The following is a 144,179-nucleotide window of genomic DNA, read 5'->3' on the forward strand; positions in this document are numbered from 1 at the left end:
AGTTTCATCAACAATTCTACTCGTATGCACCCGTATTCGTACTCGTACAATACACAGCTTTTAGATGTATGTACTATTGGTATATACACTCCAATGATCAGCTCTTAGCAGCCCATGTGAGTCACCTAACACATGTGGGAACCATCATTTGGCAACTAGCATGAAATATCTCATAAAATTACAAAAATATGAGTAATCATTCATGACTTATTTACATGAAAACAAAATTACATATCCTTTATATCTAATCCATACACCAACGACCAAAAACACCTACAAACACTTTAATTATTCAATTTTCTTCATCTAATTGATCTCTCTCAAGTTCTATCTTCAAGTTCTAAGTGTTCTTCATAAATTCTACAAGTTCTACTTTCATAAAATCAAGAATACTTCCAAGTTTGCTAGCTTACTTCCAATCTTGTAGAGTGATCATCCAACCTCAAGAAATCTTTCTTATTTACAGTAAGATATCTTTCTAATACAAGAACTTTCAAGCCATCCAAGATCCTTTAAAGCTAGATCATTTCTTGTCAATTCCAGTAGGTTTACCTACTAAACTTGAGGTTCGTGAATCGACCAGTGGCCAAGTTTTACTTCCCAATGAAGTAAAAATCTGTGAAAGTGAATATTAAGAGCTTTTGCTGTTGCATACTAAAATAAGGACAAGATTTGAAGTCCATGTTTGTATGATATTGTGTAAAAACTGCATTCAAGAAACATATGTCGATGTAATATATTTCTATTGTAAACCATTATGTAATGGTCGTGTGTAATCAGTATATTTTAGATTATCATTATTTGATAATCTACGTAATATTTTTTTTTAAACCTTTATTGATAAAATAAAGGTTATGGTTGTTTTAAAAATGAATGCAGTCTTTGAAAAACGTCTCATATAGAGGTCAAAACCTCGCACCGAAATCAATTAATATGGAACGTTTATAATCAATATGAACGGGACATTTCAGTTGGTATCCGAGCGTTGGTCTTAGAGAACCAGAATTTTGCATTAGTGTGTCTTATCGAGTTTGTTAGGATGCATTAGTGAGTCTGGACTTCGACCGTGTTTACTTGAAAAATGATTGCTTAACAAATTTTGTTGGAAACTATATATTTTTAACATGTGAATATTATGTGATATATTAATCTCTTAACGTGTTTGATATTATGTGATAGATGTCTACCTCTAGAACAAGTCCCATTGACTCACCTAATAATAATGAAGAGTCAAATGTAAAATGGAATGATTCGTGGACTGATTCACAAGTTCCCGAAGTGGAACCGGAAGAAGAATCGGAATCGGAAGAAGAGTTGGAACCGGAAGAAGAAATAGAACCAGTGGGGGAAATAATAAAACGGTTAAGTAGAAGAAATTCCTCAACCAACCGACCAAAGTTAATTATGGTCAATGGTGTTTCCGCCAAGGAAGTAAAGTATTGGGAGGATTACCAATTCTCCGATGAATTGGATCCCGACAAGGATTCTGATGATGTTAAAGAAATTACCCCAACACAATTTAATAAGGCAAAAGAGAACAATAAGGGAAAGGGCATAAAAATAGAGAAATTTGATTCCAAACCCGATGAACTTTATATGTATCGTCAACACCCGTATTTCTTAAGTTATGACAATAACCCGGGAACCTCTAAACCACCAGGTTTTTCTAAACCAATGTGGAAAACGACGGCTCGTATTAGGGGAACATCATATATCCCTAGAAACTTGGCAAAACGAACCAAAACCGAAGAAGAAGAAACGAGTGAGTCGGAATAAGATAGTTGTATTCGTGTGGTGTAATATATGTAATACAGTGTGCTTATGCTTTATGATATATGTAAAAATTGCTTGTATTAATAAGTATTTTTTTATGAATCTAACTCTTGTCTATTTTACAGTATAAAAACACAAAATGGATAGACAACCCAATATTTTAAGAGACCTACCCGGAGATATGATTGATGAAATCTTGTCTAGAGTCAGTCAGAATTCCTCGGCACAACTATTTAAGGCGAGATCAGTTTGTAAGACATTCGAAGAACGTTCCAAGAATGCCTTGGTTTATAAAAGGCTTTCGTTCGAAAGATGGGGGATATCACATTGGGAAATCCATAAGTTACGATGTGTTTACTTTGACGCATATATTGCGGGGAACCCAAATGCTATTTTACGCAACGGGTTAAGAAATTATTTTGACTCAATATATCCGAATATAGGACTTCGTGATTTAGAAAAAGCGGCTAACATGCAACATAAAGAAGCATGTTATACTTACGGGTTAGTAATGTTCGCTTCTCACCAAAGTGAGAACAAGAACATCGGGCTACAACTATTAAACAAAACGTTCCCACAAGTGACGGAGTCGGTAATTGGGGTAAGAAATGAGGTTTTTAGGTTATTACGAGACTGTTGGTCATTACGTAACCTTCATCCTTTTGACGACGTTACAACACATTGTCTTACTATCGGTCACAACGGTTATGTTCCACAAAACCAAGGATGGGAAGTGGTATTAGTAAAACCAGAATGCATGACTTGTTTCTGGACGTATGAATTACGTGTCTTTATTGCCTTTGCTGAATGCCTTATTTATTAACTAGAATTATCTTCGCAACTAATTTGTATCAAAGTTTTATGTGCTATATTTCATGCTATATGTAAAATAGCGGTATTGTAAGTTTGCAAGTTATTGTATAAAGGTTTGAATATGATATATTTTTTTTTGTTGTGATTAGTTTTTCATATAGAATTGTAGTAGTTGAAATGGTATCTTAGCTACTAAGTATGAACTTAACGGGTAGGTACTACCCGAATTAAAGAGTATAAAACGCTAATATGAAGAAAGAGCTTTTATAAATAAGTTCATATTACGCTACGAAATACTATTGACTACTCTTGATATTCTATATGATTAACTTGTTTCATTTGACTATTTTGAAGGAAATGGCACCGACTACTCGACACACCTTAAATATGAGCGAAGAGTAATTTCGTGCCTTTCTTGCTTCAAACATAGCCGCAGTACAGGCCGCGCTACATACCTACAATAACTCTGAATCTAGCAATACAGCTAACGGCACAAGAAATCGTGTAGGATGCTCCTACAAGGAATTCACTACCTGCAAACCTTCAGAATTTGATGGGACCGAAGGACCAATCGGATTGAAACGGTGGACCGAGAAAGTTGAATCGGTGTTTGCCATAAGTAAGTGTGCTGAAGGAGACAAAGTGAAGTACGCTACGCATACCTTCATAGGTAGTGCGTTAACATGGTGGAATACCTATCTAGAGCAAGTGGGACAAGATGCTGCTTACGCGCTACCATGGTCAGCATTCAAGCACTTGATGAACGAGAAGTACCGTCCCAGAACCGAGGTCAATAAGCTCAAGTCAGAACTTAGAGGGTTACGAACACAGGGATTCGATATTACTTCGTACGAAAGACGGTTCACAGAATTGTGCCTATTGTGTCCGAGAGCGTTCGAAGATGAAGAAGAGAAGATCGATGCGTTTGTGAAAGGGTTACCGGAGAGAATCCAAGAAGATATAAGTTCACACAAGCCTGCCTCCATACAAAAGGCATGTAGAATGGCTCATAAACTAGTGAACCAGATTGAGGGAAGAATTAAAGAACAGGAAGCCAAAGAGGCCAACATGAAGCTAGTCAAATGAAAGTGGGAGAAAAATGGTGATAAGAGTCACCAAAACAACAACAACTATCCCAACAATCGCAACATCAATTGCAACTACAACAAACGGAAAAACAACAACAACAATAACTACAACAATCATTCTAACAACAATAACAACCGCAACAACAACAACAACCGTAACAACAACAACAATCAGAAGCAGCTATGCCAAAGGTGTGAAAAGTATCACTCGGGATTCTGCACAAAATTTTGCAACAAGTGTAAAAGAAATGGTCATAGTGTGATGCCCCGTACAAAACCATCATGTACGAATCATCAACAACAGGGTCATTACAAGGTTAAGTACTATATGCTGTAATAAAAGAAGTTGCATTCACGATAAAAAGGTGACGTCATAACCGACATCAAATGTTTTACACCAACAGTATGCTTCTACGAATAGTAAGCATGAATAAACGTATGTGACCCTTAGGTCATTACAAAACATAGTTCAAAAGTATTAAAGTTTGAATGCAAGATAAACAGTTCATGCGGTGATAACACTAGAGCAGCGGGTGTCTACGGCAAGACTAGCACGACAGCGGAAGCAAATAACCTTAAGCACCTGAGAAAAACATGCTTAAAAACGTCAACACAAAGGTTGGTGAGCTATAGTTTAAGTATAACAGTATGTAAGGTAGGCCACGAGATTTCAGTGCTACAAAGAGCGTTTCAAAACAGTATGATAAAGTATATGTTAACCGTGGGCACTTGGTAACTAACTTAACGTTTATACCCCCTGAAAGTACACTTGGCAAGTGCGTATGTCTACAAAGTATTAAACACTCATTAAATGCTAGCGCTACTAGCCCGAGTGGGGATGTCAAACCCTATGGATCCATATCTAAGATTCGCGTTCATGGTTCAAAAACCAATGATTAAACGTTACCGAGCTAAAGGGAATGTTTATGCCGTTGTATAACCCACACATATATAAGTTTAAGTACTCGTGCCTAGTATGTAAAACGTAAAATCCGCATGTATTCTCAATTCCCAAAATAAGTTAAAGTAAAAAGGGAATGCTATAACTCACAATGATAAAGTAGCGGTAAAGTATGACTCAGAAAGTAAGCAAGTAATGAAGGTTGTCCAAACGGGTCCTCAACCTAAGTCAAATAGTACTAAGTTAGTAAATCATCTGAATAGGTTTAAAAGTATGTAAATAAGGTCTTAAGGGTCATCATCATTCATCATCAAACAAAAGGCGTAAAGTAAGTTTCGTTTATGAAAGTAGTTTAAAACAAAGGCTGACTTCAGTCAGTCACCACGGCCTCTACCCTTACTGAAATAAGGTGAGACTAGTGGCCATGGCTCAGTATATGAGTCCTTTAAGTGTGGTAAAATTTACAGAATCAAACTCGTCTTTGTTTGACCGTGGCGACGGTTTAAGTGCGAGTAGGTCAGAAATTTCTGCACAACGTTAAAAGGACATAGTGACGATCGGAGGGCCATAAATCCTAAACCGCAACTAGGATTAAGACGAGTCCTATATAAAAAGTTATATACTCGAACAAAGCTATCTGAAAATCAACATTAAAACAGCCCAGGTCTTACTGATCAAACCCAGAAACAGAAAAACAGTAGGGTCAGTAGGTTCCGGTGGTTCTTGGTGCTCGATGCTTATCATGGTTCTCATCCTTGATGCATATAGCTTCAAGTGTACAACTCGTTGATGTGTTTGCATCATTTTCACCAAGGTTTGACCATCATAACCCAAGTGTAAGTCTAAGACATGAAGCACAACTCACTTAAGTGTTGCAAGTGTTTTGATGAACCAAAGTTACATCAAAGTCTTAGATTTAACACATACATGAAATGTAAAAGTAATATTATCCAAGTTTTGACTATTATGACACAAGTGTAGGTCTAAGACATGTAGCAAAACTCACTTAAGAGTTGTATGAAGTTTGATGAACCAAGGTTACATCAAAGTCTTAGATCTAACACATACATGAACTTTAAAACTAAAAATAAGTTACAAACTTGAAAGTAAACTTATGAAATCAAGATCTTGAGTTGTAGAACATAGTTCTTAGTTTGATCTTGAAGATCCAAGACTCAAAAGTCTAGATCTAACATAAGTGTACCAAGTTATAATTTAAGGAAAGCTTGCTTACATGTTCTTGAACTTTTAAAGTTAACTTTTAGTTCAAGATTAATGAGATCAAGGTTAACTAGTAACACTTGACCAATAACAACCAACAAACATGAAATTAAAGTGCAAGTAAATGAAGTAAATAAGCTAAGTAAACAAGTAACTAGTAACTAGTTCATGGGTTATTCACACTTTAAAGATTCAAACCAAAGTTTGATCTTTAAGAAAGTAAACTTTAAAGTTTACTAACATGAATTACAAGTATGATTTACAACACATGAACCTTAAATCTTTTGAAACAATAAATGTAGAATCATAAACTAATAATTTTATGTTCTTGTGTTCTTGAAAATACAAGATATTATGAAGAATCAAACTAAAGAGTTGATTCTTGAAACTAGTAAGTAACAAACAACAACTAGTAACAAAGTAACAACAACTAACAAGTAAACAACAATCAAATGATGATGATATGTGATACATGCCACGGTTTTGTGACAAGAAAAAGAAAGAACACAAAGCTTGCTACTTACAAAATGTAGAGTGAAGATGAGAGCAAAAGTTGAAAGGAAAATGAGAAGTAATTTTTGTGTGTGAGAAATGAAGTGAATACTAGTAGATATGAGTCACAAAAAAAAAAAAAAATTGAACACCCTCTCACTACTTGGTAGCCCACGGCTAGCAGAAAAAAAGAGGGGAGGGAGAAGTTCAATGGTCACTTGCATGTAAAAGCTTAAAAGTGTGGTTAATAGATGGCCATGCATGGGGATTATGTGTAAACTAGATTCCAAGTGTAACAACTAACTAGTTAAACTCCAAGGTGATACTTACATGTAGTAGAAATGGACTAGTTAATCCAATAAGGTGTAGGGTGGGCTTATAAGTCTATATTCATGAGTCCATTAACATTAAACAAGCCCAAGTTTCATGTAAGTAACAAATAAATCCAATTAAAGCCCAAGTAACTAACTAATCACCATAGTTAATTAAAATGATTAATAAAATCAATCATGAATGTAGATAATAATCTAAAAATATTATTCGTGAAAGTTTCGTGTGTCACAAAGACGTTTCGGGCATTTAAAGTCAAGTACGGGCATTCATGGCAACATGTAAATGTAATAACATACATTCGTTTAATCACAAGTAATAATAATAATAATTATTAATAAATAGACGTTGGAAAAATCCAGGGTCATTACATTACCCACCTGTTAAAGAAAATTTCGTCCAGAAATTTAAGCTGAGGTAGATGGAGGAGTCGGGAAAAGGTGAGGATACTTTCGCATCATTTGATCCTCTCGCTCCCAGGTAAACTCAGGTCCTCGTTTGGCATTCCATCATACTCGGACGATCGGAATCTTGTTGCGTTTCAAAGTTTTGATCTCACGATCCATAATCTCAACAGGCTCTTCCACGAAGTGGAGTTTGTCGTTAATTGTAAGTTCCTCAAGTGGTATGATAAGTTCAGGTGCAGCAAGACACTTCTTCAAGTTTGACACGTGGAAGGTAGGATGAACTGAGCTCAATTGTGCTGGTAGATCCAAACGGTAAGCAACGGGTCCAACACATTCCAAGATTTCAAAAGGACCAATGTATCGTGGGTTTAACTTTCCACCTTTTCCAAAACGGATCACACCTTTCCAAGACGCAACATTTAACATTACATGGTCGCCCACGTTGAATTCAAAGTCTTTACGTTTAAGATCAGCATAACTCTTTTGACGATCACGGGCAGTCTTAAGTCTAGCTTGAATCTGAGCAATCTTTTCCGTTGTTTCATGGACTGCCTCGGGTCCAGTGATTTGCTTTTCGCCCACGTCGGCCCAAAAAATAGGAGATCGGTACTTGCGGCCATACAATGCTTCGAAAGGTGCGGCATTAATGCTTGAGTGATAACTGTTGTTGTACGAGAATTCGGTGAGTGGAAAATGTCTTTCCCAGGCCTTTCCGAAATTGATGACACATGCACGCAACATGTCTTCCAAGGTCTGAATCGTGCGTTCACTTTGCCTGTCGGTCTGTGGATGATAAGAAGTACTCATGTCAAGACGGGTTCCCATGGCTTCTTGCAAAGAACGCCAGAATCTAGAAGCAAAATGGGGATCGCGATCTGAGATGATCGATAAAGGTACACCATGACGAGATACAACCTCCTTGATGTATAGATGAGCAAATATTTCCATTGTATCAGTCTCCTTCATCGCTAGAAAGTGTGTAGATTTGTAAGGCGGTCAACAATAACCTAAATAGTATCGTATCCGCCCACCGTCTTTGGTAGCTTAGTAATGAAATCCATTGTGATCCTTTCCCACTTCCATTGTGGGATTTCCGGTTGCTGAAGTAACCCAGAAGGTCTCTGATGCTCGGCTTTAACCTTCGAGCAAGTCAAACACTTACCAACATAAGTCGCAACGTCCTTCTTAAGATTCGGCCACCAATAATGTTCTTTAAGGTCGTGGTACATCTTGCCTGCTCCAGGATGAATCGAATACCTCGATTTGTGTGCTTCATCAAGTATAAGGTTCCGTAGATCTCCATAAAGAGGTACCCAAATTCTTCCGGCATATCATCGGAGTCCAGACTCCCTAACCTCGAATCGAGAGACAAGTATGTTCAAATGTTCATGAGATATATTCCCCTCCTTGAGAGCCTCATCTTGGGCTACTCTGATCTGGCTATTGAGGTTCGAATGAATGGTGATGTTCAGAGCCCTAACACGAAGAGGTGCCGTCCTCTCCTTTCGGCTTAAAGCGTCAGCTACAACATTGGCCTTACCAGGATGATAACGAAGTTCACAATCGTAGTCGTTGAGCGTCTCGATCCATCGATGTTGTCTCATATTCAGTTGCTTCTGATCGAATATATGTTGGAGACTCTTATGATCGGTGAAGATAGTACTCTTAGTTCCATAAAGATAGTGTCTCCACAATTTGAGTGCAAAGACAACGACTCCAAGTTCGAGATCATGGGTAGTGTAGTTCCGCTCGTGAATCTTCAATTGGCGGGAGGCATAGGCAATAACTTTTGATTGTTGCATCAGTACACAACCAAAACCACTCTTCGATGCATCACAATAAACAACAAAGTCGTTACTGCCCTCAGGAAGTGATAGGACAGGTGCGGTGGTTAACTTCTTCTTCAAAGTTTGAAATGCTGATTCGTGTGCGGGTTCCCAAATGAACTTCTTGCCCTTGTGAGTCAGTGCAGTCAAAGGACGCGCAATCAGAGAAAATCCTTCAATGAACCTTCGGTAGTAACCGGCGAGACCTAAAAATTGGCGAATATGAGTTGGAGTAGTGGGGGTCTCCCACTTGCTGATGGCTTCAATCTTGGCGGGATCAACTTTGATACCCTGGTCGCTTACAACATGACCCAGAAATTGGACTTCCTTCAGCCAAAATTCATACTTGGAGAATTTGGCGTAAAGTTGCTCTTGCCTCAAGAGTTCAAGTACTAGTCGGAGGTGTTGCTCATGCTCTTCTTCGCTCTTAGAGTAGATGAGGATATCATATATGAAGATGATAACAAACTTATCCAAGTATGGCTTGCAGACACGATTCATGAGGTCCATGAACAAGGCAGGTGCATTTGTTAAACCGAATGGCATCACGAGAAACTCATAATGACCATAACGAGTCCTGAATGCGGTTTTCATTACGTCACTTTCCTTTACTCTCAATTGGTGATAACCGGATCGCAAATCGATCTTTGAGTAAACGCTCGATCCTTGTAGTTGATCAAAAATATCATCAATTCTGGGAAGAGGATACCGATTCTTGATAGTCAATTTGTTGAGTTCACGATAGTCGATACACATACGGAAGGATCCATCCTTCTTCTTCACAAACAACATAGGTGCACCCCAAGGCGAGAAACTTGGTTGGATAAACCCTCGGTCTAGTAGTTCTTGTAGTTGGCTATGTAATTCTTGCATCTCGGAAGGTGCAAGTCTATAAGGTGCGCGAGCTACAGGTGCAGCTCCTGGCACTAAATCAATTTGTAACTCTACTGCTCTCGGCGGCGGTAATCCAGGCAATTCCTCTGGGAAGACATCGGAAAATTCGTTCACAATTCGAACGTCATTCACATTCTTCACCTCGGTTTCTACCGTTTTCACATGCGCTAGGACAGCAAGACGTCCCTTCTTCATAATCTTTTGCGCTTTCATGCAACTAATGAGGTTCAACTTCGAGGTACATCTCTCTCCATAAATAACCAGTGGATCACCATCTCTTTATGGTATACGAAGAGCTTTATCTCCACAGATAATATCGGCTCTTATCTTGCTCAACCAATCCATACCGACGATCACGTCAAAACTTCCCAATTTGATAGGTATCAAATCAATTTCGAAATCTGCACCAGCTATGTTGATAATAGCTCCACGACTAATATGGTCAACCTTTTCAAGTTTTCCATTGGTGACCTCGACAAGCATACTCTCTTTTAACGGGACTAAAGACCAATTAATCTTATCGCAAAAATGTCCACATACATAACTTCTATCCGCACCAGTATCAAACAAGACAGAAGCTAAAAGATTGTTGATTTTGAATATACCTGTCACCAAGTCGGGGTTTTCGCGTGCGTCCCTTGCATTAACATTGAAAGCTCTAGCGCGCGGTGGTCCGCCATCTTTTCGCTTATTTGGACACGCATTTCTGAAATGGCCTGTCTGCCTGCATTCGTAACACTTCCTTGGCCCTGTGGGGTTCGGCTTCCCATTCAAAGTGGTGACCTTGCAGTCTTTTCCAACATGCCCAGACCGTTGGCACTTCTCGCAGACAACATTGCAATACCTAGTGTGGTGTTTGTAACACCTCTTGCATTGAGGTAGGGTTCCCTTATAGTTCGGGTTGGAGTTGGTGTTGTTGTTGGGGTTGGGGTTTCCACCGTTGTTGTTTCCTCTGAAACCCTCATGTCGTTTTGCCGGGTTCTGTTCATAGTTTCTTCCCCTATTGTTGTTGTTGTTGTGGTTATCCCATTTGCGCTTCTCACTAGTACCTGCTTCAGACTGAGTTTTCTCCGGTTCATCGATGGTTATTTGATTCATTAAAGTATGCACCATGCGCATCGCTTCGGGAACATTTGGTGGTTTGGACGAGGTGACGTTTCCCTTAATGCTCTTAGGGAGTCCCCAGAAGTACCTTTCCATTCGCTTGAATTCTGGGGTGACCATTGTCGGACACATCAGGGGTAGTTCCAAAAATCTCCTGTTGTAACCATCAAGGTCGTTCCCAATGGCCTTTAACTGCATGAATTCCATTTCCATCTTTTGGATTTCGGTTCTCGGACAATACTCCTCAATCATGGCACATTTAAATTCTTGCCATGGCGTAGCATACGCCTCATCAATGCCTTGTGCCTGTGCCATTGTGTTAAACCACGTGAGCGCGCCGTCAGATAGCGTGCAAGAAGCAAATTTGGTTTTGCTGTCCTCCGAACAGTTGCTAACTCGGACTACTGATTCAATTTTCTCGAACCATCTAGTGAGACCAACCAGTCCCTCAGTGCCGCTGAAGTTATGTGGTTTATAGCTCTGGAATTCCTTGTAAGTACACCCATTTCGAACGAGTTGAATAACCGGTGGTGGTGGTGGTGGCGGTGGAGCTTGGGATTGCATTTCCGCAATGGCTGCGACTACACGTTCTTGGATCATCTCTTCAATTTGAGCAGCAGTAGGTGTGGATCGACCGTTAGCCATGGTGTTCTAAACAAAATTTTTGACTCAAGTCAAAATCCAGCATTCAATATATAATAATACAGTATATAGTAACCAACATGGAATCAAAACATCACATCTTATTAAATAATGCATCTAGGTACAAATACCATAGAATCATCTTACGGTAATGTAAATAGAACATCGTGCAAGAATTAAATAACGCAAAGTTCCATTAATAATAATAAGTTTCATACATCTAAATAAGTCTGTACAATACATAAGTGAAACATAAAACTACAACTAGATTACATAATGAAATCTAAATACAAAAGCCCTACGGTGGTGGTGGGTGTACGATGTCCATAACATGGGCCATCTGGTCCTCTAGCTTAGCAACTCGAGCTCGGAGGGTCTCCACCTCCCTTGTTAATTCCTCGACAGTGGGAGATGGTGGGGCAGGTGGTGCTGGGGCTGCCGGTGGTGCGGGTGGTGCAGGTGGTGCAGACCTCACGAAACGAGGTGCAGACGTTCCAGCTTCAGAAATAGTCAGTACGTAACGGGAAACCATACGTATCTGTGGGTTGGCAGGGTATGGCACAAGCCATTTACGGGCGGTAACCCTACGACACCGACCAAATGCGTCAGTGAAGGCTCGTCCTCCGTTGATCCCTGGAATGATGGTACCGTCGAAGCGATACCGCTTCTTTGGCGGGGTGGAGGGTGGCTGAATAGGTGCATCAGCAGGGTCCTCATCATCACTGGAGTCGTCTGAGGAGGTGTCGTCGGATGAAGCATCAGTGGATGACGGGTCGTCCGAATCATGTGGTGGTTGTACGGGTGGCTGAACTGGCCGTCCTTGAGCGGCCATCATCTGACTGTACCTAGCGGGTCCGATCGGAATGAGTCGTCCGTCAGGGGCGCATCGGTACCAATGGCGATACCGGTTACGGAAAGGACCTTCCCCGAACTCCGCGGGAATCACAATCTCGCCGGAGCGGGGCTGTGATCCTGAGGGTCCGGGGGCAGATGGAGCTGGAATCTCCGAAGGGTCCTGGGCTCCGCTAGTAGTAACCACTGGGGCAGGCGCCTGGCTGCTAGTCCCGGAAGATGAAGCGCCGGGGTCGCTCGTGGGTAGCGGGATCGGTGTGTCGGCAGCAGCAGCAGGTGGGGTGGCTGACGAGTCTGGACTGCCCAAAACGATAGCAGGTGAAGTATCCGACATCTGAACAAGGAAAAATAAATTTTTCCATGTCAGTAAGTCATAAAGCAAGCACGTATTAGGCCAACAGTTTAAATCATGTATAACAATAAGTGGCATGGAAATAATAACAAATCGTACAGAAGTAGCATGCAATCGAAAGCAAGTAATATCATGCAGTAGTGAAATCATGAAATAGCATACGACATATAGCAGTTAAAGTAAGCAGCAGCATGCAGTAAGTTCAGCGGAAACAAGTAAACTAGCAAGTTGTAGATTAGTCCTATTAGTGAATCCTACTCGGGTCGGTCTTAGACTCACTAATGCAACCTAATTCCCTACAACCAATGCTCTGATACCAAATGTGATGCCCCGTACAAAACCATCATGTACGAATCATCAACAACAGGATCATTACAAGGGTAAGTACTATATGATGTAATAAAAGAAGTTGCATTCACGATAAAAAAGGTGACGTCATAACCGACATCAAATGTTTTACACCAACAGTATGCTTCTACGAATAGCAAGCATGAATAAACATATGTGACCCTTAGGTCGTTACAAAACATAGTTCAAAAGTATTAAAGTTTGAATGCAAGATAAACAGTTCATGCGGTGATAACACTAGAGCAACGGGTGTCTACGGCAAGACTAGCACGACAGCGGAAGCAAATAACCTTAAGCACCTGAGAAAAACATGCTTAAAAATGTCAACACAAAGGTTGGTGAGCTATAGTTTAAGTATAACAGTATGTAAGGTAGGCCACGAGATTTCAGTGCTACAAAGAGCGTTTCAAAACAGTATGATAAAGTATATGTTAACCGTGGGCACTTGGTAACTAACTTAACGTTTATACCCCCTGAAAGTACACTTGGTAATTGCGTATGTCTACAAAGTATTAAACACTCATTAAATGCTAGCGGTACTAGCCCGAGTGGGGATGTCAAACCCTATGGATCCATATCTAAGATTCGCGTTCATGGTTCAAAAACCAATGATTAAACGTTACCGAGCTAAAGGGAATGTTTATGCCGTTGCATAACCCACAGATATATAAGTTTAAGTACTCGTTCCTAGTATGTAAAACATAAAATCCGCATGTATTCTCAGTTCCCAAAATAAGTTAAAGTAAAAAGGGAATGCTATAACTCACAATGATAAAGTAGCGGTAAAGTATGACTCGAAAAGTAAGCAAGTAATGAAGGTTGTCCAAACGGGTCCTCAACCTAAGTCAAATAGTACTAAGTCAGTAAATCATCTGAATAGGTTTAAAAGTATGTAAATAAGGTCTTAAGGGTCATCATCATTCATCATCAAACAACAGGCGTAAAGTAAGTTTCATTTATGAAAGTAGTTTAAAACAAAGGCTGACTTCAGTCAGTCACCACGGCCTCTACCCATACTGAAATAAGGTGAGACCAGTGGCCATGGCTCTGTATATGAGTCCTTTAAGTGTGGTAAAATTTACAGAAGAAAAATTGTCTTTGTTTGACCGTGGCGACGGTTTAAGTGTGATTAGGTCAGAAATTTCTGCACAACGTTAAAAGGACATAGTGACGATCTGAGGGCCATAAATCCTAAACCGTAACTCGGATTAAGACGAGTCCTATATGAAAAGTTATCTACTCGAACAGAGATATCTGAAAATCAACATTAAAACAGCCCAGGTCTTACTGATCAGACCCAGAAACAGCAAAACAGTAGGGTCAGTAGGTTCCGGTGGTTCTTGGTACTCGATGCTTATCATGGTTCTCATCCTTGATGCATATAGCTTCAAGTGTACAACTCGTTGATGTGTTTGCATCATTTTCACCAAGTTTTGACCATCATAACCCAAGTGTAAGTCTAAGACATGAAGCACAACTCACTTAAGTGTTGCAAGTGTTTTGATGAACCAAAGTTACATCAAAGTCTTAGATTTAACACATACATGAAATGTAAAAGTAATATTAACCAAGTTTTAACTATTATGACACAAGTGTAGGTCTAAGATATGTAGCACAACTCATTTAAGAGTTGTATGAAGTTTGATGAACCAAGGTTACATCAAAGTCTTAGATCTAACACATACATGAACTTTAAAACTAAAAATAAGTTACAAACTTGAAAGTAAACTTATGAAATCAAGATCTTGAGTTGTAGAACATAGTTCTTAGTTTGATCTTGAAGATCCAAGACTCAAAAGTCTAGATCTAACATAAGTGTACCAAGTTATAATTTAAGGAAAGCTTACTTACATGTTCTTGAACTTTTAAAGTTAACTTTTAGTTCAAGATTAATGAGATCAAGGTTAACTAGTAACACTTGACCAATAACAACCAACAAACATGAAATTAAAGTGTAAGTAAATGAAGTAAATAAGCTAAGTAAACAAGTAACTAGTAACTAGTTCATGGGTTGTTCATACTTTAAAGATTCAAACCAAAGTTTGATCTTTAAGAAAGTAAACTTTAAAGTTTACTAACATGAATTACAAGTATGATTTACAACACATGAACCTTAAATCTTTTGAAACAATAAATGTAGAATCATAAACTAGTAAGTTTATGTTCTTGTGTTATTGAAAATACAAGATATTATGAAGAATCACACTAAAGAGTTGATTCTTGAAACTAGTAAGTAACAAACAACAACTAGTAACAAAGTAACAACAACTAACAAGTAAACAACAATCAAATGATGATGATATGTGATACATGCCACGGTTTTGTGACAAGAAAAAGAAAGAACACAAAGCTTGCTACTTACAAAATGTAGAGTGAAGATGAGAGCAAAAGTTGAAAGGAAAATGAGAAGTAATTTTTGTGTGTGAGAAATGAAGTGAATACTAGTAGAGATGAGATACAAAAAAAAATGAACACCCTCTCACTACTTGGTAGCCCACGGCCAGCAGAAAAAAAAGAGGGGAGGGAGAAGTTCAATGGTCACTTGCATGTAAAAGCTTAAAAGTGTGGTTAATAGATGGCCATGCATGGGGATTATGTGTAAACTAGATTCCAAGTGTAACAACTAACTAGTTAAACTCCAAGGTGATACTTACATGTAGTAGAAATGGACTAGTTAATCCAATAAGGTGTAGGGTGGGCTTATAAGTCTATATTCATGAGTCCATTAACATTAAACAAGCCCAGGTTTCATGTAAGTAACAAATAAATCCAATTAAAGCCCAAGTAACTAACTAATCACCATAGTTAATTAAAATGATTAATAAAATCAATCATGAATGTAGATAATACTCTAAAAATATTATTCGTGAAAGTTTCGTGTGTCACAAAGACGTTTCGGGCATTTAAAGTCAAGTACGGGCATTCATGGCAACATGTAAATGTAATAACATACATTCGTTTAATCACAAGTATTAATAATAATAATTATTAATAAATAGACGTTGGAAAAATCCAGGGTCGTTACACATAGCGCGGCGAAGTGTGAGGTCTACGGACCAGGGGTTAACAGAACGAAAGGAACAAATGGTGTCGGAGCGAGTAATGGCGGTGCAAGTAGTGTCGGAGTAAGTTATGCCAATGTAGTTTGTTATAAATGTGGAAAACTGGGCCACATTATTAGAAATTGCCCGAACCAGGAGAATACGAATGGACAAGGCCGCGGAAGAGTTTTCAATATTAATGCGGCAGAGGCACAGGAAGACCCGGAGCTTGTTACGGGTACGTTTCTTATTGACAATAAATCTGCTTACGTTTTATTTGATTTGGGTGCGGATAGAAGCTATATGAGTATATATTTTTGTGCTAAATTAAGTTGTCCATTGACGCCTTTGGATAGTAAATTTTTACTCGAATTAGCAAATGGTAAATTAATTTCAGCAGATAATATATGTCGGAATCGAGAAATTAAACTGGTTAGCGAAACATTTAAGATTGACTTGATACCAATAGAGTTAGGGAGTTTTGATGTGATAATCGGTATGGACTGGTTGAAAGAAGTGAAAGCAGAGATCGTTTGTTACAAAAATGCAATTCGCATTATACAAGAAAAAGGAAAACCCTTAATGGTGTACGGAGAAAAGGGCAACACGAAGCTACATCTTATTAGTAATTTGAAGGCACAAAAACTAATAAGAAAAGGTTGCTATGCTGTTCTAGCACACGTCGAGAAAGTACAAACTGAAGAAAAGAGCATCAATGATGTTCCCGTCGCAAAAGAATTTCCCGATGTATTTCCGAAAGAATTACCGGGATTGCCCCCACATCGATCCGTTGAATTTCAAATAGATCTTGTACCAGGAGTTGCACCAATAGCTCGTGCTCCTTACAGACTCACACCCAGCGAGATGAAAGAACTGCAAAGCCAATTACAAGAAATTTTAGAGCGTGGTTTCATTCGACCAAGCACATCACCGTGGGGAGCTCCTGTTTTGTTTGTCAAGAAGAAAGATGGTACATTCAGGTTGTGTATCGACTACCGAGAGTTGAACAAACTTACCATCAAGAACCGCTACCCACTACGTAGAATCGATGACTTATTTGATCAACTACAAGGCTCGTCTATTTATTCAAAGATTGACTTACGTTCCGGGTATCATCAAATGCGGGTGAAAGAAGATGATATTCCAAAGACTGCTTTCAGAACACGTTACGGTCATTACGAGTTTATGGTCATGCCGTTTGGTTTAACTAATGCACCAGCTGTGTTCATGGACCTTATGAACCGAGTGTGTAGACCATACCTTGACAAGTTTATCATTGTTTTCATTGATGACATACTTATTTACTCAAAGAATGACCAAGAACACGGTGAACATTTGAGAAAGGTGTTAGAAGTATTGAGGAAGGAAGAATTGTATGCTAAGTTTTCAAAGTGTGCATTTTGGTTGGAAGAAGTTCAATTCCTCGGTCACATAGTGAACAAAGTAGGTATTAAGGTGGATCCGGCAAAGATAGAAACTGTTGAAAAGTGGAAAACCCCGAAAACTCTAAAACACATACGCCAGTTTTTAGGACTAGCTGGTTACTACAGAAGGTTCATCCAAGACTTTTCCAGAATAGCAAAACCCTTGACTGTATTAACGCATAAAGGGAAGAAATTTGAATGGAAGGATGAACAAGAGAAAGCATTTCAGTTATTGAAGAAAAAGCTAACTACGGCACCTATATTGTCATTGCCTGAAGGGAATGATGATTTTGTGATTTATTGTGACGCATCAAAGCAAGGTCTCAGTTGTGTATTAATGCAACGAATGAAGGTGATTGCTTATGCGTCTAGACAATTGAAGATTCACGAACAAAATTATACGACGCATGATTTGGAATTAGGCGCGGTTGTTTTTGCATTAAAGACTTGGAGGCACTACTTATATGGGGTCAAAAGTATTATATATACCGACCACAAAAGTCTTCAACACATATTTAATCAGAAACAACTGAATATGAGGTAGCGTAGGTGGATTGAATTGTTGAATGATTACGACTTTGAGATTCGTTACCACCCGGGGAAGGCAAATGTGGTAGCCGACGCCTTGAGTTTTACAATAACCTTACTACTCAAATAAAGGAGGCGCAACAAGGAGTTTTAAAAGAGGGAAATTTAAAGGATGAAATACCCAAAGGATCGAAGAAGCATCTTAATATTAGGGAAGACGGAACCCGGTATAGGGCTGAAAGGATTTGGGTACCAAAATTTGGACATATGAGAGAAATGGTACTTAGAGAAGCTCATAAAACCAGATACTCAATACATCCTGGAATGGGGAAGATGTACAAGGATCTCAAGAAACATTTTTGGTGGCCGGGTATGAAAGCCGATGTTGCTAAATACGTAGGAGAATGTTTGACGTGTTCTAAGGTCAAAGCTGAGCATCAGAAACTATCAGGTCTACTTCAACAACCCAAAATCCCGGAATGGAAATGGGAAAACATTACCATGGATTTCATCACTAAATTGCCAAGGACTGCAAGTGGTTTTGATACTATTTGGGTAATAGTTGATCGTCTCACAAAATCAGCATACTTCCTGTAAATAAGAGAAGATGACAAGATGGAGAAGTTAGCACGACTGTATTTGAAGGAAGTCGTCTCCAGACATGGAATACCAATCTCTATTATCTCTGATAGGGATGTCAGATTTATTTCAAGATTCTGGCAGACATTACAGCAAGCATTAGGAACTCGTCTAGACATGAGTACTGCCTATCATCCACAAACTGATGGGCAGAGCGAAAGGACGATACAAACGCTTGAAGACATGCTACGATCATGTGTTATTGATTTCGAAAATAGTTGGGATAGACATCTACCGTTAGCAGAATTTTCCTACAACAACAGCTACCATTCAAGCATTGAGATGGCGCCATTTGAAGCACTTTATGGTAGAAAGTGCAGGTCTCCAATTTGTTGGAGTGAAGTGGGGGATAGACAGATTACGGGTCCGGAGATAATACAAGAAACTACCGAGAAGATCATCCAAATTCAACAACGGTTGAAAACCGCCCAAAGTAGATAAAAGAGCTACGCTGACATTAAAAGAAAAGATATAGAATTTGAAATTGGAGAGATGGTCATGCTTAAGGTTGCACCTTGGAAAGGCGTTGTTTGATTTGGTAAACGAGGTAAATTAAATCCAAGGTATATTGGACCATTCAAGATTATTGATCGTGTCGGACCAGTAGCTTACCGACTTGAGTTACCTCAACAACTCGCGGCTGTACATAACACTTTCCACGTCTCAAATTTGAAGAAATGTTTTGCTAAAGAAGATCTCACTATTCCGTTAGACGAAATCCAAATCAACGAAAAACTTCAATTCATCGAAGAACCCGTCGAAATAATGGATCGTGAGGTTAAAAGACTTAAACAAAACAAGATACCAATTGTTAAGGTTCGATGGAATGCTCATAGAGGACCCGAGTTCACCTGGGAATGAGAAGATCAGATGAAGAAGAAATACCCGCATTTATTTCCAGAAGATACGTCAACACCTCCAATTGCTTAAAATTTCGGGACGAAATTTATTTAACGGGTTGGTACTGTAGTGACCCGAACTTTTCCATGTTTATATATATAATAAATGAAATTTTTATTTACATGATTAAGTGTTTCCAACATGTTAAGTAATCAAACTTGTTAAGACTTGATTAATTGAAATAGGTTTCATATAGACAATTGACCACCCAAGTTGACCGGTGATTCACGAACGTTAAAACTTGTAAAAACTATATGATGACATATATATGGATATATATAGTTAACATGATATTATGATAAGTAAACATATCATTAAGTATATTAACAATGAACTACACATGTAAAAGTGTAACATCCCAGGTAACACGTTCCCCGTAGCATGATATTGTCCAATTTGCCCGTAGGCGCACGGATTTTTCTTGGCGACCAAACACGACGAGCACTTTCCCAGGAGGTCACCCATCCTGGTAGTGTTCTCGCCTGAGCACGCTTAACTGCAGAGTTCTCATGGGATCTGCTGCGCTTGTGGTCCCAAAACGCGTCATGCTAGGAAAGGTCTCCACACCCTTATAAGGCATGCTTCGTTCTCCTCTCCAACCGATGTGGGACGGATGTAACACGAATGTTACAATCCTCCCCCTAATGGGACACAACGTCCTCGCTGTGCACGTTTGGTCCGGGGCTGGCTCTGATACCATCTGTAACATCCCAGGTAACACGTTACCCATAGCATGATATTGTCCGCTTTGCCCGTAGGCGCACGGATTTTTCTTGGTGACCAAACACGACGAGCACTTTCCCAGGAGGTCACCCATCCTGGTAGTGTTCTCGCCTGAGCACGCTTAACTGCAGAGTTCTCATGGGATCTGCTGCGCTTGTGGTCCCAAAACGAGTCATGCTAGGAAAGGTCTCCACACCCTTATAAGGCATGCTTCGTTCTCCTCTCCAACCGATGTGGGATGGATGTAACACGAATGTTACAAAAAGCAAGACTACTAACTTAATGATTTTGAAACGAGACATATATGTAACGATTATCGTTGTAATGACATTTAATGTATATATATATATATATATCATATTAAGAGATATTCGTACATTATAATATCATGATAATATAATAATTTAAAATCTAATTTGATATTATAAACATTGGGTTAACAACATTTAACAAGATCGTTAACCTAAAGGTTTCAAAACAACACTTACATGTAACGACTAACGATGACTTAACGACTCAGTTAAAATGTATATACATGTAGTGTTTTAATATGTATTCATACACTTTTGAAAGACTTCAAGACACTTATCAAAATACTTCTACTTAACAAAAATGCTTACAATTACATCCTCGTTCAGTTTCATCAACAATTCTACTCGTATGCACTCGTATTCGTACTCGTACAATACACAACTTTTAGATGTATGTACTATTGGTATATACACTCCAATGATCAGCTCTTAGCAGCCCATGTGAGTCACCTAAGACATGTGGGAACCATCATTTGGCAACTAGCATGAAATATCTCATAAAATTACAAAAATATGAGTAATCATTCATGACTTATTTACATGAAAACAAAATTACATATCCTTTATATCTAATCCATACACCAATGACCAAAAACACCTACAAACACTTTCATTCTTCAATTTTATTCATCTAATTGATCTCTCTCAAGTTCTATCTTCAAGTTCTAAGTGTTCTTCATAAATTCTACAAGTTCTAGTTTCATAAAATCAAGAATACTTTCAAGTTTGCTAGCTTACTTCCAATCTTGTAGAGTGATCATCCAAGTTCAAGAAATCTTTCTTATTTACAGTAAGATATCTTTCTAATACAAGAACTTTCAAGCCATCCAAGATCCTTTAAAGCTAGATCATTTCTTGTCACTTCCAGTAGGTTTACCTACTAAACTTGAGGTTCGTGAATCGACCAGTGGCCAAGTCTTACTTCCCGACGAAGTAAAAATCTGTGAAAGTGAATATTAAGAGCTTCCACTGTTGCATACTAAAATAAGGACAAGATTTGAAGTCCATGTTTATATGATATTGTGCAAAAACTGCATTCAAGAAACATATGTCGATGTAATATATTTCTATTGTAAACTATTATGTAATGGTCGTGTGTAATCAGTATATTTTAGATTATCATTATTTGATAATCTACGTAATGTTTTTTTTAAAACCTTTATTGATAAAATAAAGGTTATGGTTGTTTTAAAAATGAATGCAGTCTTTGAAAAACGTCTCATATAGAGGTCAAAACCTCGCAACGAAATCAATTAATATGGAACGTTTATAATCAATATGAACGGGACATTTCACCCTAAGGGCGCGTGAATGTGGTTTTCTCTTGGTCCTCGGGTGCGATTGGAATTTGAAAGTATCCGGAGAAATTGTCAAGAAAACAATAGTAACTATTTCCGGCTAACCTTTCCAACATTTGATCAATGAAAGGTAAGGGAACGTGATCTTTTCTGGTGGCGTCATTTAATTTTCTATAATCAATACAAACATACCATCCTGTTACAGTCCTAGTAGGAATAAGCTCATCTTTTTCATTAGTGATGACAGTGATGCCACCCTTCTTAGGTACACATTGAACTGAGCTTACCCATGGACTATCAGAAATTGGATAAATTAAACCTGTATCTAGCAGTTTAATTATTTCTTTCTTAACAACATCTTGCATATTTGGATTTAGTCTTCGTTGGCGTTGTACATAGGTTTTATGACCTTCTTCCATATGGATTTTATGTGTGCAATACGAAGGACTTATGCCTTTAATGTCATGAATCTTCCATGCAATAGCTGGTTTATGAGCTTTTAGCACAGAAATGAGTCGAGATTTTTTATTTTCCGTAAGAGAAGACGAGATTATTACAGGTAATTTAGATTTACCCTGTAAATAAGCGTATTCCAAATGGGTTGGAAGTGGCTTTAACTCTAATATCGGTGGTTCTTCTATCGATGATTTGTATCGATATATGTCTTCTTCTTTTAGCATTTGAAGTTCTTCTGTTGTTGGTTCATATTCATTAGCCATGAGTGTGGCTAATAATTCAGATTCATCAATTTGTTCAGTTCATTCTCCTAAAGAACATTCTCCTGTTCCTTGTAATTCTGGAAATTCTTCTAACAATTCTGCATGTGAATCTATAGTTTGAATATAATAACATGTATCATCTGCAGATTGCAGTTGTTGCATGGTTCTATTAACTAAAAAGGTAACACTCTCGTCCTCTATACTTAGGGTCAGTTTCTTACCAAACACGTCTATTATTGCTTTAGCCGTGTTTAAGAATGGTCTTCCTAATATGAGAGGAACCCGAGAATCTTCTTCCATGTCCAGAATAACAAAGTCTACTGGAAATACTAAAGTACCAACTTTAACTAGCATGTTCTCTATTATCCCTCTAGGATATTTTACTGATCGATCGGTTAGTTATATGCTTATTCGTGTTGGTTTCAATTCTCCAAGATCTAGTTTAGTGTATAATGAATATGGCATTAAATTTATACTAGCGCCTAAATCTGCCAATGCTTCTATTGAACTAAGACTACCCAGAAAACATGGAATTGTGAAACTTCCTAGATCAGAGAGTTTTTCTTGTATCTTATTCAACAGCACTGCAGAACAATTAGCATTCATAGTAACAGCCGAGAGTTCTTCCATTTTCTTTCTATTTGTGATTAGATCTTTCAGGAATTTAGCATATCTAGGCATTCCTGAAATCACATCAATGAAAGGAAGATTTACATTTATTTGTTTAAACATATCCAAGAATTTGGATTGCTCGGCTTCAATCTTTCTTTTCTCATTTTACTTGGGTAAGGAAGTGGTGGTTGGTATGGTTTAACATAAGGTTTAGCCTTAACTGTGTTATCTTCATTAACCTTTTCAACTACCAGTTCTGTTTCCTTATCTTGCTCAGATTGTGGTTTCTGTGGAGTAAGAATAGAGTCATCAGAAATTACAGGCATTTCAGGTGGTTTAAGTGTAATACCACTTCTTGTGGTAATGGCTTTAGCTGTTTCATTTCGGGGGTTAGCATTTGTATCGCTAGGTAGACTCCCTTGTTTTCTTTCACCTATTAACCTTGCTAGGTTACTCACTTCTTGTTCCAGATTTTGAATCGAAGATTGTTGATTTCTAAATGCTTGAGCATTTTGTTCATTGGTTTGTTTCTGAGATGTGAAAAATTGCGTTTGAGATTCAACTAGCTTCGACATCATATCTTCTAAATTTGGCTTTTTATCATCGGTTTGTGGTGGTTTATTTGGAAAAATAGGTCTTTGCTGGTTGTAAGTATTATTAGATACTTGTTGATTGCTAGGACCTTGTTGGTTGTTGTATGGAACATTTCGGTTATTATTCTGATTTTGATTGTAGTTTGGTCTTGGCGGTTGATAATTACTTTGATAATTATTTCCAGGCCTTTGGTTCATATATGAAACATTCTCTCTTTGTTCCATTGTTTGTTCAACACTGAGACAATCTTTTGTCAAATGTGGTCCTCCACACTGCTCACAACTAATTCGTATTGCGTGAATATCTTTCGTCATCTTTTCCATTCGTCTCTCGAAAGCATCTAACTTTGCGGAAATGGAATCAAAGTCATGGCTAGAATCGGCTCTAGCCGCTTTAGATGAACGAACAATATCTTTTTCTTGATGCCACTCATGTGAGTGGGATGCTGTGTTATCAATGATCTTGTGAGCTTCAGTTGCGGTTTTCTTCATAATGGAACCACCAGCTGCTGTGTCGATGTCTTTTCATGTAGCAACATCGAAACCTTGGTAGAATATTTGTACTATTTGATAAGTGTCTAAACCATGCTGAGGACATCCTCTCAACAACTTTCCGAATCTTGTCCACACCTCATATAGAGTTTCATTTGGCTTTTGCGTGAACGTAACAATTTCTCCTTGAAGTCTCACGGCTTTAGATGCCGGAAAGAATCTTTTAAGAAATTTCTCAACTAAAACATCCCATGTATCAATCGCTCCTTCAGGTAACGATTCTAACTAATCTTTGGCTTCTCCTTTTAAAGTCCAGGGAAACAACATGAGATAGATTTGTTCATCCTCAACTTCTCTGATTTTGAATAGAGTACAAATCCTATTAAAGGTTCGAAGATGTTCGTTTGGATCTTTTTTTGGCGTACCACTAAATTGGCATTGATTAGTTACCATGTGTAGGATTTGTCCTTTGATTTCATAATCTGGTGCATTAATATCTGGTTGAGTAATGGCATGACCTTGGCTAGTGCGTGTAGCTCTCATTCGATCTTCCATACTTAGAGGTTCCTGATTTTCCATGACTGGATTTGTTGAATCTGAATCACTGAAGGATTATGATTTAATGGTTTCTTCCTCGATAACCTCTGGTTGAATGATTGGCAGTTTCGGAGGAAATATTAGTGGTTCAGGATCTCTGAATTGCCCTTGACTATTCTCCAGGTTCTTAATTGTGAGGTCGGGTTCAAAAAATGGATTATCGAAAAATTGAATTGGAGTACTTGGTCGACTAGATGAGGATTCTAAAGAAAAATCAACGGCGACAATATTGGCTAGACGTCTTGATCGAGTTACAGGTGGTGAACGTATGAAAGGTGGTGAACGTTTTGCTCGGTGCATTCACAGAATATCCTATTAGTTATAAAAATAAAAAAAATTATATAAGTTATCAAATTAATAGATTTTTCTGATTTTGCTCACGTTTCGAATAGCCAAAAGATGCAACAGGTAGCCAGGACCCTTTAAATCGAAAACCCACAACTCGCCACTAACAAATCCAACTATTACTACGAACCAGAAAATTTTGAATGTCTATTAATTTAACCACTTAAAATAATTTTTCGTCGAAATTTTGAAATAAAAATCTATGTCCTAAAAACTAGAGCGTAGAAATGAAAAAGAAAAAGCGCGTCGAAAAATAAGAGGTCGAAAAACAAAATAAACTTACAAATTAAAGTTTTACGTCTAAAGCTTAGCGTCTACAAACTTACAACTAAAAGTTGCGACTAAAGTCTAAAAATCTAAAGGTAATAAAACTTAAATTAAAAACACTTTTTAATTTTATAGACAAAATCTTAAAAATATATTTTTTTAAAATTTTTTTAAAATTTTTTTTATTTTATTTTATGTTTTTTTTAAAAACTTTTTTTAACGATTTTAATATTTTTTTTAAATTTTTTTTTCTTTTTTACAAAATTAATATATATATAAATATATATATATATATATATATATATATATATATATATATATATATATATATATATATATATATATATATATTTTTTTTTTTGGAACGGCATCAAATAATATTAAAAGGCAACTAGCGAGAAGCTAGAAGCAAAAAAGAATTACAAAGATATATATATATATATATATATATATATATATATATATATTACTTTTTTTTAAAAAAATAAAAAAATTTTATTTTTTATATTTTTTAAAATTTTTTTTAAGGATTTTAATATTTTTTTAATATTTTTTTAAAATTTTTTTTTTCTTTTTTTACGAAATTAATAATTTATTTTTTTACGTTTTAATTTTTTTTAAAATTTTTTAAAATTTTTTTATTTTATTTAAAAAAAAACGAGATTTTTTTTTCTTTTTATTATTATTTTTTTAAATTTTATTTTTTTAAAATTTTCGATTTTATTTTTTTAAATTTTTTTTAATTTTTTTTTAAATAACCACGAGTCCCCGACAGCGGCTCCAAAAACTTGATGTTAAAGCGAAGGTGTACGAAATATATTATTATTTTAATATGAAATACGATACAAACTACACAAGTTTTATTTAATTTACGGATGGGATATACCTAAACCTTGCTACAACACTTATATGCAGTGTACCTAATCGTAGAGTAGTTTAGCTTTTAGTAAGTCTAGTTCGTTCCACAGGAAGCTCGTGATTACGTACTATATATATATATATATATATATATATATATATATATATATATATATATATATATATATATATATATATATATATATATATAGTAATAATAATATAAAAAGGGGGGGTTTAACGTTTAATGACCAGTTTGTCGATTTTATATTTTTAAGCGTAAAGATAAATGACAATAATTAAAGTGCGTAAATAAATAAATAACGATAAATAAAATAACAGTAAATAAAATTGCGATAGAATATGAAATAAAAGAATTATGCTTATTTAAACTTCCGTAATCATGATGTTTGACGTTTTGATTTTAATTAATTGTTACCCGGGTTAATTGTCCTTTGTCCTGGTTTATTTGATACCTATCTGGTTTTTGTCCATAATAGTCCATCGGTCATAAATATAAAGTGCGAGTGTCTTCGTCAAATTACCCTTATACCCGAAGTCAAATATTCCCACTAATTAAAGATTTAAACTGTGACGCAGTTATCACTTCTGTCAACAATTACACCAGTTATCACTGTAAGTAATCCACCCCTGTTTTGATTAGATATGAATATTAATTTACCCACTTGATCAGTTTGAATAATCAATTACCCAACCCGAATAATTAATTAAATGATTATAATAGATTCCATATGAACGTCACTAAATAGGACAACCATAATCATTATTAATTATTAGGTTAATTAATTTTAAGATAGGTTCGACAGACTCCAATGAGTTGTCACTCAATTAGACAATGCCCCCCCATCTATTAATAGTCAATAGTCCAATTTCCACAAGTGTCGGTCTTTTGCCCAAACCTTAATTATGGTCCAAAGTTCAATAACCCCGTCTTAATATTTAGTCAAACATCACGATTACTTCGACTTAAATAAGCATAATAATAACTTAGTTACGAGACATTAATTTAAAAAGGAAGAACATAGCTTACAGTGATTGTTTTCGCGTAGCGTTACACGCACAGAGTTTTGACTTTAAAACCCGTAAAACATTTCTTACAATAATCCAATTATTATTAATCTTAATTTAAACTTAAAATTATAAATATAAATTACATATAGGGAGAAAGAAAGATTGAAAAAGGTGTGAATTGGTCGATGATGGATGCTTCCTTTTATAGGCTTAGAATTTGGAACTGTAGCATAGTTGAAGGGTTGTTGATGAAAGTTTGTTGATTGTTGATTGGGTGCTTGAATTCAATTCTCAATTCATCGATGTAAGTTTTTATTAATATTATTATTATTATTATTATTATTATTATTATGAATTATTTAAATATTATACTATATTCTTGAGCATAGTTGACTTGTAATTTTAGCTTCGTTGAGTCGTACGTTGATAGTTGGTTCATGTCTCGGTTCTGAATTTTTGAACGCCTTTTCGTATGCTTATATTTAGACGTTATTCATCAATAAATTGAACCACTTGGAGTGTAACTTGTACGTTTGAGCATTTTGGACGTTTTCGTCTTTCAAATTTTCGTTTTCGTCTTTAAATCTTCATTTTTGAGCGATTTTCGTCTTTCGTCTTCGCACTTATTTATTTAAACTATTACAACTAAAAATAAGGAAATTACAATTAAAAATATTACATTTTGGAATGATATTGCGTCTAAATATATGATCATTTTAGGCAATATCAAATATCCCCACACTTGAACGTTGCTTGTCCTCAAGCAATACAGAACTTGAAATTAAATCACACTTCACTCGAATCACTTTTTTATTCTCACACTTTTTACATCAGTGATTTTGATACAGCGGTATAAACAATGATAGTAACGATGTGGTTTATAGTCCCACATGACTATAAAAATTTAGATCCTTTAAGGAAATTGGATCTTTATGAAAACATTTGATCTTTTGAAAAATCAAGCTAGATTTTACCCTAGCCAAGTTTTCCGGAATAACCCTTCACCGGTGTTTGCAAAATGTTTTTGTGGGTTGTGTGGGTTTCAGATTTTAAAATTTTAGCTCAAAACTTGCGGTTTTGTGTCACCCACTTGCTAACCTTGTATTAGGAAAGCAACACGTCTAGTATACTTGCTCCGTATATTACCTTTCGATAAACTACCGTCCGGTTGTAATGGAAAGCGATGAACAAGCAACTATTAAGGCAATGTCTGATGACATGCTTTTGATTATGGTCCACATCGTGTCGGATGCAATTACTATCCTTTGTAGGAGAAATAGTAAAGATCTTCCTATAATTTTTCGGTCTGGCACAAAGTCCTGTCTTCGACCATGCTATGCAACCACCTTTCTTACAGTTGACACCCGATTTAGTTCAGGTGACCTAATGAATTCTAGGTGAATTCCTAGGATTTAACGTTCAATGGTAATGAACGCATTGAAAATAGGTTTTCAGAAAATAAATCGGTTTTAATTTGATCAAAATATTTTCTCGTTCAAGCTTGAGTTTAGATATCATCGAATTCCATGAGTTTGTAATTCTCAATCTTTAAGGTCAATCTCAAGGATTGAGTAATATCAGGCTTAGAAGCTGATTTTTAATCTTTTAAGGAGATTATCCTTTCTGGGGGTCTGATTCATTAGTCTTATCAAGCTAATTTGCACGACGCCCTCCCCATTTTACGAGACAGATCCTCTCATGGTTAGGATAAGTCTGACCACTTGGCGACCCTGTTTGATGCTGAGGTCCGTGGATTTCCAGCTGATTTTTGAGAAAACTTTTCAAGGTTTTTCGTAGACTCTACAACTGGTCTGGACGACAACTTCTTGACCTAAATCAAGAAGCGCATTTATTTTTCGGAAGACTTTACTTCCTTTTAATGATGGAATTGATTCATCGAGTAGATCCATCTTTTCTTTTATCTTTATTATAATATTACGGGTAAAACAGTTAATTTAGTCCAAAACAAAAGCACCTGCAATAAACTTTACAGAAACATGTGATAGATAGTTTTATTGAATAACTTGGTACATTTCACAACCCATCCTAATCCATCTGGACGAAGTCCATATCGATTACAAACGGTTCACAATAGTTGATTACATCGCGAGGTACTTGACCTCTATATGATACATTTTACAAACGTTGTATTCATTTTTAAAAGACAACTTGCTTTACATCGAAAATTGATGGCATGCATACCATTTCATAATATATCCAACTATAATTGACTTTGTAATAATCTTGACGAACTCGACGACTCGAATGCAACGTCTTTTGAAATATGTCATGAATGACTCTAAGTAATGTCTTTAAAATGAGCAAATGCACAACGAAAGATTTCTTTCATACCTGAGAATAAACATGCTTTCAAGTGTCAACCAAAAGGTTAGTGAGTTCATTAGTTTAACATAAATAATCATTTCCATCATTTTAATAGACCACAAGATTTTCATATTTCATAAACATCATTCTCATATCAGGCATTTCGCAAACTGCATAGAGATAAAAATCATTCATATGGATTGAACACCTGGTAACCGACGTTAACTTAATGCATAGAATATCCCCAAAACAGAACCTCTCGTCCGTATAATAATCTCGAAGTACTAAAGCATTTGTACCCCGAATGGGACTTGTCAAGGTCCATAGATCTATCTTTAGGATTCGCGTCAATCAGGGGCCATTTCCCTAAATTCTTAGGTTACCAGACTTGAAGGGCGATATTCGGTTTAATAATCCAATCATAGAATGTAATTTTAAGTACTTGTGTCTATTTCATCAAACATTTATAAAGCAGCGCATGTATTCTCAGCCCAAAAATATATATTGCAAAAACATTTAAAAAGGGAGCAAATGAAACTCACAATACTGTATTTTGTAGTAAAAATACATATGACGACATTGAACAATGCAGGGTTGGCCTCGGATTCACGAACATATATCAATTGTATATCTATTAAAATTTATAATAGAAAAACTCATAATCTCAATTATATAATATTTATGTGTTTGCAGTTATATGAATTTAATAAATTTTTTTTTTTACATATACTTTATGAGATGATCCGGGAATTTCCAACCAAATTTAAACTTTAATCTTTATATGTTTCCGACACGATAAGCAAAGTCTGTAATGTTGAGTCTCGAAAATTTTGAAATTTATATTCATGTAATCAATTACCCTTTGACCATACCCGACGATTCACAAACAATTATGTGTATATAGATATGTTTATATAATATATACTTATTAAGTGAAAACCTTAACAAAGTATTAAATGCATAATAACTTACATAAACGTGTTTGTTTCGATATTTGTTCAATATAGTTGTTGACGGAATTAAAAGATAATATCATATGATTGATTTATCAGATACATTGAATTATGATTACGAGTCTCTGTTGAGAGGTCCACTTTGATTTGAGAAATCGTTTCTTTTTAACGGTATTTGAAAATAAATGATAAAGTAATCTACAAGTGAGAACAAAGTGTCAATTAACGGGAACTAGACAAAAGTTAATGGAGATTCCTGCTTAATATTCAATGCACACTTTACAATAATTTCTTGTGACTTTCGATAAGATAAATGTAAAGCTTCCATATTAATTAATGTGAAGAAAATGAATATCGACGTTTTATATTAAAATAATTTCATGCACTTAACTACCCATTGGACCTTATCCGACGATTCACGAACCTTTAAAAATGCAAATAGGAATGTATATATAAATGATTATATATGAAAATAAGTATATCTTATAAATTAAACTATTATGTGATTTAATTGCCATGAAAGATAACTTAAGATAAATTAAAACTTGATATTTAAAACATAATGATATATATGGTAGTTGAATATATGTATGATTTCTATACATAAATATTATCATATGTATAGTGATAAAATGTATAAATATTAGATATTCAATAAATGTTATTAAATAATATATTATATAGTTAGTAATTATTACATAATTAAGAAATTGTAAATATATGAAATTACAAGTTGAAAAATAATTATTAATAATATTATTACTACTTTCATCAATATTAATATTAATATCAGTATTATGAATATTATTTGATACATTTAAATTGTTATTGTTATCATTATTATTATTATTATTATTATTATTATTATTATTATTATTATTATTATTATTATTATTATTATTATTATTAGTATTTTTTTATTTAATAATATTAACAAAATATTAGTGTACTTTTATTTATTGATTATTAATGCTAATTACATGGATATAGTCACATGAGTAAAACAGAATCTGTTACACATCTATATCTACTTTATTTTTTTTCTTCCTCTTAATGTCCTTCTTGTTTGTAAATTTGTACCGATGAAATAATTTTCTCAATGCAAACAAACTGATCAAGTCATCTGTACTAATTTCAATTATGCAATTACTTGCTATATATGATGCTATCCTATACTACAAGTTGAGAATAAAAACAAAAAAATCACAGAATAAGCTCGACACCTCTGTTCTTGATAATTTTTACCATATTTCAAATTCGAACAAATTTTCAAAATGTAATAATACAGTCTTGTTAGGAATCGTCTATCTAAACTATCTGTAAGTTTTCAATCCTCAATTCTTTCTATCAAATTCTAATTTTGGAGTCAAAATTTTGGTTTTAAAAGTCAACTGGGTGTTCTTGAATCAAATTCGAATTTGTTTTGATGTTTCCAGTTAATTTGATAATCCATAAAGATTATAGGGATGATTTGCAACACAATTCATATTGTAATCATAATCTATAACAGTCTTAATCTAAAAATCAACTTTTGAGTTCATGGGTTCTTGACAGTGATATACAAAAACTTGAACTCGAAACAAATTTCAAAAACTAAAAATGCAGAGTTGTTAGGAATCATTTACTTAAACTTTCTGTAAAATCTCAAGTTCCAATTCTTAACAACGAATTCGAATTTGCGAGTCAAAGTTATTTTGTCAAAAGTCAACTAATTTGTTCAACGAGAAATTAGAGCTTCTTTTGATGTTTTAAGTTCAATTGACGATTCCAATAGTTTTTAGGAATGATTTGAAACATATTTCATGTTGTAAAGATTGTCCAAAACGAACTCAAAACTGAAAACATTTTTTTTTTGAAGCTACGAGCTTCAGCAGTAGGCTCTTTTTCAGTTTTTTTTTGAATTTTCTTAATTACAAGAACACTTTTATTTCTTTGTTTCATATTGTTTACAAGTCATAAATGAAAACCCGAATTCGTTATTTTGATTTTTGAAGTTCCATGGTTGAATGGATTTAAGGTAGAAGATGAAGAAGATGAGTCAAGTTGAAATAGATAATAGATATATATATTTGGGTTGCATACTAAATAAGAAAGACATGAATGGCAGAATGGTTAGGGGTGTTTGTGGGTGAGCGAGAGGTCTCGGGTTCAAATCCAGTTCGAGACATTTTTTTTAGAAAGGCCTTTGAAGGTAGATTTCATTACCAAAATTATTATTATTATTATTATTATTATTATTGTTATTGTTACTAAAATTATAATTTTTATCATTATCATTATTACTAATATATGTATTATTACTATTATTATGATTAGGATTATTATTATCAAAATAACACAAACTATTATTATTATTATTAATATTAGTATTAGTATCATTATGTACTTATTAGTATTATTAAAATCATTTTTTAATATATATATATATACAAAAATAAATATATATAACACATAATTTAAGATATAATATAAGTATACGTTTTTAAATGGAATTTAGTATAAATTCTATATAACTACAAATACATAAATAATATATAGTAATACGTGAAATTATGTGATTTCCATTATATGTGTTAATAGATATATAAATGATATAGGTTCGTGAATCCAAGGTCAACCCTACACTTGTTCAATGTCGTCATATGTATTTTTACTACAAAATACAGTATGGTGAGTTTCATTTGCTCCCTTTTTAAATGCTTTTGCAATATATATTTTTGGGCTGAGAATACATGCAGGTTTTATAAATGATTTACAAAATAGACACAAGTACGTGAAACTACATTCTATGGTTGAATTATCGAAATCGAATTTGCCCCTTTTTATTAAGTCTGGTAATCTAAGAATTAGGGAACAGACACCCTAATTGACGTGAATCCTAAAGATAGATCTATTGGGCCTAACAAACCCCATCCAAAGTACCGGATGCTTTAGTACTTCGAAATTTATATCATGTCCGAATGAGGATCCTGGAATGATAGGGGATATTCTTATATGCATCTTGTTAATGTCGGTTACTAGGTGTTCAATCCATATGAATGATATTTTTGTCTCTATGCATGGGACGTATATTTATGAGAAATGAAAATCTTGTGGTCTATTAAAATGATGGAAATGATTATTTATGTTAAACTAATGAACTCACCAACCTTTTGATTGACACTTTAAAGCATGTTTATTCTCAGGTATGAAAGAAATCTTCCGCTGTGCATTTGCTCATTTTAGGGATATTACTTGGAGTCATTCATGACATATTTCAAAAGACGTTGCATTCGAGTCGTTGAGTTCATCAAGATTATTATTAAGTCAATTATAGTAAGATATATTACAAAATGGTATGCATGTTGTCAACTTTCGATGTAATGAAAGATTGTCTTTTAAAAAAAATGCAATATTTGTAAAATGTATCATATAGAGGTCAAGTACCTCGCGATGTAATCAACTGTTGTGAATCATTTATAATTGATATAGACTTCGTCCGGATGGATTAGGACGGGTCTCTACAGTTGGTATCAGAGCGGTGGTCGTAGCGAACCAGGTCTTGCATTAGTGTGTCTAACTAGTAGTCGTTAGGATGCATTAGTGAGTCTGGACTTCGACCTGGTCTGCATGTTAAAAAGTTTTACTTATAATTTTGTGTCGAAAATTATCTGCTTATCATTCTTAGTCTAGACACGTCTTGCTGCATTGATTGCATGAATAGTGTATAGACAAAATTCATATCTTAGCGTATCTGTTACTGTAAACCTTACCTGGCGTATCCCGTAAATTCCTCCGTAATCTACGAAACCTTTTGTTCTATATATATGGATATTCTATGTAATTAGAATACCATTAGCCAGAAAATTATTTCATATCTAAAAATTCTTTATTCAATCATACGAAATGGAATTCGTCATTAGTTCAAGTCACTCGGATTCCGAAATGGAATCCCACTCAAGCTCCGAAAGCAGTGTGACCGGAATGGATCAACCAATCAGTCATCATCTATTCTGGATGAATTGGGGATGGGTTCGTAGCCTCCTCAATCATTGGAGACAAGAAGAAGGTGATCCTTCCTATCCGCCACATTACCCTATTGGCGAAGAACCTGAAGCACTTACCGGTGAACCTGTTCGAAACACCATCTTTCCTCTCATTTCCAGGGTATCTCGCCACGATTATATACTATACCAAATTCTAGATTATATTTATCCGCTAGTCCGAACCGAAAATCACCCCGGTGTAATAGAAGAAGTCAACGAGCTTCGCGCTCGAGTAGTGGCTTTAGAGAATATGGTGCCAAGGTTACAAACACCAGCAGCAGCACCAGCAGCATAACCAGTACCACCACCAACGCCAATAGTACCATTACCACCACCAAAAACAACCGCATCGCAAACCTCAACTTCACAATCTGTCATGCAAACATCAACGTCATACGCACCATGGATACCAAGGAGTACCAACAACAATGAACGATGAAGTATTAATTCATAACTTCATTGAAGAAATATTCTGCGAAGAATATGTGGTTTCTAAAAGTTTTAAAGATTATTTATCTTAACTCAAACCGAAAATTTAATAAGTTTAATATCATATTGACTCATTAAATCCATAATTACATTTCAAGAAAATATATATGTATATATATTTTCATAAAGATTGTAATTAAAAATTCTTTCGTACAAACTGTTAATGGTGAAAATATTTTAACGGGTAGGTAATACCCGAGGAATATTTAGATTTCACATTAATAAGTTATACTGTACATTCTTCGAATCTGATTCAACAGTCATTTACTATCTTACTTACAACCACCGATATACATATCCCTTCACCGCAGAATAACCATTTTTATTCAATTTCATATTCAGATTTTGACCTATCAGAACCAACAAGTGGCATAATGAAGAAAACATATGACAAAATAAAATTTGTTAGAAACAGACTAATTAACTCTGAGAAATTGTGTTAAGAATCCACGCTAACTGTTCCTAGCTAATTGTTCCTAGCTAACTGATTACATTTTATTTATCGCAATTTAATTATCGCAATTTACATTCTCGCAATTTACATTCTCGCAATTTACATTCTCGCAATTTTATTTATTGTCATTTAATTTCTGTATTTATTTTACGCACTTTAAATATCGGGACACGTATACAAGGTTTTGACATATCATATCGACGCATATATATATATTATTTGGAATAACCATAGATACTCTATATGCAGTAATGATCGAGTTCTCTATACAGGGTTGAGGTTGATTCTATAATAATATATATACTTTGAGTTGTGATCGAGTCTGAGATGAATACGGGTCACGATATTTATTAATTAATTCGAATATTATATATTAAGTTATATATGAATTATTGGACTGTTATTTGTGGACTATCAACTGTAGACTGCCGGCATTGGACAATTAAAATGAATTAAAATATTGATTATAACATATGAAACTAAACAATTCTTCAAGTTTGCCACTTGATCTCATCTTAAACCTCAATTGTATCTTGCTGATTACAATCTGCGTTCAAACCTTTCATGATTCTTGAAAACACCTCAATCAAGAGGATGAATCAACCGCACTTCATCTACGGGAGAAAAGACTGATGCATATAGTTATGCACCTGAAAACACTCAGAACCTGAGTAAACGCTTAAACGTATCTGTGCTAGCTCTTTTGGCATTGTTATTACCAAAAATAACTTTGCTATTCATTTTCAAAGTAGCAAATTTTGTCACAGCTCCAGCAAGTCAACATCAACTTTTCGTTCGAAACAACCTTATTATAACCTTGATATATATGCGTGCTCTTTTATTGTTACCAGGGAATCTTTTATATTCTACCATATTACCAGCAGACATACCAGTAATCTCATTGCTCCTTGGTTTAAATCCCTCCGACAAATCACTATATTTATCTATTGAAGTCTCATCATGTACTCATCCACATCTTGTAACAAGAATTGCCATACCAATTACCGGGAATTAGCAACCAGTATTTTGAAATCTCGCAGCATGCCTATGCCAATAGTTATATGTGTACATATAACATCTATCATCTGAACTTACATGCTTGAATGTGAAGTTTCTGAAAAACATCTCAACTATGAACTAGTTCTTGAAATGCTAATGAAGCAACAAAAACTGTAAACGACGTTAACAGCCAAAAGTTTGATGATAAGGATTAATGTGTTGGTAAAGCCCAGAAAAAGAGAAGAGTTGGTACTGAACAACGGATTGAGCAGACTGTGAGGGAGACCAAGGACAAATACAAGGACCAAAGTCTGTATTTAAAGAATCTTGATGATTCTGTTTCTGACGAAGTCACTAATGAATACCTTGCTCCTGACTCTAAACCTTGCGGACATTATTCTTCATCATCATCTTATCTTAAATATTATAAGATATCTTCGTATCTCTCGTTATACATATTCTCCATATTTCTGGAGATATTTTCACAACTATTCTTATCTGAGATCATTTATCTCTCCGTAATATCTGCAACATAAAAGAAACTGTGTTAGTTTCTAAATTATGAAAAATTCGAATATGAATGTTTTGAAGTAGTGTTGGGAACTGAAGCATGAGTTAGTATAATATAATGACACTTGATCAACGTGATTATATTACAGTAATTCATGATGAGTTTCTAATGGAATTTGATGATTCACAGAACATACCGTCATCAGGTGCCATTTACACGACTCTTACATTCTACCCAATCTCCAAACATAATAAGAACATATCTTCTTGATAGTTCTATATTTTCGAAGATTCTGGTAATTTGCCAAATCAAGATCGTGCCATTACGATTTCTTTCTGAGTACATTAACTATGTTCATTTCAAAATCCATACGAATTCTGGACCAGTATTCGCTTGACTGGAAGTCAGGAAGAGGAGACAAAAGTATGGAACCCTTGAATATAAAAGAAAATATAAAGCTCGACAACAACACATAAATTACAAACCGTGCATATCAATACGTATTGCCACGTAAAGGCACGGGGAAATTAATAACACTATAATCCCAAGATAATAGTAGAAGTAAATAAAATCCTCCGGTGGTAGCTGAAAGAGAAGAATGACAGATATGAAGGTTAGAAATATATCAAGGATCAAAACGGGATGAAGCATATTAACAAATACTATAAAGTATGAAGTAAGGAGAAAGAATAGAAGGTGTGAGTTGTAAGGAAACGACAGGGGTGGATTTATAGTAAGATATCTGACAGAGCAATCAAAACACATGATCGCATTTAAAGTGGATCCTAATTCCCTTGATTACCGAAGAATCAAATCTTATTACGAAGATTTTCTCCAACTCTATTGAACTTGGGAAATCAATCCTGATAGGTCAGATCATGTTGAGATTGAGAGAAATGATAAGATAAAGAGAGATTCGATAGATAGGAATGAGACTCGGTATTAGAGAGAATCGGTACAATTACATTCCACAGCTTCTAGAACTCAGTTACAATGCAATGGCTATCTAATTAGGACTACTTAGGTTCCTTATATAGTCCTCTTCTAAGGAACCTTCATTTAAGCTTATTTTCACATTAGTACTATACAACTTCGGGGTCCTAACAATCTCCCCCTTAGTGTTAAATGTGAACTTTACAACATAATCCTATTTTGTAATCTTGAGAGGTCCAAACGTTAGTTTCCATCGTGTGCCATCTGGTTTCGAAACTTCTACTTGATTTTCTGAAACTTGCTTAGAAGGTTTCCAGACACCCCACGCTTTTCTTGGATCTCCCTCATATAATGGATATTCATCCATTTCTTTGAAATATATTCTCTTTCTCTATCCACGAAGTATCTCAAACTGTCTTGTATGAATTCGGAGTTTCAGACGATCTTTTATATGCTTTATGAATTCTCCAAGACCCATTACCATGTCAATGTCATGGAACTTGCTTTGATGAATCTTAAGATACTTCAGTGCAGCCTTAAGTGTTCCATCTGAATATTTGTTCAGCTCTTCAGTACGAATGAACACCTTTTCTTTTTGAGAATTTACAAAAACAAACCCTTCGGGTTCGAATTGCATTTGAAACATCCTCATATCCTTCAGTCCCTCTGTAAATTGATTTGGACACGTAATTCGAATCTTTTTTCTTTTTTGCTTCGAGACCTATTTGAAAATCTTCACGTCTCATCAGTTCAATTGTCTCCATCATGTATCTTTTTACAGCTTCCAAAGCTTGAGCCTTAGCAAAAGGTCGAATGGTGATGATACTGAGGTAGTTGTAGATGTGAATGATGTCAAGCATGTCAAGATTATGAAAGTCTGCTTCTGTGAACTTGTACTCTTTCTCATCTTTATTTGGATTAACATAAAGATTGTCTTCATCGTCATCAGAAGAATCCATTTCATCATCACTTTCTATTACAGGTTCAGGATTCTCTTCATCTACAATCTCTACATCTTCCTGAATTGAAGATACTGATGATAACTTTCTTAGAATGACAAATCCATCGTCATCCATTTCTTCAAGATAGAAATCACTCAAGTTCAAATCCTCATCTATCAGTCCACTGTCAGCCTCATTATGAACAACTGGAATTATAACTTGTTCAGGCTCCTTATCATCAATTTCATCATGTGTAGAAACCATTTCTGATTCCATCTGAACTTGTTGAGTTTGTGAAGCTGATGAAGACCTTACACAACCACCCTTAGTTGAAATGTTTACCGTTAGATATTCTCCATCTACTCCTATCTCCCCCTCATGACTATTATGAGGATCAGAATCGTCATGTTCATCATCACGGTGAGGACTCAACGGAGAAGAGCATGAATTAAGTGGATATCGAACACGAGCACGAAACAATGCTTGAAGCGAAGTGCGTCGAAGAACATCTAGATTGACTCTAGAAAACATACGGCTGAAATATTCTTGCTCCAAAGCATCATAGAAATGTGGTAAATGAGAAGGTGATGGTGGAAAAGTAACAATAGGAACACCAAAAGCAGCAACTGTTGAAGGTGATGTTGGTGGAAGTGTTTGAGTTGCCGTGAGGGCAGGTAAGGATGATTGTGTGGTGTTATTCTTATATGTAGGGCTGTACGTACTACTAGTTAGATTTGTGTTATCCCCTTCTGATGGAGGTTGGGTAACAACCGGAGTTGTCACCGGCGAAGTTTCTTTCGAAGCATCCGCCTCCATGACTTTGGTCTCATGGGACTCTGACAAAGTAGTAGAACTACCCGTCTATTTAGTTCTCGCAGAGATATTGCTATCCCCGACTCCTGAAATCATTGATATACCATGAGGTGGCACATCTCTTTCAGTTAAAGACTCTTCCTCCAGACCCTGAGATTCAGAATTCGGAAGAGAAGTGGTTTGAACCAATGGATCACTTTCATGAACCAAGGGAACAGTCTGCTGGAAGTCTGATAAATATCCCGAAGGATTGTCATGTTGACTCGTTTCCATGGGACGCGGTAGATCTTCCTCATCAAGATAAGCCGGACCTCGAGACCCTGTTGTACGTTGAGGTACAGGAGGATTTCCAGCCGATACGCAGGGTGCCTTTTCAAGATTTTTCGGCTCCCCTTCGGCCGTTCTGGACTTCAATGATTGAGTTTCCTAAATTGATTGAGTCAACATATACTTTACTGCAGAGGAAGACTTTACTTCCTTAGATGCCAAAGCACCTTGCTTTGTAGGATTTATTATTAAGTCCTGTTTAGATTGGATGGGCTTAGTGGTCGTTTTACCATCCGTGCGTTTAGATCTCTTGCCTACCGAAGCTTGCGCTTCATTTAGCGTAGGGCTTACTGTTATTCTTGAATGTGATACGGAGATGGGTGAGGGTGACCTAATTGGTTCTAGGTCTTGGTCCGTATCACCACTGGTTGGAGTAACTGTTTGGTGGACGATGGGTGTCGAAGTCCTAGATCTAGTTACTCGTTGGGTTGGTGGAGTCTGAATCATCTCATCAGGCATGTATCAAGTTCTCTTAGGAGAATGTTCAGGAGATGATTCAGATGCTGTTGCTAAAGTGTCACTGCTTACTTCGGGTGTTGTGGAAAGGGTTGGTTCAATCCTAGTTGGACTAGGTTCCCTGATCCTCACGGGTTGAGCTTGGTGTGCTACCCTAGATCGTTTGAGGTTTACTCTAAGTGGAGGATTAGCTGGCCCGGGTGGTTGAACTACAGGTTCCTCTACAACCTCTGGGGCTGGAACCACGGCAGGTTCAACTTGTTCTTGTTGTACCGGGTTCAGAAGAGGTAATCCTACAGCCTGAAAATAATAACGCATACGAGCATCTTGGGGTTCAGCTAGCCTCACTTGCCAATTTGGAATTGGCACAGTGAATTGATTATCAGACACCATAGGGGTGTTCATCTTCAGCTCTCCAAACCTTTTCATCTGTAATCCATGTGTACCTGGTACAAAGATATTTGCATTTCTGCAAGCATTGATAGCATCATGGATAAAGATACAGAAAAACCTTTCGCAAGCGATGTATGAACCCCTTGGCTTTTCAACCTGTGCCTGAGCCAAATCCCATATAAGTTCTGCATAATCAGGATTCTCTACTCTTGTGAATGAGTAGAAAAGTTTGAGCATCGGCACAGTTAAGCTATCAGATCCACTTCTTGTCATCAACAAGCATCGGTTGATGATTGAGAAGATCACATACCACCTTGAATGCAGATATTTCTTCTGAAACTTAGCTGGTGGAACATTGGTAGCTCCAACATAACCAAGATCAAAGACAGAAGTCATCATTTGCTGAGTAGCAAGAAAAGCAGGAGCATTCTGTACAAGAGGAAGTCTGAATATCCTCCTGAAGTTAGCTTTTGTGAAACTCCAGAATCCTTGTACTCCCCTCAGCCTAAATTCAAATCTGGTTGGTTCGCCCTGTGGATTAGTAGCATTTGGTTGTGTGGCCTCCACAAATCTAATTGATCTGTTAAGAATATCCAAGTCTGTTTCTGGCACACTAACTGTAGAGCTCAGAGCAGGCCATAAAGTATGCCTCTCTAGAATTGCAGTCCAATATTTGCAGGGAATATTGGTTTCAGAGTTGATAAAGTGATTGTTTGCCATTTAGCTGTAAAGATAAGAAATAGAAGACCACAAGATATTTAACAAAAAGCATATATCTCTATTCTTATTTGCCTTTGAAATCCTTTTTATATTTTTTAAATTTTAAAATTTTTATGATTTTTCAAAAATATAAAAGACTTTTATTCTCAAATATGAACAAATAATTGACAACCATGACATTCATATGATATTCATCTTAGTACAAAATCATCATGCAAAGTCAATTATATAACACTTAGTCAATTTCAGCACAATTCAAGCAGATTCGGTAGTTATGAAAACTTTAGATTCTGTAACCAAATAAGCTTGAGTTTTCATATCAGAAAAATATAGAATAAACATGTTAAGTGTTTGAAGATATAAATTAGAAACTTTCAAGGTACCAAGTTTTAGACTCGGTATCAAGAAGGAAAACCAGATTCAGTATCTTCAACAATTAACAGAAAGTCACTCAAACATGCATATTCTATCATATATCATGTAATTTCACAACCATGATCAATCAACCATTCAATTATAAGCATATTAACATGTTAATTGTATGAAAAAATTCGGTATCAGGATAAGAACACATTCGGTAGATACAGAATCCATCAAATAAGCAATTAAACATGTAATCAGGCTCGGTCAAATGATAGATCAGTCAATTTAACTCAGATTAGACAAGATTTCATGTTGATTTTCAAAATCAATTGAGTTTAATCAAAGATTAATTGAACTCGACTCAGACTCGGTATAATCAACAAGATTTCAAAAATTAAAGGTCATAATCCAGTTATTTTGAACTTTTCTGGTTGATAAAAACAATTACCAAGAATTTGAAGAAACAGAATGACGGACTCGGTAGAATTAGGCAGATTCGGTATAATCAACAGACTCGGTAGGTAATTAATAACAGAAAGAGTAATGTTTGACTTTGACTCTCCTTTTATAGATACCGAAGGTAAAATACTGAATTGGCTTTACAGAATGGGCCTAATATACCGAATTCAGTCCAATTTTTCAAAACATTAACAATTTAACTCCAAATCTTGACAAATTGATTTTTCCTCTTGAAATCCATTTTAATCTTTTCATAAAAAACAATTCTGAGACAATTTTTTGAAAACTTTGAACTTACCGAATCTGTGCAGTTGGTTGTCAGACTCGGTAAAATGCTAAAAATAGCATTTATTCAGTAAAATTTAAATATTTTTGGATTTTATCCTTTCCAATTTTTATGAATTTTTCAAAATAAGATTTGTACTCAAAATAGCTTTGAATTTTATACAAAGTACAAATCTTCAGTGATACCAATTGTTAACACGGGTTGCATACTGAGATGTATACAAGCCATAGTGAATTATTTCAGATAAAAATAAAGAAATTTTTAATTCACTTTTTGAAAAAACAATATTTTTGAATAATTTTCTCATTTTCTCCCTTTTTCTCCCCCTCAAAATGTGATATACAAGAAAGTAAATCAGCATTTTGATTATGTTCCCAAGAAAATGAATTAACTCCCCCTTGAAATAGGATATCAATGAGTTACCTCCCCCATGCGTAACCATTGAACAAATGTACCTAGGAAGTTATCATTAATCTAAAGGCAGTCCCTTAAAGACAAATTATCTAAAGCACTGAAACTTAGTTGCTCCCCCTAGAAAGTATCTACTCCCCCTAAACACAAGATCCCAAAAAATAAGTCCCAACAGATCTAAGGAATATTAAGCACTATACTCTACCATGCCAATCTCTTTGATCAAGAATTTTAGCCTAAGTTCATCTAAAGGTTTAGTGAACATGTCAGCTAATTGCACTTTAGTAGGCACAAAGTATAATTCTACATCCCCTTTCTCTACATGGTCCTTAATGAAATGATAACGAATATCTATGTGTTTAGTTTTAGAATGCAGAACTGGGTTGCTTGTTATTGAATAGCACTTTGTGAATTACAATAGATCGGGGTCTGAGAAATCTTAAAGCCATAGTCCAAGAGTTGAGTTTGCATCCACAAAACTTGTGAACAACAGTGAGCTGCAGCAATGTACTCAGACTCAGCTGTTGATAAAGACACACAGTTCTGATTTTTGGATGACCAACCAACTAGCCTATTCCACAACATCTAAATTGATCCAGATGTGCTTTTTCTATCAACATGGCAACCACCATGATCCGCATCAGTATAAGCAGTGAGATTGAAATCGGATCCATGAGGATACCAGATCCCAAGGTTAGGTGTACCTTTAAGGTATTGAAAAATCCTAACAACCGCTTTAGAGTGAGATTTCTTTGGGTTGGACTGAAAGCGAGCACAGACAGTTACGGCAAGTGTAATGTCTGGTCGACTTGCAGTCAGATACATTAAAGAACCAACCATGCTTCGATAAAGTGTAATATCAAAGGGTTCCCCATTAGTATCAGCATCCAGTAAAGTTCTCATTGGGGTTGACATTGGTTTTAAAGCAGTCATTTTAAAACTTTTTAGCATATCATTGATATACTTAGTTTGACTGATAAAAATCCCATTTGGTAATTGTTTTACTTGTAACCCCAAGAAGAAATTTAATTGGTCAAGCATGCTCATTTCGAATTTGTTGGCCATAAGGTCACCAAATTCTTTGCATAAGGCCGGGGACGTGGAACCAAAAATAATATCATCAACGTAAATTTGAACCAAGAGAACGTGACCGTGGTTTTTACGGATGAATAGTGTTGTATCAATCGTTCCATGAGAGAAGCCATTGTCCAGAAAATACTTTGTTAAGGTCTCGTACCATGCACGCGGTGCTTGCTTCAGACCGTATAAAGCTTTCTCCAAGTAGTAGACGTGGTTTGGATGAATGGGATCGACAAAGTCCTCTGGTTGATCAACATAGACTTCCTCTTGAAGATAACCATTCAGAAAAGTAGTTTTGACATCCATTTGAAACACCGTGAACTTCATATGAGAAGCAAATGCGAGGAAAAGACGAATTGCCTCAATCCTAGCAACCGGAGCAAATGTTTCATCATAATCAATGCCTTCTTGTTGTCGATATCCTTTGGCCACAAGACGTGCCTTATTTCGAACCACAATTCCATCAGAATCTTTCTTGTTCTTGAAAATCCACTTTACCCCTATTGGTCGTTGACCCGTTGGTCTTGGAACTAATCACCATACTTTCAATCGTTCAAATTGATTGATCTCGTCTTGCATTGCAACTACCCAGTATAGATCTAGTAAAGCTTGAGCAACCGTTGTTGGTTCAATCTTACTAAGAAAGGCTGTGAATAGACACATATTCTGAGTAGCCCTTCGAGTTGACACTGGAGCAGATGTGTCACCAATAATAAGATCTATTGGATGACTTTTAGTCCATCGGGTGTGTGGAAGAGGTTGTACATCAGTGGTATCCATTGAAACATCAACCGTTGTTGATGTTGAGCCTTGATCCGCTTGATCTGATGTAACATTATCTAATGGATTCAATAGAGTATCTGGAGAAACAGCTGGAGTTGTATCAACTGATGAATCTTGAATTGGGTCAAGATTATCAGTAACAGGAGGTTGGAGGGAGGATGACGAAGCAACAGGTGAATCAGTTGGTGTTGAATCTTCATCAAAAAGACTTTGAAGAGTCTCCACAGTAGTTGACTGTGATGGTGTAACCGGTACGACTTGAACATTTGAATCCCGTTGAGGAGTATAAAGACTATCAAACAAGATATCCAGTTCCTCTGAAGTAACCGTAGGAACACCCTTCTTCGAGAAAATTGAGTTTTGCGCAGAAGAAGTAGTAGCCAGGTTAGGATCGGGTTTTGAACTGAGTTGTTCAAAAGCCATTCCCGAAAATTCATCGAACTTGACGTTGATGCTCTCTTTAATCATCTTTGTCCGCTTATGATAAACATGATAAGCAATTTTGTTCGAGGAATAACCAAGAAATATGGCCTGATCGCCATGAGGATCAAACTTTCCGAGGCTGTCAAAGTCGTTAAGCACATAGTATATACAACCAAAAACACGGAAATATTTGACATTCGGGCGTCTACCATATAATAACTCATATGGAGTTTTATCAAAACGTTTGTTTACAATACAACGATTTTGGGTATAGCATGCAGTTGAAATGGCCTCCCCCCACATTTTTGGAGGTAATTTGGAGTAGGCAAGCATCGTTCGTGCTGCTTCGCACAACGTACGATTACGTCGTTCGACGACTCCATTTTGTTGGGGGGTCCGAGCAGCAGAGAACTGATGTTCAATGCCTTGGTCTTTCAAATAACTATCAAGCGGGTCATTCTTAAATTCCGTCCCATTATCAGTTCTGATGCTCTTAACATGTTTGTTAAAAGAGCGTTGAATCTTTTTAATGAATTCAATGATAATGGCGGGGGTTTCTGACTTAGTTCACAAAAGAAAAATCCATGTAAACTGGGTATAGTCATCAACAATGACAAGTACATGTTTTTTGCCACCGAGGCTAGAAATACGGATGGGCCCACATAAGTCCATATGCAATAATTGCAAAGACGATGAAGTACTGGGGTTTTGCTTAAGCGGATGATTAGTCCGTTTCAGCTTACCCATCGCACATGATGGACACACATGATGCTTATCATATTGAAAGGTTGGAATACCATCAACTAAATCTTTAGAGACTAGTCGATTGATACCCTTGTAATTCAGGTGTGACATCCGATGATGCCATAACCATGAATTTTCTTTGGTAGAACGAGTGGCCAAACACATAGTTGCATGTGATGGTGCATCATTGAGGTCAATAGTATATAGTGAAGCACAACGTTTACCAACAAGAAGATCATTCCCTTCGGTGGATTGCACCGAGCATTGTCGACGTTCAAACAGAACTTGGAGATCTCCATCACAGAATTGGCTCACACTAACTAAACTGCACCCCAAACCCTCAACATATGAAACCCGTTTGATTGTTATGCCATTTTGCATAAAATCTCCGTAACCCGTTATTGTTGCAATCTCATCGTTTTCGAATGTAACCGTTCCTAGGAATTTGTCAATGAAGTTGACAAACAAGGATTTATCGCCCGTCATGTGTCGAGAACAACCAGAATCGATATACCAAACACAGACGTCGAAACCCTGTAAATGTGAATTTCCTAGAGTTTAGGTACCCAAAGTTTTTTGGGTCTCTTGCGGTTAGTACCAACAATAAACTTTGGATTAACAACAAACTTTGGATCAATGATGAAATAATCACGTAAAGCATCATGCAGTTTAGACAATAAAACATCATTTAAAACCACATTACATGAAGCCTCATACGCAATATCAATCTTTACATCGTTATCAGAAGTCTTAACACACAATTTATTCCAAGTAGATGTTTTGTTCATAGACGAAAATTGAAAAACATGAGATGATTTCCTAGGCCGACTAGCAGATTGCTTTGGTTTGGTTGCTACTTTCTTAGTCGTGGACTTAGGAACCTATACAGATTTGTAATTCAAGTTTGGATTATGACCTGTGACACGAAAAACACCTTTGTTAGTTAGACGTCCAAACTTTTCAGTTGACACATGAGATGACTGATTTTGCAGAATTTCCAATTTGATTGTACGTTCTTTTGCATCATACTCACTTAGATCAGGTTTAAAACTTGTGTGTGTTGTGGACTTAATTGATTTCTTTAAAAGACTCTCTTTTGAAGTTTTTGACATAGGAATCATAGGAATCCTTTCAGTTAACACAGAACCATTTGGAGAATGAACCTTTTTAACAAAATATTGAGTTGTAGAAACAACTTTCGAACCATGATTGCCAAATTGAGAACGTAGAGGATTTTTAAGAATAGTAATGGGTTTTACATCCTTAGATGTTGTTGTTCCCTTCCCCTTCTTATTAATCCCACCAGTACATTCAAGCACATTGGTTGCAACATTAGACGTTTGCTTAAGTGTGTTAGCCTTTTTCATTTGAATTATCTTTTGTTTTAAGCTTTTAATCTCAAGACATAATTCTTCAGCAGAAACTATCACTTCACCCTCCTTAAAAGCATAAGTACATTCTTTCTTAGGCAGTGAAGGCAATTTATCACACAAAGCAAGCATTTGTTCTAATGATTGGCACTTAAGTTGCAAGTCAATATTCTCCTGTTCCAGTTGAGCTACTATACGATTCAAATTACGTACAGCAGGCAAATGCAAGTAATAATCATGCAAAGGATGAAGTTGACTTTCAAAATCTATCAAAGGTTCAATGTTCAGTTCATCCGGAGGTTCTACTTTTTCATCTAAAGAATTTTGACCTAGAGAATCTGTCTCAAAGAAGACAGTTAGTTCATGTGCTAGGTCTTCACGGAAAACATCATCTGGACATGCAGGTAAAGTTGGTAGAATTGGTTTCACATCAAAAATTGGTTCATCAAACACCTCATCTATTGCAGTAATGCTAGAACTAGGTTTGTTAAACACTTCATTCTCTAGCATTAAAATGTATTTCTCTTGCATGAGTGTTGGGATATAAACCAGTCTATGCTTAGGCACATAATCTTCACGTTGCATGTTCTTTTCAGTTTCAACAAGATTTTTCAAGAAATCAGGATTCGATTTACCTATCTTAGCATTGATTTTTTCATACATTAAACTAATTTGATGGTATTTCCTAGATTTACGATTTTCAATAATATCATCAAAATCAGCATCAAAAGCATGTACAAAATGCGATGGTAAACCAGCTTGAAAATAATCAGAATGATATAATCCTGGAAGCTTTTTGGAAGCATTTTCCAAAATTTTCGGATCTTCATAACCCAACCCCCACTTTTCACCATGAATTGTTTTTGGTCTATTCATGAAAATCATTTGTTTTGAAAGTTCCATATCCATGATAGCTTTTGATTGCTCTGTTCGATAGAGTTTTTCCTCATATCGAGCAAGTTGTGCTTTCATTTGAAAAGATTCTTTTGACAATAAAGAAATTTCAGTGTTCTTTTCAATTATGGTGTTTTTCAATTGAACGATTTTCTTGTTTAGTTTTGAAAGTGTGGGTTCATGTTGGTTTTTCAAATCAGAAAGATCTTTTTCTAAAAATTGAACTTTTTCTGCAAGTCGTTCCGATTTTAAACGATAATCAGTTCTTTCAACTTTAATTGGATGAATTGTCTTTTTCAGATCTTCTAACTCAGTTTCCGTAGAGTTGAGTTGGAGAGTCAATTCTTGCACATCCGTTTGCAATTTGGATGAGGAAGGTCTGGTCTCATTCATTTTGATTTTATCTTTTAAAACCTTGTTTTCAGATTTTAAGCCTTTGACTTCTTTTGACATTGAGACCAGATTCTTCATCAAGTCATTTTGCATTTTGATAAAATCAGGTGAGATTGCAGATGATTGTTCCTCATCATCATCGGATGTTGAGTCAGAATTCTCCATTGCTTCCTTAGCTTTGATGAGCTTTGTCACCTTGCAAACATTTGCATGTTCCACTTCTGAATCTGAATCGTTAGTCCAGTTAAACCAAGTATCATCAACCGATTTTAGCTCTCCCCCAGTTTCCACAATCTTAGCCATCAACATTTTCTTCTTGTAGTAAGCTGCGTCCTTCTTCTTAGGCATCTTGCACTCACGAGAGTAATGACCAGCTTTGCCACAATTGAAACAAACTGAATCTTCCTTCTTGGAATCATCAGCACGTTGTTGTTTAGATTGATCAGCTTTCTTGTAGTACGAGGAAGATGATGAGTTTTTGCGTTGATTGCTTGATTTGCCTTTAAACTTGTGTTTGTTCAAGGCTTTTGTGAACATGGCTGCCATCTTGACTAATTCAAGGTGAGAATCATCAACATCAGAAAGATTCAAATCTTCTGAATCAGTTGATTCTTCAACAAGCACTTTCTTGGACAAGCCTTTGGAAGACGTCAACAATTTGCTCTTCTTTTTAGCAATTAGGGCAAGTGGATCGACCGGAGAAGACTCTTTCCTTCCTTCTTGAAGTTTAGACACTTCAGGTTGGTAATACATAAGAACTCCAACAAGCTCATGAATAGTCAACTTGTCAATCTCTTTAGTAGATCGAACAATGGTTCCATAAGGAAGCCAATCAGCATTGAGCTTTTTGAGAAACTTCATGTTAACTTCAGCATTTACTTTTATAATCTTGCACCTTTTCAACTCATTGAGAACACCATTGAAACGACGATAGGTATCCTTGAGTGGTTCATCAGTTTCCTGCTTGAAATCTTCATAGAATCCCAGAGCCTTATTCAATTTAGTAACATCTGACATGTCATAACCTTCTTGCTATCATTTGATCTCATCCCATATATCTTTTGCTGTTGTGTTGTTATCAACATTTTCAAACAATTCATACGGGATAGCTTGCATAACAATATTCTTTGCCTCTATGTCACCCTAAGCTCTCTCACGCTTATCACCAGAAAGTTCATAGACTGGAATTGGCATACCAGTATCCAGATGATAATCAACAACTGGACCATCTCTCAGAGAAGCCCAAATGTACTTTGCTTTCTCACCCTTATAGTCTATGTACTGAGTGATACGGTGAAGCCACTGAGTGTACTTGCCATCAAACAACACTGGAGGACGGGAATCTGATCCAATGATCAAAGTATCTTGAGTAGACATCTTGAAAATGAGGTAGATTCGGTAAAGATTCTGTATTACACAAATCTCAGATGAAAAATCACAACAATCTGATCAGAATGTCAGATTCTGTAACAGATTCGGTACTGTAGCAGATTTGGTACAGTAGCAGATTCGGTAAAGATTCTGTATATCAGATTCTGTAAAAGAAACTGATCAGAAATACAAGAGACACACCCAGATTCAGTATGGATTCGATAATCACAAGAAGTGTAGCTTGTAACCACTTAAAACAATGGATTAAGTGATACAGAAACTCAGATTCTGTATATGATTCGGTAGTTAGATTTTGTATGAATTTGAAGTTCAAACTCAATTCAATCCTTTTGAATTAGATTCTGTAACCTTGCTGCACAAGGAAACACGTTAGTATCACACAAAATATCAAAGATACCAAAAGTATAGGATACCGAATGTCAACTGTAGCAGTTGACAATACCGAGTCTAAGTTTAAAACTTAGAAATATGACAGAATCCTTTCTCAAACCACACTAATTAGCTGCGTATGATCAAACCGAATGTGATAGAATCACAATCACACCACAATCTGCAACACTTAAGATGAATTTAAGTAATGAAGCAGACTCGGTATAACAGTTACGATACCGAGTGTTGATCAAATCTTCAAAACTTAATGAATTGAAGAAATTGAACCGTCATAAATGTGATTTAACACCTCACGAACACAACTGAATCCTTAATTCTTCACAAAAATCCAGAATCAAGCTTGAATTAAGCAATACCGAGAGTTTGAGCCACAAACTCTAAAAATTAACTTGATTCTCCATAATTGAAGTTAAAAAGCTGTAATGATGATCGAAACTCTTTCTAAAATACCTAATGCACCTTTGCTGAACTTATCACAAGAATATGAACGTCAGATTATCAAATTCGATGATACCGAATTTGATTCAAAATACCGAGAGTAATCAGATTCTGTAATCAACAATCTCTGGATCGATATAGTGATGTAGAATCACTTCCTGGAAGCTCTGATACCAAATGATAGGTCAGATCATGTTGAGATTGAGAGAAATGATAAGATAAAGAGAGATTCGGTAGATAGGAATGAGACTTGGTATTAGAGAGAATCGGTACAATTACATTCCACAGCTTCTAGAACTCAGTTACAATGCAATGACTATCTAATTAGGACTACTTAGGTTCCTTATATAGCCCTCTTCTAAGGAACCTTCATTTAAGCTTATTTTCACATTAGCACTATACAACTTCGGGGTCCTAACAAATCCTACCTACGCCAAAAGATATGACGAATCTATACTTACTCATTTCACTCTTTGGTGATAGCTTCACTTGTACTCTTCACAAAAACAAATGGTTTTATCCATATTACTCAATAATGATAAAACCCTATTTATCAACTCATATTTGTCATGAAAACATTCTTATTGTATTCCATGACGACCTCTATCAAATTTCGGGGACGAAATTTCTTTAACGGGTAGGTACTGTGATGACCCGGGAATTTCCAACCAAATTTAAACTTTAATCTTTGTATATTTCTGACACGATAAGCAAAGTCTGTAATGTTGAGTCTCAAAAATTTTGAAATTTATATTCATGTAATCAATTACCCTTTGACCATACCCGACGATTCACAAACAATTATGTGTATATAGATATGTTTATATAATATATACTTATTAAGTGAAAACCTTAACAAAGTATTAAATGCATTATACCTTACATAAACGTGTTTGTTTCGATATTTGTTCAATATAGTTGTTGACGGAATTAAAAGATAATATCATATGATTGATTTATCAGATACATTGAATTATTATTACGAGTCTCTGTTGAGAGGTCCACTTTGATTTGAGAAATCATTTCTTTTTAATGGTATTTGAAAATAAATGATAAAGTAATCTACAAGTGAGAACAAAGTGTCAATTAACGGGAACTAGACAAAAGTTAATGGAGATTCCTGCTTAATATTCAATGCACACTTTACAATAATTTCTTGTGACTTTCGATAAGATAAATGTAATTCGATAAGATAAATGTAAAGCTTCCATATTAATTAATGTGAAGAAAATGAATATCGACGTTTTATATTAAAATAATTTCATGCACTTAACTACCCATTGGACCTTATCCGACGATTCACGAACCTTTAAAAATGCAAATAGGAATGTATATATAAATGATTATATATGAAAATAAGTATATCTTATAAATTAAACTATTATGTGATTTAATTGCCATGAAAGATAACTTAAGATAAATTAAAACTTGATATTTAAAACATAATGATATATATGGTAGTTGAATATATGTATGATTTCTATACATAACTATTATCATATGTATAGTGATAAAATGTATAAATATTAGATATTCAATAAATGTTATTAAATAATATATTATATAGTTAGTAATTATTACATAATTAATAAATTGTAAATATATGAAATTACAAGTTGAAAAATAATTATTAATAATATTATTACTACTTTCATCAATATTAATATTAATATCAGTATTATGAATATTATTTGATACATTTAAATTGTTAGTGTTATCATTATTATTATTATTAGTAGTATTTTTTTATTTAATAATATTAACAAAATATTAGTATACTTTTATTTATTGATTATTAATGCTAATTACATGGATATAGTCACATGAGTAAAACAGAATCTGTTACACATCTATATCTACTTTATTTTTTTTCTTCCTCTTAATGTCCTTCTTGTCTGTAAATTTGTACCCGTTGAAATAATTTTCTCAATGTAAACAAACTGATCAAGTCATCTGTACTAATTTCAATTATGCAATTACTAGCTATATATGATGCTATCCTATACTACAAGTTGAGAATAAAAACAGAAAAATCACAGAATAAGCTCGACACCTCTGTTCTTGATAATTTTTACCATATTTCAAATTCGAACAAATTTTCAAAATGTAATAATACAGTCTTGTTAGGAATCGTCTATCTAAACTATCTGTAAGTTTTCAATCCTCAATTCTTTCTATCGAATTCTAATTTTGGAGTCAAAATTTTGGTTTTAAAAGTCAACTGGGTGTTCTTGAATCAAATTCGAATTTGTTTTGATGTTTCCAGTTAATTTGATAATTCATAAAGATTATAGGGATGATTTGCAACACAATTCAAGTTGTAATCATAATATATAACAGTCTTAATCTAAAAATCAACTTTTGAGTTCATGGGTTCTGGACAGTGATATACAAAAACTTGAACTCGAAACAAATTTCAAAAACTAAAAATGCAGAGTTGTTAGGAATCATTTACTTAAACTTTCTGTAAAATCTCAAGTTCCAATTCTTAATAACGAATTCGAATTTGTGAGTCAAAGTTATTTTGTCAAAAGTCAATTAATTTGTTCAACGAAAAATTAGAGCTTGTTTTGATGTTTTAAGTTCAATTAACGATTCCAATAGTTTTTAGGAATGATTTGAAACATATTTCATGTTGTAAAGATTGTCCAAAACGAACTCAAAACTGAAAACATTTTTTTTTGAAGCTACGAGCTTCAGCAGTAGGCTCTTTTTCAGTTTTTTTTTGAATTTTCTTAATTACAAGAACACTTTTATTTCTTTGTTTCATGTTGTTTACAAGTCATAAATGAAAACCCGAATTCGTTATTTTGATTTTTGAAGTTCCATGGTTGAATGGATTTAAGGTAGAAGATGAAGAAGATGAGTCAAGTTGAAATAGATAATAGATATATATATTTGGGTTGCATACTAAATAAGAAAGACATGAATGGCAGAATGGTTAAGGGTGTTTGTGGGTGAGCGAGAGGTCTCGGGTTCAAATCCGGTTCGAGACATTTTTTTTAGAAAGGCTTTTGAAGGTAGATTTCATTACCAAAATTATTATTATTATTATTATTGTTATTGTTACTAAAATTATAATTTTTATCATTATCATTATTACTAATATATGTATTATTACTATTATTATGATTAGGATTATTATTATCAAAATAACACAAACTATTATTATTATTATTATTATTAATATTAGTATTAGTATCATTATGTACTTATTAGTATTATTAAAATCATTTTTTAATATATATATATATATATATATATATATATATATATATATATATACAAAAATAAATATATATAACACATAATTTAAGATATAATATAAGTATACGTTTTTAAATGGAATTTAGTATAAATTCTATATAACTACAAATACATAAATAATATATAGTAATAAGTGAAATTATGTGATTTCCATTATATGTGTTAATAGATATATAAATGATATAGGTTCGTGAATCCAAGGTCAACCCTACACTTGTTCAATGTCGTCATATGTATTTTTACTACAAAATACACTATGGTGAGTTTCATTTGTTCCCTTTTTAAATGCTTTTGCAATATATATTTTTGGGCTGAGAATACATGCAGGTTTTATAAATGATTTACAAAATAGACACAAGTACGTGAAACTACATTCTATGGTTGAATTATCAAAATCGAATATGCCCCTTTTTATTAAGTCTGGTAATCTAATAATTAGGGAACAGATACTCTAATTGATGCGAATCCTAAAGATAGATCTATTGGGCCTAACAAACCCCATCCAAAGTACCGGATGCTTTAGTACTTCGAAATTTATATCATGTCCGAAGGAGGATCCCGGAATGATAGGGGATATTCTTATATGCATCTTGTTAATGTCGGTTACCAGGTGTTCAATCCATATGAATGATATTTTTGTCTCTATGCATGGGACGTATATTTATGAGAAATGAAAATCTTGTGGTCTATTAAAATGATGGAAATGATTATTTATGTTAAACTAATGAACTCACCAACCTTTTGGTTGACACTTTAAAGCATGTTTATTCTCAGGTATGAAAGAAATCTTCCGCTGTGCATTTGCTCATTTTAGGGATATTACTTGGAGTCATTCATGACATATTTCAAAAGACGTTGTATTCGAGTCATTGAGTTCATCAAGATTATTATTAAGTCAATTATAGTAAGATATATTACAAAATGGTATGCATGTTGTCAACTTTCGATGTAATGAAAGATTGTCTTTTCAAAAACAAATGCAATATTTGTAAAATGTATCATATAGAGGTCAAGTACCTCGCGATATAATCAACTGTTGTGATTCGTTTATAATCGATATGGACTTCGTCCGGATGGATTAGGACGGGTCTCTACACTTTATATGTATTATAACTTAAATTATATGTTATATATCTATTTTGTATATATATACATTGAAAATAATTAATATTTATTCATTTAGTTATATTAATATATCTATATAAATATATGTTTTAGTATTATATAAAAATATATATAGTTTGTTATATGTAATATTGTTCATAATAATAATACTAATCTGAATGAAATTTTAATAATTATAATAACTTTATTAAAAATGTTAATTTTTTTTTTATTTATAAAAAGATAGTTTCAATATAATGGTAGTAATAATCATATTAATAAAAATGATGATAATATTAATGATAATACTTTATGTTAATAATACTAATAATATTAATAGTAAAAATAACAATAATAATTATAACTTGATATTAATACAATATTAGAGATAATAATAATAGTGATAATAATAATGATACTAATTATAATAATTATCTTAATAATAATAGTGGTAATATAACAATACTTACAAAAATGATAATAATAATACTAACATTTGTAATTATAACGATATTACTAATATTTAATAGATTTTAGTATGTTAGCAATCATAATAGTTAACTTAACAATACTAATAATAATATTCAAATTTGTAACTATAATTACAATGATATAATAATGGTAATTAATACTTGTATTTGTAATAATAATAACAATATTAGTGATTATAATACTAATAATAATAATAATAATATTAACTAATGATAACAATACTAATACTAATAATAATAATAGTAATACTTACTAATAATAACATTAATAACTAATAACAATTACAAAAACAACAACAACAACAATAATAATAATAATAATAATAATAATAATAATAATAATAATAATAATAATAATAATAATAATAATAATAATAATAATAATAATAATAATAATAATAATAATAATAACAATAATAATAATAATAATAATTATCATAAAAAGAACTACCTTCAAGAAAAATCGCCCAAAAATATATTTTTCTGCCTCCCCAGAGTCTCGAACCCAAGACCTCCCGCTAACCTGAAACAACACCCTGCCACTCCTCCATTCTATTATTTCTGTTTTAGTTTCTAATTGTAAATATATAAACTGTCGCCACTGTTTCTTCTTCTTCTTCTTCAATTTTACATCGACCAGACACATTAGCAATTACATCAATTGATTTAGGAGTTAATATCCCTCATATAACCACTTATTAGTGATTAAATGGTTTGAAAAAAAATAAAAATAAATAAATATAAATAAGGATACCTGCTGCTCGTCGAAGAAATAAAAAATAAAAATTGATTTTGATTTTGGTAAGGTTTTAACCAAAGGTTACAACACCAAACTTGCTTTAAATCGTTCCTATAATCTATCTAAATTCTCATTTTCACTTGAACGTAACATAGAATTCGAATTTTTGAAATTACAAATCTGTTGACTTTTAAACTCTAAGTTTGACTCTTCAAATTCTTACTCGATAATAGGAATTGATGGATGAAACTTTGCAGAAAGATTGTTTATAACATTCCTAACTACACTGCATTAACACTTTTTGAAATGGGTATTGAATTGAGTTTTTGATAAATTAAAATCAAGAACAGGGAAACGAATGGTTTCTTTCTTATTTTTCTTTCTGTTTTTCCTTTCTGATTCGCAACAGATAACCCATATAATGTAATCCAATAATTTAAGCAGTACTAATATCGTTATCTAGTGAATGTGGTCGACAAGGAAAATTGTGCAACAGAAAAATACAAGTTGATATGGACGAGTAAACTACAATCCAAAAGAATCAAATAAAGAAATTTTTTTTGATAAAGATACGTAATTAAATTAAATTAGATATGCTGTTATATAACATTCAGTATTAATAATAAATAAATATAAACATATTAATACAGTTAATAATAATATTAGAAACAATAAAAATACTAATAATAATAATAATAGAGATAATGATAATATTAATGGTAAAATAATTTATAATATCAATAAAAATAATACTAATAATAATAATAAAACTACTGATAAAAGTAATAAAATAATAACACTGATAATTGCTAGTAATCTTGTTAATAATGATAATAATAAAAGTATTGATAAAAATAATAATATGATAAGATTATTAATAACATTATTGATAAATATAATAATAATCACATTAACACTAATAATAATAATAATACAAGTTTTTAATATTAGTAATAATAATATTATTATTAATAATGATTATAATGGTTACCATAAAATGTATAACAATATTATTATTACTAACAATAATACTAATGATAAAAATGCTATTATTATTGATAATAACAATAATATCAATAATAACAATACTAGTAATAATGTTATAAATTTTATTCATGATTCATAATAATATAAACAACTTATATGTATTATCTTTCGATAATATAACTAATACTGATTTTTAATGTTAATATTAACATTGATAATATTAATGAAAGTACTAATAATATTAGTATTATATTTTAAATTTGTAATTACACTTCACCTGTTAAAATTATTTATTAAAATTATACACTATATATTATTTGATAATATGTGTTGTATATTTATTATAAATACTTTATATAATATGTGTATGCATATTAAATATGAAATGTGATTGTCCTATATATATATTTATACATATACGTTTACATATTTATATACACCCATGTGTTCGTGAATCGTCGGAAATGGTCAAAGGTCAATGCATTCATGAATAATAGTTCAAACATTTTGGAACTCGGTTTAATAGACTTTGCTTATCGTGTCGAAATCATATAAGATTAAGTTTAAATTTGGTCGGAAATTCCCGGGTCATTACAGTACCTACCCGTTAAAGAAATTTCATCCCGAAATTTGAGTGAGGAGGTCATGGCCAACAATAAAAATGTTTTCATGACGAATATGAGTTGATAAATTGAGTTTTATCATCATTGAGTAATATGGATAAAAATAATTCGATTATTCGAAGATTACGAATGAAGCTATCACCAAAGAGTGAAATAGGAAAGTAAAGATTCATCTTAACTTTTGACAGAGTCAGGGTTGAATTCCGGAATTCAAGGGATTTAAAGAAAATCTTCGAAATCTAAAAGATTTGCTTCTTCGGCGAATAAGGAAATCAAGATTTCCTTAATTAAATGCGGAGATCTGTCTTGATTTCTCTATCAGATATTTTACTATAAATTAACTTCTTTCGTTCCGTTATTTTTACCATTTCTATACTCAATTCCCAAATTCAAAAGATTATGAAAATGCTTAATCTAGTTCTAATCCTTGTCCTTATCCTTACTCTTGCAACAATTATTCTCCTTTTCCAACTTCCACCAGAGGAATCTGCTTACTTCTACTTTGCCCTTGGGGTTATAGTACTTATAATTCTCCCGTGTCTTTATGTTGCGATAAATATTGATATTCACAGTTTGTAATTTATGCGTTGTTATTGGGCTTTATATCTCCCCTTAAATTTCAATGTCCATATTTCTGTTTTCTATAATCATTGTCATCCACAGTTAATACTCCCTCCTATTTGTTGCGATTTATACTCCAATTTCTATTTCGGAGTTTTGTCCCTTCGTTTCTTCTTCTTGTGATTAAGCATATCTTGTAATGATCCAGAATTCGTAGATTTAATTTTCAGAATGAACATTGTTAATGTTCTAGGAAGGAAACGATAATAGCACAATCTGACTTGTCAAATTATCAGAATTCAAGGAAAAGATAGGACTATCAAGAAAATATGTTCTTGGTATGTTTAAAAATTAGGCAGAATGCAAGAGTCGTGTAACATGGCACATGATAACGTTAGAGTCTGTGAATCATCACATTTCATTAGAAACTTAGCATGACTTACTGTAATATAATTACGTTGATCAAGTGTCATTATATTATACTAACTCATGCATCAGTTTCCAACATTACTTCAATAACATTCATATTTTAAGCTCGAAAGTTTACAGAATATAGAAACTAACAGTTTCTATATGATGTAACACTGATAGCACGAAGAGATTAATGATTTCAGATAGGAATAGTTATGAAAATATCTCCAGAAATATGGAGGATATTTATAATGAAAGATACGATGATATCTTGGAATTTCTAATATCGAAGGATGGTGAAGAAAATTTGTCCGCAAGAGTTTGGAATCAGAAGCAAGGTATTCGCTAAAGATCTCATCAGAAACAGAATCATCAGGATTCTTAATGTACAAGTTTAGTCCTTATGATTTTTTCAGAGACTTTTTCGTGGTTAGCTCAATCCGTTTTCCAGTTCTAACATTTCTGAGCTTGCCAACATACTATTCTTTATCGTCAAACTTTTGACTGTTAAGGTCGTTTACGTTTTTGTTGTTTTATTCAACTTTTTTTCAGCATTTCGAGTATTGATTCGTAGACTGGGTGCTTTTCAGAATGGAAAATCATAATTCTAAGAGGTAAATGTTATATATATATCGGTTGATTAAAAAAACGCTGCGAGATTCAAAATACGGATTGCTGATTTCTAGCAATTGGTATGGCAACACTCGTTACAAGGTGCGGATGGGTATATGATAGGGTTTTAATGAACAAATATAATGATTCTTCGAAGCGACTCAAGCCTATAAGTAATGAAGTTGCTGGTAAGTTTACTGCTAATGTGGCGGAATATAAAAGGTTCCCCGACAACGATGACGAAAGGCAGACTTATATATCAAGGCTATAATAAGGCTAATCTGAATGAAAGTCGAAGTTGACTTGTTGGAGCTGTGACAAAATTTGCTAATTTGGAAAGGAATTTGCAAGGTTATTTTCGGTAATAACAATACAAAAGGAGCTAGCACAGATACGTGTTAAACGTTTACTTAGTTTTCGAGAGTTTTTCAAGTGCATAACTATATGCATCAATCTTTTCTTCCGTAGATGAAGTGCGGTTGGTTCATCCTCTCGATTGAGGTGTTTTTAAGAATCATGAAAGGTTTGAACATAGATTGGAATCGTCAAGATACAAATGAGGTTTAAGATGAAATCAAGTGGCAAACTTGAAGAAATGTTTAGTTTCATATGTTATAATCAATATTTTAATTCATTTTAATTGTCCAATGCTATTAGTCCACAATCGATAGTCTACAGTAACAGTCCAATAATTCATATATTGTTTAATATATAATATTCGAATTAATTAATACGTATCGTGACCCATGTACATGTCTCAGACTCGATCACAACTCAAATTATATATATTATTGTAGAATCAACCTCAACCCTGTATAGAGAACTCGTTCATTACTGCATATAGAGTGTCTATGGTTATTCCAAATAATATATATAAATGCATCGATATGATATGTCAAAACCTTGTATACGTGTCCCGATATTTAATGTGCGTAAAATAAATAACAGAAATTAAATAACGATAAATAAAGTGCGTAAAGTAAATAACAGAAATTAAATGACGATAAATAACATTGCAAGAATATAAATTACGATAATTAAATTGAGATAAATAAAATGTAATCAGTTAGCTAGGAACAATTAGCTAGGAACAGTTAGCGTGGATTCTTAACAAAATTTCTCATAGTTAATTTGTTTGTTTCTAACAAATTTTATTTTGTCAAATGTTTTCTTCATTATGCCACTTGTTGGATTCTGATAAATCAAAATCCCAATATGAAATTGGATCAATATGGTTATTCTGTGGTGAACGGATTTATATATCGGTGGATGTAAGTAGAATAGTAAATGACTATTGAATCTGATTCGAAGAATGTACAGTGTAACTTATTAATGTGAAATCTAAATATTCCTCGGGTATTACCTATCCGTTAAAATATTTTCATCATTAACAGTTTGTACAAAAGAATTTTTAATTACAATCGTTATGAAAAAATATATATACATATATATTTTCTTCAGTTGTAATCATGGATTTAATGAGTTAACATGATATTAATCTCATTTTCTTTTCGGTTTGAGCTAGAATAAGTAACCTCTAAAACTTTTAGAAACCACATATTCTTCGCAGAATATTTCTTCAATGAAGTTATGAATTAATACTTCATCGTTCATTGTTGTTGGTACTCGTTGGTATCTATGATGCGTATGACGTTGATGTTCATGTGACAGATTCTGAAGTTGAGGTTTGCGATGCGGTTGTTGTTGGTGGTAGTGATACTGGTTATGCTGCTGGTGCTGCTGTTGGTGTTTGTAACCTTTGCACCATATTCTCTAAAGCCACTACCCGAGCGCGAAGCTCATTGACTTCTTCTATTACACCGGGGTGATTGTCAGTTCAGACGAGCGGATAAATATGATCTAGAATTTGGTATAGTATATAATCGTGACGAGATACCCTGGAAATGAGAGAGAAAATGGTGTTTCGGACAGGTTCACCGGTAAGTGCTTCAGGTTCTTCATCAAGAGGGCAATGTGGTGGATGGAAAGGACCGCCTTCGTCTTGTCTCCAATGATTGAGGAGGCTACGAACCCATTCCCAATTCATCCAGAATAGATGATGACTGATTGGTTGATCCATTCCGGTCACACTGCTTTCGAAGCTTGAATGGGATTCCATTTCGGAATCCGAGGGACTTGAACTGATGACAAATTCCATTTCGTACGATTGGTTAAAGGATTTTTCGATATAAAATGATTTTCCGGCTATCGGGTGGTATTCTATTTACATAGGATATATATATATATATATATATATATATATATATATATATATATATATATATATATATATATATATATATATATATATAGATCAAAAGATTTTGTAGATTACGGAGAAATTTGCGGGATATGTCAGGCAAAGTTTAAAGTAACAGATACGATGTGAAGACCCGTCCTAATCCATCCGGACGAAGTCCATATCGATTATAAATGATTCACAATAATTGACTACATTGCGAGGTACTTGACCTCTATATGATACATTTTATAAACATTGCATTCGTTTTTGAAAAGACAATCTTTCATTACATCGAAAGTTGACAACATGCATACCATTTCGTAATATATCTTACTAAAATTGACTTAATAATAATCTTGATGAACTCAACGACTAGAATGCAACGTCTTTTGAAATATGTTATGAATGACTCCAAGTAATATCTCTAAGATGAGCAAATGCACAGCGGAAGATTTCTTTCGTACCTGAGAATAAACATGCTTTAAAGTGTCAACCAAAAGGTTGGTGAGTTCATTAGTTTAACATAAATAATCATTTCATAATTTTAATAGACCACAAGATTTCATATTTCCATTTCTCATAAACATACGTCCCATGCATAGAGACAAAAATATCATTCATATGGATTGAACACCTGGTAACTGACATTCACAATATGCATATAAGAATATCCCCATCATTCCGAGATCCTCCTTCGGACATGATATAAATTTTGAAGTACTAAAGCATCCGGTACTTTGGATGGGGCTTGTTGGGCCCGATAGATCTATCTTTAGGATTCGCGTCAATTAGGGTGTCTGTTCCCTAATTCTTAGATTACCAGACTTAAAAGGGGCATATTCGGTTTAATAATTCAACCATAGAATGTAGTTTCACGTACTTGTGTCTATTTCGTAAAACATTTATAAAAGCAGCGCATGTATTCACAGTCCCAAAATATATATTGCAAAAGCATTTAAAAAGGGAGCAAATGAAACTCACGCATATAAATACTGTAAAACAGTTAATAAAGCATTTGCATATATTCTTAGCCTAAAAACGTAAAGTGTAAAAAGGGAGCAAATGAACTCACGCATATAAATATTGTAAAATAGTTAATAAAGCATTTGCATGTATTCTCAGCCCAAAAACGTAAAGAGTAAAAAAGGAGCAAATGAACTCACTTAATGTATTTTGTAGTAAAAATACATATGACGACATTGAAGAATGCAGGGTTGGCCTCGGATTCACGAACCTATATTATCCATGTATATATTAAAACATATTCTTGTAATCGAACAATATTTATATTACTATTAGTGATAATTTATACATATAGTAGGTTAACAGGTTTCATTATATATATTTTCATTTTATCTATAGATATATTAATATAGTTAAGTTATGTGTATTAGATATATTATATATATATATATATATATATATATATATATATATATATATATATAATATATATATATATATATTGTTTGTTTGTTAAAACTAGTAATTATATTGATATTAACATTATACTAATATTGATAAAAATGCTAATTATAGTACTTAATATTACTAAATAAGGTAATAATGCTAATAATTCTATTAGTGATAAATATCATGATACCCATAATAATATTTGTAAAAATATTAATCTTACTGTTACTGGTAGTTATGATTAATGATTTTTAATAGTTATATAATGATACTCATTAATAAACTACTTATAATGATGATTATAGTAATAATAATAATAATAATAATAATAATAACAATAACGATAATTCTAATTCTAATACTTATAAGTATGGTAGTAATAATAATATTACATGATGATAATTCTAATAGTTATAGAATAATGCTATTCAGATTAATGATAATAATAATAATGATATTCCTATTTCTTTCTAATAATAATGATACTAATAATAATAATAATAATAATAATAATAATAATAATAATAATAATAATAATAATAATAATAATAATAATAATAATAATAATAATAATAATAATAATAATAATAATAATAATAATAATAATAATAATTGAAATAAGAGTAATAAGAATATACCCTTTAAAAGCATTTTGTAAAAAAAAAATTGTCTCATAGGAGACTCGAACCCATGACCTCTCGAACCCCCGATAACAACCTTCACCATTCATCTGATCCTGATTTCCTGGTTAACCTCTTGACCCAATAATATTTAACCCATACTTAAACTGTTCTATCTCCTTCCTCAGAACCCAATCGAACAGAAATCCTTCAACCTTAGTTTTCTCGTTCGTTTTATGATTTACTTAATAACCAGAAACAATTACAGATTACTCAACTTAATTAAAACAGAAAGTAGATTAAACTGAACAAAAAAAAATGAAGAACCCGTTTTTGAAACCCAAATTTGAATTCGAATTTAGAGACTGTTTTAGACAACGATTACTTCATGAAAAAGTTTTCAAATCATAATTAGAAACTATCTGAAACACTAATTTAATTTAAAACGTACTAATGAACTCAAATTTCCTTTTGAACAAATTCGTTGACTTTTTAGAAAAAAATCTTTGACTCGTAAATTTGGATTCGTTAGTTTGAATTATGAGTTGTAAATTTACAGGAAGATTGGGTATAAGACTCCTAACAACACCACATTTAACGATTCTGGAATTGAACTCAAATTTAGACTTTTTCTATTTACAGTTATGAACACCAAAGACTTGAAATTCAATCAACAATTTTAGAATGTTTTAGATAATGGTTATAACATGAAATAAGTTGTAAATGATCCCAGTAAACTATATGGATCCTCAATTTAACCTGAAACATCAAAACACTTACGAATTTCTTGATGAACAAATCTTTTAACTTTTGAACCGTATACTTTGACTCTTCAAATTTGAGCTCGATATGAAAATTTGTGATTTGAAACTTTCCAGAAACATTAAGTAAGGGATTTCCAACTGATTGGCATTATTACTTTTTGAAGTTTGTTACGAAATCAAGGTTTTTAAAAAAAAACACCACGAACAGGGCAGAAGCCTATTCTTTGTTTCGTTTCTGTTTTAGATTAATTAAATAAAGCTGTAAAGGGTGATTGGTGGTTGGTAAATAATAATGTGGGATTATTTGTATCCATTAACACTGATTGTAGTCGTTTAATTTCTGTAATTGGTGGTCGACAGGAATAACTTGCCCAGTACAGAAATAAGATAAATAAATAGAAAGCAGATTCCTCTCTAACAGATTTTGTTAGTTAGTATGACTTAATTGAGGATAATTTGTACTAGTTTGCTGTAGATAAATTGGATTCAGTAGTCAATTTAAGAGAGCAGATGTTGATAGCTAATGAGTCTGTATTATCTATTATAATTTATATATAAACAATAATAATAATTAGTAAATATAAACATACAAATAATAATAATAATAAACATACATTTATTAATAATAGACTTAAGTAAAATAACTACTGATATTAATAATATTCGAAATAATAATACTATTAATACATATAATAAAAATAAAGATCATATTTATATTTATAATAATAATAGTTATAACAATATTAATAATAAATGATAATATATATTAGTAATAATAATAATAATAATAATAATAATAATAATAATAATAATAATAATGTCAATAATAATAGTACATAACATTGATAATAATAATAATAAACTGATAATAATAATATTATTACTGTAATTTGTATATGTATATGCATTTATATATATATATATATTTATTTATTTGTATAGCTATATATATATATATATATATATATATATATATATAAATATATATATATATATATATAAATATATATATATATATATATATATATATATATATATATATATATATATATATATATATATATATATATATATATTTATATATTAAATATATAAAGAAACTTAATAATAATAATTAATAATCATGATAATGATAATCGTTAATAATAATGTATATAATGATTTTTGAATGATATCATAATATCAAATAGTAGTACTAATAATAATAAAGATTATGAGTTACATGTTTCAATTTTTATATTTATATGATAACATTAATAATACTGATATAAATTTGCTATTTATTTTAATTATAATAATCAAAGTAATAATAATAAGGTTAATATAATAACTATACATTAACTTGTAGGTTTAGTATTACATACTGTTGCTTATTATATAATTCATACCATATAATAACTTGAATTGAATATTAAATTCCTACACATTTAAATTTATATTACAATATATCTATAATAATAATTATATACATTAATCAAATATATTTATATATATATATCATTTTTTTTAATAATTACCTCAATGATTCTATTTTATAATTTTATTAATTCAAAATGTTTTATATACACTTGTATTTATATATAGCTATTTACAAACAATTGTTCGTGAATCGTCGGGAATAGTCAAAGGTCAATTGAATAGATGAACCTAGTTTCAAAGTTTTCAAGACTCAACATTACAGACTTTGCTTATCGTGTCGGAAACATATAAAGATTAAGTTTGAATTTGGTCGGAAATTCCCGGGTCGTCACAATACCTACCCGTTAAAGAAATTTCGTCCTGAAATTTGAGTGAGGTGGTCATGGTTAATAATAAAATTGTTTTCATGATGAATATGAGTTGATAACTAGAGTTTTATCATCATTGAGTTTTTGTGGATAAAACAATTTGATTATTCGAAGAGTACGAATGAAGCTATTCACAAAAGAATGAAATGAGAAGCAAAGATTTGTTTTTAACTTTTGACGTAATCAAGTTTGAATTCCCGAATTCAAGGGATTTAAAAGAAAATCTTGAAGATCTATAAGATCTGATTCTTCAGGATTTACAGAAATTAAGATCTCTTTAATTAAATACGATGATCTACCCCGATTACTACGTCTGATATTTCCTTTATAAATTTACCTTTTCCGTTCCATTTATTTTCACCACTTCTATACTCAATTCCCAAATTCAAAAGATTTATGAAAATGCTTAACCCTGTTCTGATCCTTGTTCTTATTCTAACTATCACAATGATCGTTCTTCTTTTCCAACTCCCACCTGAAGAATCTGTTTATTTCTATTATGCTCTAGGGATTATTATATTTATAATCCTCCCGTGTCTTTATATTGCTATACGTACTAATATCCACGGTTTGTAATTTCTGGGTTGTTGTTGAGTTTTATGTCTTCCCTTTTATTTCAATGTCCCTGCTTCTGTCTCTTATAATCATTGTCATCCATAGTTAATGCCCTCTCTTATTTGCTGCTATTTATACCCCTTTTCTATTTCGGAGCTTCATGCTTTTGTTTACTTTTCACAAGTAGCGGTCCAGAATTCATAGGTATGGAGTTTCGAATTATCATAATATACAAGGTAGAAAGGAAAGGTAGTAGCACAATTTGTTTTGTCAAATTACCTGAATCACTGAGAATAGAACTATCAAGAATATATTTTCTTGATATGTTCAGGAGTTAAGCATAATGAAAGAGTTATGTAACATGGCACATGATGACGTTATAATCTGTGAATCATCGCGTCCCATTAGAAACTCAGCATGACTTACTGTAATATAATCACGTTGATCAAGTGTCATTATATTATACTAACTCATGCATCAGTTTCCAGCATTACTTCAATTACATTCATATTTTAAGCTCGAAAGTTTACAGAATATAGAAACTAACAGTTTCTATATGATGTAACACTGATAGTATGAAGAGATTAATGATTTCAGATAAGTATAGTTATGAAAATATCTTCAGAAATATGGAGGATATTTATAATGAAAGATAAGATAATATCTTTGAATATCTAATATCAGAGGATGATAGAAACTATTGTATGCAAGGGTTTAGAGTAAGGAGCAAGATATTCACTAAAGACTTTAGCAGACATTGAATCATTTGGATTCTTTGAAGTCAAACTTATTCTTTGTGATTTGTCCACGGCTTTCTTCATAGTTTCGCATAATCTGCTTTTCGGTACTAAATTTTCTATTGAATGTTTCTAATATAATGATACATAGGAAGCACGAAGAGGTATATAATCTCAGACGAGAATATTTATGAAAATATCCTCAGAAATATCGAAGATATTGATGATGATATTTTTTTTTTTTTTTGAAATTTCTAAGTTCGATGGTTGATGGAGAAAGATTTTCCGCAAGATTTTAACATGACTTCGGAGCAAGATATTCTCTAAAGATTTCAACGGATCCAGAATTACCTGAATTCTTTGAATATAGGGTTTGGTCCTTGTATTTGTCCTTGGTCTCCTTCATGATTAGCTCAATCCGTTTTTCAGTACCAAATTTTCTATCGAGCGTTCCCAACACTCTATTATTTTGTTATCAAACTCGTAGCCGTTTAGGCCATCTACGATTTTACTGTTTCCTCTGCATTGAATGCTATCATATCTAAATCGTCGATTATCTATCTAAGGTGTTTTCAGAGAATTGTGTTTTTAAATGATTAAACGCTGATGGTAATATGGTGGAATATAAAAAGTTCTCCGGTAACGATGACGAAAGGTAACTTATATATCAAGGTTATAATAAGGCTTATTCGAATGAAAAATTGAAGTTGATTTGCTGGAGCTGTGAAAAAATTGGCTAATTTGAAAAGGAATCGCAAAGTTATTTTTGCTAATAAATGCCAAAAGATTTAACGCAGATACGTGTTAAACTATGACTCTGGTTTCGAGAGTTTTTCAGGTACATAACTATATGCATCAATCTTTTCTTCTGTAGATGAAGTTGTGGTTGGTTCATCCTCCCGATTGAGGTGTTTTCAAGAATCACGAAAGGTTTGAACGCAGATTGTAATCGTCAAGATACAAATGAGGTTTAAGATGAAATCAAGTGGCAAACTTGAAGAATTATTTAGTTTCATATATTATAATCAATATTTTAATTCATTTTAATTGTCCAATGTTATTAGTCTACAGTCGATTGTCCACAGTTGACAGTACAATAATTCATTTTCATATATAATTTAATATATAATATTCGAATTAATTATTACGTATCGTGACCCGTGTACATGTCTCAGACTCGATCACAACTCAAAGTATATATATTATTATAGAATCAACCTCAACCCTGTATAGAGAACTCGATCATTACTGCATATAGAGTGTCTATGGTTATTCCAAATAATATATATAGATGCGTCGATATGATATGACAAAACCTTGTATACGTGTCCTGATATTTAAAGTGCGTGAAATAAATACAGAAACTAAATGACGATAAATAAAATGCATAAAGTAAATAACAGAAATTAAATGACGGTAACTAAAATTGCGATAATTAAATTGCGATAAAATAAATTGCTATAAATAAATTGCGATAATTAAAATGTAATAAGGAATTAACAGTTAGCTAGGATTTTGTCAGCGTGGATTCTTAACAAAATTTCTCATAGTTAATTTATTTGTTTCTAATAAATTTTATTTTTGTTCAATGTTTTCTTCATTATGCCACTTGTTGGATTCTGATAGATCAAAATCCAAATATGAAATTGAATAAAAATGGTTATTCTGTGGTGAACGAATACGTATGTCTGTGGATGTAAGTAGGATAGTAAATGACTATTGAATCAGATTCAAAGAATCTACAGTGTAATTTATTAATGTGAAATCTGAATATTCCTCGGGTATTACCTACCCGTTAAAATATTTTCACGATTAACGCTTTGTACGAAAGAACTTTTAATTACAATCTTTATGAAAACATATATACATATATATTTTCTTCAGATGTAATCATGGATTCATTGAGTTAATATGATATTAAACATTTGGTTTACCGTTAGAACTAGAATATATAATCTATAAAACATTAGAAATTTCATAATCGCCATGTCGAACAAAGATAATTGATGTAGAACGATACGTAGAACGATGTTTATACTCGAGGTACAGAATGAGATGTTGAGACATAGATTGTTGATGGTACTGGTGCTGTTACTGATGTACTGTTGGTGCCGGTGATGTTGCTGAAGCTGATACATTTTGCACCATATTCTCCGAGTTGATTTTTCAATCACGAAGTTCGTTGACTTATTACTCCAGGATGATTGTCGGTCGGAACGAATGGATGAATAAGGTTTAGAATTTTAGATAGAATATAATCGTGGTGAGATATTCGGGAAATGAGGGTGAAAATGGTGTTTCGGTGTGGTTCGTCGGTAAGTGCTTCAGGTTCTTCACCAAGAGGTGAATTTGGTTGATGGAAAGGATTGCCTTCTTCTCGTCTCCATTAATTAAATCGACTACGAACTCATCAGATGAATTGGGGATGGATGATTTGTTGGTTCATTCTGGTGAGACTGCTTTCGGAGCTTAGGTGAAACTCCATATCGGGATAGCTGTCGGAATCCGAGGAATTCGAACTGGTTAAGGGATTCATCTCGTACGGTTAAATGAAGTATTTTCGATAAGAAACAGATTATAGGATGTAGATTAGTACCCTGCAATACATAATTTACATATGCATATATAATACTAAAATCCTATAAGTTACGGAGGAATCTACGGAAGCTGTGAAGCAAAGGTAACAGTAACAGATACGCTAAGATATGAATTTATCTACACACTGTCTATGCAGTAGAGGCAGTAAGACGTGTCTAGACTAATAATTATAAGCAGGTAATTTCCTAAGGATGATAAACTGATGATTTCTGACAAAGGTGATAAGCAAAATTTTTGACATGCAGACTCGGTCGAAGTCCAGACTCACTAATGCATCTAAACAGCTATCAGTTAGACACACTAATGCAAGACCTGGTTCGGTAAGACTACCGCTCTGATACCAACTGTGAAGACCCATCCTAATCCATCCGGACGAAGTCCATATCGATTATAAACGATTCACAACAGTTGACTACATTGCGAGGTACTTGACCTCTATATGATACATTTTACAAACATTGCATTCGTTTTTGAAAAGACAATCTTTCATTACATCGAAAGTTGACAACATGCATACCATTTCGTAATATATCTTACTATAATTGACTTAATAATAATCTTGATGAACTCAACGACTCGAATGAAACGTCTTTTGAAATATGTTATGAATGACTCCAAGTAATATCTCTAAGATGAACAAATGCACAGCGAAAGATTTCTTTCGTACCTGAGAATAAACATGCTTTAAAGTGTCAACCAAAAGGTTGGTGAGTTCATTAGTTTAACATAAATAATCATTTCATAATTTTAATAGACCACAAGATTTCATATTTCCATTTCTCATAAACATACGTCCCATGCATAGAGACAAAAATATCATTCATATGGATTGAACACCTGGTAACTGACATTCACAATATGCATATAAGAATATCCCCATCATTCCGGGATCCTCCTTCAGACATGATATAAATTTCAAAGTACTAAAGCATCCGGTACTTTGGATGGGGCTTGTTGGACCCGATAGATCTATCTTTAGGATTCGCATCAATTAGGGTGTCTGTTCCCTAATTCTTAGATTACCAGACTTAAAAGGGGCATATTCGGTTTAATAATTCAACCATAGAATGTAGTTTCACGTACTTGTGTCTATTTCGTAAAACATTTATAAAAGCAGCGCATGTATTCACAGTCCCAAAATATATATTGCAAAAGCATTTAAAAAGGGCGCAAATGAAACTCACGCATATAAATACTGTAAAACAGTTAATAAAGCATTTGCATATATTCTCAGCCCAAAAACGTAAAGAGTAAAAAGGGAGCAAATGAACTCACGCATATAAATATTGTAAAACAGTTAATAAAGCATTTGCATGTATTCTCAGCCCAAAAACGTAAAGAGTAAAAAAGGAGCAAATGAACTCACTTAATGTATTTTGTAGTAAAAATACATATGACGACATTGAAGAATGCAGGGTTGGCCTCGGATTCACGAACCTATATTATCCATGTATATATTAAAACATATTCTTGTAATCAAACAATATTTATATTACTATTAGTGATAATTTATACATATAGTAGGTTAACAGGTTTCATTATATATATTTTCATTTTATCTATAGATATATTAATATAGTTAAGTTATGTGTATTATATATATATATATATATATATATATATATATATATATATATATATATATATATATATATATATTGTTTGTTTGTTAAAACTAGTAATTATATTGATATTAACATTATACTAATATTGATAAAAATGCTAATTATAGTACTTAATATTACTAAATAAGGTAATAATGCTAATAATTCTATTAGTGATAAATATCATGATACCAATTATAATATTTGTAAAAATATTAATCTTACTGTTACTGGTAGTTATGATTAATGATTTTTAATAGTTATATAATGATACTCATTAATAAACTACTTATAATGATGATTATAGTAATAATAATAATAATAACAATAACGATAATTCTAATTCTAATACTTATAAGTATGGTAGTAATAATAATATTACATGATGATAATTCTAATAGTTATAGAATAATGCTATTCAGATTAATGATAATAATAATAATGATATTCCTATTTCTTTCTAATAATAATGATACTAATAATAATAATACTTATACTTTATAATAATAATAATATTTATGATACTTGTACAAATAACAATAACTAATAATAATAATAATAATAATAATAATAATAATAATAATAATAATAATAATAATAATAATAATAATAATAATAATAATAATAATAATAATTGAAATAAGAGTAATAAGAATATACCCTTTAAAAGCATTTTGTAAAAAAAAATTGTCTCATAGGAGACTCGAACCCATGACCTCTCGAACCCCCGATAACAACCTTCACCATTCGTCTGATCCTGATTTCCTGGTTAACCTCTTGACCCAATAATATTAAACCCAGACTTAAACTGTTCTATCTCCTTCCTCAGAACCCAATCGAACAGAAATCCTTCAACCTTAGTTTTCTCGTTCGTTTTATGATTTACTTAATAACCAGAAACAATTACAGATTACTCAACTTAATTAAACCAGAAAGTAGATTAAACTGAACAGAAAAAAATGAAGAACCCGTTTTTGAAACCCAAATTTGAATTCGAATATAGAGACTGTTTTACACAACGATTACTTCATGAAAAAGTTTTCAAATCATAATTAGAAACTATCTGAAACACTAATTTAATTTAAAACGTACTAATGAACTCGAATTTCCCTTTGAACAAATTCGTTGACTTTTTAGAAAAAAATCTTTGACTCGTAAATTTGGATTCGTTAGTTTGAATTATGAGTTGTAAATTTACAGGAAGATTGGGTATAAGACTCCTAACAACACCACATTTAACGATTCTGGAATTGAACTCAAATTTAGACTTTTTCTATTTACAGTTATGAACACCAAAGACTTCAAATTCAATCAACAATTTTAGAATGTTTTAGATAATGGTTATAACATGAAATAAGTTGTAAATGATCCCAGTAAACTATATGGATCCTCAATTTAACCTGAAACATCAAAACACTTACGAATTTCTTGATGAACAAATCTTTTGACTTTTGAACCGTATACTTTGACTCTTCAAATTTGAGCTCGATATGAAAATTTGTGATTTGAAACTTTCCAGAAACATTAAGTAAGGGATTTCCAACAGATTGGCATTATTACTTTTTGAAGTTTGTTACGAAATCAAGGTTTTAAAAAAAACACCACGAACAGGGCAGAAGCCTGTTCTTTGTTTCGTTTCTGTTTTAGATTAATTAAATAAAGCTGTAAAGGGTGATTGGTGGTTGGTAAATAATAATGTGGGATTATTTGTATCCATTAACACTGATTGTAGTAATTTAATTTCTGTAATTGGTGGTCGACAGGAATAACTTGGCCAGTACAGAAATAAGATAAATAAATAGAAAGGAGATTCCTCTCTAACAGATTTTGTTAGTTAGTATGACTTAATTGAGGATAATTTGTACTAGTTTGTTGTAGATAAATTGGATTCAGTAGTCAATTTAAGAGAGCAGATGTTGATAGCTAATGAGTCTGTATTATCTATTATAATTTATATATAAACAATAATAATAATTAGTAAATATAAACATACAAATAATAATAATATTAATAATAATAATAATAATAATAATAATAATAATAATAATAATAATAATAATACATTTATTAATAATAGACTTAAGTAAAATAACTACTGATATTAATAATATTCGAAATAATAATACTATTAATACATATATTAAAAATAAAGATCATATTTATATTTATAATAATAATAGTTATAACAATATTAATAATAAATGATAATATATATTAGTAATAATAATAATAATAATAATAATAATGTCAATAATAATAGTACAAAACATTGATAATAATAATAATAAACTGATAATAATAATATTATTACTGTAATCTGTATATGTATATGCATTTATATATATATTTTTTTATTTGTATAGCTATATATATATATTTATATATTAAATATATAAAGAAACTTAATAATAATAATTAATAATCATGATAATGATAATCGTTAATAATAATGTATATAATGATTTTTGAATGATATCATAATATCTAATAGTAGTACTAATAATAATAAAGATTATGAGTTACATGTTTCAATTTTTATATTTATATGATAACATTAATAATACTGATATTAATTTTGCTATTTATTTTAATTATAATAATCAAAGTAATAATAATAAGATTAATATAGTAACTATACATTAACTTGTAGGTTTAGTATTACATACTGTTGCTTATTATATAATTCATACCATATAATAACTTGAATTGAATATTAAATTCCTACACATTTAAATTTATATTACAATATACCTATAATAATAATTATATACATCAATCAAATATATTTATATATATATAAATTCATTTTTTTAATAATTACCTCAATGATTCTATTTTATAATTTTATTAATTCAAAATGTTTTATATACACTTGTATTTATATGTAGCTATTTACAAACAATTGTTCGTGAATCGTCGAGAATAGTCAAAGGTCAATTGAATATATGAACCTAGTTTCAAAGTTTTCAAGACTCAACATTACAGACTTTGCTTATCGTGTCGGAAACATATAAAGATTAAGTTTGAATTTGGTCGGAAATTCCCGGGCGTCACATACGATAAGATATGATTTAGCAGATACGCTAAGATATGAATTTTGTCTATACACTACTCATGCAATTAATGTAGCAAGACGTGTCTAGACTAATAATGATAAGCAGGTAATCTTCTAAGGATGATAAGCAGATGATTTTCGACTAGAAATGATAAGCAAAACTTTTAACATGTAGACACGGTCGAAGTCCAGACTCACTAATGCATCATATCGACTTATCAGTTAGACACACTAATGCAGACCTGGTTCGCTATGACCACCGCTCTGATACCAACTTTCACAACCCGTCCTAATCCATCTGGACGAAGTCCATATCGATTATAAACGGTTCACAATAGTTGATTACATCGCGAGGTACTTGACCTCTATATGATACATTTTACAAACATTGAATTCGTTTTTAAAAGACAACTTGCTTTACATCGAAAGTTGATGGCATGCATACCATTTTATAATATATCCAACTATAATTGACTTAGTAATAATCTTGACGAACTCGACGACTCGAATGCAACGTCTTTTGAAATATGTCATGAATGACTCCAAGTAATGTCTTTAAAATGAGCAAATGCACTTCGGAAGATTTCTTTCATACCTGAGAATAAAAATGCTTTCAAGTGTCAACCAAAAGGTTGGTGAGTTCATTAGTTTAACATAAATAATCATTTCCATCATTTTAAAAGACCATAAGATTTTCATATTTCATAAACATCATTCTCATATCAGGCATTTTGCAAACTGCATAGAGATAAAAATCATTCATATGGATTGAACACCTGGTAACCGATGTTAACTTAATGCATAGAATATCCCCAAAACAGAACCTCTCGCCTGTATAATAATCTCGAAGTACTAAAGCATTCGTACCCCGAATGGGACTTGTCAAGGTCCATAGATCTATCTTTAGGATTCGCGTCAATCAGGGGCCATTTCCCTAAATTCTTAGGTTACTAGACTTGAAGGGCGATATTCGGTTTAATAATCCAATCATAGAATGTAATTTTAAGTACTTGTGTCTATTTCGTCAAACATTTATAAAGCAGCGCATGTATTCTCAGCCCAAAAATATATATTGCAAAAGCATTTAAAAAGAGAGCAAATGAAACTCACAATACTGTATTTTGTAGTAAAAAATACATATGACGACATTGAACAATGCAGGGTTGGCCTCGGATTCACGAACCTATATCAATTGTATATCTATTAAAATTTATAATAGAAAAACTCATAATCTCAATTATATAATATTTATGTGTTTGTAGTTTTATGAATTTAATATAATTTTTTTTTACATATACTTTATATGTATTATAACTTAAATTATATGTTATATATCTATTTTGTATATATATACATTGAAAATAATTAATATTTATTCATTTAGTTATATTAATATATCTATATAAATATATGTTTTAGTATTATATAAAAATATATATAGTTTGTTATATGTAATATTGTTCATAATAATAATACTAATCTGAATGAAATTTTAATAATTATAATAAATTTATTAAAAATGTTAAATTTTTTTTTTTATAAAAAGATAGTTTCAATATAATGGTAGTAATAATCATATTAATAAAAATGATGATAATATTAATGATAATACTTTATGTTAATAATACTAATAATATTAATAGTAAAAATAAAAATAATAATTATAACTTGATATTAATACAATATTAGAGATAATAATAATAGTGATAATAATAATGATACTAATTATAATAATTATCTTAATAATAATAGTGGTAATATAACAATACTTACAAAAATGATAATAATAATAATACTAACATTTGTAATTATAACGATATTACTAATATTTAATAGATTTTAGTATGTTAGCAATCATAATAGTTAACTTAACAATACTAATAATAATATTCAAATTTGTAACTACAATTACAATGATATAATAATGGTAATTAATACTTGTATTTGTAATAATAATAACAATATTAGTGATTATAATACTAATAATAATAATAATAATAACTAATGATAACAATACTAATACTAATAATAATAATAGTAATACTTACTAATAATAATAATAACATTAATAACTAATAACAATAACAAAAACAACAACAACAACAACAACAACAACAACAACAATAATAATAATAATAATAATAATAATAATAATAATAATAATAATATTAATAATCATAAAAAGAACTACCTTCAAGAAAAATTGCCCAAAAATATATTTTTCTGCCTCTCCAGAGTCTCGAACCCAAGACCTCCCGATAACCCGAAACAACACCCTGCCAATCCTCCATTCTATTATTTCTGTTTTAGTTTCTAATTGTAAATATATAAACTGTCGCCACTGTTTCTTCTTCTTCTTCAATTTTACATCGACCAGACACATTAGCAATTACATCAATTGATTTAGGAGTTAATATCCCTCATATAACCACTTATTAGTGATTAAATGGTTTGGAAAAAAAATAAATAAATAAATATAAATAAAGATACCTGCAGCTCGTCGAAGATAAAAAAAATTGATTTTGATTTTGGTAAGGTTTTAGCCAAAGGTTACAACACCAAACTTGTTTCAAATCGTTCCTATAATCTATCTAAATTCTCAATTTCACTTGAATCGTAACATAGAATTCGAATATTTGAAATTACAAATCTGTTGACTTTTAAACTCTAAGTTTGACTCTTCAAATTCTTATTCGATAATAGGAATTGATGGATGAAACTTAGCAGAAAGATTGTTTATAACATTCCTAACTACACTGCATTAACACTTTTTGAAATGGGTATCAAATTGAGTTTTTGATAAATTAAAACCAAGAACAGGGAAACGAATGGTTTCTTTCTTATTTTTCTTTCTGTTTTTCCTTTCTGATTCGCAACAGATAACCCATATAATGTAATCTAATAATTTAAGCAGTACTAATATCGTTATCTAGTGAATGTGGTCGACAAGGAAAATTGTGCAACAGAAAAATACAAGTTGATATGACGAGTAAACTACAATATAAAAGAATCAAATAAAGAAATTTTTTTTTGATAAAGATACGTAATTAAATTAAATTAGATATGCTGTTATATAACATTCAGTATTAGTAATAAATAAATATAAACATATTAATACAATTAATAATAATATTAGAAACAATAAAAATACTAATAATAATAATAGAGATAATGATAATATTAATGGTAAAATAATTTATAATATCAATAAAAATAATACTAATAATAATAATAACACTATTGATAAAAGTAATAAAATAATAACACTGATAATTGCTAGTAATCTTGTTAATAATGGTAATAATAAAAGTATTGATAAAAATAATAATATGATAATATTATTAATAACATTATTGATAAATATAATAATAATCACTAATAATCACATTAACACTAATAATAATAATACAAGTTTTTAATATTAGTAATAATAATATTATTACTAATAATGATTATAATGGTTACCATAAAATGTATAACAATATTATTATTACTAACAATAATACTAATGATAAAAATGCTATTATTATTGATAATAACAATAATATCAATAATAACAATACTAGTAATAATGTTATAAATTTTATTCATGATTCATAATAATATAAACAACTTATATGTATTATCTTCCGATAATATAACTAATACTGATTTTTAATGTTAATATTAACATTGATAATATTAATGAAAGTACTAATAATATTAGTATTATATTTTAAATTTGTAATTACACTTAACCTGTTAAAATTATTTATTAAAATTATACACTATATATTATTTGATAATATGTGTTGTATATTTATTATAAATACTTTATATAATATGTGTATGCATATTAAATATGAAATGTGATTGTCCTATATATATATATTTATACATATATGTTTACATATTTATATACACCCCTGTGTTCGTGAATCGTCGAAAATGGTCAAAGGTCAATGCATTCATGAATAATAGTTCAAACATTTTGGAACTCGGTTTAATAGACTTTGCTTATCGTGTCGAAATCATATAAGATTAAGTTTAAATTTGGTCAAAAATTTCCGGGTCATCACAGTACATTCTCCCCACACTTAGTTTTTTTTCTTTGCCTTTTTATTTTCCTTTATTTTATTTTAAATGAATTCAAACGTTTTAGGGTGTTTCTCAATTTATGTCCTTTACGAGGTAACGATAATTTCGGTATTAACACCTAGTTTTCATCGTTCATAAATATGTATAAACATGATTTTGAATTCATTTAGTTGAAAATTTTTCAAATTTTCACAAAATTTGGCAATTAAACCAAGTGTAAACCCATGAGAATTTATAACCCTTCCCCACACTTGAGATCTTGCAATGCCCTCATTTGCAAGAAATTAGTAAAAAATTAAATTCATGAGGGTGATTAGTGTAGAAAAATGATTAAAAATACCCAGTTTGTAATTACTAAGCTCGTGGAATGATAGATGGCTCGCCTCATCGTTCTTTCGTTTTGTTGTTTTATCACACATGTTTTTCTTCAAAAATGGTTGCTTTTCTGAACTGTTTGCTAATCTTTGAAAATACTTCTTTTACCCTAATTTATCATGCATTTTTATTAACGAGTTATGTACTAACCCGAATCCCTAATTTAACGTTAAGTGGGTTTAAACTTCCCCACACTTAGCTGACGACATGTGAAGTCGGTAGGATAAGTTCCACGAATTAGAATAGTGAGCCAGTCTTTTACATCTCGGGTGGTGTATAATATATCAATGGGTTTAAAGTTTAGACCCACCCGATTGTCACTAATTAATTCTTCTTTAAGTGTAGCTTTCAGTAAATGGATGCGTCTCTTTTCTGGTTCTTGGTCAAATGGATCGTTATATAGCGACAACATATTTCCTCAGGGTGGACAATTCCTAATATCTCCTTCTGTTCATTCTCGGGATTAAAGTTTTCACCTCTATTACCCAATTGGGTGAAATCCGAGGTGTCATTATCTATTACAACTTGTAGTTCATCTTCGGTAGATGACTCATCTATTGAGAATATTGAGTTGGAAGGTTGTGGTATGGTGAATTTCGGGATCGAAGAAAAATCTTTTTCTTTAACTGTCCTTATCGGTCCTACCACTTTGGTCTCGAGGGTAAAATTTTCAACGTTATTATTTTCCCAAGAGTACCAATTTGTCACCCTTACTTATTCTTCATCCATTGATGGATCGATGAATTCGTCGGTAGATGCTAATGTGTCGATATGTTGTGAAATTGGTAAAACTGAATAAAAAGTATCATCGGGATAATTGGTGATTTCGGAGCTCTCGAAATCATCAAAATTCGATGATATGAGATTTTCTTGTACACGACTCCTCAGATCTGTAGTGACCCGAACTTTTCCATGTTTATATATATTAATTGAGATTGATATTTACATGATTAAATGTTTCCAACATGTTAAGCAATCAAACTTGTTAAGACTTGATTAATTGAAATAGGTTTCATATAGACAATTGACCACCCAAGTTGACCGGTGATTCACGAACGTTAAAACTTGTAAAAAAACTATATGATGAAATATATATGGTTATATATATAGTTAACATGATATTATGATAAATAAACATATCAATAATTATATTAACAATGAACTACATATGTAAAAACAAGACTACTAACTTAATGATTTTGAAACGAGACATATATGTAACGTTTATCGTTGTAACGACATTTAATGTATATATATCATATTAGGAGATATTCATACATCATAATATCATGATAATATAATAATTTAAAATCTCTTTTGATATTATAAACATTGGGTTAACAACATTTAACAAGATCGTTAACCTAAAGGTTTCAAAACAACACTTACATGTAACGACTAACGATGACTTAACGACTCAGTTAAAATGTATATACATGTAGTGTTTTAATATGTATTTATACACTTTTGGAAGACTTCAATACACTTATCAAAATACTTCTACTTAACAAAAATGCTTACAATTACATCCTCGTTCAGTTTCATCAACAATTCTACTCGTATGCACCCGTATTCGTACTCGTACAATACACAGCTTTTAGATGTATGTACTATTGGTATATACACTCCAATGATCAGCTCTTAGCAGCCCATGTGAGTCACCTAACACATGTGGGAACCATCATTTGGCAACTAGCATGAAATATCTCATAAAATTACAAAAATATGAGTAATCATTCATGACTTATTTACATGAAAACAAAATAACATATCCTTTATATCTAATCCATACACCAACGACCAAAAACACCTACAAACACTTTCATTCTTCAATTTTCTTCATCTAATTGATCTCTCTCAAGTTCTATCTTCAAGTTCTAAGTGTTCTTCATAAATTCTATAAGTTCTAGTTTCATAAAATCAAGAATACTTTCAAGTTTGCTAGCTCACTTCCAATCTTGTAAGGTGATCATCCAACCTCAAGAAATCTTTGTTTCTTACAGTAGGTTATCATTCTAATACAAGGTAATAATCATATTCAAACTTTGGTTCAATTTCTATAACTATAACAATCTTATTTCAAGTGATGATCTTACTTGAACTTGTTTTCGTGTCATGATTCTGCTTCAAGAACTTCGAGCCATCCAAGGATACATTGAAGCTAGATCCATTTTTCTCTTTTCCAGTAGGTTTATCCAAGGAACTTAAGGTAGTAATGATGTTCATAACATCATTCGATTCATACATATAAAGCTATCTTATTCGAAGGTTTAAACTTGTAATCACTAGAACATAGTTTAGTTAATTCTAAACTTGTTCACAAACAAAAGTTAATCCTTCTAACTTGACTTTTAAAATCAACTAAACACATGTTCTATATCTATATGATATGCTAACTTAATGATTTAAAACCTGGAAACACGAAAAACACCGTAAAACCGGATTTACGCCGTCGTAGTAACACCGCGGGCTGTTTTGGGTTAGTTAATTAAAAACTATGATAAACTTTGATTTAAAAGTTGTTATTCTGAGAAAATGATTTTTATTATGAACATGAAACTATATCAAAAAATTATGGTTAAACTCAAAGTGGAAGTATGTTTTCTAAAATGGTCATCTAGACGTCGTTCTTTCGACTGAAATGACTACCTTTACAAAAACGACTTGTAACTTATTTTTTCGACTATAAACCTATACTTTTTCTGTTTAGATTCATAAAATAGAGTTCAATATGAAACCATAGCAATTTGATTCACTCAAAACGGATTTAAAATGAAGAAGTTATGGGTAAAACAAGATTGGATAATTTTTCTCATTTTAGCTACGTGAAAATTGGTAACAAATCTATTCCAACCATAACTTAATCAACTTGTATTGTATATTATGTAATCTTGAGATACCATAGACACGTATACAATGTTTCGACCTATCATGTCGACACATCTATATATATTTCGGAACAACCATAGACACTCTATATGTGAATGTTGGAGTTAGCTATACAGGGTTGAGGTTGATTCCAAAATATATATAGTTTGAGTTGTGATCAATACTGAGATACGTATACACTGGGTCGTGGATTGATTCAAGATAATATTTATCGATTTATTTCTGTACATCTAACTGTGGACAACTAGTTATAGGTTACTAACGAGGACAGCTGACTTAATAAACTTAAAACATCAAAATATATTAAAAGTGTTGTAAATATATTTTGAACATACTTTGATATATATGTATATATTGTTATAGGTTCGTGAATCAACCAGTGGCCAAGTCTTACTTCCCGACGAAGTAAAAATCTGTGAAAGTGAGTTATAGTCCCACTTTTAAAATCTAATATTTTTGGGATGAGAATACATGCAGGTTTTATAAATGATTTACAAAATAGACACAAGTACGTGAAACTACATTCTATGGTTGAATTATCGAAATCGAATATGCCCCTTTTTATTAAGTCTGGTAATCTAAGAATTAGGGAACAGACACCCTAATTGACGCGAATCCTAAAGATAGATCTATTGGGCCTAACAAACCCCATCCAAAGTACCGGATGCTTTAGTACTTCGAAATTTATATCATATCCGAAGGGTGTCCCGGAATGATGGGGATATTCTTATATATGCATCTTGTTATTGTCGGTTACCAGGTGTTCACCATATGAATGATTTTTATCTCTATGTATGGGATGTGTATTGAAATATGAAATCTTGTGGTCTATTGTTACGATTTGATATATATAGGTTAAACCTATAACTCACCAACATTTTTGTTGACGTTTAAAGTATGTTTATTCTCAGGTGAATATTAAGAGCTTCCGCTGTTGCATACTAAAATAAGGACAAGATTTGGAGTCCATGTTTGTATGATATTGTGTAAAAACTGCATTCAAGAAACTGATTTCGATGTAACATATTTGTATTGTAAACCATTATGTAATGGTCGTGTGTAAACAGGATATTTTAGATTATCATTATTTGATAATCTACGTAAAGCTTTTTAAACCTTTATTTATGAAATAAAGGTTATGGTTTGTTTTAAAAAGGAATGCAGTCTTTGAAAAACGTCTCATATAGAGGTCAAAACCTCGCAACGAAATCAATTAATATGGAACGTTTTTAATCAATAAGAACGGGACATTTCAGTTGGTATCCGAGCGTTGGTCTTAGAGAACCAGAAAATTTGCATTAGTGTGTCTTATCGAGTTTGTTAGGATGCATTAGTGAGTCTGGACTTCGACCGTGTTTTCTTTAAAAATGATTGCTTAACATTTTTGTTGGAAACTATATATTTTTAACATATGAATATTATGTGATATATTAATCTCTTAACGTGTTTGATATTATGTGATAGATGTCTACCTCTAGAACAAGTTCCATTAACTCACCTAATAATAATGAAGAGTCAAATGTAACTTGGAATGATTTGTGGACTGATTCACAAGTTCCCGAAGAAGAACCGGAAGAAGAGTCGGAACCGGAAGAAGAATCGGAACCGGAAGAAGAATCGGAACCGGATGAAGAAATAGAACCGGTGGGGGAAATAATAAAACGGTTAAGTAAAAGAAAATCCTCAACCAACCGACCAAAGTTAATTATGGTCAATGGTGTTTCCGCCAAGGAAGCAAAATATTGGGAGGATTACCAATTCTCCGATGAATCGGATTCCGACGAGAATTCCGATGATGTTATAGAAATTACCCCAACTGAATTTAAAAAGGCAAAAGAAAATAATAAGGGAAAGGGCATAAAAATAGAGAAATCTAATTCCAACCCCGATGAACTTTATATGTATCGTCAACCCCCGAAGTCCTTAAGTTGTAACAATGACCCGGGAACCTCTAAACCACCAGGTTTTTCTAAACCAATGTGGACAACGACGGCTCGTATTAGGGGAACATCATATATCCCTAGAAACTTGGCAAAACGAACCAAAACCGAAGAAGAAGAAACGAGCGAGTCGGAATAAGATAGTTGTATTCGTGTGGTGTAATATATGTAATATAGTGTTCTTATGCTTTATGATATATGTAAAAATTGCTTGTATTAATAAGTATTTTTTTTATGAATCTAACTCTTGTCTATTTTACAGTTTAAAAACACAAAATGGATAGACAACCCAATATTTTAAGAGACCTACCCGGAGACATGATTGATGAAATCTTGTCTAGAGTCGGCCAGAATTCTTCGGCACAACTATTTAAGGCGAGATCAGTTTGTAAGACATTCGAAGAACGTTCCAAGAATGTCTTGGTTTATAAGAGACTTTCGTTTGAAAGATGGGGGATATCACATTGGGAAACCCATAAGTTACGATGTGTTTACTTTGACGCATATATTGCGGGGAACCCAAATGCTATTTTACGCAACGGGTTAAGAAATTATTTTGACTCAATATATCCGAATATTGGACTTCGTGATTTAGAAAAAGCGGCTAACATGCAACATAAAGAAGCATGCTATGCTTACGGATTAGTAATGTTCGCTTCTCACCAAAGTGAGAACAAGAACATCGGGCTACAACTATTAAACAAAACGTTTCCACAAGTAACGGAGTCGGTAATTGGGGAAAGAAATGAGGTTTTTAGATTATTACGGGACTGTTGGACATTACGTAACCCTCGTCCCTTTGATGACGTTACAACACGCTGTCTTATCAACGGCCATAACGGTTATGTTGCACAAGACCAAGGATGGGAAGTAGTCCTAGTAAAACCAGAATGCATGACTTGTTTCTGGACGTATGAATTACGTGTCTTTATTGCCTTTGCTGAACGACTTGTGTACTAGCTAGAATTGTCTTCACAACTATCTTGTATCAAAGTTATTGTGTGCTATATTTCATGCTTTATGTAAAATAAGCGGTATTGTAAGTTTGTAAAATATTGTATAAAAGTTTGAACGCAAAATATTATTATAATCAGTTTTTCATATAGAATTGTAGTAGTTGAATTGTATATTAGCTACTAACTATGAACTTAACGGGTAGGTACTACCCGAATTTAAACTTATAAAACGCTAATATGAAGAAAAAGCTTTTATAAATGAGTTCATATTATGCTACGAAATACTATTAACTACTCTTAATATTCTGTATGATTAACTTGTTCCATTTAACTATTTTGAAGGAAATGGCACCGACTACTCGACACACCGTGAATATGAATGAAGAGGAATTCCGTACTTTTCTAGCTTCAAACATAGCCGCAGTACAGGCTGCGCTACATACCAACAATAACCTTGGATCTGGCAGTACAGGAAATCGTGTAGGATGCACCTACAAAGAATTCACTGCCTGCAAACCTTTGGAATTTGATGGAACCGAAGGACCGATCGGATTGAAACGGTGGACCGAGAAGGTTGAATCGGTGTTTGCCATAAGTAAGTGTACTGAAGAGGACAAAGTGAAGTACGCTACGCATACCTTCACAGGTTCTGCGTTAACATGGTGGAATACCTATCTAGAGCAAGTGGGACAAGATGATGCGTACGCACTACCGTGGTCAGCATTCAAGCACTTGATGAACGAGAAGTACCGTCCCAGAACCGAGGTCAATAAGCTCAAGACAGAACTTAGAGGGTTACGAACCCAAGGATTTGATATTACCACGTACGAAAGACGATTCACAGAATTGTGCCTATTGTGTCCGGGAGCATTCGAAGATGAGGAAGAGAAGATCGACGCGTTTGTGAAAGGATTACCGGAAAGAATCCAAGAAGATATAAGTTCACACGAGCCCGCCTCCATACAACATGCATGTAGAATGGCTCACAAACTAGTGAACCAGATTGAAGAAAGAATTAAAGAACAGACTGCTGAAGAGGCCAATGTGAAGCAAGTCAAAAGAAAGTGGGAGGAAAACGGTGATAAGAATCACCAATACAACAACAACAGCAATTACAACAATAATCGCAACAATTATCCCAACAATCGCAACATCAATCGCAACTACAACAAACGGCCCAACAACAACAACAACAACAACAACAGCAACTACAACAATCATCCCAACAACAATAATAATCGCAACAACAACAACAATCAGAAGCAGCTATGCCAAAGGTGTGAAAAGAATCACTCGGGGTTCTGCACCAAATTTTGCAACAAGTGTAAAAGAAATGGTCATAGCGCGGCGAAGTGTGAGGTCTACGGACCAGGGGTTAATAGAACGAAAGGAACAAATGGTGTCGGAACGAGTAATGGCGGAGCAAGTAGTGTCGGAGCAAGTTATGCCAATGTAGTTTGTTATAAATGTGGAAAACCAGGCCACATTATTAGAAATTGCCCGAACCAGGAGAACACGAATGGACAAGGCCGTGGAAGAGTTTTCAATATTAATGCGGTAGAGGCACAGGAAGACCCGGAGCTTGTTACGGGTACGTTTCTTATTGACAATAAATCTGCTTACGTTTTATTTGATTCGGGTGCGGATAGAAGCTATATGAGTAGAGATTTTTGTGCTAAATTAAGTTGTCCATTGACGCCTTTGGATAGTAAATTTTTACTCGAATTAGCAAATGGTAAATTAATTTCAGCAGATAATATATGTCGGAATCGAGAAATTAAACTGGTTAGCGAAACATTTAAGATTGATTTGATACCAGTAGAGTTAGGGAGTTTTGATGTGATAATCGGTATGGACTGGTTGAAAGAAGTGAAAGCGGAGATCGTTTGTTACAAAAATGCAATTCGCATTATACGAGAAAAAGGAAAACCCTTAATGGTGTACGGAGAAAAGGGCAACACGAAGCTACATCTTATTAGTAATTTGAAGGCACAAAAACTAATAAGAAAAGGTTGCTATGCTGTTCTAGCACACGTCGAGAAAGTACAAACTGAAGAAAAGAGCATCAATGATGTTCCCATTGCAAAAGAATTTCCCGATGTATTTCCGAAAGAATTACCGGGATTACCCCCACATCGATCCGTTGAATTTCAAATAGATCTTGTACCAGGAGCTGCACCAATAGCTCGTGCTCCTTACAGACTCGCACCCAGTGAGATGAAAGAACTGCAAAGCCAATTACAAGAACTTTTAGAGCGTGGTTTCATTCGACCAAGCACATCACCGTGGGGAGCTCCTGTTTTGTTTGTCAAGAAGAAAGATGGTACATTCAGGTTGTGTATCGACTACCGAGAGTTGAACAAACTTACCATCAAGAACCGCTACCCACTACCGAGAATCGACGACTTATTTGATCAACTACAAGGCTCGTCTGTTTATTCAAAGATTGACTTACGTTCCGGGTATCATCAAATGCGGGTGAAAGAAGAAGATATTCCAAAGACTGCTTTCAGAACACGTTACGGTCATTACGAGTTTATGGTCATGCCGTTTGGTTTAACTAATGCACCAGCTGTGTTCATGGACCTTATGAACCGAGTGTGTGGACCATACCTTGACAAGTTTGTCATTGTTTTCATTGATGACATACTTATTTACTCAAAGAATGACCAAGAACACGGTGAACATTTGAGAAAGGTGTTAGAAGTATTGAGGAAGGAAGAATTGTACGCTAAGTTTTCAAAGTGTGCATTTTGGTTGGAAGAAGTTCAATTCCTCGGTCACATAGTGAACAAAGAAGGTATTAAGGTGGATCCGGCAAAGATAGAAACTGTTGAAAAGTGGGAAACCCCGAAAACTCCGAAACACATACGCCAGTTTTTAGGACTAGCTGGTTACTACAGAAGGTTCATCCAAGACTTTTCCAGAATAGCAAAACCCTTGACTGCATTAACGCATAAAGGGAAGAAATTTGAATGGAATGATGAACAAGAGAAAGCGTTTCAGTTATTGAAGAAAAAGCTAACTACGGCACCTATATTGTCATTGCCTGAAGGTAATGATGATTTTGTGATTTATTGTGATGCATCAAAGCAAGGTCTCGGTTGTGTATTAATGCAACGAACGAAGGTGATTGCTTATGCGTCTAGACAATTGAAGATTCACGAACAAAATTATACGACGCATGATTTGGAATTAGGCGCGGTTGTTTTTGCATTAAAGACTTGGAGGCACTACTTATATGGGGTCAAAAGTATTATATATACCGACCACAAAAGTCTTCAACACATATTTAATCAGAAACAACTGAATATGAGGCAGCGTAGGTGGATTGAATTATTGAATGATTACGACTTTGAGATTCGTTACCACCCGGGGAAGGCAAATGTGGTAGCCGATGCCTTGAGCAGGAAGGACAGAGAACCCATTCGAGTAAAATCTATGAATATAATGATTCATAATAACATTACTACTCAAATAAAGGAGGCGCAACGAGGAGTTTTAAAAGAGGGAAATTTAAAGGATGAAATACCCAAAGGATCGGAGAAGCATCTTAATATTCGGGAAGACGGAACCCGGTATAGGGCTGAAAGGATTTGGGTACCAAAATTTGGAGATATGAGAGAAATGGTACTTAGAGAAGCTCATAAAACCAGATACTCAATACATCCTGGAACGGGGAAGATGTACAAGGATCTCAAGAAACATTTTTGGTGGCCGGGTATGAAAGCCGATGTTGCTAAATACGTAGGAGAATGTTTGACGTGTTCTAAGGTCAAAGCTGAGCATCAGAAACCATCAGGTCTACTTCAACAACCCGAAATCCCGGAATGGAAATGGGAAAACATTACCATGGATTTCATCACTAAATTGCCAAGGACTGCAAGTGGTTTTGATACTATTTGGGTAATAGTTGATCGTCTCACCAAATCAGCACACTTCCTACCAATAAGAGAAGATGACAAGATGGAGAAGTTAGCACGACTGTATTTGAAGGAAGTCGTCTCCAGACATGGAATACCAATCTCTATTATCTCTGATAGGGATGGCAGATTTATTTCAAGATTCTGGCAGACATTACAGCAAGCATTAGGAACTCGTCTAGACATGAGTACTGCCTATCATCCACAAACTGATGGGCAGAGCGAAAGGACGATACAAACGCTTGAAGACATGCTACGAGCATGTGTTATTGATTTCGGAAACAGTTGGGATCGACATCTACCGTTAGCAGAATTTTCCTACAACAACAGCTACCATTCAAGCATTGAGATGGCGCCGTTTGAAGCACTTTATGGTAGAAAGTGCAGGTCTCCGATTTGTTGGAGTGAAGTGGGGGATAGACAGATTACGGGTCCGGAGATTATACAAGAAACTACCGAGAAGATCATCCAAATTCAACAACGGTTGAAAACCGCCCAAAGTCGACAAAAGAGCTACGCTGACATTAAAAGAAAAGATATAGAATTTGAAATTGGAGAGATGGTCATGCTTAAAGTTGCACCTTGGAAAGGCGTTGTTCGATTTGGTAAACGAGAGAAATTAAATCCAAGGTATATTGGACCATTCAAGATTATTGATCGTGTCGGACCAGTAGCTTACCGACTAGAGTTACCTCAACAACTCGCGGCTGTACATAACACTTTCCACGTCTCGAATTTAAAGAAATGTTTTGCTAAAGAAGATCTCACTATTCCGTTAGATGAAATCCAAATCAACGAAAAACTTCAATTCATCGAAGAACCCGTCGAAATAATGGATCGTGAGGTTAAAAGACTTAAGCAAAACAAGATACCAATTGTTAAGGTTCGATGGAATGCTCGTAGAGGACCCGAGTTCACCTGGGAGCGTGAAGATCAGATGAAGAAGAAATACCCGCATCTATTTCCAGAAGATTCGTCAACACCTTCAACAGCTTAAAATTTCGGGACGAAATTTATTTAACGGGTAAGTACTGTAGTGACCCGAACTTTTCCATGTTTATATATATTAATTGAGATTGATATTTACATGATTAAATGTTTCCAACATGTTAAGCAATCAAACTTTTTAAGACTTGATTAATTGAAATAGGTTTCATATAGACAATTGACCACCCAAGTTGACCGGTGATTCACGAACGTTAAAACTTGTAAAAAAACTATATGATGAAATATATATGGTTATATATATAGTTAACATGATATTATGATAAATAAACATATCAATAATTATATTAACAATGAACTACATATGTAAAAACAAGACTACTAACTTAATGATTTTGAAACGAGACATATATGTAACGTTTATCGTTGTAACGACATTTAATGTATATATATCATATTAGGAGATATTCGTACATCATAATATCATGATAATATAATAATTTAAAATCTCTTTTGATATTATAAACATTGGGTTAACAACATTTAACAAGATCGTTAACCTAAAGGTTTCAAAACAACACTTACATGTAACGACTAACGATGACTTAACGACTCAGTTAAAATGTATATACATGTAGTGTTTTAATATGTATTTATACACTTTTGGAAGACTTCAATACACTTATCAAAATACTTCTACTTAACAAAAATGCTTACAATTACATCCTCGTTCAGTTTCATCAACAATTCTACTCGTATGCACCCGTATTCGTACTCGTACAATACACAGCTTTTAGATGTATGTACTATTGGTATATACACTCCAATGATCAGCTCTTAGCAGCCCATGTGAGTCACCTAACACATGTGGGAACCATCATTTGGCAACTAGCATGAAATATCTCATAAAATTACAAAAATATGAGTAATCATTCATGACTTATTTACATGAAAACAAAATAACATATCCTTTATATCTAATCCATACACCAACGACCAAAAACACCTACAAACACTTTCATTCTTCAATTTTCTTCATCTAATTGATCTCTCTCAAGTTCTATCTTCAAGTTCTAAGTGTTCTTCATAAATTCTATAAGTTCTAGTTTCATAAAATCAAGAATACTTTCAAGTTTGCTAGCTCACTTCCAATCTTGTAAGGTGATCATCCAACCTCAAGAAATCTTTGTTTCTTACAGTAGGTTATCATTCTAATACAAGGTAATAATCATATTCAAACTTTGGTTCAATTTCTATAACTATAACAATCTTATTTCAAGTGATGATCTTACTTGAACTTGTTTTCGTGTCATGATTCTGCTTCAAGAACTTCGAGCCATCCAAGGATCCATTGAAGCTAGATCCATTTTTCTCTTTTCCAGTAGGTTTATCCAAGGAACTTAAGGTAGTAATGATGTTCATAACATCATTCGATTCATACATATAAAGCTATCTTATTCGAAGGTTTAAACTTGTAATCACTAGAACATAGTTTAGTTAATTCTAAACTTGTTCGCAAACAAAAGTTAATCCTTCTAACTTGACTTTTAAAATCAACTAAACACATGTTCTATATCTATATGATATGCTAACTTAATGATTTAAAACCTGGAAACACGAAAAACACCGTAAAACCGGATTTACGCCGTCGTAGTAACACCGCGGGCTGTTTTGGGTTAGTTAATTAAAAACTATGATAAACTTTGATTTAAAAGTTGTTATTCTGAGAAAATGATTTTTATTATGAACATGAAACTATATCCAAAAATTATGGTTAAACTCAAAGTGGAAGTATGTTTTCTAAAATGGTCATCTAGACGTCGTTCTTTCGACTGAAATGACTACCTTTACAAAAACGACTTGTAACTTATTTTTCCGACTATAAACCTATACTTTTTCTGTTTAGATTCATAAAATAGAGTTCAATATGAAACCATAGCAATTTGATTCACTCAAAACGGATTTAAAATGAAGAAGTTATGGGTAAAACAAGATTGGATAATTTTTCTCATTTTAGCTACGTGAAAATTGGTAACAAATCTATTCCAACCATAACTTAATCAACTTGTATTGTATATTATGTAATCTTGAGATACCATAGACACGTATACAATGTTTCGACCTATCATGTCGACACATCTATATATATTTCGGAACAACCATAGACACTCTATATGTGAATGTTGGAGTTAGCTATACAGGGTTGAGGTTGATTCCAAAATATATATAGTTTGAGTTGTGATCAATACTGAGATACGTATACACTGGGTCGTGGATTGATTCAAGATAATATTTATCGATTTATTTCTGTACATCTAACTGTGGACAACTAGTTATAGGTTACTAACGAGGACAGCTGACTTAATAAACTTAAAACATCAAAATATATTAAAAGTGTTGTAAATATATTTTGAACATACTTTGATATATATGTATATATTGTTATAGGTTCGTGAATCAACCAGTGGCCAAGTCTTACTTCCCGACGAAGTAAAAATCTGTGAAAGTGAGTTATAGTCCCACTTTTAAAATCTAATATTTTTGGGATGAGAATACATGCAGGTTTTATAAATGATTTACAAAATAGACACAAGTACGTGAAACTACATTCTATGGTTGAATTATCGAAATCGAATATGCCCCTTTTTATTAAGTCTGGTAATCTAAGAATTAGGGAACAGACACCCTAATTGACGCGAATCCTAAAGATAGATCTATTGGGCCTAACAAACCCCATCCAAAGTACCGGATGCTTTAGTACTTCGAAATTTATATCATATCCGAAGGGTGTCCCGGAATGATGGGGATATTCTTATATATGCATCTTGTTATTGTCGGTTACCAGGTGTTCACCATATGAATGATTTTTATCTCTATGTATGGGATGTGTATTGAAATATGAAATCTTGTGGTCTATTGTTACGATTTGATATATATAGGTTAAACCTATAACTCACCAACATTTTTGTTGACGTTTAAAGTATGTTTATTCTCAGGTGAATATTAAGAGCTTCCGCTGTTGCATACTAAAATAAGGACAAGATTTGGAGTCCATGTTTGTATGATATTGTGTAAAAACTGCATTCAAGAAACTGATTTCGATGTAACATATTTGTATTGTAAACCATTATGTAATGGTCGTGTGTAAACAGGATATTTTAGATTATCATTATTTGATAATCTACGTAAAGCTTTTTAAACCTTTATTTATGAAATAAAGGTTATGGTTTGTTTTAAAAAGGAATACAGTCTTTGAAAAACGTCTCATATAGAGGTCAAAACCTCGCAACGAAATCAATTAATATGGAACGTTTTTAATCAATAAGAACGGGACATTTCAAGATCAACAGGTATGTAGTCTGATAGAGTTTCAGCCTGCCAATTTGCAAACTCTCTTATTTGTTCATTTTGAGCGTTAAGTTCTTCGAGTTTGATTTTCATATAATTTAAAAAAATGTCAGACACATAATTTTCCTTGTCCCATGGTTGTTGATTTTGGATATATTCTTGGGAATAATCCCAATTTAAATTGCATGCCTCATAATCGATCCATTCAAGTTCCATGGGTGCATAATTTTCCATAGGAACGTAATAATAACATTCCCATGTCGAGTGATAATCTCCACATATTTCACAACCAGTTATTGTTTCGTCATTCGTGATCTAAGATTGACCGAACGAATTGTCATCAACACTCATTTGAGAGTATTGATGTAATTGATTTCGTATGTCAGAAAGAGTTTCCAAAATATTTTCGAGATTTTCCATAATGCGCTTATTACCAAATTTTAGCTACAATGTGGTGCATTTACTAATTATCATATTAGTTATAAAACTAAAAAATATATAAGTTATCAAATTAATAGACTTTTCTGCTTTTGCCCACATTTCGAATAGCCAATAGATGCAGCAGGTAGCCAGGACCCTTTAAATCAGAAGTCCACAACTCGCCACTAACAAATCCAACTATTACTACGAACCAGAAAATTGGTGTCTATCAATTTAATCGTTTACAATAATTTTAGTCGAAATTTAAAGAAATTTAAAGAAAATTCTATGTTCTAAAAACTAAAGCGTAGAAATGAAAAAGAAAAAACGCGTCGAAAAACAAAAAGTCGAAAAATAAACGTCGAAAGAAAAGCGTCGAAACATAAAAGTCTAAAAACTAAAAACTAAAAATTGCGTCTAAAAAAAACTTATATCTAAAGGTAATTAAACTTAAAATGCAATTCTAAAAGGAAATCGGCATACTTAAATCGACACTAAAATCTAAAAAAAACTAAATTGTAAAGTGGTGTCGTAAAATTCTAAAACTTAAACTAAGGCAAAATTATTTTTTTTACTTTCTTTTTTAAAAAAAAAAAATTCTTTTATATTTTTATTAAATTTTTTAACAATTTTAATATTTTTATTTTTTAACTTTTTTTTTAAATTAATTTTTTTTTTAAATTTTTTTTTCTATAATAATATTTTCTTATTTTTTTTAATTTTTAATTTTTTTAATATTTTTACGTTTTAATTTTTTAAAATTTTTTATTTTAATTTTTAATTTTTTTAAAAAAATGAGATTTTTATTATTATTATTATTATTATTTTTTTAAAAATTTTTAAAAATTTTTTTTTTTAAATTTTTTTAACGATTTTAAAATTTTTTTTATTTTTTTAAATTTAAAATTTTTGTCTTTTTTTTAATTTTTTTACGATATTAATATTTTCTTTTTTTTTTAATTTTTTAATTTTTTTTATAATATATTTTTTTTAATTTTATTTATTTATTTATTTTTTAAATAACCACGAGTCCCCGGCAGCAGCGCCAAAAAATTTGATGTGTGCAGCAGTGTATACGAAATACTATTATTGTTTACTACGAAATACGACGAAATATTACACAAGTTTTATTAATTTACGGATGGGATATACCTAAACCTTGCTACAACACTATAGGCAATGTACCTAATCGTAGAGTAGTGTAGTTTTTAGTAAGTCCGGTTCGTTCAACAGAGACTGCTAAGCGGTTATTTATTTTAAGATATAAATTTATTTATTTTTATATATATTTACAATCAACAACAACAACAACAACAATACCCAATCCCGCGCCTGCGAGGTATGGGGGAGGTAAGGTGTAGACAATCCTTCCTCTACCCTAAACTAGAAGAGAAGTCGTTTCTGTTACCACGAGTCGAGAGAATTCTCCACCCACGGTAAAGGAAATTCATCCCCCTCTCTACTCCAGGGTAGAGAGATTGCTTCCGTGAGGACCTCCGGCTAAAAAAAAGACTCTTTTTTTTTTTTTTAAACTAGAAAATAGAAATTAAAAAATAAATTAAAACATACAAAGATAAATAAAAAATAATAATAAAAATACTAATAATAATAATAATAATAATAATAATAATAATAATAAAATATAGGGGATAATAATAATAATAATATATATATATATATTTACAATATCGTAGTATTATTATTATTATTATAAAAAGGGGGTTTAACGTTTAATGACCGGTTTGTCTTTTTAGCTTTTTCTTTTTAATTTTAAACAACAAGATAATAAATTTAAACTAGATTATAGCAATGAAGTAAATAAAAATTACTGCGGTAAATAAATATTACTTTAACTAAACGAGATGAAGATACAATAAAAGAGTATTATGCTTATTTAACTTCCGTAGTTACGATGTTTAACTTTTACTTTTTTTACCCTGGGTTAATTTTCCTTGCACCCGTAGAATATTTAAGATGTCTACCTAGAGTTGTCCAGCGCAGTCCTATAATTACAAGCATCAAATACGAGTGTCCTCGTCATTCTATCTTGTAACCACAGTTAAATATTCTAACTAATTACTATTTAGATGGTTTGACGCGGTTGTCACGTATGTCAATAATTACACCAGTTGTCACTGAATGTAACCCACCTTAATTTTAACTAGTCTTTTAACCATTAATCTATTCACGTGTTCGTTTCAATGAATAATTTACCATATATATAAATAACCCGTATTCCGTGTCCGGTCAACGTATGTTATTATTTATACATATAGTAAATTATAAATAGTAGTAATTTAACAAGTTGTCACTTAATTATTTTATCATACCCATTAATAGTTAAAACCTCAATCTCCCTTAAGGTCGTTCTTTATCTAAATATTAATCGTTGTACAAATTAAATCGACCCATTTTCTATTTTTAGTCAAACATAATAACTACTTGGGTTAAATAAGCATAATAACAACTTAGTTACGATACATAATTTTAAAAAGGAGAATTTAACTTACAATGATTATTTATCGCGTAGCTTTACACGGATAGAATTTCGACTTTAAAACTCGTAAAATAACCGTTACATTTCCCAAACTAACTAATATACTACTAATCTATACTAATAATTATTACTACAGAGAAAGATTGATAGAATTGATTGTGAAGGTGTCTATGTTGTTAAGTTCTCTCTTTCTTTGCTCCGTATGTCTTCTTATATAGCCATGTTCTTTCATCCACCTTTGTTGACTTTTTTGCCAAAGTTGAATGTTAGTTGAGATAATTAGCCAACTTGATTCAATTCAATCACACATACGTTCACTTATTATGATATATTATATTATATTTATTATTATATTATATTTATTATTATATTATATTATTATAATGAATTATATATATATTATATATATTTTTGTGCATAGTTGACTTGTACTTTCAGCTCCTTTGAGTCGTACGTTGCTACTCGGTTTATGTCCCGGTTCTGGATTTTCAAACGTCTTTTTGTACATTTAGATATCTTGTACTTTGCGTTCCGCGGCTTGTACTCTTGTAATTTTTAGACGTTTTGTGACAACCCGGAAATTTCCAACCAAATTTAAACTTTAATCTTTATATGTTTTCCGACACGATAAGCAATATTTGTTAAGTTAAATTTCAAGAATTTTAAACTATGTTCATACATTCATTCAACCTCGACCAAGTTCCAACGATTCACGAATCATTAAACGAATATGATTATATATGTATATGTGTATATATATTATAACTTGAAACGTAAACAAAATATTAGAATAAATACTTTATATGATTGTATATGTTTCAAAATGCTTATCAATGGAATTAGAAGATAAGATCAAATGATTGAATTATCAGATATATTGAATTATGATTACAAGTCTCTGTTGAAAGGCCCACGTTGATTTGAGAAATCTTTCCATTTTAACAATATTCGGAAAATGGTAAAGTGATTTATAAATAAGAACAAATTGTCAATCATTGAGAACTAGACAAAGGATAGTGGAAGATTGAATCTCATAAAGACTCGATTGATCTATTTAGTTTCAAACGTACAAAAACTTTTTTTTAGTTTAAAAAGAACTTTATTATTAAAACGTATATAACTTTTATAAATATCTAGAACCACTTTTGACAACTCATTACTTAACTAGTATGATAAAGATAACGATATTTATATTTTATTTTATTAAATATATATAACGATTTAAATTAATATTATATATATTTATACGCGTATTATACGTACATAGTTTTATACTTTTACTATACTTAAACTTTACCTTTACTTTATTTTTACTTTACTTTAACTTTAATAATTCACTTTAATAATTCATACTTTAATAATTCACTTTAATAATTCATACTTTAATAATTAACTTTAATAATTCATAATTTAATAATTCACTTTAATAATTTATACTTTAATAATTCACTTTAATAATTCATACTTTAATAATTCACTTTAATAATTCAAAAATCTATTATAAATAGAATTCAATAAGTTTCATTATTTCATAGAAACTTGAAAATATTTTTCTCTAAACTCTCTCAATCGATTTACATATATATATATATTTACTCCATATTATTTCAAGATATTATTAGTATACATAAAATATTACGACGGAGTGCTGTCCGAGTGATTTCGAAATTGGTTTTCGAGTGGGATAGGATTAAGGAAATTATGGGTTATAGCTATGGAGGTGATTGAGTATGGTTCATGGGTATGCTCGTGAGGTCAATATAGTGTTTATCATTTCCGTTGCGTCTACGTACCTTTCCTGCAATATTGAATCTCAATATTGATACGCGAGTACTCATAATTTAACTTTTACATACTAATAGTGTATCCCTGACTAGTGCTCGAGTATTTAGGATTATGCATGCTTGTACTTTTGATATTACCCTTAGATAGGTTAGGTTGAATCTTGAATTAGTTACACTTGCGGTTGAGATAAGGTAAGATATGCATGTCCTTGGAAAGATAGCTAAAAATTAAGAACTTTTCCTTTAGATATCGAATGGTTTCGATGAACGGATTAGAAGTTATAATCAATTGAATTTTTGATATTTTTATTAAAAATGATTATTATTATCGTCGTTTTTATCGTCGTTCTAGTTTTATCTTATTATTATCATTATTATTATCTTTATCAATAAAAGGGATTTATCATTAAAAATTATTATTTTTTTATTATTACTATCGTTATTATCGTTAAAGTTATAATTAGTATTATTATTATTATCCAATTATTATTATTATTATTATTATTATTATTATTATTATTTTTGGTATTATTATTATTATTATTATCATTATTAATATATATATCATTATTTAAAAATGGTTATTGTTATTATTATTATTATTACTATATTATCATTAAGATAATTATTAGTATTATCGTTAATAATGTTATAGTAACTATCATTATTAATATTAGTGTAATTAAAACAAATATTTATAACACCTAATTATTTTGATTACTATTATTATCATTATTATGAACATGATATAAAAGACGATTACAAGCTATTAAATGAAACGATTATGAAATAATGGGTAAGAGTATCATGATGAAATTAAAATATTATAAGATATTGATTTAGATAAAATTATCGTTCTTATTATTTTTATCATTACTATTATTATTAAAAGTATCGTTAGTATTAAAACTATCATTTTAACAAAAATTATCATTTTAATAGAAATGTCATTGTTACTATAAAATATAATTATTATTATTATTTTAAATAGAATTATTATTTTAAAGATAATATTAAAAATTATCGTAAATATTAAAGTTATCATAATTAGAATTATCGTTTTATCATAATGTCATCTTAGTAATTATAAATATTTATATTTTTATAATAATAATTATTATTACAAAATAATACAACTTTTACTTACTATCATTATAGATATTATTTTATCAAATAAATATGTGATACAAACATATTTTACTACGTGTAATAACTTACTTTAATAATACCTATCATATTATCTTTATGATATTAAATGAACCCTATAAATTTTATTACTTAATATATATAAAAGTATATTTTATTATATAAATTTAATATAAAATTTTATTTATTAATAAATAAATTATATTATTTACTCTAATAAATCTTTTAAAAATATTTAAAAATATAAAACGACGATATTTAAACTATATATTAATCATGTATAGATTTTTGGAAATTATTTTGAGTCAAATTTACTTTTGTTGACTTTTGCATATTAGTCTCGAGCATTAGGATTGTGGTACACTATGACTTGACCTAATTTGTTAGACAAATATTGACCAACACATAAATATATATAATTAATTTAGGTTCGTGAATCCGAGGCCAACCTTGCACTTGTTCAATGACGTTATATGTATTTTTACAAGAAATACAGTATGGTGAGTTTCATTTGCCTTTTTACCCTTTATATTTTTGGGACTGAGAATACATGCGCTTTTATAAATGTTTGACGAAATAGACACAAGTAATTGAAACTACATTCTATGGTTGAATTATCGAAATCGAATATGCCCCTTTTTATTAAAGTCTGGTAATCTAAGAATTAGGGAACAGATACCCTAATTGACGCGAATCCTAAAGATAGATCTATTGGGCCTAACAAACCCCATCCAAAGTACCGGATGCTTTAGTACTTCGAAATTTATATCATGTCCGAAGGAGGATCCCGGAATGATAGGGGATATTCTTATATGTATCTAGTTAATGTCGGTTACCAGGTGTTCACCATATGAATGATTATTTTTGTCTCTATGCATGGGACGTATATTTATGAGAACTGGAAATGAAATTCTTGTGGTCTATTAAAATGATGGAAATAAATGATTATGATAAACTAATGAACTCACCAACCTTTTGGTTGACACTTTAAAGCATGTTTATTCTCAGGTGTTAAAGAAATCTTCCGCTGTGCATTTGCTCATTTTAAAGATATTACTTGGAGTCTTTCATAGCATATTTCGAAGAACGTTGCATTCGAGTCATTGAGTTCATCAAAGATTATTATTAAATCAATTTATAGTTGGAAAGTGGATATTATGAAATGGTATGCATGCCTGTCAATTTTCGATGTAAAAAAAGTTTGTCTTTTAAAAACGAATGCAATGTTTGTAAAATGCATCATATAGAGGTCAAATACCTCGCAATGTAATCAACTATTGTGAATCGTTTATAATGTATATGGTCCTTTCAGTTGGTATCAGAGCGGTGGTCTTAGCGAACCAGGTCTGCATTAGTGTGTCTAACTGATAAGTCGATAGGATGCATTAGTGAGTCTGGACTTCGACCGTGTCTGCATGTCAAAAGTTTTGCTTATCATTTTGTGTCGAAAATTAACTACTTATCATCCTCAGGAAATTACCTGCTTATCATTTTTAGTCTAAGACACGTCTTGCTGCATTGATTGTATGAATAGTGTATAGACAAAAAAAAAATTCATATCTTAGCATATCTGCTAAATCATATCTTATCATATCTGTTACTTTAAACTCTGCCTGACATATCCCACAAAGTCCTCCGTAATCTACAAAATCTTTTGATCTATATATATATATATATATATATATATATATATATATATATATATATATATATATATATATATATATATATATATATATATATATATATATATATTCTATGTAATTAGAATACCATCCGTTAGCCAAAATCATTTCATATCGAAAAAAAAAAAATTCTTTATCCAATCGTACGAAATGGAATTCGTCATCAGTTCAAGTCACTCAGATTCCGAAATGGAATCCCATTCAAGCTCCGAAAGCAGTGTGACCGGAATAGATCAACCAATCAGTCATCACCTATTCTGGATGAATTGGGGATGGGTTTATAGTCTCCTCAATCATTGGAGACAAGAAGAAGGTGATCCCTTCCATCCACCACATTGCCCTCTTGACGAAGAACCTAAAGCACTTACCGGCGAACCTGTCCGAAACACCATGTTCTCGCTCATTTCTAGAGTATCTCGTCACGATTATATATTACATCAAATTTTAGATTTTATTTATCCGCTCGTCCGAACCGACAATCACCCCGGTGTAATAGAAGAAGTCAACGAGATTCGCGCTCGGGTAGTAGCTTTGGAGAATATGGTGCAGAGATTACAAACACCAGCAGCAGCATCAGCAGCATAACCAGTACCACCATCATCAACGCCAACAGTACCATTACCACCTCCAAACACAACCGCGTCGTAAACCTCAACTTCACAATCTGTCCCACGAGCATCAACGTCATACGCACCATAGATACCAAGGAGTACCAACAACAATAACTGATGAAGTATTAATTCATAACTTCATTGGAGAAACATTCCGCGGCGATTATGTAATCTCTAAAGTCTTAGAGATTATCTAATCTAGCCCTAACCATAAATCAGTTAAGCGAACCAAAATGATAGAAGGAATAGTAGAAATCCTGACAAAAATGGTGTGTGATTAACAAGGTAAACTTGCTTTACCAACAGCATCAACAGTACCGACAGCGTTACCAGCATCGTCAGTACAGTCAACATCCGAATCAACAACACCGATAACATCACAAACTCCGTCAGTTCAAAAATCACTGTGGACATCATTACGAATCAATAACGTGTATATTGTATCAACGAGTTATGAAGAATTAACTCATTCCCTCTGAAGAAATTATATGTATATTATATATATATATATATATATATATATATTTTTTTTTTTTTTTTGAAATAAATCTTTCCGTGCTAAGCTATTGTGTGTGAATCTTAACTACTCGGTTAATTCATATTACAAATATGCAATAATGTACGTCCTTCGGCCGCAACTTAACCAGCGTTAACTACAATCTCTGTCGCAATTCAACAAATTCCAATTCATAATAAATCAAGTATATATTTGATTTTACACTTTCATCATCGATGTACCCGAAACTTTTCAGATAACATCATTCGTACTTTGCGAAATTCACAAGAATTCCACGAACCGAACATCATACATCAACAAATAACGAAGTATTGATTCATAATCTCAATGTCATTAAAGAAATACTGCGTAAAAGTTATGTACTTTTTAAAGCCTTTAGGGAATATTCAATTCTAGTTTCAACCGTAAATCAAATGAGTTTAATTTAACATTAACTCATTAAATCTATGTTACATCTGAAGAAAATATACATATATATATTTTCATAAAGACTGTAATAAAATTTTTTTGTACAAAATATTAATTGTGAATTTTTTTTTAACGGGTAGGTAATACTCGAGAGATATATAAATTCACAATTAATATGTTACATTCTTCGAATCTGATTCAGCAAATCATCCATTATACTCCCTACTTTCACAACAATATACATTCTTTTATAGAAATCAAAACAACCATACTCATTCAAAATTTAATTACATATTCTGATTTTGAAATCTCAAAATTCAACTTGAGGTATGACCAAAATCATCACTCTTAGATCCTTACATCTTTCACAAGCTTTATTTTGACTTCAAAACTGTGTTACAATATCAAATGTATGTTAACGATTACAATCTGTGTTCAAACCCTTCGAAAATTTCTGAAGACACTTCGAATGATGAGCAATCGAGATGATGATCCAACCACATGTTACCCACAGTTATGTACTCGAAAAACTCTTGAAACCAAAGTAAAAGTTTAAACAACGTATCCGCGTCAGATTCTTTGGCATTTATTAGAAAAAATAACTTTGCGACTCCTATTCAAAGTAGCCAGTTTTGTCACAGCTCCAGCAAGTCAACTTCGACTTTTCAGTCAGACTAACCTTATTATAACCTTGAGATATACACCTTCGTTACCAGGGAACCTTTTACATTCCACCACATTATTAGCAGATGTACCAACAACTTCATTACCCTTTGACTTTAGCCTCTCCAAAAAGTCATTATAATTATTCATTGAAACACCATCATTTACTCATTCGCATCTTGTAATGAGAATTGCCATACGAATCATTGGGAATTAGCAATCAGTATTTTAAAATCTCGCAGCATGTCTACACCAACAGTTATATGTGTATATATAACGTCTATCTTCTGGACTTAATTTGAATGTGAAGTTTCTGAAAAACACTCCGAACTACGAATTGGTTCTCCGAAAATGGAAAAAAAATGCTGATGAAGTAGCAAAAACTATAAACGACTTTAAATGGTAAAAGCTGGATGATAATGATGAAGTGTGTTGGCAAAGCGCAGAAAAAGAGAAGTTTTGGAACTGGAAAACGGATTGAGCAAAGTAGGAAGGAGGCTGTGGACAAATTACAAAGACTGAACCTGACTTCAAAGGATCCAAATGATTCAGTACCTGCTGAAGTCATTAACGAATACCTTGCTCCTGACTCTAAACCCCTGCGGACAATATTCTTCATCATCCTCTGATATTAGAAATTCTAAAATATCATCATATCTTTCATTATAAATATCCTCCATATTTCTGAAGATATTTTCTTAATTTTTCTTATTTGAAATCATTTACCTCTTCGCGCTATCTGTATTACATCATAAAAGAAACTATTTTAGTTTCTAAATTCTGAAACATTCAAGTTTAAAATAGGAATATTTTGAAGTAGTGTTGGGAACTGAAGCATGAATTAGTATAATATAATGACACTTGATCAATGTGATTATATTACAGTAAGTCATGCTGAGTTTCTAAATGGAACGTGATGATTCACAGATCATAACATCATCATGTGCCATGTTATACGACTCTTGTATTCTATTTAACCTCTAAAATATCAAGAAAATATTTCTTGATGATTCGGCCTTTTCCAAGGTATTCTAGTAATTTGACAAGTCAAGATCGTGCCATCATAATTTCCTTCCTAGAACATTAACAATGTTCATTCCGAAATTCATATCTGTGAATTCTGGACCATTACAAGCGGTGCTTAATCGCAAGAAGAAGAAATGAAAGGACAAAACTCCGAAATAGAAATTGGGGTATAAATTGCAGCAAATAAAAGAGAGCATTAACTGTGAATGATAATGATTATAGAAGACAGAAGCAGAGACTTTGAAATATAAGAGAACATATAAAGCCCAACGACAAACCAGAAATTATAAACCATATATATCGATGCATATAGCAATATAAAGACACGGGAGAACTAGAAACACTATAAACCCAAGAGTATAGTAGAAGTAAATAGATTCTTCTGGCGGTAGATGAAAAAGAAGAATGACCGATATGAAAGTTAGAAGTATATCGAGAATCAGAACTGGATGGAGCATATTGATGAATACTTTAAAATATGAGTTGAGAGGGAAAGAATAGAAGGGGATGAAACATGACTAGGAACTTAGAAATCAATAGATTTAACTCACACAATGGCGGAATAAGTGAATCAAACCCTCTAGTGAATAGGTTAAGTTTTTTTTTTTTTTTTTTTTAGTCAAACCACAACTAAATCAAGTGTGATTAGATCAACACCTAGAGCTATTATTCACCACCTGGGTGATTTGGACTGAGAGAGAATCGGAGGAGCTCACTAGATCTGAGTGTGTGTAACAAATGAGAGGCTTAACCTAAAATGAAGAACATAAGACTTTATATACCCCTGCTGTTGACTCACCCATACGATTCATTCATCACACGTACGAGTTGGCTTCATCAGCCGTACGGGTGATCACTCACTCGTGTCTTCTCATTTAGGTTGTAATTGTGACTTAGCTCAGCATCAACCGTGCGTATGAGCCTGTCACCCGTACTAGTGAGGCTTCACTCGTACATCTAACTAAGTCTAAGATAGTCAAACATCTAAATCTCGTTCCTGCAGTTCCTGTAACCACATACAAACACGGATAGGATAATAACGAGCAATCATGGTGGCCTGTAAACTGTTGTACCTGCAATGGACGTGGGTAGATGTCTAGGGACTTGCATAAAATGCATCAACAGAAGGTGTGAGTTGTAAGGAAATGAAGGAGGTGAATTTATAAGAAAATCTCCGACAGAACAATTAAAATGGACGATCACATTTAAAGCGGATCCTAATTCCCTTGATTACCGGAGAGTCAAATCTTATTAAGAATATTTTCTTCAAATCCCTTGAAATCTGAGAATCAATCATATCTACGTCAAATGATAAGATGAATCTACACCTACTCATTTCACTCTTCTATGTTAGATTCATTCGTACTCTTCATATAAATGGATTGTTTATTCAAATTATTCGCTGATGATAAAACTCTAATTTTCAGCCCGTATGCATCATGAAAACATACTTATTATCATTCACGACCTTTCCACTCAAATTTCGGGGCAAAATTTCTTTAACGGGTAGGTACTGTGACAACCCGGAAATTTCCAACCAAATTTAAACTTTAATCTTTATATGTTTCTGACACGATAAGCAATATTTGTTAAGTTAAATTTCAAGAATTTTAAACTATGTTCATACATTCATTCAACCTCGACCAAGTTCCAACAATTCACGAATCATTAAACGAATATGATTATATATGTATATGTGTATATATATTATAACTTGAAACGTAAACAAAATATTAGAATAAATACTTTATATGATTGTATATGTTTCAAAATGCTTATCAATGGAATTAGAAGATAAGATCAAATGATTGAATTATCAGATATATTGAATTATGATTACAAGTCTCTGTTGAAAGGCCCACGTTGATTTAAGAAATCTTTCCATTTTAACAATATTCGGAAAATGGAAAAGTGATTTATAAATAAGAACAAATTGTCAATCATTGAGAACTAGACAAAGGATAGTGGAAGATTGAATCTCATAAAGACTCGATTGATCTATTTAGTTTCAAACGTACAAAAACTTTTTTTCAGTTTAAAAAGAACTTTATTATTAAAACGTATATAACTTTTATAAATATCTAGAACCACTTTTTACAACTCATTACTTAACTAGTTTGATAAAGATAACGATATTTATATTTTATTTTATTAAATATATATAACGATTTAAATTAATATTATATATATTTATACGCGTATTATACGTACATAGTTTTATACTTTTTCTATACTTAAACTTTACCTTTACTTTATTTTTACTTTACTTTAACTTTAATAATTCACTTTAATAATTCATACTTTAATAATTCACTTTAATAATTCATACTTTAATAATTCACTTTAATAATTCATAATTTAATAATTCACTTTAATAATTTATACTTTAATAATTCACTTTAATAATTCATACTTTAATAATTCAAAAATCTATTATAAATAGAATTCAATAGGTTTCATTATTTCATAGAAACTTGAAAATATTTTTCTCTAAACTCTCTCAATCAATTTACATATATATATATATATTTACTCCATATTATTTCAAGATATTATTAGTATACATAAAATATTACGACGGAGTGCTGTCCGAGTGATTTCGAAATTGGTTTTCGAGTGGGATAGGATTAAGGAAATTATGGGTTATAGCTATGGAGGTGATTGAGTATGGTTCATGGGTATGCTCGTGAGGTAAATATAGTGTTTATCATTTCCATTGCGTCTACGTAACTTTCCTGCAATATTGAATCTCAATATTGATACGTGAGTACTCATAATTTAACTTTTACATACTAATAGTGTATCCCTGACTAGTGCTCGAGTATTTAGGATTATGCATGCTTGTACTTTTGATATTACCCTTAGATAGGTTAGGTTGAATCTTGAATTAGTTACACTTGCGGTTGAGATAAGGTATAAGATATGCATGTCCTTGAAAAGCTAGCTAAAAATTAAGAACTTTTCCTTTAGATATCGAATAGTTTCGATGAACGGATTAGAAGTTATAATCAATTGAATTTTTGATATTTTTATTAAAAATGATTATTATTATCGTCGTTTTTATCGTCGTTCTAGTTTTATCTTATTATTATCATTATTATTATCTTTATCAATAAAAGGGATTTATCATTAAAAATTGTTATTTTTTTTATTATTACTATCGTTATTATCGTTAAAGTTATAAAAAGTATTATTATTATTATCCAATTATTATTATTATTATTATTATTATTATTATTATTATTATTATTGGTATTATTATTATTATTATCATTATTAATATATATATCATTATTTAAAAATGGTTATTGTTATTATTATTATTATTACTATATTATCATTAAGATAATTATTAGTATTATCGTTAATAATGTTATAGTAACTATCATTATTAATATTAGTGTAATTAAAACAAATATTTGTAACACCTAATTATTTTGATTACTATTATTATCATTATTATGAACACGATATAAAAGACGATTAAAAGCTATTAAACGAAACGATTATGAAATAATGGGTAAGAGTATCATGATGAAATTAAAATATTATAAGATATTGATTTAGATAAAATTATCGTTCTTATTATTTTTATCATTACTATTATTATTAAAAGTATCGTTAGTATTAAAACTATCATTTTAACAAAAATTATCATTTTAATAGAAATGTCATTGTTACTATAAAATATCATTATTATTATTATTTTAAATAGAATTATTATTTTAAAGATAATATTAAAAATTATCGTAAATATTAAAGTTATCATAATTAGAATTATCGTTTTATCATAATGTCATCTTAGTAATTATAAATATTTATATTTTTATAATAATAATTATTATTACAAAATAATACAACTTTTACTTACTATCATTATAGATATTATTTTATCAAATAAATATGTGATACAAACATATTTTACTACGTGTAATAACTTACTTTAATAATACCTATCATATTACCTTTATAACATTAAATGAACCCTATAAATTTTATTACTTAATATATATAAAAGTATATTATATTATATAAATTTAATATAAAATTTTATTTATTAATAAATAAATTATATTATTTACTCTAATAAATCTTTTAAAAATATTTAAAAATATAAAACGACGATATTTAAACTATATATTAATCATGTATAGATTTTTGGAAATTATTTTGAGTCAAATTTACTTTTGTTGACTTTTGCATATTAGTCTCGAGCATTAGGATTGTGGTACACTATGACTTGACCTAATTTATTAGACAAATATTGACCAACACATAAATATATATAATTAATTTAGGTTCGTGAATCCGAGGCCAACCTTGCACTTGTTCAATGACGTTATATGTATTTTTACAAGAAATACAGTATGGTGAGTTTCATTTGCCTTTTTACCCTTTATATTTTTGGGACTGAGAATACATGCGCTTTTATAAATGTTTGACAAAATAGACACAAGTAATTGAAACTACATTCTATGGTTGAATTATCGAAATCGAATATGCCCCTTTTTATTAAAGTCTGGTAATCTAAGAATTAGGGAACAGACACCCTAATTGACGCGAATCCTAAAGATAGATCTGTTGGGCCTAACAAACCCCATCCAAAGTACCGGATGCTTTAGTACTTCGAAATTTATATCATGTCCGAAGGAGGATCCCGGAATGATAGGGGATATTCTTATATGTATCTAGTTAATGTCGGTTACCAGGTGTTCACTGTATGAATGATTATTTTTGTCTCTATGCATGGGACATATATTTATGAGAACTGGAAATGAAATTCTTGTGGTCTATTAAAATGATGGAAATAAATGATTATGATAAACTAATGAACTCACCAACCTTTTGGTTGACACTTTAAAGCATGTTTATTCTCAGGTGTTAAAGAAATCTTTCGCTGTGCATTTGCTCATTTTAAAGATATTACTTGGAGTCTTTCATAGCATATTTCGAAGAACGTTGCATTCGAGTCATTGAGTTCATCAAAGATTATTATTAAATCAATTTATAGTTGGAAAGTGGATATTATGAAATGGTATGCATGCCTGTCAATTTTCGATGTAAAGAAAGTTTGTCTTTTAAAAACGAATGCAATGTTTGTAAAATGCATCATATAGAGGTCAAATACCTCGCAATGTAATCAACTATTGTGAATCGTTTATAATGTATATGAACGGGTCATTTCACGTTTCTCATCAATAAATTGAACCACTTGGATTTTAACTTGTACGTTTGAGCTTTTTGGTCGTTTGCGTCTTCAAATCTTCACTTTTATCTTCCCTCTTCGCACTTATTTAATATAAATGATTACAACTTAAAAATAGAACAATTACAACTAAAAACTTTACATATTGAAAGGATATTGCGACTAAATATATGATCATTTGGAACACTATCAATTGCTAAATATATATTAATGGAAATTGATATCTTAGTATATATCCATAGTTATTAAAAAAATTTAAAGATTTTTGGGATTTTTTAATTATTTGACAAGTGGAATAATGAAGAAAATAATGAACAAAATAAAATTTATTAGTAACCAATTAATTAACTACGTAAAATTTTGAACATATATTAACCAAATTCTAGCTGACTGTTCCTAGCTAACTGTTCCTATATGACTATGTCCTTATAATATACTAGTTTTGGTTGAACTATTGGACTATTGGACTACTATCATGGACAATTAAAAAGTATTAAAAGAGTAGAAAATAGTAATTACAACACATTTTGACTTAAAAGATCGTAAATAAATTACATCTACTACAGTTAAATATTTCCTCAAGTTGCCATTTGATTTCATCTTAAACATCCTTTGCACTTGGCGATTACAATCAGTGTTTAATCATCTAAAAACACAATTCTCTTGAAACCATATCGGATTGATAATCGATGATTCAGATATGGTAGCATTAAATGCAGAAGAAACAGCAAAATTGTAGATGGTCTAAATGGTCAAGAGTTGGATAATAAAGAATGGAATGTTGGGAACGCTCGATAGAAAATTTGGTACTGAAAAATGGATTGAGCTAACCATGAAGGAGACCAAGGACAAATACAAGAACCATACCCTATATTCAAAGAATCCAGGTAATTCAGGATCCGTTGAAATCTTTAGAGAATATCTTGTTCCGAAGTCATGTTAAAATCTTGCGGAAAATTTTTCTTCATCAACATTCGAACTTAGAAATTCCAAAATATCATCATAAATATCTTCGATATTTCTGAAGATATTTTCATAAATATTCTCGTCCGAAATTATATACCTCTTCGTGTTATCTGTATTCCATTATATTGGAAACTTCTGTAAAATCTAAGTATAAATTATCAATGAATTGTGGAGAAGTGTTGGGAATTGAAGCATGGGTTAGTATAATATAATGACGCCCGGCCAACGTGATTATATTACAGTAAGGCATGCTGAGTTTCTAATGGAACGTGATAAAGGATTACAGATCACACCTTTATCATGAACCATGTTACATAACTCTTTCATTCTACTTAACCTCTGAACATATCAAGAAAATATATTCTTGATAGTTCCATCTTCAGGGATTCTGGTAATTTGACAAATCAAATCGTGCTAATATATTCCTTTCTGCCTAGAATACTATAATCATTCAAAACTCTATATCTACGAATTCTAAACCATTATTCGCTTAATCTAAAGTCGGGAAGAGAAAACAAAAGCATGAAGCTTCAAACTATAAGATAGAATATAAGCACGACAACAACACAGAATTACAAACCGTGTATATCAATGCGTATAGCCATATAAAGACACGAGAGAATTAGAAATACTATAACCCCAAGGTAATAATAGAAGTAAATAGATTACTGCGGTGGTAAATGGAAAAGAAGAATGACAGATACGATAGTCAGAATAAGAACAAGGATCAGAACTGGATTAAGCATTGTTACAATTTTTAGATGTATAGATTAGGGAAGAAGTATAGGAATGGTGAGAATAATAAAACGGAAGAGGTCAATTTATAATGAAATCACCTGACAGAGCAATCGAGACAGATGATCGCATTTAATTATAGAGATCTTAATTTCCCTAAATCCCGAAGAATCAGATCTTAGAGATTTCGAAGATTTTCTTTAATTTCCTTGAATTCTGGAAATCAGCTCTATCTACGTCAAAAGAGATGACAAATTTGCATTTACTCATTTCACTCTTTTGTGATAGCTTCATTCGTACTCTTCGAATAATCTAATTTTTTTATCTATATTTCTCAATGTTGATAAAACTCTAAATCTCAGCTCGTATTGAAAGGACCCGTTCATATACATTATAAACGATTCACAATAGTTGATTACATTACGAGGTATTTGACCTCTATATGATACATTTTACAAACATTGCATTTGTTTTTAAAAGACAAAATTTCTTTACATCGAAAATTGACAGGCATGCATACCATTTCTTAATATCCACTATCCAACTATAAATTGATTTAATAATAATCTTTGATGAACTCAATGACTCGAATGCAACGTTCTTCGAAATATGCTATGAAAGACTCCAAGTAATATCTTTAAAATGAGCAAATGAACAGCGGAAGATTTCTTTAACACCTGAGAATAAACATGCTTTAAAGTGTCAACCAAAAGGTTGGTGAGTTCATTAGTTTAACATAAATAATCATTTCATAATTTTAATAGACCACAAGATTTCATACTTCCATTTCTCATAATCATACGTCCCATGCATAGAGACAAAAATATCATTCATATGGATTGAACACCTGGTAACCGACATTCACAATATGTATATAAGAATATCCCCATCATTCCGGGATCCTCCTTCGGACATGATATAAATTTCGAAGTACTAAAGCATCCGGTACTTTGGATGGGGCTTGTTGGGCCCGATAGATCTATCTTTAGAGTTCACGTCAATTAGGGTGTCTGTTCCCTAATTCTTAGATTACCAGACTTAATAAAAAGGGGCATATTCGATTTCGATCATTCAACCATATAATGTAGTTTCGATTACTTGTGTCTATTTCGTAAAACATTTATAAAAGCGCATGCATTCTCAGTCCCAAAAATATATATTGCAAAAGCATTTAAAAAGGGAGCAAATGAAACTCACCATACTGTATTTCATAGTAAAAATACATATAACGTCATTGAACAAGTGCAAGGTTGGCCTCGGATTCACGAACCTAAATTAATTATATATAATTATGTGTTGGTCAATATTTGTCTAATAAATTAGGCCAAGTCATAGTGTACCACAATCCTAATGCTCGAGACTAATATGCAAAAGTCAACAAAAGTAAATTTAACTCAAAATAATTTCCAAAAATCTATACATGATTAATATATAGTTTAAATATCGTCGTTTTATATTTTTAAATATTTTTAAAAGATTTATTAGAGTAAATAATATAATTTATTTATTAATAAATAAAATTTTATATTAAATTTATATAATATAATATACTTTTATATATATTAAGTAATAAAATTTATAGGGTTCATTTAATATCATAAAGATAATATGATAGGTATTATTAAAGTAAGTTATTACACGTAGTAAAATATGTTTGTATCTAATATTTATTTGATAAAATAATATCTATAATGATAGTAAGTAAAAGTTGTATTATTTTGTAATAATAATTATTATTATAAAAATATCAATATTTATAATTACTAAGATGACATTATGATAAAACGATAATTCTAATTATGATAACTTTAATATTTACGATAATTTTTAATATTATCTTTAAAATAATAATTCTATTTAAAATAATAATAATAATGATATTTTATAGTAACAATGACATTTCTATAAAAATGATAATTTTTGTTAAAATGATAGTTTTAATACTAACGATATTTTTAATAATAATAGTAATGATAAAAATAATAAGAATGATAATTTTATCTAAATCAATATCTTATAATATTTTAATTTCATCAGGATACTCTTACTCATTATTTCCTAATCATTTCATTTAATAGCTTTTAATCGTCTTTTATATCGTGTTCATAATAATGATAATAATAGTAATCAAAATAATTAGGTGTTACAAATATTTATTTTAATTACACTAATATTAATAATGATAGTTACTATAACATTTTTAACGATAATACTAATAATTATCTTAATGATAATATAGTAATAATAATAATAACAATGACAATATCCATTTTTAAATAATGATATATATATTAATAATGATAATAATAATAATAATAATAATAATAATAATAATAATAATAATAATAATAATAATAATAATAATAATAATAATAATAATAATAATAATTATAATTGGATAATAATAATAATACTAATTATAACTTTAACGATAATAACGATAGTAATAATAAAAAAAAAATAACAATTTTTAATGATAAATCCCTTTTATTGATAAAGATAATAATAATGATAATAATAATGATAATAATAAGATAAAACTAGAACGACGATAAAAACGACGATAATAATAATCATTTTTAATAAAAATATCAAAAATTCAATTGATTATAACTTCTAATCCGTTCATCGAAACCATTCGATATCTAAAGGAAAAGTCCTTAATTTTTCGCTAGCTTTCCAAGGACATGCATATCTTATACCTTATCTCAACCGCAAGTGTAACTAATTCAATATTCAACCTAACCTGTCTAAGGGCAATATCAAAAGTACAAGCATGCATAATCCTAAATACTCGAGCACTAGTCAGGGATACACTATTAGTATGTAAAAGTTAAATTATGAGTACTCACGTATCAATATTGAGATTCGATATTGCAGGAAGGTACGTAGACGCAACGGAAATGATAAACACTATATTGACCTCACGAGCATACCCATGAACCATACTCAATCACCTCCATAGCTATAACCCATAATTTCCTTAATCCTATCCTACTCGAAAAATAATTTCGAAATCACTCGGACATCACTCCATCGTAATATTTTATGTATACTAATAATATCTTGAAATAATACGGAGTAAATATATATATGTAAATCGATTGAGAGAGTTTAGAGAAAAATATTTTCAAGTTTTTATGAAATAATGAAACCTATTGAATTCTATTTATGATAGATTTTTAAATTATTAAAGTGAATTATTAAAGTATGAATTATTAAAGTGAATTATTAAAGTATGAATTATTAAAGTGAATTATTAAAGTATGAATTATTAAAGTATAAATTATTAAAGTGAATTATTAAAGTATGAATTATTAAAGTGAATTATTAAAGTTAAAGTAAAGTAAAAATAAAGTAAAGATAAAGTTTAAGTATAGTAAAAGTATAAAACTATGTACGTATAATACGCGTATAAATATATATAATATTAATTTAAATCGTTATATATATTTAATAAAATAAAATATAAATATCGTTATCTTTATCATACTAGTTAAGTAATGAGTTGTCAAAAGTGGTTCTAGATATTTATAAAAGTTATATACGTTTTAATAATAAAGTTCTTTTTAAACTGAAAACGTTTTTGTACGTTTGAAACTAAATAGATCAATCGAGTCTTTATGAGATTCAATCTTCCACTATCCTTTGTCTAGTTCTCAATGATTGACAATTTGTTCTTATTTATAAATCACTTTACCATTTTCCGAATATTGTTAAAACGGAAAGATTTCTCAAATCAACGTGGGCCTTTCAACAGAGACTTGTAATCATAATTTAATATATCTGATAATTCAATCATTTGATCTTATCTTCTAATTCCATTGATAAATATTTTGAAACAGATACAATCATATAAAGTATTTAATCTAATATTTTGTTTACGTTTCAAGTTATAATATATATACACATATACATATATAATCATATTCGTTTAATGGTTCGTGAATCGTTGGAACTTGGTCGAGGTTGAATGAATCCATGTAATTAGTTTAAAATTTTTGAGACTCAACATTATAGACTTTGCTTATCATATCGAAATCAAATAAGATTCAAGTTTAAATTTTGGTTGGAAATTCCCGGGTCATCACACGTATGTGTCATGAAAATATATTTATTGTTAGCCATGACCATCCCAATCAAATTTCGGGATGAAATTTCTTTAACAGGTAGCTACTGTGACGATCCGAAAATTTCTGACCAAATTTAAACTTGATATTTATATGATTTGGACACGATAAGCAAAGTCAACTAAACAGAATCACAAAATTTTTGAACTGTTTTCATGAATGCATTTACCCTTTGGCTAATTCCGACGATTCACGAACAACTGATTTTAAAGAATTAGGTGTATATAAATAAAAGGATATAAATAATATTATAAATTAATAACCGCACTTTAATCATTTGAATTAAAATATAAAATAATATATAGGATAATTAGGTTGTTATTGAAATGAATATATATATGATTTCTATTCATAATTATTATCATGTGGTAATGTATAGATAATAAATAGTCAATATATGTTATCATATAATATATGATATAATTTTACATAATTAAAAAAGTATAATATTAATAAATTAAATTACAAGTAAAATATAGTTGTACACTAATATTATTATTAATTCATTATTTTTAGTAATATTAAAATCAATGTTAATATTAATATCAATGTTATTAATATTACTATATATAATATTTAGATAGGAAATTTGATACCAATAATGTATTAAATTATAAAAATTATTATTGTCATTAATAACATCATTATTATTATAATTAATAGAAAAATTATAATTATGATTATTATCATTACTATTATCACAAATTTATAAATTTATATTATTATCATTATTACTTTAATCATTAGACTTATTATTATTATGAGTTATTGTTATTATTATAAATTATTATCATTATTATAATAGTTATTAAAAAATAACACAATTTATATTATCATTAATAATATTATTATGATTACTAGTATTATAATTATAATTAATATTATAATTATTATTAATACTAATATTATAATTATAATTATTATTATTTATTAGTTATTTAATAACAACAATTATATACAAAATATAGATACTGATATATATGAATATATATATATATATATATATATATATATATATATATATATATATATATATATATATATCACGGGGTCAATTCTAAATCTTTTTATATAACTGTAGGTGATTGAATAACAGTATATATTATTTACAATACAAACGAATTTGGTTAGCAGTCATATAACTGTACCCAATGATTTTCCTTGTCGAGTGTATGAGCTATAAAACAATCAAGTTACTTAACATTATTCTTAAAGTAATCCACTTATCCATTTACATTATCACATAAACGATTACAGCTGTTATATGATTGAATTAATAGAAAATTTAAAAGATACAAGACCAACTACTCCATCACCTTATAGAGCCGCCACCATCACCATCCCTCAAACCACCATAAGTGTCCTTTCCTACTTCATTTGAAACCGACTTGTGATCACTAACACAAAACAACCATTATCACTAAACCTCCATCATCGAACTAGTACTATACGACTGATGTACTTGCTCGACTCACCATTGGAACCTCATCAATTATATCATCATCATCTTCACTGAACGTACTGCTGCTAACAAGTATTGATCACATCACCTTTCATTCCATTTCATCAAACAAACCCACATAAAATCACAGTTGAACACCATCACTTACATGTTTATTATGCAAACCGAGATCACCACCATCACAGCAGTTGTAAACCTCCACCTTTGTTCTATCACCCAAGCCACCCCAAGTTGCCATATCATTCTTTTATGTTCGACTGCTTCTATACTTAATTTTTTTTTCTGCTTTCTTGTTTCCTATTTGAACCAAACGAACCCCAGGCACACTCATAAATCTCGCTGCTGACTGAAATATAAGCTTCTGCTATCGAACACTTAAACAAAAAGGAAAGGAGTAGTATATATTCACAATTTAAAATTTGTGCCCACTTGGACATATGATACTAATATAAGGCATTTATGAATCAATTATGGGACAAAAAGACACTTCATGGCCATAAAAAAAAAAAAACATGGGGACATATTTGATAGATGGTTCACGATGTAAAGATGCCAGCTCTTGTCTCTTTCGGTCAACTAGGAAGCCCCACTTGATTAAAAGGTAAACCAAAACCATTAATTGATTGATGCTGTATGATTAGGCTAATAGGAACGTTTTGTTCTTTTCCTTCTTGGATCCTAAAACGCACCACACATTATTATTATTTGGGACGTAATTATGTTGTTCCAATTAGTGGGCTGCATTTTTGTTAGTAGACTGTGACCAGTTTCGTTTTTTTTTTATTGAACTATTATGAGATAAAATAAACAATGATGGATTTGATGATAAAAGCGGGTAGGATGATTGAAATGTCCCGTTCATATTAATTATAAACATTCCATATTAATTGATTTTGTTGCGAGGTTTTGACCTCTAAATGAGACATTTTTCAAAGACTGCATTCATTTTTAAAACAACCATAACCTTTATTTTATCTATATAGGTTTAAAAATCATTACGTAGATTATCAAATAATGATAATCTAAAATATACCGTTTACACATGACCATTACATAATGGTTTACAATAAAAATATATTACATCAAAAATAAGTTTCTTGAATGCAGTTTTTACATAATATCATACAAGCATGGACTCCAAATCTTGTCCTTATTTTAGTATGCAACAGCAGAAGCTCTTAATAATCACCTGAGAATAAACATGCTTAAAACGTCAACAAAAATGTTGGTGAGTTATAGGTTTAACCTATATATTATCAAATCATAATAATAGACCACAAGATTTCATATTTCAATATACATCCCATACATAGAGATAAAATTCATTCATATGGTGAACACCTGGTAACCGACATTAACAAAATGCATATAAGAATATCCCCTATCATTCCGGGAAATCCTTCGACCATGATAAAAACGAATTCGAAGTACTAAAGCATCCGGTACTTTGGATGGGGTTCATTATTCCCAATATATCTATCTTTAGGTTTCGCGTCAATTAGTTGATTGGTTAACTAATTCTTAGGTTACCAAGTAAAAGGGGCATATTCGGCTTCAATCATTCACCCATTTAATGTGTTTAAATCACTTGTGTCTATTTCCTAAAACATTTATAAAACTGCATGTATTCTCATCCCAAAATATTAGATTTTAAAAGTGGGACTATAACTCACTTTCACAGATTTTTACTTCGTCGGGAAGTAAGACTTGGCAACGGGTCGATTCACGAACCTATAACAAATATGTACATATATATCAAAGTATGTTCAAAATATATTTACAACACTTCTAATACATTTTGATGTTTTAAGTTTATTAAGTCAGCTGTCCTCGTTAGTAACCTACAACTAGTTGTCCATATTAGATGTACAGAAATAAATTGATATATATTATCTTGAATCAATTCACGACCCAGTGTATACACGTCTCAGGCTAGATCACAACTCAAAGTATATATTTTTTGAATCAACCTCAACCCTGTATAGCTAACTCCAACATTACTGCATATAGAGTGTCTATGGTTGTTCCAAATAATACATATAGATGGGTCGATATGATATGTCAAAACATTTGCATACGTGTCTATGGTATCCCAAGATTAAATAATATATTAGAATACATATATAATACAATATAAGTTAGCTAGGATATGATTAATATAGATTTGTTACCAATTTTCACGTAGCTACAACAAGCAAAAATATCCAATCTTGTTTTACCCATAACTTCTTCGTTTTAAATACGTTTTGAGTGTTTCAAGTTGCTATGGTTTCATATTGAACTTAAGTTTATGATTCTAAATAGAAAAAGTATAAGTTTATAGTTAGAAATACAGGTTACAAGTCATTTTTGTAAAGGTAGTCATTTCAGTCGAAATAACGACGTCTAGATGACCATTTTGGAAAACATACTTCCACTTTGAGTTTAACCATGATTTTTGGATATAGTTTCATGTTCATAAGAAAAATCATTTTTCCAGAAGAACAACTTTTAAATCAAAGTTTATCATAGTTTTTAATTAACTAACCCAAAACAGCCCGCGGTGTTACTATGACGGCGTATGTCCGGTTTTACGGTGTTTTTCATGTTTGCATGTTTTAAATCATTAAGTTAGCATATCATATAGATATAGAACATGTGTTTAGTTGATTTTAAAAGTCAAGTTAGACGGATTAACTTTTGTTTGCGAACAAGTTTAGAATTAACTAAACTATGTTCTAGTGATTTCAAGTTTAAACCTTCGAATAAGGTAGTTTTATATATATGAATCGAATGATGTTATGAACATCATTACTACCTCAGGTTTTGTGGATAAACCTACTGAAAATGAGAAAAATAGATCTAGCTTGCTTGAAAGTTCTTGAAGCAGAATCATGACACGAAAACAAGTTCAAGTAAGATTTCCACTCGAAATAAGACTGTTATAGTTATAGAAATTGAATCAAAGTTTGAATATGAGTATTACCTTTTATTAGAAAGATATCTTACTGTAAATAAGAAAGATTTCTTGAGGTTGGATGATCACTTTACAAGATTGGAAGTAAGCTAGTAAACTTGGAAGTATTCTTGATTTTATGAAACTAGAACTTATAGAATTTATGAAGAACACTTAGAACTTGAAGATAGAACTTGAGAGAGATCAATTAGATGAAGAAAATTGAAGAATGAAAGTGTTTATAGGTATTTTTGGTCGTTGGTATATGGATTAGATATAAAGGATGTGTAATTTTGTTTACATGTAAATAAGTCATGAATGATTACTAATATTTTTGTAATTTTATGAGATATTTCATGCTAGTTGCCAAATGATGGTTCCCACATATGTTAGGTGACTCACATGGGCTACTAAGAGCTGATCATTGAAGTGTATATACCAATAGTACATACATATAAAAGCTGTGTATTGTACGAGTACGAATACGGGTGCATACGAGTAGAATTGTTGATGAAACTGAACGAGGATGTAATTGTAAGCATTTTTGTTAAATAGAAGTATTTTGATAAGTGTCTTGAAGTCTTTCAAAAGTGTATGAATACATATTAAAACACTACATGTATATACATTTTAACTGAGTCGTTAAGTCATCGTTAGTCGTTACATGTAAATGTTGTTTTGAAGCCTTTAGGTTAACGATCTTGTTAAATGTTGTTAACCCATTGTTTATTATATCTAAAGAGATGTTAAATTATTACATTATCATGATATTATGATATATTAATATATCTTAGTATGATATATATATATACAGTTAAATGTTGTTACAACGATAATCGTTACATATATGTCTCGTTTCGAAATCATTAAGTTAGTAGTCTTGTTTTTACATATGTAGTTCATTGTTAATAAACTTAATGACATGTTTACTTATCATTTATCATGATTAAACATAGTGTATCAATATCTTAATATGATTCATATGTATTAAGTAAGACGTTGTTATAACGATAATCGTTATATATATCGTTTCGAGTTTCTTAATTCAATAAACTCAATTTTATGTTTATAACTCATTGTTAAAATACCTAATGAGATACTTACTTATCATAATATCATCTTAACTATATATATAATCATATATATGTCATCATATAGTTTTTACAAGTTTTAACGTTCGTGAATCACCGGTCAACTTGGGTGGTCAATTGTCTATATGAAACCTATTTCAATTAATCAAGTCTTAACAAGTTTGATTGATTAACATGTTGGAAACACCTAATCATGTAAATAACATTTTCATTTAATATACATAAACATGGAAAAGTTCGGGTCACTACAGTACCTACCCGTTAAATAAATTTCGTCCCGAAATTTTAAGCAGTTGGAGGTGTTGACGTATCTTCTGGAAATAAGTGCGGGTATTTCTTCTTCATCTGATCTTCTCGTTCCCAGTTAAACTCGGGTCCTCTACGAGTATTCCATCGAACTTTAAAAATTGGTATCTTGTTTTGCTTAAGTCTTTTAACCTCACGATCCATTATTTCGACGGGTTCTTCGACGAATTGAAGTTTTTCGTTGATTTGGATTTCGTCTAACGGAATAGTGAGATCTTCTTTAGCAAAACATTTCTTCAAATTCGAGACGTGGAAAGTGTTATGTACAGCCGCGAGTTGTTGAGGTAACTCAAGTCGGTAAGCTACTGGTCCGACACGATCAATAATCTTGAATGGTCCAATATACCTTGGATTTAATTTCCCTCGTTTACCAAATCGAACAACGCCTTTCCAAGGTGCAACTTTAAGCATGACCATCTCTCCAATTTCAAATTCTATATCTTTTCTTTTAATGTCAGCGTAGCTCTTTTGTCGACTTTGGGCGGTTTTCAACCGTTGTTGAATTTGGATGATCTTCTCGGTAGTTTCTTGTATAATCTCTGGACCCGTAATCTGTCTATCCCCCACTTCACTCCAACAAATCGGAGACCTGCACTTTCTACCATAAAGTGCTTCAAACGGCGCCATCTCAATGCTTGAATGGTAGCTGTTGTTGTAGGAAAATTCTGCTAACGGTAGATGTCGATCCCAACTGTTTCCGAAATCAATAACACATGCTCGTAGCATGTCTTCAAGCGTTTGTATCGTCCTTTCGCTCTGCCCATCCGTTTGTGGATGATAGGCAGTACTCATGTCTAGACAAGTTCCTAATGCTTGCTGTAATGTCTGCCAGAATCTTGAAATAAATCTGCCATCCCTATCAGAGATAATAGAGATTGGTATTCCATGTCTGGAGACGACTTCCTTTAAATACAGTCGTGCTAACTTCTCCATCTTGTCATCTTCTCTTATTGGTAGGAAGTGTGCTGATTTGGTGAGACGATCAACTATTACCCAAATAGTATCAAAACCACTTGCAGTCCTTGGCAATTTAGTGATGAAATCCATGGTAATGTTTTCCCATTTCCATTCCGGGATTTCGGGTTGTTGAAGTAGACCTGATGGTTTCTGATGCTCAGCTTTGACCTTAGAACACGTCAAACATTCTCCTACGTATTTAGCAACATCGGCTTTCATACCCGGCCACCAAAAATGTTTCTTGAGATCCTTGTACATCTTCCCTGTTCCAGGATGTATTGAGTATCTGGTTTTATGAGCTTCTCTTAGTACCATTTCTCTCATATCTCCAAATTTTGGTCCCCAAATCCTTTCAGTCCTATATCGGGTTCCATCTTCCCAAATATTAAGATGCTTCTCCGATCCTTTCGGTATTTCATCCTTTAAATTTCCCTCTTTTAAAACTCCTTGTTGCGCCTCCTTTATTTGAGTAGTAAGGTTAGTGTGAATCATTATATTCATAGCTTTTACACGAATGGGTTCTCTGTCCTTTCTGCTCAAGGCGTCGGCTACCACATTTGCCTTCCCTAGGTGATAACGAATCTCAAAGTCGTAATCATTCAATAATTCAATCCATCTGCACTGCCTCATGTTCAGTTGTTTCTGATTAAATATGTGTTGAAGACTTTTGTGGTCGGTATATATAATACTTTTGAACCCATATAAGTAGTGCCTCCAAGTCTTTAATGCAAAAACAACCGCGCCTAATTCCAAATCATGCGTCGTATAATTCTGTTCGTGAATCTTCAATTGTCTAGACGCATAAGCAATTACTTTCATTCGTTGCATTAATACACAACTGAGACCTTGCTTTGAGGCATCACAATATATCACAAAATTATCATTCCATTCAGGTAATGACAATATAGGTGTCGTAGTTAACTTTTTCTTTAACAATTGAAACACTTTCTCTTGTTCATCTTTCAATTCAAATTTCTTCCCTTTATGCGTTAATGCAGTCAAGGGTTTTGCTATTCTGGAAAAGTCTTGGATGAACCTTCTGTAGTAACCAGCTAGTCCTAAAAACTGGCGTATGTGTTTAGGAGTTTTCGGGGTTTCCCACTTTTCAACGGTTTCAATCTTTGCTGGATCCACCTGAATACCTTCTTTGTTCACTATGTGACCGAGGAATTTAACTTCTTCCAACTAAAATGCACACTTTGAAAACTTAGCGTACAGTTTTTCTTTTCTCAGCAACTCTAGCACTTTTCTCAAATGTTCTTCGTGCTCTTGATCATTCTTCGAGTAAATAAGTATGTCATCGATGAAAACAATGAAAAACTTGTCAAGATATGGCCCACACGCTCGGTTCATGAGGTCCATGAACACAGCTGGTGCGTTAGTCAATCCAAACTGTATAACCATAAACTCGTAATGGCCGTAAAGCGTCCTAAAAGCAGTCTTCGGAATGTCATCCTCTTTCACCCGCATTTGGTGATATCCAGAACGTAAATCGATCTTTGAATAAATCGACGAGCCTTGTAGTTGATCAAATAATTCGTCGATTCTCGGTAGTGGGTAGAGGTTCTTGATGGTAAGTTTGTTCAACTCTCGGTAGTCGATACACAACCTGAATGTACCATCTTTCTTCTTGACAAACAAAACAGGAGCTCCTCATGGTGATGTGCTTGGTCGAATGAAACCACGCTCTAAAAGTTCCTGTAACTGACTTTGTAATTCTTTCATTTCGCTGGGTGCGAGTCTGTATGGAGCACGAGCTATTGGTGCAGCTCCTGGTACAAGGTCTATTTGAAATTCAACGGATTGATGTGGGGGTAATCCCGATAATTCTTTCAGAAATACATCAGGAAATTCTTTTGCGATGGGAACATCACTGATGTTCTTTTCTTCAGGTTTAACTTCCTCGATGTGTGCTAGAATTATGTAACAACCTTTTCTTATTAGTTTTTGCGCCTTCAAACTACTAATAAGATTTAATTTCGCGTTGTTCTTTTCTCCGTACACCATTAAAGGTTTTCCTTTTTCACGCATAATGCGAATCGCATTTTTGTAACAAACGACCTCTGCTCTCACCTTTTTCAACCAGTCCATGCCAATTATTACGTCATAACTCCCTAACTCGACTGGTATTAAATCAATTTTAAACGTTTCATCCCCCAGTTTAATTTCTCTCTCCCGACATATATTATATGCTGAAATTAATTTACCGTTTGCTAATTCGAGTAAAAATTTATTATCCAAAGGCGTCAATGGGCAACTTAATTTAGCACAAAATTCTCTACTCATATAGCTTCTATCCGCACCCGAATCAAATAAAACATAAGCAGATTTATCGTCAATAAGAAACGTACCCGTAACAAGCTCTGGGTCTTCCTGTGCTTCTGCCGCATTAATATTGAAAACTCTTCCACGGCCCTGCCCATTAGTATTCCCCTGATTCGAGCAATTTCTAATAATGTGGCCCAATTTTCCATATTTATAACAAACAGCGTTGGTATTACTTGCTCTGACCCTATTCGTTTCGGCATTACTTGTTCCGACATTATTTGTTCCTTTAGTTCTGTTAAACTTTGGTCCGTAGACCTCACACTTTGTCATGCTATGACCATTTCTTTTACACCTGTTGCAAAATGTCGTGCAAAACCCCTGATGATTTTCTTCACACCTATGACATGGCTGTTTTTGGTTTTTGTTGCCGTTGTTGTTATTGAGGTTGTTGTTGGGATTATTATTGTTGTTGAAACAGTTGTTGTAGTTATTGTTGTTGTTGGGATGTTTGTTGTAGTTATTGTTAGGATTGCGGTTATTGTTGCGATTGTTGTTGCGGTTGTTGGGATAGTTGTTGCGATTGTGGTTGTAATTGTTGTTGTTGTTGTACTGGTGACTCTTGTCACCATTTTCCTCCCACTTCCTCTTGAGTTGTTTCATGTTGGCTTCTTCGACCGCATGCTCTTTAATTCTTCCTTCAATCTGATTTATGAGTTTATGAGCCATTCGACTTGCCTTCTGTATAGAAGCGGGCTCGTGTGAACTCACATCTTCTTGAATTCTTACTGGTAACCCTTTTACAAATGCGTCGATCTTCTCTTCTTCATCTTTGAATGCTCCCGGACACAATAGGCATAACTTTGTGAATCGTCGTTCATATGTGGTAACGTCAAACCCTTGTGTTCGTAACTCTCTTAGTTCTGCCTTGAGTTTATTGACTTCGTTTCTAGGACGGTACTGCTCGTTCATCAATTGCTTGAATGCCGACCACGGTAGTGCGTAAGCAGCATTTTATCCTACCTGTTCAAGATAGGTGTTCCACCACGTTAACGCAGTACCTGTGAAGGTATACGTAGCGTACTTAGCTTTGTCCTCTTTAGTACACTTACTTATGGCAAACACCGATTCGACTTTCTCGGTCCACCGTTTCAATCCAATTGGTCCTTCGATTCCATCAAATTCCAAAGGTTTGCAGGCAGTGAATTCTTTATAGGAGCATCCTACGCGATTTCTTGCGCCGTTAGCTGCATTGCTAGATTCAAAGTTATTGTTAGTATGTAGCGCAGCCTGTACTGCGGCTATGTTTGCAGCAAGAAAGGTACAAAATTACTCTTCGCTCATATTCATGGTGTGTCGAGTAGTCGGTGCCATTTCCTTTAAAATAGCCAACTGAATCGAGTTAATCATACAGAATATTAAGAGTAGTCAATAGTATTTCGTAGCATAATATGAACTCATTTATAAAAGCTTTTTCTTCATATTAGCATTTTATAAGTTTAAATTCGGGTACTACCTACCCGTTAAGTTCATACTTAGTAGCTAATATAAAATTCAACTACTACAATTCCATATGAAAAACTGATTATAATAATATATCACATATAAATATTCTTCAAACTTACAAATCGCTATATTACATATAACATGAAATATAGTACACTTTAATACAGGACAGTTTTGAAGATAAATCTAGTTAATACGCAAGTTGTTCAGCAAAGGAAATAAAGACACGTAATTCATAAGTCCAGAAACAAGTCATGCATTCTGGTTTTACTAAGACGACTTCCCATCCTTGGTCTTGTGGAAAATAACCGTTATGACAATTGGCTAGGCAGCATGTTGTAATGTCGTCAAAAGGACGAGGGTTTCGTAATGTCTAACAACCCCGTAATAATCTAAAAACCTTGTTTCTCACCCCAACTACTGAATTCGTCACTTGTGGGAAGGTTTTATTTAAAATTTGCAATCCGATGTTCTTTTTCTCACTTTGGTAAGAAGCGAACATCACTAACCCGTAAGCATAACATGCTTCTTTATGTTGCATGTTAGAAGCTCTTTCTAATTCACGAAATCCTATGTTGGGATATGTTGAGTCAAAATAGGTTCTTAACCCGTAGCGTAAAATTGCATTTGGGTTCCCCGCATTTAACACTTTAAAGAAAACACGGCGTAACTTACGGTCTCCCCAATGTGATATACCCCACCTATCAAAGGAAAGCCTTTTATAAACTAAGGCATTTCTGGAAAGTCTTTCAAATGTTTGACAAGTTAATTTTGCCATAATTAATTGTGCTGATGAATTCTGACCGACTCTAGACAAGATTTCCTCAATCATATCTTCTGGTAGATCTTCTAAAATATTCGGTTGTCTACCCTTAACGTCCATTTTTGTGATGACCCGGAAATTTTTGATCAAATTTAAACTTTAATCTTTATATGTTTCCGACACGATAAGCAAAATCTGTAATATTAAGTCTCGAAAGTTTTGAAATCTATATTCATGTAATCAATTACCCTTTGACTATGCTCAACGATTCACGAACATTTATGTGTATACTGATATGTATATATAATATATACTTATTAATTGAAAACATTAACAAAGTATTAGATATAAAATACTTTACATAAAAGTATTTGTTTCAATATGTTTATCGATGAAATTAAAAGATAATATCATATGATTAAATTATCAGATACATTGAATTATGATTACGAGTCTCTGTTATGAGGTCCACGTTGATTTGAGAAATCATTTCTTTTTAACGGTATTCGGAATATTTGGTAATGTGATTTACAAGTAAGAACAAAAGTTTCATTAACGAGAACTAGACAAAAGTTAGTGGAGATTCCTGCTTAACTTTCAATGCATGCTTTACAATGATTGTCTCGTGTCTTTTGGTAAGATAATGATTAGTTTTCATAATATTGAAAACGTTTTACGATATAGATAAAACCTTTTTAAAGGATGATTTGGAATATAATTAATTTTGGAAAACCAAATTTATAAGTACTCGATTTAGTTTCAAGCGTACAAAAACGTTTTTAGTTTAAAAAGAACTTTATTATTAAAACGTATATAACTTTGATAAATATCTAGAACCACTTTTGACAACTCATTACTTAACCAGTATGATAAAGATAACGATATTTATATTTTATTTTATTAAATATATCTAACGATTTAAATTAATACGCGTATTATATGTACATAGTTTTATACTTTTACTATACTTTAACTTTACCTTTACTTTACTTTTACTTTACTTTAACTTTAATAATTCATACTTTAATAATTCACTTTAATAATTCATACTTTAATAATTCACTTTAATAATTCATACTTTAATAATTCATACTTTAATAATTCACTTTAATAATTCATACTTTAATAATTCACTTTAATAATTCATACTTTAATAATTCACTTTAATAATTCATACTTTAATAATTCACTTTAATAATTCAAAATTTTATTATAAATAGAATTCAATAGGTTTCATTATTTCATAGAAACTTGAAAATATATTTTTCTCTAAACTCTCTCAATCGAATTACATATATATATTTACTTAGTATTATTTCAAGATATTATTAGTATACATAAAATACTACGACGGAGTTATATTCAGACGATTTCAAAATAAGTTTTCAAAAGGGATAGAGCTAAGGAAATTATGGGTTATAGCTATGGAGGTTATGGGTATTGTTCGAGGGTATTGCTCGTCAGGTCAACCTAACGTTTATCATTTTCGTTGCGTCTACGTACTTTTCTGCAATATTGAATCACAATATTGATACGTTCGTGAATCCGAGACAAACCCTGCACTTATTCAGTGCCATCATATACATAATTGCTACGAAATACAGTATTGTGAGTTTCATTTGCTCCATTTTTAATTGCTTTTGCAATATATATTTTTGGGCTGAGAATACATGCTGAAAGGACCCGTTCATATACATTATAAATGATTCACAATAGTTGATTACATCGCGAGGTATTTGACCTCTATATGATACGTTTTACAAACATTGCATTCGTTTTTAAAAGACAAACTTTCTTTACATCAAAAATTGACGGCATGCATACCATTTCATATTACATCCAACTATAATTGACTTAATATTAATCTTGATGAACTCAACGACTCGAATGCAACGTCTTTCAAAGTATGTCATGAATGACTCCAGGTAATATCCTTAAAATGAGCTAATGCACAGCGGAAGATTTCTTTAATACCTGAGAATAAACATGCTTTAAAGTGTCAACCAAAAGGTTGGTGAGTTCATTAGTTTATCATAATCAATCATTTCCGTAATAGTAATAGACCACAAGATTTCAGTTTCCATAAATATCCGTACACTCGCAAGTGTTTAAAAGTATTCTATAAGTTGTAGGCCCCCAGTAACAAGCCTTAACGTTCATGTTTTATCCTCTGAAGTACACCAGATCAGGTGTGTTTAAAATAACCTCGAAGTACTAAAGCATCCCATAGTCAGGATGGGGTTTGTCAGGCCCAATAGATCTATCTTTAGGATTCGCGCCTACCGTACATAGACTAGTAGTTTAATGTTACCAAGCTAAGGGTATATTTCTGGTTTAAACCCACATAGAATTAGTTTTAGTACTTGTGCCTACTTCGTAAAACATTTATAAAACAGCGCATGTATTCTCAGCCCAAAAATATATATTGCAAAAGCAATTAAAAAGGGAGCAAATGAAACTCACAATACTGTATTTTGTAGCAATTATGTATATGATGGCACTGAACAAGTGCAGGGTTTGTCTCGGATTCACGAACCTATATTAAGTATATATATTTATATGTTGGTCAATATCTGTCTAACAATTTAGGTCAAGTCGTAGTGTATCACAATCCTAATGCTCGAGACCGACATGCAAAAGTCAACAAAAGTCAACTTGACCTAAAATGACTTTCAAAATCTATACATGTTTATTATATAACTTATATATAGTAGTTTTATATATTTAAATATATTTATCAGATCTTATTATACTAAATAATACAAGTCATTTATTAATAAATAAAAATTTATATTAAAATTCATATATGATAAAAATATACTTTTATATATCTCAAGTAATAAAATTTATAAAATTCACTTAATATCATAAAAATATAGTGGTATGTATTATTAATGTAATTACATTACGTGTGGTAAAAATATCTTTGTACGCATATTTATTTGATAAAATAATATTGATAATAATAATAATGATAAAAATAATAAAATGATAGTTTCAATAAAAATATTAATTTTTAGTAATAAAGATAATTTTAGTAATAACATCAACTGATAACAGTTATAATAATCGTTTTAATAATAATATTAAAATTAATGATAATTCAGTTGACCATATCTTTTAATCCGTTCATCGAAACCACACGATTTCTAAATGAAAAGTTATTAATTTTTTTCTTCAGCTTTTCAATGACATGCATATCATATAACTTATCTCAGTAGCATATGTATCAAATTCGTGATTTATCATAAACTATTTAACGACGAAACTAAGCATACAAACATGCATAATCATATATACTCGAGCACTAGTCAGGGATACACTATTAATATATAAAAGATAAGATATGAATGCTCACGTATCAATATTGTGATTCAATATTGCAGGAAAGTATGTAGACGCAACGAAAATGATAAACGTTAGGTTGACCTCACGAGCAATACCCTCGATCAATACCCATAACCTTCATAGCTATAACCCATAATTTTCTTAGCTATATCCCATTTGAAAACTTATTTTGAAATCGTCTGAATATAACTCCGTCGTAGTATTTTATGTATACTAATAATATCTTGAAATAGTACTAAGTAAATATATATATATATATATATGTAATTCGATTGAGAGAGTTTAGAGAAATATATTTTCAAGTTTCTATGAAATAATGAAACCTATTGAATTCTATTTATAATAGATTTTTGAATTATTAAAGTGAATTATTAAAGTATGAATTATTAAAGTGAATTATTAAAGTATGAATTATTAAAGTGAATTATTAAAGTATGAATTATTAAAGTGAATTATTAAAGTATGAATTATTAAAGTGAATTATTAAAGTATGAATTATTAAAGTGAATTATTAAAGTATGAATTATTAAAGTAAATTATTAAAGTATGAATTATTAAAGTGAATTATTAAAGTATGAATTATTAAAGTGAATTATTAAAGTATGAATTATTAAAGTTAAAGTAAAGTAAAAGTAAAGTAAAGGTAAAGTTAAAGTATAGTAAAAGTATAAAACTATGTACGTATAATATGCGTATAAAAATATATAATATTAATTTAAATCGTTATATATATTTAATAAAATAAAATATAAATATCGTTATCTTTATCATACTGGTTAAGTAATGAGTTGTCAAAAAGAATAGATTTCTTAAATCACAGTGGACCTCATAACATAGGCCCGTAATCATATCATAATGTATCTAATAATTCAATCATTTGATATTATCTCTTAATTCTGTCGATAAATATATCGAAACAAATATGTTCATGTAAAGTATCATATATCTAATACTTTGTTAATGTTTTCAGTTAATATTATATATTATATATACATATCTATATACACATAATTGTTCGTGAATCGTCGAACACGGTCAAAGGGTAATTGATTACATGAATGTAGTTCCAAACTTTTTAAGATTCAACATTACAAATTCTGCTTATCGTGTTGGAAACATATAAAGGTTAAGTTTAAATTTGGTCGGAAATTTCCGGGTCGTCACAGTACCTACCTGTTAAAGAAATTTCGTCCCGAAATTTGATCGAGGTCGTGATGGCTAACTATAAAAATGTTTTCATGATGAATATGAGTTGATAAATAGAGTTTTATCATCATTGAGTAATATAGATAAAATAATTTGATTACGCGAAGAGTATAAGTGAAGCTATCGCAAGAGAGTGAAATGAGTAAACGTATATTCGTTTTAACCGATGACGTAGTTATGATTGATTTTCGGAATTCATGGGATTTAAAGAAAATCTTTGCAATAAGATTTGGTTCTTCGGCGATTAAGGAAATCAGGATCTTCTTTGATTAAATGCGATAATCTGTCTCGATTTCTCTGTCTGATATTTTACTATAATTCCACCCCCTTCATTTCTTTATTTCCACATCTCACACCTTCTAGTCTTTCTCCCCAATTCATACTTTAAAGCATTCGTTAATATGCTTCATCCAGTATTGATTCCTGATATACTCTTAACTTTCATATATGTCATTCTTCTTTTTCATCTACCACCGGAGGAAGTTATTTTCTTCTACCATTACCTTGGGGTTATTGTGTTTTTCATTCTCCCGTGTCTTTATATTGCTATACGCATTGATATACACGATTTGTAATTTCGGGGTTGTTATCGGGCTTTATATTCTCCATTATATTTCGGAGCTTCATGCTTTCGTTTTCTCTTTCCGACCTTAAGTCAAGCGGATAATGATCCAGAATTCGTAGATATGAATTTTTGGATGAACATAGTTAATGTTCCAAGAAGAAAATCGTAATGGCACGATCTTGATTTGGCAAATTACCAGAATATCCGAAAATATAGAGCTATCAAGATGATATGTTCTTAATATGTTTGGAAATTGGGTAGAATGTAAAAGTCGTGTAAACAGTACATGATGACAGTATGTTCTGTGAATCATCACGTTCCATTAGAAACTCAGCATGACTTACTGTAATATAATCACGTTGATCAAGTGTCATTATATTATACTAACTCATGCTTCAGTTCCCAACACTACTTCAAAAACATTCCTATTTTAAATTCGAATTTTTTTTTTTTAGAATTTAGAAACTAACACAGTTTTTTTTATGTTGTAACGCAGATATTGCGAAGAGATAAAAGATTTCAGATAAGAATAGTTGTGAAAATATCTTCAGGAATATCGAAGATATTATAATAAAAGATACGATAATATGGATGATGAAGAAGATTTGTCTGTGAAGGTTTAGAATAAGAAGTAAGTTGTTTGCTAACGATTTCAGTAGACACTGAATCATTTGGATCCTTTGAAGGCATGTTTAGTCTTTGTGATTTGTCCACAGCCTCCTTCATGGTCTGCTCAATCCGTTTTCCAGTTTCAAACCTTCTCTTTTTCTCAGCTTTACCACCATACTATTCTTTATCATCAAACTTTTGACTGTTAAAGTCGTTTACAGTTTTTGCTGTTTCATCAGCATTTTTCCAATTTCGGAGAACTAGTTCATGGTTTGGGATGTTTTTCAGAAAATTCACATTCGAAGTATGTAAGTCTAGGAGATAGACGTTATATGTATAACTTTTGACGCAAAATTGTCGCGAAATTCAAAATACTGATTGCTAATTCCCAGTAGTTGGTGTGACAATTATTGTTACAGGATGTAGGTGAGTACATGATGGGGTTTTAATGAATAAGTATAGTGGATTTTCGGAGAGGCTTAAGTCGAAGGTTAATGAAGTTGTTGATAAGTTTACTGCTAATGTGGCGAGATATGAAAGGTTCCCCGGTAACAGTGATGAAGGGGTAATTGTTATAATAAGGTTTATTCGTATAAACAAATGAAGGTGATTTGCTGGAGCTGTGACAAAACTGTCTATTTTGGAAAGAGATTGAAAAATTATATTTGGTAATAAATATCAAAGGATCTGACATGGATACGTGTTAAACTATAACTTTGGTTTCGAGAGCTTTTCAGATGCATGACAGTGGGTAATATGTGGTTGGATCATCATCTCGCATGTCTTTAGGAATTTCGAAGTGTTTGAACACATATTGTAATTGTTAATATACATATGATGTTCTACGATTTTGAATGATACAAATATTTTTGTGAGTTCCATGAATAGAAATGAGGTTCTAGGACAGTTTTGAAGTCAAATTATAGTTTTGAAAGATGTAGGAATCTAAGAGTGACGATTTCGGTTATATCTTGAATCGAATTCTGAGATTTCAAAATCAGAATATGTAATTAGATTTTAAATGAGTATGGTTGTTTTGATTTTTATAAAAGAATGTATATTGTTGTGAAAGTAGGGAGTATAATGGATGATTTGCTGAATCAGATTCGAAGAATGTAACATATTAATTGTGAATTTATATATCTCTCGGGTATTACCTACCCGTTAAAAAAATGTCACAATTAATATTTTGTACAAAAGAATTTTATTACAGTCTTTATGGAAATATATGTGTATATTTCTTCAGATGTAATATAGATTTAATGAGTTAATATTAAATTAAACTCACTTGATTTATGGTTAAGGCTAGGATAGATAATTTCTAAACTTTAGAAATTACATAATCGTCGTAGAATGTTTTCCCAATGAAGTTATGAATCAATACTTCATCGTTGTGGTATTCCTTAGTATCTACAGGGCGTATGACGTTGATGCTTATGGGACATATTGTGAAGTTGAGGTTTGCAATGCGGTTGTTGTTGGTGGTGGTAATGGTACTGTTGATGTTGTTGATGGTGGTACTGGTTATGTTGCTGGTGCTGCTGATGGTGTTTGTAACCTTTGCACCATATTCTCCAAAGCCACTACCCGAGCGCGAAGCTCGTTGACTTCTTCTATTACACCGGGGTGATTGTCGGTTCGGACGAGCGGATAAATAAGATCTAGAATTTGGTGTAGTATATAATCATGACGAGATACTCTGAAAATGAGAGAGAAAATGGTGTTTCGGACAGGTTCGCCGGTAAGTGCTTCAGGTTCATTGCCAAGAGGGCAATGTGGTGGATGAAAAGGATCTCCTTCTTCTTGTCTCCAATGATTAAGGAGGCTACGAACCCATCCCCAATTCATCCAGAATAGATGATGGCTGATTGGTTGATCCATTCCAGTCACACTGCTTTCGGAGCTTGAGTGGGATTCCATTTCGGAATTCGAGGAACTTGAACTGATGACGAATTCCATTTCGTACGATTTGATAAAGGATTTTTTGATACGAAATGATTTTCCGGCTATCGGGTGGTATTATAACTACATAGAATATCTATATATATAGATCAAAAGATTTCATAGATTACGGAGGAATTTACGGAATATGTCAGGCAAAGTTTACGGTAATAGATACGATAAGATATGATTTAGCAGATACGCTAAGATATGAAATTTGTCTATACACTATTCATGCAATCAATGCAGCAAGACGTGTCTAGACTAAGAATGATAAGCAGGTAATTTCCTAAGGATGGTAAGTAGATGATTTCAGACTAAAAATGATAAACAAAACTTTTGACATGCAGACACGGTCGAAGTCCAGACTCACTAATGCATCTTTACAACTATCAGTTAGACACACTAATGCAAGACCTGGTTCGCTAAAACCACCGCTCTGATACCAACTGAAAGGACCCGTTCATATACATTATAAACGATTCACAATAGTTGATTACATCGCGAGGTATTTGACCTCTATATGATACGTTTTACAAACATTGCATTCGTTTTTAAAAGACAAACTTTCTTTACATCAAAAATTGACGGCATGCATACCATTTCATATTACATCCAACTATAATTGACTTAATATTAATCTTGATGAACTCAACGACTCAAATGCAACGTCTTTCAAAGTATGTCATGAATGACTCCACGTAATATCCTTAAAATGAGCTAATGCACAGCGGAAGATTTCTTTAATACCTGAGAATAAACATGCTTTAAAGTGTCAACCAAAAGGTTGGTGAGTTCATTAGTTTATCATAATCAATCATTTCCGTAATAGTAATAGACCACAAGATTTCAGTTTCCATAAATATCCGTACACTCGCAAGTGTTTAAAAGTATTCTATAAGTTGTAGGCACCCGGTAACAAGCCTTAACGTTCATGTTTTACCCTCTGAAGTACACCAGATCAGGTGTGTTTAAAATAACCTCGAAGTACTAAAGCATCCCATAGTCAGGATGGGGTTTGTCAGGCCCAATAGATCTATCTTTAGGATTCGCGCCTACCGTACATAGACAAGTAGTTTAATGTTACCAAGCTAAGGGTATATTTCTGGTTTAAACCCACATAGAATTAGTTTTAGTACTTGTGCCTACTTCGTAAAACATTTATAAAACAGCGCATGTATTCTCAGCCCAAAAATATATATTGCAAAAGCAATTAAAAAGGGAGCAAATGAAACTCACAATACTGTATTTTGTAGCAATTATGTATATGACGGCACTGAACAAGTGCAGGGTTTGTCTCGGATTCACGAACCTATATTAAGTATATATATTTATATGTTGGTCAATATCTGTCTAACAATTTAGGTCAAGTCGTAGTGTATCACAATCCTAATGCTCGAGACCGACATGCAAAAGTCAACAAAAGTCAACTTGACCCAAAATGACTTTCAAAATCTATACATGTTTATTATATAACTTATATATAGTAGTTTTATATATTTAAATATATTTATCAGATCTTATTATACTAAATAATACAAGTCATTTATTAATAAATAAAAATTTATATTAAAATTCATATATGATAAAAATATACTTTTATATATCTCAAGTAATAAAATTTATAAAATTCACTTAATATCATAAAAATATAGTGGTATGTATTATTAATGTAATTACATTACGTGTGGTAAAAATATCTTTGTACGCATATTTATTTGATAAAATAATATTGATAATAATAATAATGATAAAAATAATAAAATGATAGTTTCAATAAAAATATTAATTTTTAGTAATAAAGATAATTTTAGTAATAACATCAACTGATAACAGTTATAATAATCGTTTTAATAATAATATTAAAATTAATGATAATTCAGTTGACCATATCTTTTAATCCGTTCATCGAAACCACACGATTTCTAAATGAAAAGTTATTAATTTTTTTCTTCAGCTTTTCAATGACATGCATATCATATAACTTATCTCAGTAGCATATGTATCAAATTCGTGATTTATCATAAACTATTTAACGACGAAACTAAGCATACAAATATGCATAATCATATATACTCGAGCACTAGTCAGGGATACACTATTAATATATAAAAGATAAGATATGAATGCTCATGTATCAATATTGTGATTCAATATTGCAGGAAAGTACGTAGACGTAACGAAAATGATAAACGTTAGGTTGACCTCACGAGCAATACCCTCGATCAATACCCATAACCTTCATAGCTATAACCCATAATTTTATTAGCTATATCCCATTTGAAAACTTATTTTGAAATCGTCTGAATATAACTCCGTCGTAGTATTTTATGTATACTAATAATATCTTGAAATAGTACTAAGTAAATATATATATATATGTAATTCGATTGAGAGAGTTTAGAGAAATATATTTTCAAGTTTCTATGAAATAATGAAACCTATTGAATTCTATTTATAATAGATTTTTGAATTATTAAAGTGAATTATTAAAGTATGAATTATTAAAGTGAATTATTAAATTATGAATTATTAAAGTGAATTATTAAAGTATGAATTATTAAAGTGAATTATTAAAGTATGAATTATTAAAGTGAATTATTAAAGTATGAATTATTAAAGTGAATTATTAAAGTATGAATTATTAAAGTGAATTATTAAAGTATGAATTATTAAAGTTAAAGTAAAGTAAAAGTAAAGTAAAGGTAAAGTTAAAGTATAGTAAAAGTATAAAACTATGTACGTATAATACGCGTATAAAAATATATAATATTAATTTAAATCGTTATATATATTTAATAAAATAAAATATAAATATCGTTATCTTTATCATACTGGTTAAGTAATGAGTTGTCAAAAAGAATAGATTTCTTAAATCATAGTGGACCTCATAACATAGGCCCGTAATCATATCATAATGTATCTGATAATTCAATCATTTGATCTTATCTCTTAATTCTGTCGATAAATATATCGAAACAAATATGTTCATGTAAAGTATCATATATCTAATACTTTGTTAATGTTTTCAGTTAATATTATATATTATATATACATATCTATATACACATAATTGTTCGTGAATCGTCGAACACGGTCAAAGGGTAATTGATTACATGAATGTAGTTCCAAACTTTTTAAGATTCAACATTACAAATTCTGCTTATCGTGTCGGAAACATATAAAGGTTAAGTTTAAATTTGGTCGGAAATTTCCGGGTCGTCACACATGCGCTGTTTTATAAATGTTTTACGAAATAGGCACAAGTACTAAAACAAATTCTACGTGGGTTTAAACCAGAAATATACCCTTAGCTTGGTAACATTAAACTACTAGTCTATGTACGGTAGGCGCGAATCCTAAAGATAGATCTATTGGGCCTGACAAACCCCATCCTGACTATGGGATGCTTTAGTACTTCGAAGTTATATTAAACACACCTGGTCTGGTGTACTTCAGAGGGTAAAACATGAACGTTAAGGCTTGTTACTAGGTGCCTACAACTTATAGAATACTTTTATACACTTGCGAGTGTACGGATATTTATGGAAACTGAAATCTTGTGGTCTATTATTATTACGGAAATGATTGATTATGATAAACTAATGAACTCACCAACCTTTTGGTTGACACTTTAAAGCATGTTTATTCTCAGGTATTAAAGAAATCTTCCGCTGTGCATTAGCTTATTTTAAGGATATTACTTGGAGTCATTCATGACATACTTTGAAAGACGTTGCATTCGAGTCGTTGAGTTCATCAAGATTAATATTAAGTCAATTATAGTTGGATGTAATATGAAATGGTATGCATGCCGTCAATTTTTGATGTAAAGAAAGTTTGTCTTTTAAAAACGAATGCAATGTTTGTAAAACGTATCATATAGAGGTCAAATACCTCGCGATGTAATCAACTATTGTGAATCGTTTATAATGTATATGAACGGGTCCTTTCAGTTGGTATCAGAGTGGTGGTCTTAGCGAACCAGGTCTTGCATTAGTGTATCTAACAGATAGTCGTTAAGATGCATTAGTGAGTCTGGACTTCGACCGTGTCTGCATGTCAAAAGTTTTGCTTATCATTTTTAGTCAGAAATCATCTACTTATCATCCTTAGGAAACTACCTGCTTATCATTCTTAAGTCTAGATGCGTTTTCCTGCATTTATTGCAAAATAGTGTATAGACAAATTCACACCTTAGCATATCTGCTAATTAATATCTTAGCGTATCTGTTACTGTGAACTTTGACTGACATCTTTCAAAGATTCCTCCGTAATTTATGGGATTTTGGTATTATATACACATATGTAAATTATGCATTGAAGAATACCAAATCTAAATTCTACAATCTATTTCATACCAAAAATTCTTTCCCTGATCATACGAGATGGATCTCTCAACCAGTTCGAACTCCTCAGATTCCGACAGCTATTCCGATATGAATATCTACCTGAGCTCCGAAAGCAGCGTCACCGGAATGGATCAACCAATCTCCCATCATCTATTCTGGATGAATTGGGGATGAGTTCGTAGTCTACTCAATCATTAGAGACAAGAAGAAGGCAATCCTTTCCATCCACCACATTGCCCTCTTGGCGATGAACCTGAAGCACTTACTGGCGAACCTATTCGAGACACCATTTTCTCACTCTTTGCTAGAGTATCTCATCACGATTATATATTATCTCATATTATGAATCTTATTCATCCGCTCGCTCCAACCGCCAATCATCCCGGTGTAGTAGCAGAAGTTAACGAAATTCGCGCTCGAGTAGTGGCTCTGAAACATATGGTGCAAAGATTACAAACACCATCAGCAGCACCAGTAGCATAACCAGTACCGCCAGTAACATCAACATCGCAAGCCTCAATACCCTAAGCACCAGCCGCATCACCGGCCTCAACGGTATCACCATCATCAACACCAACAGTATCATTACCATCATCAATAATCACGTTCGCATCACATGCCTCAACATCACAACCTGTACCTCAGATATCAACATCACATGCACCATAAATACCAAGGAGTACCAACAACAACAAACGATGAAGTATTGATCGGAGAAACATTCTGCGGTAATTATGTAATCTCTAAAGTCTTAGAGATTATCTATTTCAACCTTAACCATAAATCAGATAAGTGGACAGAAATGATAGAAAGAAGAATCGAAACTCTGACAAGAATGGTGTGCGATTTATAAACTAGACTTGTTATGCCATCATCATCAGCACTAGCAGCACTTATAACATATAAGCTCTGCCAGTTCAAGAAATTATTGTGGATATCATCACAAATCAACAACACGTATATTGTATCAACGAGTTATGAAGTATTAACTCATTCTTTCTGAAGAATTTATAGATATTTATATATATGAATTCTGAAACTATAATAAATCTTTCGTACTAAGCTATTGAGTATGAATTGAAAAAGGGTTGATACTACTCGGTTAAATTCATATTACTAATATGCTATGATGTACATCCTTCGTTAACAACCTAACCATCGTTAACTACAATCTCTGCTTCAATTAAATGAATTCAGTTTCATAATAAACCAAGTGTATCATTCAACAACATATTTAATTTTACACTTTCATCTTCGATGCACTCGAAACTTTCTAGAAAACAACATTCGTATCTTGCGAAGTTAGCAAGAGTTCTATGAGCATCATCATAATTCACTAAGGAAATATCTATAAGAATAAATAATGAAGTATTAATCACAGTAGTGAAATACTTTGTGAAGATTATGTAATCTCTAATGTTTTAGAGATTATTCATTTCTAATTCAAGCCGAAAATCAAATGAGCTTAATATGATATTAACTCATTAAATCTGTATTACATCGAAAGAAAATATACATATATTTTCATAAAGATTATAATAAAATTCTCTGGTACAAAACATTACTCGTGAATTTTTTTTAACGGGTAGGTAATACCCAAGAGATATTTAAATTCACAATTAATATGTTACATTCTTCGATTCTGATTCAACAATCATCAACTATACTCCCTACTTTCACAACAATACACATTCTTTTATAGAAATTAAAACAACCATACTCATTCGAATCTAATTACATATTCTGATTTTGAAATTTCAGAATTCAATTCGAGAAATAACCAAAATCATCACTCTTAGATTCCTGCACCTATCAAAACTATACTTTGACTTCAAAACTGTACTAGAACATCATTTCTATTCATGGAACCCAGAAGAATAATTGTAAAATTAAAAATCCTAGAACATCATATGTGTTCAAACCCTTCGAAATTCCTGAAGACATGCGAGATGATGATCCAACCACACATTACCCACCGTCATGTACCTGAAAAGCTCTCGAAACCAAAGTTATAGGTTAACACGTATCCGTGTCAGACCCTTTGACATTTATTACCAAATATAAATTTTCCACATCTTTCCAAAGTAGACAGTTTTGTCACGGCTCCAGCAAATCACCTTCAATTGTTTATACAATTACCCCTTCATCATTGTTACCGGGGAACCTTTTATATCTCGCCACATTAGCAGTAAACTTATCAACAACTTCAATAAACTTCAACTTAAACCTCTCTGAAAAGTCATTATACTTATTCATTGAAACCCCATCATGTACTCACCTACATCCTGTAACAATAATTGTCATACCAACTACTAGGAATCAGCAATCAGTATTTTGAAATTCGCAGCGATTCTACGCCAATAGTTATATGTATACATATAACGCCTAACGCCGATACTTACATACTTTGAATGTGAAGTTTCTAAAAAACACCTGAATTACGAATTAGTTCTCAAAATGCTGATGAAGTAGCAAAAACTGTAAACGACTTTAACAGTCAAAAGTTTGATGATAAAGAATGGTATGGTGGTAAAGCTGAGAAAAAGAGAAGGTTTGGAACTGTAAAACGGATTGAGTAGACCATGAAGGAGACCAAGGACAAATACAAGGACCAAACACTGTATTTAAAGAATCCTGATGATTCTGTTTCTGATGAAGTCATTAACGAATACCTTGCTCCTTACTCTAAAACTTTTACGGACAATATTCTTCATCATCATCTTATCTTAAATATTCTAAGATATCATCATATCTTCCATTGTAAATATCCTCCATATTTCTGAAGATATTTCCATAACTATTCTTACCTGAAACCATTACCTCTTCATGCTATCTGTGTTATATCATAAAAGAAACTATTTTAGTTCTAAATGCTAAAATCTTCGAGTTTAATATATGAATGTTTTGAAGTAGTGTTGGGAATTGAAGCATGAGTTAGTATAATATAATGACACTTGATCAACGTGATTATATTACAGTAAGTCATGCTGAGTTTCTAATGGAACGTGATGATTCACAGAACATACCTTCATCATGTGCCATTTACACGACTCTTACATTCTACCCAATTTCCAAAAATATTAAGAACATATCTTCTTGATAGTTCTATCTTTTCGGATATTCTGGTAATTTACCAAATCAAGATCGTGCAATTACGATTTCCTTCTTAAGAACATTAACTATGTTCATTTCAAAATCCATACCTACGAATTTCGGACCATTATTCGCTTGACTTGAAGTCGGGAAGAGGAGACAAAAGTATGGAACTCTTGAATATAAAAGAAAATATAAAGCTCGACAACAACACATAAATTACAAATCGTACATATCAATACGTATTGCCACGTAAAGTCACGGGAAAATTAAAAATACTATAACCCCAAGGTAATAGCAGAAGTGAATAAAATCCTCCGGTGGTAGATGAAAGAGAAGAATGACAGATATGAAAGTTAGGAGTATATCAAGAATCAGTACTGGATGGAGCATATTAACGAATGTTTAAAGAATAAATTAAGGAGAAAGAATAGAAGTTGTTAGATATGGAAAATAAGGAAAAGAAGGGGGTGGATTTATAGTAAAATATCTGACAGGTCAATCGAAACAGATTATTGCATTTAATCAAAGAAGATTCTGATTTCCTAAATCGCCGAAGAACCAAATATTATTACGAAGATTTTCTTTAAATCGCATGAATTTCGGAAATCAATCATAACTACGTCATCAGTTAAAACGATTCTACATTTACTCATTTCACTCTCTTGCGATAGCTTCACTTATACTCTTCGTATAATCAAATTGTTTTATCTATATTACTCAATGATGATGAAACTCTATTATCAACTCATATTCGTCATGAAAACATTTTTATAGTTAGCCATGACGACCTCGATCAAATTTCGGGACGAAATTTCTTTAACGGGTAGGTACTGTGATGACCCGGAAATTTTTGATCAAATTTAAACTTTAATCTTTATATGTTTCCGACACGATAAGCAAAATCTGTAATATTGAGTCTCGAAAGTATTGAAATCTATATTCATGTAATCAATTACCCTTTGACTATACTCAACGATTCACCAACATTTATGTGTATACTGATATGTATATATAATATATACTTATTAATTGAAAACATTAACAAAGTATTAGATATAAAATACTTTACATAAAAGTATTTGTTTTAATATGTTTATCGATGGAATTAAAAGATAATATCATATGATTAAATTATCAGATACATTGAATTATGATTACGAGTCTCTGTTATGAGGTCCATGTTGGTTTGAGAAATCATTTATTTTTAACGGTATTCGGAATATTTGGTAATGTGATTTACAAGTAAGAACAAAAGTTTCATTAACGAGAATTAGACAAAAGTTAGTGGAGATTCCTGCTTAACTTTCAATGCATGCTTTACAATGATTGTCTCGTGTCTTTTGGTAAGATAATGATTAGTTTTCATAATATTGAAAACGTTTTACGATATAGATAAAACCTTTTTAAAGGATGATTTGGAATATAATTAATTTTGGAAAACCAAATTTATAAGTACTCGATTTAATTTCAAGCATACAAAAACGTTTTTAGTTTAAAAAGAACTTTATTATTAAAACGTATATAACTTTGATAAATATCTAGAACCACTTTTGACAACTCATTACTTAACCAGTATGATAAAGATAACGATATTTATATTTTATTTTATTAAATATATATAACGATTTAAATTAATACGCGTATTATATGTACATAGTTTTATACTTTTACTATACTTTAACTTTACCTTTACTTTACTTTTACTTTACTTTAACTTTAATAATTCATACTTTAATAATTCACTTTAATAATTCATACTTTAATAATTCACTTTAATAATTCATACTTTAATAATTCACTTTAATAATTCATACTTTAATAATTCACTTTAATAATTCAAAAATCTATTATAAATAGAATTCAATAGGTTTCATTATTTCATAGAAACTTGAAAATATATTTCTCTAAACTCTCTCAATCGAATTACATATATATATTTACTTAGTATTATTTCAAGATATTATTAGTATACATAAAATACTACGACGGAGTTATATTCAGACGATTTCAAAATAAGTTTTCAAACGGTATAGAGCTAAGAAAATTATGGGTTATAGCTATGGAGGTTATAGGTATTGTTCGAGGGTATTGCTCGTCAGGTCAACCTAACGTTTATCATTTTCGTTGCGTCTACGTACTTTCCTGCAATATTGAATCACAATATTGATACGTT

The sequence above is a fragment of the Rutidosis leptorrhynchoides genome, chromosome 4, assembly GCF_046630445.1.
Source record: "Rutidosis leptorrhynchoides isolate AG116_Rl617_1_P2 chromosome 4, CSIRO_AGI_Rlap_v1, whole genome shotgun sequence".
In the NCBI taxonomy this organism is placed as follows: domain Eukaryota; kingdom Viridiplantae; phylum Streptophyta; class Magnoliopsida; order Asterales; family Asteraceae; genus Rutidosis; species Rutidosis leptorrhynchoides.